We start from the raw sequence: 144179 nt of genomic DNA on the forward strand, positions 1-144179 counted from the left end.
TCCCTCTCACCTCCTTGTTTCACTCCTACTTGCTCACTTTTAGATGTTTCAATGTTTGGATCTCTAAGGTGTGTTTAGTGTTGAGCAAGGAATCCTTTGTTGAATTACCACTGTTCAAACTGTTAAAACTTCAAAGGGGCATTTCTCACACTGCCATTACTCTAACGTCACCACTTAATTTGTGAACCATATATGTATACCTAAAAAATGTAACATAGATTTTGTTATGATTCTTTCTACATTTCAGTTTAACAGGTCAGTTTACATTTATAACATTTAAATAATAAAAACTATAGAAATGTGAACAGTTATACCTCTCAACAATTTTAATGTTCAGTCTTCGAAATGTGTGTCTTCTTTATAACAACCAAGAAGCTATTTATTTCCTAATAATGTACAGAATAGTTTTTAAAGTGAGTTGAAAAAATAGCTTACTAACTTTTTACTATACAACTTCTAAATAGGAAGGTAGGTAAATGTCGTGGTAACCCCCTTCCATAACCGCATAAAGATTACAACTAAATAATAAAACAACTGCCACTGAGAATTGTGGATGAAAAAAAAGGGGGTCAGTTATAGAAAACAACCTCAGAGCATGTTCTTATCATAAATTCCTAACTGAGCAGATGATGGTAGGTAGTGATTCCCCAAACCTATAACATTTTTAGTGAACGGTTTTAAGCCAGCTCTGTCCATTGTTATTGAGCATCTAGGTTAACACACCTTTGAAATATTAGAAGTAATACATTCAAAAGAGTATCAATCATTAAGAGAGCACAAACTTGTTAACTGTCTGGTAGTTCAATCTCTGCCTTGCTTTTTCCAATCTTTCTTACATCCTTTTCTACATGTTTAATACATTTTAAAAAGCTTCAACACTTATTACCTGGAGCACCTGTTGGGCACCAGAGGACAAATAATACATAAGGCCATTTAGCAAAGACTAGGAGACATAGAAGATCTACCTAATACATAGGGAGGCAGCCAAAATGAGTAAACAAAGAAACATGTCCCAAATAAAAGAACAGGACAAAATTCAAAAACAGAACTAAACAAAATTGAGGCAAACAATCTACCAGATACAGAGTTCAAAACACTGGTTATAAGGTTGTCCAATGAACCTAAGGAAAGAACAGATGAACATTTTTATGCTTGCAGGGGGGATGGTAAACAAAAAGAACCAGCCAGACATGGAGACTACAATAAATGAAATGAAGCATATATTAGATCAGTGGTTCCCAACCTTTTTGGCACCAGGGATTGGTTTCATGGAAGACAAATTTTCCATGGACTGGGGAGGAGATGATTTCAGGATGATTCAAGCTCATTAAATTTACTGTGCACTTTATTTCTATTATTCTTATATTGTATATATAATGAAATAATTATACCATTCACCATAATGTAGAATCAGTGGGAGCCCTGAGCTTGTTTTCCTGAAACTAGACAGTCCCACCTTGGGGTGATGGGAGACAGTGACACTCAAAGTTTCTTGCTTATGTCCAGTCTACTCTGTGATTTCATGTCAGTGGCTTTCACTGCAGAAAACCATGCTTCACAAAGATAGGATATTGGAAGTTGAAGCAGACCTTTTAGTGCATCTATAGCAATCTCACAATATTCTGCTTGATTTTAACCCAGAATGTATGAAGATCTGAAGTTGTCTCAAGCATACTTTCAAGGCCACCATCATTTACAGTCTCAAGAAGCTGATCCTCTTCTAGCACAGCCAAAGTCAATTTACCTGGCTTATTCACAAATGGGTCACAGATCCATTCCTTCCAAGTTCAGGGGTCTTTTGTGTCGAGAAGCAATGCTCAAACTCTTTTGAAAGCTGAGTTAGGTGATCCTTCACCGGCTTGGAGAAAGATGGCTCTGGCTCAGTTTCTTTCAAAATCTCTGCTAATGTTTGAAACATGCCAAACACCCCAATGTTCATTCACTCACTGACTCCATAATTTCAGTTTGGCTTTCAATGCAGCCACTTAATCTGCTGACTTGAACACAGTTTCATTATCCACTGAAGTGACAGATTGAGTTCATTGAGAAGTTTAAATGTGCCACACAAGTAAGCAAGTTTTGGGACCCATTCTGTGTCACTGAAATGTGCTGCCCGTAGTGACTCTTTTTCTAAAAGAACTCTCTGGCGCATCCCTTGTAACTCAGAAACTCTGAACAGTGATCTACCTTTAGAAAGCCATCTTACTTCTGTGTATGAGAGAAGACATGTGTGCTCTGAGTCCATCTCTTCAGAGTTAAGGACATGTACTTTAAAGTGGCTGATAATTTTAATTACATCCTGCAAAATGTTCTTAAGTTCAGGTAACATTTTTCAGCTAGCCAGCATTTCACTATGGATGACACAGTGTGTAGACTCACATTCAGAAGCGACCTCTTGGACCTGAAACCAGAAAGCTGCCCAGTCACAACATCTACTCTGTGCATATACTGACACAATATGACCATTTCAGTTTTCCTGATATGTAATCATTCAAAGACTTGCATAGTTCTACAGCTGTGGTGTTGGTTGGTCACCAAACTGCACATAACACAACCTCATGCACATCCTTCTGAAAAATATATCACACAAAATCAAATATTGTTGCCTTGTTGTCAACATCGGTAGACTCCTCAACCTGGACTGCGTACCACTCTATCTCATTAATCCTCTTTAACAATTGTGTCTTAATATCCTCTGCTATTTTATCAGTTCATCTAGTTATGGTGCTAGCTGAAAAAGGAACATGTGCCATCTTTCAAACTGCAGCCTTTCCTAAAAGTTCATGACAAATGTCATTAGCAGCAGGCAGAATTGACTCTTCACCAATAATAAAGGACTCCTTAACTTTAGCAATGTGGTCAGCCACTAAGAATGATGCTGTTGGTGCAGACACATTTGATGAAGTGGTGGCCTTCAGTAATTGCTTCTGTTCTTCATGTTCATGTTTTTTTTATCTTTGAAAAATTCCAAAGGTTTATCTTTTTAGTGCAGGATGCTTGGTCTCCAGGGGGTGAGGCTGTTTTGAAGGTTTCATGGCTTCATTGGCTAGCTGGTTACCACATATTATATAAAGCTGGCTTGGAGAGTGTGAATCACCTGTTGCAATGAACCCATCATTTAAGTAAGACTCTTGGCATTTTTTTTTAAATGAAGCTTTCTTCTTGTTGGCAGTCTTAGCATATTTTGCTGTCTTATCATTGGGCCTTTTTCCCTTTTCAAAGAAGCTTTCCAGCGATGTTTAATTTTCACTCATTTTGGCTACAGTTAGCTTGTGGACTTCACCAAAACCGTGATTGAAATAAGTGTGCATTGCAGGAAAGACTCATAGACAGAAGTGGTAAATTAAATATTGGGAAGACCATGCGTGGACTAAAATAAGTGTCAGATTTTGACCTAAAACCTTCCACCAGATGCAGCTGTACAATTGGAGTACATTAACCCACTTGCCACTGTAAAGCTTGTCATTAGATACAGTTTAATTGTCACTTGCCACTCACTGATAGGGTCTTGGTATGAGTCTGCAAGCAATTGATTTATTATGTCCACCGTGCAGTCAAACCTCTCTGCTAATGATGATCTATATTTGCAGCCTCTCCCTAGCACTAGCATCACTGCCTCTGCTCCACCTGAGATCATCAAGCATTAGATTCTCATAAGGAGCATGCAGCCCAGATCCCTCACATGTGCAGTTCACAGTAGGGTTGGCACTCCTATGAGAATCTAATGCCTCCACTGATCTGGCAGGAGGCAGAGCTCAGGTGGTAATTTGAGCAATGGGGAGTAGCTGTAAATACAGATGAAGCTTTGCTTGCTCATCCCCTGCTTATTTCCTGTTGTGTGGCTTGATTCCTAACAGGCCATGGGCCAGGGGATGAAGGCCCCTGCATAAGATGAAATCAAAAGCAGATTATATGATGCATTGAATTAATTAGTGATTTGGAAAACAAGGTAGTAGAAAACACCCAATCAGAACAGCAAAAAAAAAATTAAGTGATGATAGTTTAAACTTCAAACATACTAGCACTCGCAGCATAGAAGTACCAAAAATGGAGGAGAGAGATCAAGGGATTGAAAACTTATTTGAAGAAATAATGACTGAAAACTTCTCTAACATGGTGAAGAATAGAGGCATACTAGTCCAGGAAGCACAAAGAGCTTGAAGCCAAAGATGAAGCCAAACAAGATGAAGCCAAGGAGGATCACACCAAGACACATACATCATAATAAATATGTCAAAAGTTAAACAAAAAGAATCCTAAAAGCAGCAAGAGAAAAGCTGTTAGTTACATATAAGGGAGCTTCCAGATAACTTGCAGCTGATTTGTCAACAGCAACTTTGCAGGCCAGAATGGGTTGGCATGAAACATTCAAAGTCATGAAAAATGAGGATTTACAACCAAGATTACCGTGAAAAGTTATCATTTAGAATGAAAGTACAGGTAAAGAGCTACCCAGACAAGAAAAAGATAAAGGCATTCATCACCACCAAACCAATATTACAAAAAATGTTTAAAAAGACTTATTTAAGAAGAATAAGAAGAAAAAAGATAAAAACCATGAATAATAAAATGGCAAAAACTGCATAACTATCAATAATGACCTTGAATATAAATGGATTAAGTGCTCCAATTAAAAGACACAGGTGGCTGAATGGATAAGAAAACAATACCCATACATATGCTTTCCACAAGAAACCCATTTAAAATGAAAAGATACAGACACAAAATGATGAAAAACAATTCCATGCAAATGTAAAAAAAATCTAGCGTAGCAATACATATACTAGACAAAATAGACAGGCCTTTGCCTGTCTATTATGCTAAGTGAAATAAGCCAGGTGGTGAAAGACAAATACCATATGATCTCACCCAGAAGTGGAACCCAACCAATAAGACAAACAAGCAAGCAAAATACAGCCGGAGACATTGAAATAACAAATAAGCTGATAGTAGCTTGAGAGGAGGGGGGAGGGGGATAATGGGGGGAAAAGGGCAGGAGTCATCAAGGAACATGTATAAAGGACCCATGGACAAAGCCAAAGGGGGGAAGGATTGAGGGTGGGTTGGGGGGAAGTGGTTGTGGGAAAATGGAGATAACTGTACTTGAAAGACAATAAAAAATAAAAAATTAAATTAAAATTTAAAAAGACTTTAATAAGATATATAGAAGGCCATTTCATGTACAATAGCCAAGATATGAAAACAACTTATGTGTCCATCAAGGGACAATTAGTAAAAGAAAACATGATACATATTTACAATAAAATATTACTTAGCCATAAAACCGAATGAAATTTTATAATTTGCAATACCATGGATGGACCAAGAGGGTATTATGCTAGAAAGACAAATACTATATGGTTTCACTTATATGTGGTATCTTAAAAAAATGAGCAGTCAAAATAGAAACAAACTCAGATACACAGAACAAAGTGATGATTGTCAGATGGGAAGGGTATTACGAGGCTGGGGGATAAAACTGAAGAGCTAAAGAAGTACAAATTGGCAGTTACAAAACAGTCATGGAGAAGTAAAGTGCAGCATAGAAAATATAATCAGTAATATTGTAATAACTATGGCACCAGACCTGTACAAGAATTACAGGGGAGACCACTTTGTAAGTTATATAAATATCTAACCTCTGCTAAAAACCTGAAACAAATATGTTAAATGTCAACCATAATTGAATAAATATTATTTTGTTTTCTAATTAGAAACTTATTTATGATAATGACATTTTCTTCTTTTTACTGCCATGAGTGATATTTTAATATGTACTAAATCTTCAGGGCATGGAAACCAATCAAACAGAAAGGGTACCAGTGATTGAAATTGTTCTTTATAATAATTGTGATACCTGCTCTGATATGTCCCTGATAATTGCTCTTTGTTATAATTTACATGGTGGGGGGTTTTGTCAAGAGAAGAATCATAGAAAGAAACACATGCTTGACAGTTTTTGTCTTTCTATCTACTCTCTATAGGACAAAATGCTTGGTTATAAATTTGGGCCTCAATGTAACTAAAAAGCTTTTGAAAGGATGTAAATTTTAAAGTAATTCAACTAAGAACTGTTTGCTGAATAAGTGAATTTGTTCAAATTCTCCCAGAGTATGAGACATTATTTATAAGTTACTGTGCTGGCCAGGACACCATGACATACAAGAATAAGCTTAGAAAGTAAAAAATTGCACCAAGAATGTACACTGTCCATGAGAAATTAAATTGCGGATGCCAGACATTACAGCTCAGGATCCCCTACCTCAATAAGTAGCTCATTATTTTTTCCCCGAGGAGAAAATAACCATGTTGATCATCAACAGTTTGCCAGACACTGGGAGCACTTCATATACCTTACCTTAGAGCTGCATCTTCTGTGGGTTTAGGGTCTAAAGTTACCTTACAGAGCTAGATTCATTAATATCAAAATTATTCCTGGAATTCTTTTACAATGACATCACTGTGGAAACAAAAATTCGATCTCTTAGTAAATTCAGAACCAGTTTTTTCATCAGCTTTGGGATGGATCATTTTATCTTGTTTTGATTCACACATTACATAGTTAATTTGTACTTTAAAAGAAATTATCTTAAACACTGTAAAAATAACTCAAGATGGCAAGATGCTTACACCCCAAGAGATGCGAAAGATCTGAGATACACAGAAAGAAGCATAGATTCACACCTTCCAGGCAATGCTTACGCACACTGGACATGTTCTTTAAATATTGAAGTAGGTAGACTTTCTTGTCTTTTAAAAGTGTTATTTCTCTTTTTTTTGCCACCCTTCTCCTGAGAACCAAGTGCGTAAAGCTGAATTTGCTTTACCAAGAATTGAATGTGCATATGATGTCATTAAACCATATCTACAGTGTTTGCAACCACCCTATGAAGTATGGTAATTATTCTCATTTCAAAGATTAAAAAATACTGGGGCTATGAGAGGCCAAATGACGTGCTGCATATCACGCAGCTGGCAGAGCTCAGTCTGAAGGAGCTCTGCCTCCAAGGACATTCCCATTGGAGCTGAGAAGCCCTCCAACTAGCACTCTTACTACAGCCCTCTAGCTGGGACTCTGCTGCTTACAGAAGAAGCTCCTTGGGGCCCATCCCAGTCCTGGAAGCCTTATCTTCAGATATCCAGTCCTTAGATGTCTGTTTATGGACTGGAAATACTGCTGAGGCATCTCTCTGACCTGTACAGTAATAGGTTTTCCATCTCCTTTCTAGATAGGGGTCTATTAAAAATGCTGATTATTAGATATTTCAGGCTTAGGGCAATTATATATTTGAAATAAAACTTTAATATCAAAATCCTAGCTATTCAAATTCTATCTGTTACTAGTTGTCAGGTTATCAGCCTTTAGGTTAAACCATATGAAACTGCTATTTTTATAGGTGAAAAATGTTAATTACAAATAATTTGTTGTAGTCCAGCATAAATTTAGCACCATGGTTTTTATAGTAGAAAAGCCTTGAAACAATGTAAAATATCCTGTGGTCTCCTTGAGAAATAGAAATACCTAGTGATTCTTTATTCTTATCAAACTGAGGTTTTTTTGTTTGTTTTTCCTTCTCTATTCATAATAATTTTCAGAATTTGCAGTTGCCTAGTCTTTTCTTTTCCTTTCTTGTGTTCCTTCTTTCTCCCAACCAAGTAGAATTTATTCTTATCACCTGGAAAAGTATCTGGAACATAAACATTTGATGAATAAAATAAACTTGATAGCTTAAAAATATCTGTCTAAGATATTGAATTATTAGATATATTTTCTATTTGGAGTGCTGCTATAAAACATACATTTTCAATTCCCCAATGTCCCTTTGAGAAAGATAAATTAATTCATTTCATTAGTGATATTGTTTTGCCTGTGGCATGACTTGTCAGTGTGGCTACAATAGACTAACGATTGGATAACGAGTTTATTTATCACAGAACTAATGTTTCCCACTGAACTGAAGTATAAATAATGGTATATTAGTATTTACATTATAAATATGTTTTAGGGTTTCTTCGCTGGTCATGAAAATTCTCTGTAGGCTGAAACAGCTAGTGGGTAAACATTACTTATAGCACATATATCAAAATAAGAGTGCAGTGGTCCTTTTTTAAGCAAAGAGCAAACAGTGCATACAATATTTTTTTACAGAATGAGAAGGAAGCTATGTAAGAACTCTATCTTCTTGATGACACTCAAAATCTTGGGAAACAACAGGATAAAACAATGTTGAAGAGATTTTGTGTAACCATAAAAAAAATGAAATTCTACTAGAATTTTAAATCAGAACAGAAAATTAGGTTTTTTAGATAATATTAAGGGGCAAGACTGATTTAATAACTGTGGCAAAAAATGGAGGTAGCAAAAAAAAGATGCAAAGAAATACAGTTCTGGCTGTTTGGTATTCCATCATAGCAGCACTGGTGACACTGAAGTGCAAAATGACCTCTCACAGGTACAATGATTGATTTTTTATGGACCTGCCATATTATAAGTCATTCCTTTTGGGAGAAAATACAATTTGGCTACAGAAATCTCTCCCAAATCCAAACAACATATTTTGTAAAATACAGTATTTTTTTTAATTGAGAATACTCAAAAATCCTTCCTCTTCTCCATCTTCAGTTCATGGATAAGCCAATAGAGTGACTAATGCTGTTATAGATGTCACCATTATAAAACAATGTGGCAAGTAGCCTAGGGCTGTAAGACTGTCCTGGAACTTCTGGTTTTCTGGCGGATAAGGGAAGGCAGATTTTGTAAATAGCCACCTACAGGAAATAATTGTGAACTGTTTTGGATCCAATAACATTAATAGTTAACTGTTGTAATGACTCACCTAAAATATTTTAAATTACCTCTGAAGTGACAGGCCTTCTGCTGGTTCAGGTGTTTTGGATATGTCGTTTTATATCTGCCAAGTATGGTCTTTTGCCTAATGATTACTTAACCTCCCATGATTTTGCTTATAAGCTGTGGGGGAAAGTAGGTTTACAGTTGTTTGTTGGAAAAAGACATGAAGGTTATGATTATTACAGTACCTTTATTAACTCTGTGTTTAGCATACTCACGAGAGTGAACCTACTTTGCCCACCTCATATATCATTTTTTTCCAAAAAAAACTTCCTTACCATTCCCCTCCCTAGTCCTCATCCTGAAGCCACAGCTACACATACACACACGTCTTCCTATATCACACAATCACGTGACCGTTTCTATGTTTCCTCCATGACACCTCACTATGTGTGTAATCATTAGCTCTGTAAAGGCAGGCATACCTTATCAGTTTTTTTCTGCATCCCTAGAATCTAGCAGAGTTCCTGGCACATAGTGAATGCTTACTGAATGCTTGACTCTTTTAAGTTGTTTTTATTCTCTTCCTCTGTGTTTTCTTTGAATCAGAGTCTACAATAAATATAGTGATGTCTTGTTTTGTTTCTTGCCCTAACTCTGCATGCCTGCCAAACCAAATGTTTGTCATCTCTCGTTGGTCACTCCGTGACTGCCAACTGGGGCTTCTGCTTTGGGATTGGCTCTCCTGTAAGTTTCATGGCTGGACAAGTTTCTCAGCATCCAAGTTTTAGTTCTATTCCATAAGCATTGATTGAGTATCTGCAATTTTTCAGACACTAGATATAAAAATAAAGATCGGTTTATCTTTGAAGATCTTTTTAAAAATGAGTATTTATTGATTTCAGAGAGAGAGGAAGGAAGAACGAGCCACACCAATTTGTTGTTCTATTTATTTATACATTTATTGATTGATTCTTGTATGTGCCCTAACTGAGGATCAAACCTGCAACCTTGGTTTATCAGGACAATACTTTAACCAACTGAGCTGCCCTTCCAGGTCTTTCTTTGAGATCTTTGAGTCAAAGGATGTGGAAAGAAACACATCGTTAGATCAGTGCAGTGAAATATGCTAAGTGTCACAGTCAGGATGCTGTATGATTTAGCATATACTGACGGAAGGGGATTTCCTCATTGTTTGTGATGTGATGATATTCCGGTGTCCCTGGAACTTGTCTATTCAGTGATTCTCTCTCATGGAAAGCAAGTGTTGTACAGTTTCATTGGAATATTAGGTGCTGATACAAGTTCTTAAATACATTCAAACTTTTTCTCAAGAAGGGAACTTTATAAATCTCATTTAGTCTGAGTTTTTTTCAAATGCAGAGTTCTAGGCTCCAATCTCAAACTGGAGCTATTGCTTCAGTAGCTTTCTTTCTAACAATGATTGGGTACTTCTAAGGCTGTGGGGTCACAGACCTAGCCCTTTCTGCACAAACATCAACAGTAACCAGTTTGGTTTATAGAAATTCCATTCCACCTAGCTACAACCTTATTCACCCTTTCCTCACTATTTTACAAAAAATTTAATTCATTGTTATAGAAGTAATTATCATTTTGAAAATATTTTCACTTTAAACAACAGGAAGAAATAATTATATTTGGTGGAAAGTACAACTTCTAAGCAAAGATCTCCTTCTTTCTATTGTTTTAGGCAAAGAAGGGAAAAACAAACCCAGCTCCAGGGGCCAGTGCATGACATGCTACTGCATCACTCTTCATGACCAGTCTCTGAAATGTTCACCAGTAGATTGGCGTTGTTAGTGGAAGTCCTAGGAAACAGCCACCATTGGTTTTTAGGCATTTATACCCATATAAATTGTCCCTTTGTATAAATCTGTTCCATTTTCTTTAGGGACATTTTAGCTCTAATTGAGAAGCCTTCTGCTACTACCCCAGTTGGATTTGATCCTTTATTCCTCAGGGTTTTGCTTATTTATTTATTTTGGCACTTCTTCGTGTTTATTATATTTAATTCTTTCTTGAGGTATATTCTGTTGAAGATAGATTCTGAGCACTGAAGGGGACCTCATCTCTGAAAATATGAAGTGAGGTCAAGTTAGTAACACAAGCTAGAAACGATGAAGTCTTCCTGCCTTCCTCCTGCCCAATTATAACTAATGTTTTTATTATGTCACACATTCAAAATTCATTTTTTAAAAATTCTCATCTTACCTGTGAGTTAGTTATTACAACTCTATTTCACAGATAAATAATCAGGGTTCAGCAGATGTCAAATGACTGGCTGAAGATAGCACAGCAAGTAGAGGAAATGCCCATGTGAAAGAGGCCCCACCTTCAAATGTCATGATCTTCATATATCTTCTAAATAAATGTGCAGTGTCACTGCTTGTAGGCTGTGTCGTTCTCCTCTAGGCCAAAGACTGTATTTATCTTTACACCCACACTGCCAGCGGGCCTCCTCTACCTGGCATAAATGGAGTGTAATGCATGCATTTCTAGGTTAGATTGAATACGTTTTTAGGGAAAACTTTTGTTTAATAGTCATTTTATTTTCCTTAAGAAAAGGTAGGTATTTTACATTACAAAGTTATTTTCAAAGTCTAGAAGGAAACAGACAACAAAGAAAAAAAACAAGCAAATGACAAAAACAAACAGCATTCCTTCTAAAATGAATGCAGTGACATTTAAGCTTCAATTACACTTCTCACTGCCCCATGAGCAGCCACGCCAGGGCCCGAGGCCTCTTGCTGATTGAGAGCACATTTAGAGTTCCCCCCATTGTTCCTGGCAACCGTGCTCCTGTGTAGCAAGCAGGATATTCAAGTTGACAAGGCTCTTTCTTTCTGGATCAGAGAGGGAGCAAGGTTCTTGTCAGTTTGAATCATGAGCCCACACTTGGCAGAGGCGAGTGGACAGGCACAGTGGGGAAGGTGCCATGTGCTCGCCATCCGTGTGCTGGTCATGCGGGCCTCTGTCTCCAGCTCCCAAATAACTCAACTGGCTTCATGCTCTCCTGCTCCGACAAGGCCTCTGTACTCTCTGGCCAGCTGATTCGCTTCTGACACTAAATCTCCTCGTTATCCAGTTTCTAAAGTTTTACTTTAAGGCTTCATCTCTCAACCTATATTTTTTCAGAGTTGCAGCTGAGAATATCCAATTTTACAGTTCTTAAGGTATGCTGTTTTAAAGCATTTTTCTGAGGACAAAGATCCCTATTTTGGAGTTCACATCAAAATTCTTTTAGAAGTCCTCAAAGAAAATGAAAACCTAGTATACACAGCTCTAAAAATAGCTTGTCTTTATTATTATTTTTTTTAAAAAAACAAGTTTTAAAAGAATGACAAATAGAATTAATGAAAGATGAAATCTGGGAATTTTGGTATGTGCTAAAACAAAGTGTCTTATTATTTCATTCCTTTACCATTAAAGGTCCACACTTTACTTGGGTTTGTTTTAGGAGGAAAAAAAGAACAAACCTTATTGGTTAAGGATCCTAACACACTGAAAAGTAAGTAACCTGACTCCATTTTTGTTTTCATTGGCATTGAAACCAATATTTTTGGTAGTTATGTAAATGTAAAATTTTATCTTTTGTTGTTTTTGTTTTTTTAATGATAAAATAGCAGTAAGGTTTTACTTCAAATCACATAAATCTTTCTTTAGAATATATTCATAATATTGAAACACATCACTAGCTATTTGTGGTTTAATTGTAGAATTTTGTGAAACTGACTCTCCACTCAAAGTGCTAAATATATTTTTTTGAATAGGTAATTAAAGGAAGGAGAGAAAACAACTAACAATGTTAAATTCAATCAAAAGACTTATTCTCTGCTTTCAGTAGTCTTCTTCAGTAATGTTTGAAGCTGAATATAAAACTCAAATAATAAATGTAACAGTATTCATAACACACTCAATTCTTTGTGTAGTTACCTACTATTAAATGAGACTACTCCAGCCCTGGCTGGCGTAGCTCAGTGGATTGAGTGTGGGCTGCAAACCAAAGTGTTGCAGGTTCAATTCCCAGTCAGGGCACATGCCTGGGTTGCAGGCCACGGCCCCCAGCAACTGCACATTGATGTTTCTCTCTCTCTCTCTCTTTCTCCCTCCCTTCCCTCTCTGAAAATAAATGAATACAATCTTTTTTAAAAATGAGACTACTCCAGACCTTTCCATGTATTTCTAAATCCTAGCTTGCAGTAAGACTTCATAACAGGTAATAATTTAAGTATTTTGCTCTTTGGGGCTGTTGGCCATATCCTTTTGCACTTTTTAAAATCTTTGTTCTACTTATACTCTGCTTGCCCTGCTCACTAGAAATTTATGGTGGAAATGTATTATTATTACTCTATTACTGACTTAGCTACACTTGGTATGTAGCTTGTTTTCTTCCTGGGTTTACTTTATGGATTGCTCTAATGCATTAAATCTTCATTTTCATCACTCACTGATGATTATTCTTGCTGAATTTATTAACCTGGATGGTAGCTAACAGAGCCCTAAGATGCTATGTTTGTTTTTCAGCTGTAGGTATAATTCTAGCCTTAACAGATTTTACAGTCTAAAACCACTAATACAGATCAGCATCGATGATTAATGATTATTCATAAAATTTGGAAAATAGTTCACTATATCTGCATATGCGACTTATCAACTAAAATTAAAGCTACAGAGCATTTAGGAATAAGGTGAGGTGGGAGCTGAGCCAATAGATAAGACCCAGAACAGTCATGCAGAGATTAGAGTGCAAAGCAGAAAAATTTAGCAGGATTTTATTTTCCCCTGGGGCCTTTCAGGGTAGTGAAGATCTCTCCTGCTGTAAACAGATGTGCAGGGAAGTCATTATTAAATTATTCAGAGTTGAGGGGGTGTTTATACCCAGGAGATGGATGCAGCTTTCATATTAATCATGACAGAAAAGTATTGCTTAAAACCATGTTGTTCACTAACCCTGGAGTATGTAGTCTGAGGATTTGATTATGCTTTCTGAGGCAGTTTCACCTTTCAGCTTTTGAGAGGAGACTGAGCAAGGACACCTATGGCAGACTCTCTTATGCTATCATTTAATAGCAGTGGAAATACGTTGGGTGGCAGGAGCTTACCAAGATTCTAAAAAGGACCCACATCACTTAATAGTAACAGTGTAGCCTGGGGGAGGTAATGACAAGGAAATGTGGGGAAGGAAGTCACAGTTAGAAAAATCTCATCCCCTAATTTAGTTAGTAGATTTTTCAAGTGCAAGTTGATGCAACACAGTGGCTAACTAAAAGTTTGATTTCTTCTTTTTAGTTCATTTGTTTAGTTGTAATATGTAGCTATATGTCTCATAAGGATGTGAAAAATGTTAAAATAGTTGGCAGTTGAGGCAATAAAGAACATTTTTACAAATGGAATATAAAATCACCTGTAAAAGGCTAGGCTTTGAACTAACTGGGCATATTGACATGTGTTAAGAGTTAGCAGTCTTGTGATTTTCAAATTATGCTACTGTGTGAGATGGACCTCACTCAGTGGCCTGGCATTAAACCAGATCTGTCATCCAGAGGAGAGGAAGGCAATTCCAATTTCATTTAAATAAGCTCATATTAAAATAAGGAAAAACAAATGTGACACAGCTGCAGTGGCCTGGCCAAGTTAAAATGCTTACAAATATTTTATGTCTGTAATATAAAACTGCTTACTAATGGGAGAATATTAAGTGTAAAAGAGTTCCAGATTGCCTTTGATATAAGTTGGTAATAAAAATGCTATAGGTTAGTATTCATGATCCCTGTAGGTTATAAAAACATGCTTCCTGTGTTATTACTTTAACAGACACTATGATAAAAGTCTATACAATGTTGTCACTTTTCTTAAATAGCATGTAAAACACACACACAATCAGCTAGGACATTGAATCAACAATTTTTTTGAATTTATTACATATCTTGAAAGTAATAATTTATATAAATGTGCTTTTTCTTTCCTAAAGAGAACATCACATGTGCTCTGGATCATGCTATATTCCATAACCATGTAAATATGAAAATATGTAAAATTAATAAATGTCATGTTGTAGTCAATATTACACAATGCTTTTTATTACAGAGGTGAAAACAATATAACTAAGATAAAGTAATATAATACATGATGAATTTCTGGGATTTATGAATAATGACACCTCATTTATTATACAAAGTGAAGGAATATCCCCTGGGGAAAAGAAAATGTAACATAACTCCACTGCTGTATTTGAAGCAAACAAAAAAGTTGGTCCTTAAAGGAAATAGTGCAATTCTCATTATTTCAATCTGCATTGGTAATTAAGAAATATGGGGATAACATGAAGGGAAATAATGCCAACACTATAGTATATGATGTGGCAAAGGTAAGATGATAGTGATATGTTAGTTTTGAAGTCAACATAAAATTTTGTGTGATTCTTTAATGAATATCACTGCAGGGAACACACATGTATGGGTACTTGTAATGTCAGTCCAGAAGTGCTGAGGTTTTCCTGTAAAAGAGTATCATCAACACCAACTTTTCTTTTCTACCTCTCAGATTCCCACCTAAATATATAGCAATAATAATGCTATGTACTTACTCAGTTGGTTCATTTTGATAAATAATTCTTTTTTTTAATTTTATTTTAATCTTTGTTCAAGTGCAGTTTTCTGTCCTTTACTCCCATCCCAGCCCACCCACTCATCCCTTCCCACCTCCCTCCTATTTCCACCCCCCTAATTTTTGTCCATGTGTCCTTTATACTTGTTCCTGTATACCCTTCCCCTTTTCCCCTGAAATTCCCTCCCCTCCCCCCTCTGGTCACTGTCAGCCTATTCTCTACTTCAGTGTTTTAGGTTATATTTTGCTTGTTTGTTTTTTTATTATTTTCCTGTTAAAGGTGAGATCATATGTTATTTGTCTTTCACTGCTTGGCTTATTTTGCTTAGCATAATGCTTTCCAGTTCCTTCCATGCTGTTGCAAAGGGTAGGAGCTCCTTCTTTCTTTCTGCTGCATAGAATTCCATTGTATAAATATACCATAGTTTTTTGATCCACTCATTTACTGATGGGCACCTAGGTTGCTTCCAGCACTTGTCTATTGTAAATTGTGCTGCTATGAACATTGGGGTGCATAGGTTCTTTTGGATTGGTGTTTCAGGGTTCTTAGGATATAATCCCAACAGTGGAATTGCTGGGTCAAAAGGCAGATCCATTTTTAGTTTTCTGAGAAAATTCCATACTGTTTTCCATAGTGGTTGTACCAGTCTGCAATCCCACCAACAGTGCACTAGGGTTCCCTTTTCTCCACATCCTCTCTACCACTTGTTTGTTGCTTTGTTTATGATGGTCATTCTGACTGGTGTGAAGTGGTATCTCATTGTGGTTTTAATTTGCATCTCTGATAGCTAGTGATATTGAGCATCTTTTCATGTGTCTCTGGATCCTCTGTGTGTCCTCCTTGGAGAAGTGTCTGTTCATGTCCTTTACCCATTTTTTAATTGGGTTGCTTGTCTCAACACTGATTTTGAATCACCACTCTCTGGCCCATCCTAGCCAACTCAGTGACCTGCTGTTAACTGGGTATATTTCTGGAGACAAACCATAGAGAAAGATACTCTGTTGAAGCTGGCATCAGGTTTCATTGTAAGCCATTCTGGGAAGACATCCCTTCAACTACAATATGTGCTGACTATTCTACCTCCATGCCAGGCTGGCCCATCTACAAGACTTTCTCTTGAGAAAATGTCCTGTAAGTGTTTCTGATAGAAAGAAATGGGATTTTCATTTGGCCCATATTTAGGGTTAATACTCAGTAGTTACACAAAAAGTTTTATAGTTCGGGTCAGATATGCCAAAACTGAGATTGTGTGGTAGGAAGAATTCCAAAATGATCTCTAGGAACTTTGCCCTTTTATACATCTGCTCTGCCTAATCCTCTCCCCATTAGTGTGGGTGGTGTCTATGAATATCTTAGGATATTACTCCCATGATTCTTTTCCATTATACAGCAAAAATAAAGTCATATCACAGATGCATTAAGGTCCTTGAATAGTTAATACTGATTTAATCAAAAGGGATATTTTTTCTTGATGGGACTGAACTAATCAGGTGAGCCTTTTCACAAAAGGTCTACCAGTAAGAGAGAAGTAGCAGCAAGACTCTCTCCTGTTCGCCTTGAAGAAGCCGACCACTGGGGTGCAGAGAGGGCTGCGTGGCAGCAAATGGACCTCAGTTCTCACAGCTGCAAACAACTGAAATCTGTTAACCACCAGTGAACTTGGAAGCATACTCCAAGATAACATGATTGCATCTTCAGCCAACACTTTGATGTAAGTCTTGTGAGATCCTGAGCAAAGGAGCCAGCTAAACCAGGCTCAGACTCCAGATCCACAGAAACAGTGCAATAATAAATAACATGTGTTGCTTGAAACTACTAAGTGTGGGGTACAAACTTATTTGTTACACAACCAATACAGATAGACTACCATTCTCTGCTAGGGTTTATTGCTCTTACTCCCAGGAAAATGTCTTACCAGATCAAAGTTCATGTCCTCAATTCTGTGTTCTAAGGAAATAACTAATTGTTGGAAAATTCCCTCCTTGTAATAACTTATTAACTTTTCCCTAGCCCTCTAGTCCAGACAGCAATAAATCTGGATTATTTTAACTTTTATATGTAGATTTTAACTTCTACATTTGTCTAATGTTCCTGTAATATATACTTTTAGTTCTTATAAAGTTTTTTCCTGAACACACTTCCATTTTCCCACATATCTTTGTTGACTTAAATGAATTCAAGTTTCCATGAGGAAATTGTCACTGAAAATAGGATAAAAACATTAGTTCTAGTCTTATGCCTCATTTACATTTTTATATACTGTACATAGGAGAATATCTCATTTGTTTAGTTTTATTTACTTGGTGCTATTTATTATACCACCTAGAAATTATTGATTCAAGTTCATTTTGGGCGTCCATTCTGACTATAAGGTCTTTCCAGAAGGTATCAAGCTCTGTAATGTGAAAAATAGAGACATTTGTTGAAGAAGATACAAGAAGCAAGAAACCTTGTACATAGGACAAGGACGCCTCAGTCCCCTTCAAAGTGGGCACCTCGGAACCTCACACAGTTCTCCCAATTTCCATCAGCTGCTCCATTGTATCTCATCAAAGTTCTAAAATCTCTTTCCTTTTAAAGATGATTTAGTTTTGGGAAAAGCCAAAAGTTACAGGGAACCGAATCTGAGCAGGGGGTGCAGGCAAGTCATCTCTGTGATTTGATGTTTCACCAAAACACTGCATAAGATGTGATGCATGTGTGGACATGTTGTTGTAATGAAGCTACCAGTCACCAGCTGCCCAAAGCTGCAATCTTCTGGATCATCCCAATAGTTTCCATGGAGGAGTTTTCAAGCTTAATGCAAAATCTGATGTAGATCTGTTGCTCTACTCACTCAGTCATTTTGAATGTGATGACCACACAGGACAAATGCTCACTCAACAGTATCTACTGCCCCCACTGACTAGTACAGTGAAATCATCATCATTCACACATGTGCATTCCAGTCCACTCTCCTTGGCTGCCAGGTTGCATCAATTTCGTGCAAACCATTTTTGTTCTTATTATATTAACAATGGCTGGACTTTTCCCAGACAGATCTCATATGTGTCTTCTCTTTGTCATGGAAGCCATAGCAAACATTTCCTCATTTTAACTCTGTAGTTTGTTTTGGAACCAATAGAACCATGTAGGTACTGGAAGCTTGTTGTTGCTTTTTATTTTCTTTCATTTTGTTTTAATTGTGGTAAGAAACATGATTTAAAGTTTATCATCTTAACAATTTCTAAGTGTGTAATTCAGTAGTGTGAAATATTCACATTGTCGTGCCATCAATCTCTAAAAATTTTTTATTTCTCAAAACTGAAACTCTATACCCATTAAACAATTCCCCACTTTTCTCTCCACTTACATTATGTTTATATAAATTTGAATACTCTAAATACCTCATTTAAGTAAAATCATACAGCATTTGTCTTTTTGTGACTGGCTTACTTTGCTTAGCATGATGTGCTCAAGGTTTATCCATGTATTAGTTGGACTTCTACCTTAGAAGTCTCCAGAGAAACAGAGCTTATAGAAGATACACCTGCATATGTATATTCATATCTATATCTATATCCACATCTACAAAATTTGAGATCTTGTAGTAGGCTGAGTTCCATCCATGATGGTCTCCAAGAGCCCTGCTCTGTCATATGCGTGGCCTGTGTGGATAGAAACTTTTGATTTGTTTGTTTAAAAATACTTTATATGGTAAAAATAGAACAGAAATAGATTTTGTTTAAACCAGAAAAATGTACTGCTCTGGTCACAACTCTTAGGATGATTTAAGTAGTCTGGCTCGCCTCTGTGCTCTCAGTGGTACACAGCCATGACTTCTGGCTTCCGTCATTTATCAAAGCTAAAATCAGACAATAAAGATAGCTGAGAAAACAGAGCAAGTTGAAACCAAGCTCGCTTATGGCTTCTTTCAAGTGTGACTTCAGCTGCCCTAGATTATGTATCTCCGTTGAATGAAACATTCCCGTATTACCACTTGGCACCATAATGAATGCATGTATATTTCAAGTGGCAACAGGCAACTAGGGAGGGTGGTGAACTGGTGTGATGAAACTAGCATTAATCCAGTGAAAATATTATGGCACATCAATTCTGAATTACCCACTTGTTTAACTTCAAGCAAAATGATCTTGCAGGAATACAATCACATTCCAAATCAGACAATATAATTATGATGTATGTAAAGGAAGATGAACATTCAGCAGTCCAGGAAAGAGAAGACTAACACTGTTTCCATGCACCCCACCTCTCCCCTCCCCTTTTCTCTCCTCTCCACCCCTCCCCCTCTCCTTCTCTCTTTCTCATTGTTTTGTTGTTATTTTTTTATTGTGAAGATTACTTCTGTGAAGTTTGATCTTCTTTCCAAATTCTTTTATTTGTTTCTGTGTAAATTGTTCAATCTTTTTCTTCTTCTTTTTTTCTGAAGGGGGTGATTAGGAGAGGAATATCATTTTGCAGACTGGTATAGTAAGAGAAAATGATTGGCTGTGGAATGGCAATGCCAGTGCCTTCCCTCATATGGCTTTCTAAAGTAGACACCTGAGATTCCCATACTGAGTCCTGAGGCCAGGGAAAAGTAGATTCATTATAATGTAGAGCTTCTATGAGGGATTAAGTCCATTAGCACTTGGTGGACAAACAGTCTATGTCCCTTCACAGAGAGTCTGCCCTGCTATAGCTGCTTGTCTCCCCTCTGTGCCGCCACAACTTCTGTGGTCAGGGTTCCATTGGTACATGATCTGTTTACTGCTAGGTGCATAGGTACTCTCATTTGAACTGAGATAAAGTTAGAGTTCATTCCTGTTGATACACAAGTCATCTGCACCTACGAGTGAAAGAGAATTTTAAAAAGCACCAAGACATTAATCCTGGTGTGGCTCAGTGGCTTGAGCACCAGATTGCTAACCAAAGGTTCACCGGTTCAATTCCCAGCCAGGGCAAATGCCTGGGTTCCGGGCCCTGTCCCCATTAAGGGGTGCTCGAGAATGCAACCACACATTAATGTTTCTCTCCCTCTCTGTCTCCCTCCCTCCCCCTCTGTCTAAAGATAAATAAATAAAATCTTTTTAAAAAAGCACCAAGACATTAAATGGGAAAAAACTAATCTGAACAAAAGTTAATTCTGGAAACAGAAGAAAATATTAAAATGGTTATAACTAGCATCCCCATGGATATTTTAAATAATCATATTACATCAACTAAAATGTACATGTGAAATAGAAAGCACTGAAAAATTTCCTGGAAGTTAAACCTAATTCTCCATGTGTCACTTTTTATCTTTCATTTTATTAAACTGATTATATAAACCAGTGTTTTCAGTTTCAAAGTGTGGTCCCTGGATCAACTATCAATGAAGAAATTGTTAAAAATGCAATTCTGAAGCACACACACACACACACACACACACACACACACTCACACACACTATAATAAATTAGAAACTGGGTTTGGATTATAAGAATCTCTTTTATTGAGCCCCACAGATTGTTCTGATGTATGCTGGTTTGAGAGCCCCTGCTTGACTGAGTACTGGAATCACCTATGATACTTTAAGAACTATTGGTTACTGGCTCCTATCCAAGCAATACTGATTTAATAGTTTAGGGTGCAACTTGGGTTCCCACAGTTTTAAAAGCTCCCTAGGTGATCCTAATCTGCAGTTAAAGACAAGAACCAATGACTTCTATTTATTAGGCTCAAAGCAATTAGATCCTTTTGCAAATGGGGTTAAAGAAGAGCTTTTCAAACAAGTGTGCTCATTGGACTGACTTGAAGCACTTCACAAATAACTGGTGTGGTGTAGCATCACCAGAGATTGTGATTTCATCGGTCTGAGGTGCAGCCAGGATTTAAAAAACAGAAATTAGGTGACTCTAAAATGCCGAGCTATTGAGCAATAGTGGCTTAAAGGCTAAATTTTTATTTCTAAAAATAAATTCCCAGTTCCAGAGAATGAATTCTTAGTTCTAAAGATAAATTCCTAGTTCTAAAGACTGAACTTTTAATTCCAGAGGCTATATTCTAGTTCCAAAGAATGAATTCCCAGATCTAAAGATAAATTTCTATATCTAAAATTAAATCATAAGTCCTAAGATAAATTCCTAGTTCCAAAGACTGAATTCTTAGATTTAAGGATAAATCCTTCAATATAAAGATAAATTTTAGATGTAAAATTAATACTTATTTCTTTTTTCTATTTTAAATAATTTTTATTTGTCAATTACAGTGGACATACAATATTTTATTTGTTTCAGGTGTACAAATGATTAGTTCTAAAGATAAATTCCTAATTCTATAGATACATTCACAGTGCCAAAGAATGAATTCTTACATCTTAAAGTAAATTTCTATTGTACATATAAAGATAAATTCTTAGATCTAAAGATGAATTTCTAGTACTAAAGATACATTCTGAGTTCTACAGATAAATTCCTAGTCCACAAAACTGAATTGCTATGTCTAAGGATAAATTCCTTGTTTTAAGGATAAATTGTTGGATATGAAGTTAAATTGTAACTTTTTTAACTTTATTTTTTCTTTTTTAATTATAGTTAACATGCAATATTATATTGTTTCAGGTGTAAAAAAAAATCTTAATTCTATGATGAATTTGTAGTTCTATATATAATACATTCTTTGTCCTTAAAACTGAATTTCTAGATCTAAAAATAAATTCTCCTTCTAAAGGTAAATTTCTAACTCTAAAGATACATTCCTAGCTCTAAAGATAAAATCGTAGTCCCAAACTAAATACCTTGATCTAAACATAAATTCCGGGTTCCAAAACTAAACTTCTAAATCTAAATATAAATTCCTAATTTAAAAAATAAATTCTTAGATCTAAAAATTAAAAAATAGATCCAAATATAAATTCCTGGTTATAAGGATAAGCTCCTAGTCCCAAAGACTGAATACTTAGATGTACAATAAAATTTTAGATCTAAAGATACATTCCTAGTTACAATAACTGTGTTCCTAGTTTTAAAGATAAATTCCTAGTTCTAAAGATAAATTTCTAGTTTCAAAGACTGAATTCCTAGATCTAAAAATAAAGTCCTAATTCTAAATATAGATTTCTAGTTCCAAAGAATAAATTTCTAGTTTTAAAGATAAATTTCTATTTCTAAAAATAAATTTATATGTTGAAAAAATAAATTCCTATGTCTAAAGCTATACATTTCTAGCTCCAAAGGCTTTAGATGTCAAAATAAAAACCTACTTCCAGAAACTAAGTTCTGAGATCTAAAGATAAATTCCTAGCTTTGAAAATAAATTTCTATTTCCCAAGGCTGAAATCTTAGATCTACCAATCAGTTCCTAGATCTAATAGTAAATTCTTAGTTTTAAATATGAATTCCTGGTTCTAAAGTTAAATTTTTAGTTCCAGAACTGAAGTTCTAGAACCAAAGATAAATTTTTAGCTCTAAATATAAATTCTTAGTTCTAAAAATATATCCCTAGTCTAGAAATAAAGTCTTATTTCCACAGACTGAATTTCTGCTTCCAAAGAATGAATTCCTAGACCTAAATATAATTTCCTATTTCTAAAGATAAATTCCTAATTCTAAAGACAAACACATAGTTCCAAAAAACTGAATTTCTATCTCTAAAGATAAATACTTAGCCCCAATGGCTAAATTTCTAGATTTCAGGATAAATTCCAAGTTCCAAAAACTGAATTACTAGATCTAAAGATAAAATTCTAGTTCTATAGATAAATTTTTAGTTCTAAATATAATTTTCTAGTTCCAAAGACTAAATTCATAGATCTAAAAGTAAATTCCTTTCTAAAGATAAATTTCTATTTTGTAAGAGCAAATTCCTAGATTTATAGATAAATTTCTAGATCCAAAGACTGAATTTCTAGATCTTACAATAAATTTCTAGTTCTAAATATAAATTCCAAGTTCCAAATAATGAATTCCTATTCCTAAAGATAAATTTCTAATTTATCGATAAATGCAGAGACTGCATTTCTAAATCTTGAGGTAAAATCTTAGTTCTAAAATTAAATTTTTAGTTCTTTTTTGACACTGAAGAATTTATTTCATTTTTTTAATTACAGTTTTTATACAATATTACATTTTTTTCAGGTGTACAGATTCTTAGTTCTAAAGATAAATTCCTAGTTCTCTCAATAAGTTTTTATTTCCAAATACTGACTTCTTAGATCTCAAGTGAAATTCCTTGTTCTAAAGATGAATTGCTTGTTCCAAAAACTGAACTTCTAGATAAGGATAATTTTTAGTTTAAAGATAAATCCCTAGTCCAAAGACTGAATTCCTGGAGCTAAAGATAAATTTCAAATTTTAAAATAAATCTCTAGTTTTAAACATAAATTTCTCTTTCTAGAGATAAATTCTTAGTTATAAAGACTGAAAACTTACACCTAAAAAGACACTAAATTTATGAGCTTTATAAAGACTAATTATGCATATATAACTGAATTAAGATTTAACTACCTCTCAACATCTCTAAACAAAATAGAGATTTAGAAAAAGTGATTTGTAACCCAAGGTAAGGGAAAGAGTAGTGCTTTTCAATCTTGGTGGCACATTAGATTCTCAGGGAGTTTTTGAAAACTTCTAATACCTAGGTTTCACCCAAGACCAGATATATCCAATTAAATTATAACCTCTAAATGTTAGCGAGAGGTTTAAAATTAAATTAGGACATTGAGCAGTAATCAAAATTCAGTGTTATTAGGATCTCCTTAGAAGGTTCCGAAGGGCACCTTAGGTTGAGAATCATGGGAGGAAGGGTAGCATCACTCCAGGCAAGAAGGAACTATAGTCATTCCACTTTTCTTATAGGCCATGTAGAATCTGGGTAGCCTTGTGTGCCCAGGGAAGAAAGAACAATGTCACCAACAGGGGTACTGCTACTGGCACTACTATAGGACCTTTATGAACATGTGGCTATCTGGCATTCTTGACTTTTAGCATGAGTGGTTTGGCATTTGGTGTCTGGATGCCTCCCTACAAGTCACCCAATAATCTTTTAATTTAATACTATATTATTACGAAAAGAAAGACGGTGGATCCCTATTCAAACTGGTGCAGAATAACTAAGTTGAAATAGCTTACGTTAGTGCGTGGTTTTCATCCAGCAGTGATGTCCTCCCAAGGTCATGTAATGATGTCTGGAGATATTTTGATGTCTCAGCTGTGGGAGGACAGTGAGTTTTCCACTGGCATTTAGTGAATAAAGACCAAGGAAACTTCAAAATACCTTACAATGCAGAGCACAGCTTCCTACCCCAACAAAAAATTTTCCAGTCCAGATGCCAACAGTGGTGAGGTTGAGAAACCCTACTTTTGTGGAAAGTCTAGAGGCTTCAACTATTTCAGAAGAAAATGTAGACCAAATATAGAAAGTCCATTGCAGAGAATAATTTGCTTGGAAGAAAGTTGAAATCTCCAGAGCTTCCCAATAGAACCAAACACTCTAAAGAATATACCTTATTCTTAAGAAAGGAAACTCAGCCACATAGAGGTTTGAAAATGACAACTATTATCACAGCATCTATTTAAAATTGGCTCCTGTGTTTCTCAAAGTAAATTCAAACTTGCAACATGAAACACAGTTTAACCACACAAACCCATCTCTTTGTACATGTAGTTAGGTCAACTGACAAACTACCTACAGGATTTTTTACTTGCACCTTTTGTTTCCTTGGTCCAGCATGTTCTTCCCTCTCTTCTATCCAGGCTGGCACAGGTACATTTTTAAAGTGAGAGTTGAGTAGCCAAATTCTCCAGAAAGTCTTAGTAGTCCTAGGAGCTCCATTCTAGAATAGGTGTCCCTTCTTCAAGTTCTCAGAATACGCTGCACATTTCTATCATAGTACTCATATAAACATTTTAAAATATGCAGGTGACTCCTTAGTAAACTGTACTTAAAGGTAGAGCATTTGCTCTGTAGCTCAGGACCTAGCAAAACCCCTATTTTGTAGGTACTCACATTTTCTTAAATGAACAAATGAATGATGATACATTTGCATCATTATGCAATAAAGGAAAAACACTATTTTGTATTAACTCTTCTGCAGGCAACTTAGATATCTCATATCAAGAACATTTTGAAGTTGACTCAACCCCAAAAAACTCACTTTTATACTTAAGCTTACTTATCTGTGTTTCTTCCTTCCTCTCCTAATCTCTTTCAACCCTCGTTTTTAGAGTTCAAGCATTGAGCACAAATAACACATTGTTTCTCTTCTCTGTATAAAATACTGTAAAAACCTAACCAAAATGGTATGGCAAGAAGCTGTGGCATTTGTTTAACATGTTTTTTTCAGGCTAATTATTAAAAAATATCTTTATGAAATACATTTTGATTGTTTTAAAATATTTTTACAAAGAAAGAAAAGAGCTTGAACCTTTCACTTTCTGAAAATGTTTTTCACGTTCTTGTAGTCATATTTGCAAAGTTCCAATTCTAGGCACTTGTAAGACATATTTGTGCCTATTCAATTTGATTAAGGGAATTTGAGGGTGGGGGAAAGGAGCCATTACAGAAAGGGCTAAAGAAAGTATGTCATTAATGTTTTCTCCTGCCAAATTTAGTCATCAACTTAATTGCTGAGATTAATTGTTCTCATGAGGTTTTTACAGTGACTGCTTCATTGACCATCTTGTTTTATAAGGAAATACACTTACAGACTCTGAAATTCTGTATTATTTGGGGGGAAAGATCAGCATTTAGTTGATAGACCAAGCAAATATATTTAGTTCAAACTATGCATTTCTGAGAGTTCTGGAACACCATCATTGCAAATCTAAGAATATTTCCTGACAGTGAAAGATCTCAATGCACCATTTAAGGCATATCAGAGTCAGCAGCTAGTCCACAAACCTCTAATAAAACCCTTCCCTTAACTTATGTTTAACAAAAATAGTAAGGCCATTGAAATGCAGGCTAAAGAAAAAACGACTATAAAGTTGAAGTCTGACTCACTAAGGTCTGTTTATGTCTTCCCTGGTGCTATATGTACTTTTGCTGTATTTCTGTGGGTTCTCTTCCTGTTCCCCCAAGATAATTTTGTGTTGAGGAGGAGGAAGGAATGGAGTTTTGTGTTTGGAGCTGGGAGACTAGATTCTTAAATATGTACTTTAACATTGCTACTGACTTGTAGTGTACAATTAACATTACATAGCATTCTATTCTCTGTATTCCCTAAAAATCATCACCGGATACAGGCTGATTCTAAGTAAAAGACCCTGAAGTCTTATTTCAGCTGATTTTACCACGATGACTATATTTGTGTGTGTATAAATATACAGATTTATGTGTATTATTCCAGAAGCAAATTGTGTAATGTGATGGATGTAATAGAAAGAAAAATATAAGATTCAGTTTTCACAGTAATATATATGTGTGCATACATATATATATACATATGTGTGTGTGTGTATATATACACACACACACACACACACACACACACACACATGCACATGGTGGGTATCTTCCTGCATATAGAAAAGTTGGAAGTGGCATTTTTCCATGTGTTTGAGGAATGGCAATGCCCCACACAGGCATGAGTAAATACATAAATATACATTTTTCTCCCCACAGTGTAGGTGAGTCAATTAGATGTAAATTAGGGTGTTAAAATAGATTATGTAATTTCTCATTCCTATGAAATTTTAGTATTCTATGAATGTTTTTAAAGCAATTCATATACCAACCAAATATTGTTATCTGATGGTGAAAGTGTGAAGGCTGGAATCTATGTTTGTGGTCCTACCAAGTATGCTAAGATTTTTTTTTTAAAGAAACTGGTACTCTGGTCTTTTTAATTTTTTTGACTACTTGAAAGTTAGCTCTCTCTTTAAATTCTCTATGAGTCATCCATTGAACCATTAGAAGTTGTGCTCAGAGGTTTAGAAAGGGAAGCTAATTGCAAAGAATTTTTTACAAAATAAGAATATGAAAAGCCAGGTGATAAACGTTCCTCAATCTCTTTCAAGGGGAAGCACCAACAGACAACATATTCTTCCAATTTTCTAATTTGCAACAAATAAGCTTACTTTAAAACATTTTATTACTTAAAATCATTTCAGGGGTATATATGTTACATGAGGAGAATAAGTTGTCTGATTATATTAACACTTATTCTTAATGCTTAATGATGTCTTTAATACACAGTGTCAGTCAAGCAGTATTGTTTGCCCATGGAAAGGTATTATCCCATGGAAGGAGAAATCTCCGATCATTTTATTCTGGAAAATAAAATAAGGGCTACTAGATGTATTACTTTTAAATTTTAATTCTCTATTCCAACATATAAACTTGGTTGCAGGTAACAGAATCTAGTTCAGTTAAAGTAGTAGGTAATTATTAAGGAATATGAGATACACAAATTGAAACTGTTTATTCATAAAGATATACTTACCCATATGTTTATTACAACATTGTTCAACATTGTTCATTGTTAATTTTGGAGGTTTTGAAGGAACAAATTTTAGGTTGAACGTAGCATAATAATCCCAATCATCACACTGAAGAACTACTGGTGCCCACATCAGAACCACAGAACTTTACTGAAACCAAAATTTTTCTGTTGTCAAGTCAAAAATTACACTTGACTCCATGACAAGGAAACTGCTGTGTCTTCTGGCAATCTCAGATACTCTCCCTCTGTCACTTCACATCTGTGTCCTGGCTCTTTTCTGACAAAGCTTGCTTACAAATGAAATCCCACACAAGTACATCTGATTAGTGGAAAAAACACCTAGCACAAAGGAGAAATGTGTAGATTTTTAAAATTCTGCCTTGTAATTTCACCATGTGAGGGACTATGAACATGTGAGAATGAGGTTCAGAAGCTTAGAGACAGCCATAAATGACAGATACGTACTCTATGAACTCTTAAACAAAGACTCACTACTGTGCTCTTACCTTTGTGAAGGTTTTACTATTATTCTGATTCCAATTTGGGATCTGAGAGGCGGGATAAGAAAAAACAGGAAGTTAAGTGGCTGGCCCATATTGAAATAATGCAAAAAAGAAGTCAGGATTTCTGTGCTGAAGTCAGGTTACTCTGCTGAATTGTCTCATTTAGCAAATATTTTTAGCTTTCTTTAAATAGCATTATATTCCACTTCAATAGGGAAAGCCTAACTTATCAGTTCAGGGCTATTTTAACAAAATTTTAATCTTTCAGTTGCCATAAAGTCTGGAGCAAGCCAATGGAAATTCAAAGGTCTCAATTCACAAAGCTTTGGGACTGCTGAAATTTCTAATTCACTTTTAGAAAGTTCAGTATAGAGAGCCTATATTGGCATAATTGCATCAGAATTAACTCCCCATTAACACAGTCTTAATTTTCTCTAGGTAATGGCTATCTAGATATTCTCTCCAATTTAGGCAGCTTCTTCCAAATGAATATGGAAGAATTCAGAGTCATATAAGCAGAATATAAGTAATAATACAAATAAAATAATGCAAATATGTATAAATACTATACAATGATAAATATATACAAATAAGCATAGTGTAAATAATAATATTAGAATACAAAGAGTTTGAGTCTAAAGTAAAGTTATTGTCACATTTGACAAATGAAAATTATTATCCACATTTCTGCTCTCCAGATTATGGATACATTTTAATGGAATATTTGAGGACTTAACTCAATTTTACCAGCATTTTTTTCTCCTTTAGACCAAGTATGTGAGGTTAAAAAATAATTCATGCAACTAACAGCATGTGCTCAAGGTTCAGGCAAGCATGTAATTGCTTAATGAAGATATTTAGTAGCATTAGAAAACATTTATCTTGATGTTTTCTTTTTTCATGGCTGTGAATGGGTTTATATGAGAATACTCATGAGTTTATGATTACTCCAATATTCCTTTTATTATTTATGTCCCTCAAAAATATTTTCTAGGTCTTACCTCATCTTTTCACAAATAAAATCTTCTCTATATTGGGCCCATTTCCCTCACCTTTATATCAATCTCTCTGGGACCTTCTTATGTTCCTCAAGGTTATAGGCAATTTTTTTTTTTGTTACTTCAGCCCAGGCCCTCCCTCCCTGTGCCACTTCCTCTCCCTAGCTTTTGCTCTACTTGTTTATGTTCCTTTAAAAAAACTTTTGCAAGAATTGTCTTGTGTGTGCTTCTTTCCCATTTAAACTCAATGGCTCTCACCCAATGGGCTGAGAGCAGGGCCAGTCCTTTAAGTGGCTATTGTAGCAGGAAGAGTAGTATACAGGAAAGGCTAGGATTACAGCCTCTACACGGCTCAAATAGATGTGGCTTTATTTCTTCATGGATTGGGAAATACGACTTAATGGTTGTAAAGAGAGTAGGTTTTAAATTCTAAATTTTAAATTATCATTTAATGATAAATGAAAATGGAATAAAACTATTAATGTTCAAGAAGGTTTTCAGAGCAAAGAAATGACAGAGACCTTTACCAAATAAAATATGTGCAATCTTCTACTCAGACGCTTCTGAGGAAAAGGATAGGGCTGAAGGATGAGAGTGTGGCTAATTCAGCATTTAAGAGATGGCGAAATGCAATACACACTGTGAAGATTGTTTCTTAGCCAGGAAAAGTATCTTCATACTCTCAAAGGATAGTGACATTTTTGGCCACTTATATTTTTTATTTAAGAGAATAGGTGTTTAGTGAACAAAATAGTTTCTACTGATTAGTTAATTTTTGATAGGAGAGTTTCTGACTGTTTAGCTCATCTAGCAAAGAATGTGATATTACCTTAGCTCCAGAGAGTTTTTCCCAAAAGCACCCAAAACAAGAGGGATCAAGTAAGAAAAAGACACAGAAACAAAGAGACACAAAAAGAAAATTCAACTTAGGTGTTTAGGTTTGCAAAGGCAAACATGGCAGAGCTGTTTTCTGGGCTTTTGTTGAAGCAGGGATTCAGTCATATAGGACTGAGTGATTTATTCTGTCTCAAGGATCAAGAACCTCTTCAGAGAAGAGTTGTTACCTGAACAACAATGGTTTCTAAAGTAGTGTTTCTCAATATCTAGTTCAGTGATTCTCAGTTCTTGCTGAATATAAGAAAATAATTACTGAGGAGGTACTTAAATCACACCAGTGTGCAAATATCTTGGGAGTGTTTCTGAACTCTCCTCCAAGATCCAAGGTTATGTACTGTGAACTCTGGCTTGAAAATCGCAGGTGCAATTCCTATTATTTGTATCAGAAATGCCTAGGTTGGCCAGGTCTCAGGGCCGGGTCTCAGGGTGGGGGTGCACTTTGAAGGAGTTCTTCAAATGATGCACATACCCCTGGAAGTTCAATAATTTTAAATAGTAAACAAAATTTTACTAGGTGGATTTAAGATGGTGGAAGAGGGCATCCTAGGAAGTGGCAAATATCTGTGTAAACCCAGAGATGTGCGCAGCTGAGTGGTGGATGATGAGGCTGAGGAATTAAACAAGAGGCCCCATGATGAAGAATGCACTATGCCAGGCTAAGGTGTGCCTGTACTCTTGCCAGGCAGAAGGGAAGAGCTACTGAGGCTTTTAAAGGTCCAAGTGACATGTTCAGACATGAATTTAGAAAGATCAGTCTGGTGGGATTATATGGAAATGACTAGAGAAAGCAAAACCAATATGGAGGCTACTGAAAATGTTCAGGTGCTGAAAAGAGCAATGATAAGAAATCCACAGTCTCACATTTATTTAAAAATAAAGATTCATAGACCTTGAAGATCTACTGAGAAAAGGAAGTGTAAGGAGGACTTCCATGTTGTTTGTTTGCCTCCACTTGAGTGGCAGCAGTAACACCTGAGTTTTCTACTTTACATATAATTAAAGAGAATAACACATATCCAATCCATGTCTTCTGTTAAGGTTAAATAAAAATATTTTAATTAAGAAAAACACACCACATCAGTAGAAAAATGAAAAAGCTATCAAATGATAATGGAACTTCTTTTAAGGACTAATAAGAAATTAGTTCACTTGGAGAAGGTTAGGGTTAACAATTGCAGGCTATATAGAAACTAAATTGATATCCAGATTTGGGAATACACTTATAGTTTGGTAAAACTAAAAGGTAAAATCAGTCATTTTCTCATTATTCTATGTTTTATTAAAGTGACTCAGAACTGTTGGGAAGAGTTCTGGTACAAAAATGGACCTCCCATGGCTTCAACTATTATATCAGATTCTCCAAAGTTAGAATAAAAGATAACTATATTTTTGAGTGTTTCCTTTTTGTTGGGTTATATTTCATAATTGAATAACAATGTGTCAAAAATAACTAATAAAATAGTTTAAGGAATGCTATGAATATAAAATATGAACAAACACATAATAATGTGCTTAATGAACTATAAAAATAAAAGGATGAATTAATACCCTATGAAACTTAAGCAAGTTAATTACAATACAATGAGAAACAAACACATATATACTTTACTTAGCTCAGTGGAGGAAGGGAATTTCTCATATCTTTGGTTCACAGGTGATCACTGGGTGTGCTGAAATACAGAATGAAAAAGAGGCATGATATTCATTAAGGACAGAGTGAGGAAATTAAAAATGAGCCAGTTATGGCCAATTCATGTATTATTTTCTAATTTCAACCATTCATTTCAGTATTTTAATGACTCCCAAGTGACCTATATGGCTTGAAATAAAATTATCTAAACATGAGTAAAGTAATTTTTTTGAAAGTTTCAAGTACACGAAAGAATAGTCACTGGAAATTGAAAACTTTCATAGACACAAGCAAAATAAGTGATGTATGTATTTCGATACATAAAAGGATTCATTCAAGCACAAATGATTTAGTTACATGAAACTATTTTAATGAAAACAAGCATCACCTTTTTTTATTTACTTTTTAAAAAGTTTTTTATTTGTTTATTTTTAGATAGAAAGGTTGGTAGGGAGAAGGAGGGAGAGAAACATCATCTCCCTCTCATGGTTGCCTCTCATGCACTCCCCACCAGGAACCTGACTTGCAACCCAGGCATGTGCCCTGACTGGGAATTGAAGCAGTGACTCTGTGGTTCACAGGCCAGCACTCAATCAACTAAGCCTCTAGCCAAGGCTTACCTTTTCTAATTATAAGAGAAAAAATCTTGCTCCATGAAACTTTTCAGAAAATTATGAAGAAAATGAAAATAATCCTTTTCCCTTCTACCTAGAGACAGCTACTAATAGTTTGGTTATGCATCCATCAAAAATAGATGATCTGCCTTAAGTTATTTGCATAACCTGCTCTTTTGCTCTTAATTATTAGGTTTGTACACATTTTACTGTCAACCATTTTAAAAGATTTTTCCTCTTGTTATTTTTAAAACATTGAATAGTACATTAGTTGATTACAACTATATACTTTTAAAACAAATAAACACTCATTGGGTTTGCACATGCAGAGTTTTATCCTACAGTGTTACTGGATAAGTAGTGAGAGATGCTGGACAATCACTGTTTTTTTCTGAACAAAAATAAAATTATCTTCCATTCTGAAATTATGCTACTTTCTGAGGTCAATCATCTCAAACTATAATTAATTTTTACAGTTAGAACGTTTTTCATTTAATCATGTTGATTACATTGAATTTTATATGGCCTGTATGAATAAAAAATGTCCCATTTCAAACTAGTGTTTTAACATTGAATATTTTTTGATACTGATATTGTGTACCTTCTTTTATTTTTCATATTTTCCTGTTGTATATTTTACCTATCCATTTTTAGGTACTTTTATTTAAGCTCCTCATTATGCTTAATAAAAATCATTAAAGATAATCCCAGTATAAATTTATATACTGTTGCAACTATTTTAAATATTGTTTCAGAGGAATAATTTGACAATAGAAGATATAAACTAGAAAAAGATAATGTACCAGTATTTATACACATTTATATGTAGACTGTGGACCTGGTTGTTCAAAACAGGATCTGAAGAGTATACCTGTAGATGCATCCCAATTTAATTCAGAAAATATTATAGGTTGTTTAATCAGAAGGAGAAGTGTAATATATTCTGAGAAAGAAGATATTGAGTTAATGGAATTTTCCTATTTATTGATGAAAATTACTCTGAAATTGATTTTTGTTTCAATATTTATTGATTAGAAAGATTTCTAAAATACAAATTCAGTGCTTCTTCAACCTTAGTAAATAGCACACAAATATTTTCTGGACATTGAAGATTATGCAATACACTTGGGTCATTCTGTACACTGAGCAATTTAGCACTGTGCAGACATATAAATAGATTAAAACTTCATGGAGAGGGACTAGAGCATAAACTCCAATTGTTATTGTTTTGGATAAACTCCTGTCTGATGCCGGCCACTTGATTTTTTTTTTTGTAAGAGTCTGGTGTAGACCATCTAACCCTGCATTTGTCTTGTAAGGGGTTCTGCTGTGGAATTTATGCTCTTTTACATAAGAAAACCCCTCCAACAGCTCCTTTCTCTCCTTTAGGCAATCAATTCTTCTCTCTCTTCTGGGTCATTCCCCGTAATGTAAAACAGGCTGTTATTTCTCTCATTTTAAAATGTTTTTAAACTCAATTCCCTTCCACTTGCCACTTCATTTTTCTGAAACTGTCCTAGGAAACTCCTTTAAATAATGGTACATATGTGTTTCCTTCAGTACCTTCCCTTTTATTCCTTGTTATCCTTCCCCTTGTGCCCACCACATCACCCAAACCTAACTTTTCAGAGTCAAGCTCTCAGTCCTCTTCTTACTAGATCCCTCACTGGACTTTACAGAACTGACTCATCCCCACTTCTTGGTATATTTTCTTTCCTTGACTTTCAGAAGAATACCACACTACATTGGTTTTCATCCTACCTCAATTCTCACTCCTTCTTAATCTTCTTAACCTGCTCAAGTATTCTCCTCTCTGAACTTGTTAATATTGGAATGTTTTTCATATCCCAACTTAATCTCTTGATAACCTCATCCAGACTTAGGACTATAAACACTGTAAGTCAAGAGCTCCCACATTTCTGTCTCCAGCCTGACTACTCTTCTGAACCCCAGGGATGTGAATACAACCACCTGTTCAGCATCTCCACTTGGAGGTCTAACAGATAACTCAAACTTAACATGTTCAAAACTGGACTTCTTGTCTTCCTACAAAAATCTCCTCCACTGACAGCTGCAGGGGGAAGCAATGCTTTTCTTTCTGCTACTGGGGTGGCTGAATATCCCAGTTTGCCAGGAACTGAGGGAGTTCTCCAGATGGAAAGACTTTCATTGTTAGAAGTGGGAAAGTCATTAGCAAACCAGAATAAGTTGGTCACCCTGCCAGATTCTCAAACCAAAAACATCAAGGTCATCCTTGAGTCTTTCTCTCACATTGCATATCTAATATGTTAGAAAATCATGTTAGTTCTATCTATAAACTAACAAGTTTGCACCACTTCCATTTCTACCACCTGGTCAAGCCCCCATCACCTATCACCTGGGTTACTGAAGCAGCCCCCTAATTGGTCCTCCTACTTCTACCTGCTACTTCTCCTAGCATGCACACTCTACAAAATTGTCAGAATGGTCTTTTTAAAATGTAAGTGAGACCACACATTCCTTATTCTTCCAATACTGTACTCTCTTCCCATTTCAGAATACAAGCCAGAATCTCCACAGTGATATACAAAACACACCTGATTTAACTCCAACTCCAGCACTAAAAGCACACACTCCAAGTCTATCCTTTGCTTCAACTCTTACAATTCTTTCCCTTGTCCATTGTGCTCTCATCACATTAATTTTCTTGCTGTTTCTCTTTGGTGCACACAGGCTGCTGCTGTCTTAGAGCTTTGGCACTAGCTGTTCTTTCTGCTTGTAATACTCCCCAAGTAACTCCATGATTAACTCTTTCACTTCCTTCAAGTTTTGCCTCAAATGTCACTATCTTTATGATGATCATACTGTTAGAAGTTATATTCTCGCCTATTCCCAATATCTTTTCTTGTGCTCTCTTTTCCCCACAATGCTTTTAATCATTTAATATTCTATGTAATTTACATGTTTCTTATATTCATTTTTCATTATCTGTCTACCCATGCTAGATTTTAAGCTCCGGTAAAGCAAAGAATTAAAAAAGTCTTTCTCACCTGATAAGTACCAAGTACCTTGAACAGTGCCTAACATAGGAAGCACTCAATAAATATTTATTAAATGAACAAATGCATTTATTTAACTTTACTTAAGTACCTTTTGAATTCCCCCTATACCCCTAACTTCATTTCATATGCTTATAGAAAATTCCAAAGATGAATGATGCGTTGTCCTAGAATTTGAGAAACTTATCATCTATTTGAAGAGTAGAGATATGGTATATTGTTGTGGAGGTGATTAAACATTACAATATGTGGTATTACAATAGTTACAAGCATGGTAAGCATAAGAAAACCTGAGGGTTTTTATCTGAAAAATTAATTATTTACTCCATGGATTACCTAGAAACCCTTTCAACTCTAAAGTTATTTTATTTTATAAATTTACAAACTGTTACTGTAAATGAGGTATAGAATACAGGTAGGTAGAGTAAAATCACTAGGAAGACCAGTGACCATCAACAGCTGTAGGGGAAGCTGAGAGAGAAAATGTATTATAGCACCCTCTACAAACAGAGGGAAAAAGAACATAAGTAACACACATTATATTTCTAAGGGCAGAGGCAGCTTACTCTGAGCTGAAACCTGAGTAGATAGACATGAGAACAACATTGTATGGTGGGCAAAGTTCTCATTGCCTTTAAGGAGAGTGAAGGGGAGTAGAAAAAAATGTGTGTGAACCTGGGAAAAGAGTGCTGGCAAGCTTAGGCCTTGAGAATTGGAAAAGTATTCAGTAGTTCCCTCCTCAACGTCCTCTGATTTTCACAAAGACAGAGGCTCACTCCGAGAAAACTGTACAAATCAAATATACCTAATGACAGAAATAAAATTGAGGGCAGAAATAACTGGGAGAAATAGAGGTCAAAGTATCAAAGAGTGAAAAGGAGTAGAAATGAGGAAATAGTTCCAAACTATATTTTAACAGCAGAAAATCTAATGTCTAAACCCGAAAGCACCATTCTCATAGGTGAGGCCTGTAGAACTTGTAGGCCAAAACCTTCCTTGACAGACTTAAATCTATACACACAGACTGTTTTTATGCCCTTTTGGTAATGACAAAACAGCAAAACTTTAAGCCATATGTCTTAGTCCAGTTGGGCTACCATGACAAGATACCTCAGACTGGAGAGCTTAGAAGCAATACAAATTGATTTCTCACAGTTCTGGAGGCTGGAAGTCCAGGAGCAGGATACCAGCATGGTTGGGTGAGGGCCCTCTCTCTGTTTCTAGCCAGCATCTTATCACTGTGTCCTTACACGGTGGAAGGGGCTAGAAGTCCCTCTAAAGCCTCTTTTATAAGAGCACTAATCCCGTTCATGATTTCACCTTCCAAAATCATCATTTTTGGAAGTTTGGATTTCAATATCTACAATGTGGATGGAGCACAAATGTTTAGACCATAGCACAATAATATTGGAAAGGCTACACTGTTGCCTACACTCCCCTCCTATGGAGCCTCTTTTCAATAGCTTGAGAAAATCCATCTGATTTACAAATGAGGGAAAAAATACAATTTGAATGAAATAAAGAGTTGTTGCAAAAAAAGTAATGCATTGCAATAGACGAGAGCACATAAGAAAAAAAAAAATCTGGCCTCTAAACAGTTGGGAACTCCAATGTAACATTTAAAATGAGATGTTTTGAAAGAACAGCAAAATTAAGAAATTCAAAATGTAAGAAATTATATGGCTATATGACAGTAATATGTGTAAGAAGGATTGACAAAAACCAAAATTAACTGGAAAAAGAAAAGTTTTCAGAAGGAAAACCACAGTTCAGCATGACTTTTTAGTTAAACAAAAATTGATTCTATAAACAGTCCATACTCTCTGTGTACATGGAACCAGAACAGTCAACACTAGGATACAGTCTAGAAAAATGATTAAATATTAGCAGTAAAAATGCCTTTGGAAATCCAAACAGCTCCTGCCACTACTACCAACCTACAAATATTAATCAATTAATAAATACAGGAAAAAAAAGTGAAAGTAGTATCAAATTTCTCAGCAGCAACATCTTAAGCTATAGAACAATGAAATAATGTTTTTAAAGTATTCAAGAAGAGAAAATTTGAGCCGAGGATATTATACCCAGCCAGATATCCTTTTGGTACAAAATTTACAAAGAGTTATGAACATGTAGTACTTGAAAAAATATTATTCTAATAAACTTTTCCTGAGGAATGTACTAAAGAAAGAACTTCAAAAAAACATAATACCTCGAGAAGCTTCTTTATGAGGTCTTGAAGAAATGGCAGAAAGCATTTATAGATTGAAATATGTCAATGAAAATTACACAATGCAGTATGAATATACTATAGAGTCTTATGTGGGATAAATAATACAACCAATTTAAAAATGGGAGAAAAAGAGATAGAGTAAGTGGAAAATAGAATAAACTTCCTGATTGACACATTGGTATTAGTAGTGAAAAGACACATTTTAAACCTGATCAATGAAGAACTTGAAGTTTAACTATATTTTGCTCAACAAACATCAACACTAAGATTATGCTGAGGAAGAGAGAAAAAGAAGCAATTACTTGATGGCATTGATATAGATAATATAAAAGAACCCTAATAATTCCACAATAAAGTCATGGTGAAAAGTATTATAGAACGGTATTAGTACAAAGTTAACCATTAGAAAAAGTTCAAATATTCCCAAACAGCAAAGGAAAAAATAAGAAAAAAAAGCAAAGAAAACAGCTAACATGATGGAATATATGAAACATATGTGAATATGTGAATGTGAATATATGTATTCATGTTTCATATACTAGTATATTCATATATAATTTTAAAACATAATACTCTATTATAGACACCAAACATATTAGTTAAATCAATATGTTAATATAAGCTTACATAATATAAAAAAGTTGTTGAGATTGAACTAAAAAAGTAAAATTCAACTTTATACTGTATGTAAAAGATACCTAAAATAAAATGAATTGAAAAGGCTAAAGATAAAAGCATGCACAAAAATATAACAAGTAAAGGCAGGCAAGAAGAAAGTGGGGGCCATGATCTTGATCTAAAACAGGTAGAATTCAGGCCAAGAAGAATTAAACAATACAAAGTAGGACATCATGCTAAAAGCTACCATTCATGGTGAAGATATTAATATCTATTCACCAAATATCAGTACAGCTTTTATAGAACAGAAATGATAGGAGATAAAAGGTGAAACAGACACATAATAAAAATAGGAAACTTTAGCACACCATGTTCAGATCTAAACAGATCAAGGGGACAAAATGTTAGAACACAGGAGACCTGAAAAACATGAGACTAAGTCTATAGCTATGTAATAAGTACTTTATCTTTATAGCATAGAATATACTTAGTTTTTAAGTATACATAAACATCTGCTAAAATTAGCTACATACTAGCTTACAAATAATAAAATAAAAATATGAACAACATCATTATTAGGCCATGATGAAATGAATCCTCAATTAGTAGTAACAAAGAAAAAAAATCCCTCCATCAGGAAACTTAAAATAAGTTAATTTTTTTTATATTTATTAATTTTTTTCAAAACTACTGTGTCATTGTTCAATTATAGTTGTCTGTATTTACCCCTCACCACTCCCCCCACCCCAACAAAATCTACCTCCCTCCCTTGCTTCCATCCCCCATTGGTTTTGTCCATGTGTCCTTTATAGTTAGTTGTTCCTGAAACCCTTCCCCCGATTATCCCCTCCCACCTCCCCTTCTAAATCAAAGAAAAAATACAACCCCAAATTTCTGGATTTCTAGAAGCAAATAATGAAGAAATCACAATGTATTAAAATCAAATGAAAATAAGAATGTCATAAAAGAACTGATAAAACATTTTATGTTTGTGAAAGTCTGTGTATAAATGAATAGAGAACCATACTTGAAAATCCCTAAAGCGATAGTTGGAGAATGAATAGAGGAGGAATAGAAGCTCAGAAAACAGGCAGCTTAGATTAGAATGTTAGCTAAACTCAATGGAGTTGGAGAAAAGTGGGACAGATTTTAGATCTTTTTTTTTTTGAGGCATAATCTAGAGAACTTGGAAAAAGATTGAATGGAAATGGAAATGGAGAGTAGGCCACAAGGAACAGTCACAGATTCATTCACACAATCAGGGGGGTTGGAAGGGCCAATTAGTGAGAAAAGAAGATTGACAGAAATTGTAGGTGTGGTAGTGGTAGAAAATAATTTATAAAATAGATAATTAATAACAAAATAAATTCAAAGGACTAATAAAATATGATTGAGTTCAACTTTACTCTTAAAGAAATATATACTAAAGATATAATTTTTAACTTACCAAATTAACAAATTCTTGATGACAACAGTGAAATGAACACTTGTATATCCTGCTAATGTTTTATAAATGTTTATACCTTTCTGATTAACATTATGGAATTATATGATCTATGATCTATAATTCAGTTTCCAGGAATGTGTTCTGGAGGACTAATTAGTTATTCTTATACATAGACCAAATCTATGTGTAATAATGCTAATTATAGACTCATACATTATAGCAAAAATTGGAGTCAATCACTGGTTTTCATAATATAAGTTTTAAAAAGCAAATATTAAAAATTATTCTACCATGCAATAAATGTCTACATGATTATTATTACTCATGATTTTGAAAACATACTTCAAAAGGTATTTTTAGTTTAAAGCAATGGAAAGCTTTTTAAAGTTAGCAAGCTATCTATACCATACCTCATTCTAAAAATACAGCTACAGTAAATTCAAATACAAATAAGCAAAAGAATTGTATCAAGGTAAAAGACTGTACAAAGTCACAGTAAGAAAAATGAGAAAGTAGCATCGCATTTCTAAAGACAATGAAAGTGTGTTACAATGACACACTGAAAAAAATTAAAACTATTGCATACTGTTTCAAAATAAGTTAAAAGTCATTAAGAAAATTATTTAAGACACAAAACAACAGTGATAAATATGAAATAGAAAATGCAGAAATAAAGTAACATCAAGTGAGAAGACATGAGCTGCATAATAGTGATTAGAATTGTGGGTTCTCTTGTAAATACAACAGCCATGACTATGAATACTGTAACATATATATATATATATATATATATATATATATATATATACACACACACACATATACACACACGACACAAGACAAAATATTCCAATATGGCCTCAGAAGTTATATCTAAACAGTAGAATTACAGATGATTTAAATCTCCTTACATTTCTTATGTTTTTTATAATTTTACATGATTAATATACATTCTTTCCATAAATATTTTGTTATGAGTAGGATCTCAAGGGCAGAATATAAAATAATAATACATATCAGTTCATGACATATCCTTTTTTATTCATATGAGGCAATATTTTATTGTTTTATTTGTGCTTATTCTCCTTATTTTCTTCCCCACTTCTAACCCCCTTTATTTCATAAGCAACTATTCTCCTGTATTTAATGCATGCCACATTATTTTATGGATTCTAATAAATATTTTTATTTTGTGAGTATGTATTTCAGTTTATACCAATGGTCAACTCTTTGAAGTTAGCAAGCTGTCTGTACCAAGCCTCATTCTAAAATTAAAGATAAAAAAAAAAACCCTCTATGTGTTACAAGTAAAGCAATGTAAATGGCCTCCTATTATAATGATATTTTTGAAAAAAGAAGCCTTCTGTCCACCGTACTCACCAACATATTCTTTCATATATAGAAATGTACCATAGGAAGAAAAGCAAGTGTGCCAAACTACTTGACTTGTAATCAGTAAGTTTCTTATGCCTAGGATGAAGACATGTATAAAACTATTTACCTTTTGTCCCCAAACTACTTTTCATTGTCTGAAAGCTATAGTGTAATATTTGAACTCTATTAAGTTCAATTTGTACCATGCAAGATAGGGAATGCATAACAGCACTGGACACAATTCCTAAATACAAACTCTTCTCCTTTTGTCTTGAATAATTTTGGCTTTACTGATGATAAAAGGTGTTGTTCTGAGAGATATTTCATAAATTCTTAAATGGAAGAGGATAAAATAAAAAATAAAAATAAAGATAAAGTAAATTCACATAAAATATGCAACAGAAATATATCGAGAGAAAGTACCATAGACTGATCAGAGAGACTTCTGGTCAAGATGGAAGCACAGGTAAACATGGCTCACCTACTAGCACAACTAGCTAAACTGCAGAACAAATATCACACAAACCTTCAGAAAGTCAAGATGTATGGAAGTCCGACAACTAAGGAATTAAAGAAACTACATTCATCCAGACAAGTAAGAGGGCTGAAGAGGTAGAGACGCAAAAATGCAGAATGGGCTGGTCTCAAACCCACATGTGATGTTATAAAATGGAAGGATATCTCCCATATACTCCTGGACTGGGGACAGCATATACATCCAGACTGGGAATTGAGCCCAAAAATAGTTGTATGCTTTGAACGGGAATCATACTCACAACTTTTTGGTTACAGGACAGCACTCCAATCAACTGAACCATATTAACCGGGGCCTAAAGGTATCTTATTTTTTAAAAGCTCTCTGTATAATATAAATATTCTTCCTCCCATCCTGAAAAATCCTAGAAGCATTGCCCAGGGACTCATTCTGTTGCAAGGGGATCCCTTGGCCCTAGATATTTGTCTTAAAAGAGTGAAACATTTCTCCTGTGTATCTGTTCTTGTTCCCAAGTCTTGGAATAATAAAAACAAGTTCCTTCATCTTCTTCTACCCTCCCTTTCTCCTCTTCCTTTTATCCTTTTCTTCTCTTTCCTCCTCTTTCTCCCCCTCCCTTCCCCATCCCTTTTTTCCTCCTTCTCCCCTCTCTCTTTCTTTCCTCTCTCTCCCTCCTACCATGGAAAAAGCTCAACAAATTTTAAATAGCTTAGATTCTCAAGAGATAAATTACTTTTTCTTTCTCTTTAATATATAACTGTTTTGAAAAGATATTTGTCTTAAAAATAATAAATAATACAGGTGATCTATTATAAAATTGTGTACCTGAAAAAATAATAATAAATTTTGAAAAATTCAAAAATTGACAATTTTTTGTTTAGCCTAAAATGTTGAACACCAAAATTAAAGTGTTAGAAATAATATGAATAATATTCAGTTACTTAAAGACACAAAACAAGCATTTTAAGTAAATTATTTGATAAAGAAATGCTTATGAACAATTGAAGCAGTGTTGACAAAATAAAATAAGAAGCAATGCCTTGCAATGTTTTTTTACTATACAAAATTCTTCAAAACACATTTTTAGCTTTATCAAATTCTAATTTTGGCAGTCAGAAAAAGTATGTAATTTTATTCTAAAGGCTTTCTTTATGAATAAAAATCATTTTCTATCTTCTCAAGTGATTTCATAACATATGTTACTTCAGTCTTTACTTAACACAATTTCTAATTTTCATCACAGATTCTCTGTTATCAACTGATTTCACTTTCAGGCATTATGAGCCCACTAATTATTTTCCACTGCATTTGAAACCCACCATGGAATTGTTAGCATCACTCTACTTGTCCTTAGCTTGTATACATGCTATTTTCATTTGCAGCTAGTCTAAAAATTGTGTAATTTTCCTAATTCCATATCATTATGCGTAGCTCAAAAAATCAAAACACTTCTTGAAAAAATACATAGAAGAGGAGTTTAGATGTCTATTCTACAAATAAGACTTTAGCAGAAATTATTTTTCCTCAAAAAATAAATATAAATATTTAAAACTTATACTTTAATAACATTTGGTTGGCTAAAAAGTTCATTTGTTTTCTCTGAGATGACTCGATCAGCACTTAGTTGTCTTTAACTTTATTTTAAACAATTTAGTTAGATTGTGTTGTGACAGCTGTCACATTAGCATAAATTTAAAAACTATTGAAATTGCTGAATTTTTGTGCGGCCATTTTAATATTGAAGATGGAACAAAATATGCAACATTTTGGCATATTATACTTTATTATGTCAAGAAAGCTAAAAATGCAACTGAAAGGCAAGAAAAAGATTTGTGCAGTGTGTGGAGAAGGTGCTCTGACTGATCAGACATGTCAAAAGTGGTTTGCGAAGTTTCATGCTGGAGATTTCTCTCTCGATAATGCTTTACAGTTGAGTAGACCAGTTGGAGTTGATAGCAATCAAATTGAGGCATTAATTGAGAGCAATCAATGTTATACCACAGGAGATAACCAGCATACTCAAAATATCCAAATCAATAAAGTTTTTGGTGAAACTGAAAAACATGTCTTTCATTTTACAGAAAAAACAAAATGGACTTTTTGGCCAACCCAATAACAATAATGATAACATGTCAAAGTTTTTCTATGCTTTTATATTAATAACCCCACATCTCCACTCTTTCATCTTTAGGATTATCATTTTCTATCATTAATCCGCTGGAAAACAAGTCATCCCATGTTTCAAAGTCCAAGATTGTAGTGGGATTTCCTCAACAATTATTTCTGAGAAAACCAGAGGAATGCTTGAATGTTTCACAAATCCATCTCCAGTGCCCCTGGTTAAATCAGCTCTCAGCTCACTTCGGATCACTCTTGTAATTACCGTACAAAATCATTCATTTCTATACAACTGCTTCTCCACATTCTAAGTGTAAACAGGTGTATTTCTCACTTTCCTAAAATATAGCTAATACCAGAACATAAACATGTCCCTGTACTTCACTGAAGTCTTGGTGATAAGAAAAGGAACTTAAAATGTTCAGAAGATCATGTCTGTCTCCTTTATCTATGTCATGGTCACCAGTAAGTCTCCTTTCCCTATCCAAATCCCTCTCTGAATAACTTCCCTCCAGTCTTCTCCAGTCTTCTCCATCCCAGTGAAAATTTATCAGTTATGAAATGAATTCTTCTCTAAGAGTAAACCCCAAAATAACACTGTAAAAGAATTCAGAAGGTAGGTTGCACAAGTCTGCAGTGGGTGACCATGATCATATTTTTCCTCTCTGTCATAATGTGTGCCCCTGCCAGTTTCCAAGTTGGAGATTTGAACTTCAGTGTTCACTTTTTCACTCTACTCAGACTGAAGGAGGAAAGAGGGCCTGCTTATTCTTGTGGATGAAGATTTCTTTTGATAGGGCTACACAACATGTCTAGTTACAATTCATTGGCCAAACCTTATTCAAATAGACCATGTAGCTACAGGGTCATGTGCCTCCTTGAATAAATATAAAGTTATTTTAATGAAAAGGAAAAAGACAAGTGTTCAGAGTCAACAATTCTCTGTGAAAGAGAGGATAGATTTGAAGTGTTTTGTCTTCAGCTCAAGCCTCTGGACCCCCTCTCTATTATATATGCAGAGGTGCAATCAGGGATCCCAGGAAAAAATAGTTTCTATACTATTAACTAGAAAATCATAGATTCTTTTAATCTCAAACTTCCCATGCCACAGTCAGATCTTTATCTTTCAATAATTAAGGGTTTATTGAGTTTTACCAAATGAAAGATTTGTACATCCCCAAAGGCAAAGTCTTCTGTCCTCTCTCAAATTTAACAAAACAAAATTTTGCAGCTATCAAAATAGTGTTTGTATAAACACATACAAAAATATGTGTATGCATCTATATAAGGCAATGAAGATATGCAAATATTATAACTTATTCTCTTTGGTGATATCATTCAGATTTAAAGATTTTTGAATTTGTCAAATTTTCTACAAAAAACATTTTTCAATTGTAAGAAAATATTTACAAATCTACATATTGATCCTCAATAAATAAATGTCAGTGGATTCTTGGCTGTTGTGGCTCAGTTGGTTGTAGGATCATCCCAAAAGGTGGTGGGTTTGATTCCTGGTAAGGGCGCATGCCCTCGTTGCAGGTTTGATTCTCTGTCAGCATGCTTATGAGAGGCAACAGATTGATGTTTCTCTCTCATATAGCTGTTTCTCACTCTCGCATGCTCTCTCTCTCTCTCATTCACTCTCACTTTCCTTCTCTCTCTTAAAACAGTGAAAAAATGTCCTCAGGTGGGGATAAAAAAATAAATATAAAAATAAAATAAATGTCAGTGGGACATTTCTGCTTCAGAAGAAAGAAATTGACATAATTAAAATGTACTGTCATCTAATACATAAATGGAAACTATAAATTGTAGGTTCCTGGTATATAAATGATCATAACTGTAAGTAACAGCAGGGAAGGATTACTAAATTGTATTTAAAAGTAAAGGATCTAGCCTCTACAGTTTGCTCATATAACAACCCAGCAGTTTAAAGCCTTCTTAATTAAGTTTGTCTTGGGAGTACTGGGCTCTCTATGCTGACAAAATATGGAATTCCCCTTTTCTATACTACATTTTATTAATGCTAATACATGTGCATTAAAGTGTTTTTGCAAATTTATTTTCAATTTCTATATATTTTTATTTGTGCTTATTTTTGTCATCTGTGAAAGCAACAATTTTCTTTAGAAGGTGTGGTAGAATATATGCATAGGTATGTATTTATATATGTATATTTTGTGCCTTTTAATGTATGTATATAAATATATAAATTTTAAATATATACATGCATATGAATATATTATTTTTTCATTTCCTAATGTTTTCTTTTTATGTTTTTTCTAAGTCCTCATTGAACCCTAGGTAAATGTTAGGCATGCAGCAATAGGCACTGACATAATCGTGACTAAGTACTGTTTAATTAATGGCTGAGAAGATAGCCTTATGGAAGTCATGGCCCCTATGGTTACTTCCCTCCAAGTGTGACACTAGAAATATTAAACAGGGTACCATGACCACCAACCAATCAGAACAGATACCTATTCAATAGGAACAAATTACCAACAGTTGGACATCTCAAACCTTTTAAAGTATTTCAAACCTTTTAAAGTATTTTCTTTACAGAATAAGCCTGATAGGAGGCATTCATCGAAGAAGTTGGGAGTAATGTGTAACAGTGAAATATACATATCTTGAAGTGTTTTTTCTTATTGCATTATTGAATGAGCCAACAGAGAATGGATTCCCAGAATTTCTCTTCATATATGTTTTTAATATACATATATATATATATATATATATATATATATATATATCTTTTTCTTGTGTCAACATGCCACATTATTTTAAAACTAAGGTAATTTCATTATTTTGCAATATATTGCTGAAGAAAAAGATTAGTCACTTCTTTTTAACTGAAATGGTTAAGCTAACTAAATATTGGTATCATAAACAACTTTTATTGTTTACTTTTCTCTTAGAAATGTTTAAATATTAGCTTTGAACATGAAATTTATAAATTTAGTGTAGGTAATATAGTATGCACTTCAAATCACATAACATAATTTTTTATACCCTGGTAAGGTAACTGCACTTGAACATCATTCTGGAAGGTTTCGCTACCATTGCTTATGTTCTGTACATCTACACTCACATGCAGCTTGGTGGGAACCACTTCTGCAATGAATGATGACAGAAACATAGCTCCTCAGAATTTATTGTTACTTCAATAGCTCTGTTAACTCTGCTATGAAATTTACTTGTTCCCAAGAGATTCATTAATTAATATATGACTCTAAATTACTAGAAATATAATTATCTGGAATGTATTTTTCCATCAATAGAATATATGGACTTTTATTTACTTGAGAGTAAGGTTGACTAAAAAGAAAATTTAGAATTGTTCCAACTCCCTCATTTTACAGGTGAAGAAACTGAGCCTCAGGGGAATGAGAAAATTTCAATCACTTGAGATATGACTTGAGGTGAGTAATACTTAAAGAGATAGTATTTTGATCTCCATTATTTCCACATGTAAATGGATTTTGTTTCTTTTGATGACTAACTTTAACAAACTTTGATGTCTTGATATATCAAAAAAGTACTATTGTTGTACTTTCCAATCTCTCTGACATATTAGTCACATTCCATTTTCCTGATGGTAAAAGCCAAGATGTACTGTACAAGATGTATATCTCTGTGTTATTATTCTCCATTTTTCTTAAATGTTTGTGATACTTTCTTCTTTTTAAAAATACCCGTGCAAATTTCAAAAAGAAATATATCCAATGTATCAATTGCATAGATTTTTTGTATAGATTGAAAAATATACAATATATCAATTGTATAGATTTTTATGTAGATTTTATAGTCAAAAGAATATTTTGATAGCTATGACTGGCTTTAACTTGATTTATTTTATAGTTGAGACATTGACAGGCTCTGAAATAAGAAAGCTGTATTTAAAGTAAATATGAGCCTTCAACACATTAGTAATGGTAAGCTAGAATGTAAGATCCAAAGAAAACATGTGTTTGCATACTCAACAAATGTAAAATATATATGCATACAACACCCATGAAAGTACACACACACATTTTTAGTGTAATGGTCCTATAAAGCTAAGCTAAGGAAGATAGACTTACTTCATACTAATCCATGCTTTCTAGCTTCATGGGGGCTTAGATTACTTTCTATTGTCCTTTTTTTGTCCACTGCATTAAAAGAAAAACCAGAGACTAATTTGCTAAGCCACAAAGCCTAACTCTACTCAACTCATTTTAATCCATGGAGGTGCTGAAAATGAAAGAAAGACATAAATAAAACTATGAGCACTCTCTTTGGATCATAAAATTACTAATAGATTATAGATTCTTTTCTTGAAAGTAATACTCTATTTATGTAGGTGTGTAAACATTACATGAATAAAATATCTACATAATAGACATCCATAAACTAGAACTTAATGTGTGCATTTTAAAATGCATCCTTGATATGGTCTGATAGTAATTCTTTTTATTATAAACTGTATTATATTTGAAATAATTATGTCCCTTAAGCACCTGGTTAATCTTTCACTTAAATTCTGTATCAGCCAGGTGTCCTCTTACGAGTCTCATAAAGATTGGATCTCGTTTAAGTGTAAAATAATCCTGTTGCTTCTATTTGAGAGTGAATGAGCCCAGGATTAGGTCAGATAAAACACACTCAAGCTAAAGTGCACAAGGTGGATTATGCAAGAAAAGAGGATTTAGTGAAGAACGGATCCACAACTTTTTGTTAACACAGAGAATGGTGGCTTTTGTAAGTAACATTTGTGGAAATTCAACTAGAGCTTTAAAAGCTATGTCTTTTGTTGTACATTTCTCTGCATACATTTGCTTTGTAGTTGGGAGTGCTAACTTTGGAAGCCATGCTGGGCCAGAACTCATGCTCATTTTGCCTAATGAAAGGCTAAGGATGTACTTTCACTCATACATTCTTGTTTTGTCTTCTTTGAAGTTTATTAAGCTCTCCTGAAAGATGTGACGTTCATTAGGTTGTTATTATTATGAGCACAAATTAAGTATCTATTCCCTGGGGAGTAATAATCTTCAAGTATAAACTGTATTTACTATAATATTTACCTATTACTAATATGCAGCTACTTGTTCTTAATAGGAAAAAAGACAACACAGCTATGAAGGTGTATTAGGGGATGCCCTTAATTTAATGTTATACTTGTTTAATTATTAATGTTCTAATGCATCTTCTCAAAGTTATAAGCTATTTATACAGCTGGCAGGTATATAGATAAGACATGTTTTCAGAAGCTTTAAGGGATGTGTTACTAGTATAGGATTGTGTACTGGGACTTCTGAATATCTTAATTCTGTGCGACTCTCTGGATAAGAGTTTTGCCTGTATCCATACATGCTCTTTCAGCTCCAAAGTTTCGACATTTCTGTTTTAACACATGAGTCTTTTAAATGGGGAGGGAAATAAACATTTTATTGCATCCATTGGTTTTAGATTCTGATAGAACAAGTCAGCGACACCTCTAACTTAGGTGTTAAATGATTATTGAGTCCATTCTACTCAATTATTTCTACTCTATTATAATTTGTTAAGTACCTGTATGCTCTCACATCAACCAAATGATTAACTCCTGGATGGCAGTGAGTACTTCTCATACCGGCTTTCCCCTGGAGCACTATATGTTATGCTTTCTGGGTGTTTTGTTAATATTGTGCTTAAATGTGATGATGAAGAAGAAATGGCCAAAAACCAGGTAATTCTTGAGTTCTGAATATAAATTTATTACTTGAACTAAATAATTTTTGATTGAGAGATTATTTAATACAGCTGAATTTTCAAGAATGAGACTAACAATTATAAGTATGTTTTTTATCATTGTTTTGCTATAATCATCGTTCTCAGAAATGGTCAATTGATTAAGGATCCACAGAGAGTGTGGTGTTTTGGGGAAAAAATTATTGTGCAAATTTTTTCACTTACATTTTAAGAATTTGAAAAATAAAGTTGATTAAGATTATCATCAAAATCTTAGCATGTGCTTACTCATCTTTATTAAAAGTTGGCAAGGTGCTGGAAAATATGTGTTTATCAGTTTACCTCAGCTGCCTTTATCAAGAGAGTTCATCTTAGTTAACTCTTACATATTATTGTAAATCTCACATGTATTAAAAACTGTGTTTTAAAATTTTAATAGATTGTGTTAAGTCCCCATTTTTTCAACATTATAAATGGCTCAAAAGTTTCTCATTGAAGTTCAAAGTCTTGAAAATCAAATAACAACACTCAGAACAATGCCATAATTTTAGATATTGAACAATGGTTCAGTGAAATTAAAAAGAGTAAATCTGTGCATGTAGGAATAAGAGAATATATCGTGATGTCTTCAAAGAATGTTATAAAGACCCCTGACCACTATGGCTCAGTTGGTTTGGTGTCATTCCACAAAGCAAAAAGTCTCCATTTCAATTCCTGGTCAGGGCATATGCCTGACTGGTGTGTTTGGTACCTGGTTGGCTGATATACGAGAGGCAACTGATCAATGTTTCTTTCTCACATTGATGTTTCTCTTTCTCTCTTTCTACCTACCTTCCCTATCTCTACAAATAAAGAAAGAAAATCTTTTTTAAAAAAAGGAATAAAATGATAAAGAAAATTGGAAATCAAACATGTGACATGTAATAACTGAAAATTGAGTTTTATTCAACCAACTAGGGACCATTTTAATCTTCAGGATATTGTCTTGTAAAATACAGTCAAATAACAACCTAAAGCCATGAAGATGTGTATGCCATTTTAAAAGTAAAATGACCTCATAAAACAATCAAATTTCTCCAGAACAATCACAAAATTGTGCTTTTTTAGCACTGAATTGTTGGTTTTTCTGCTAAAATCAAAAATGATCAAAATTTATTCTTTCTTTTATAGTAAAACCATTTGCAAGTCACACATTGCCAAGAAACACATAAAACCATCTGCAAAGTGACAAATATTACGCTCAGAAAAAAACAAGGCAAGCTGTTGGCAAAATTTCTCTATCAAATGACACCATTTGGCTTTGTATATCAATAGCACGCAATCAGAAAGAGAAATACTATAGTGGGTAGTGGTGAAGAGATTTTGAGTCATAGTTGGATAATACTCCAGAGTGGGAATCCATTCTTAATATATGTGCAGGGAAAGATATATACTCAATAACTTAATATTATATTCACTTCTGAACACCTAAACTACAAAAGAAAGATAGTCTTTTTTATGAACCATGATGTAAATTGGAGAAGGTGCTTCAGGCTCATTTCAAAGGAGCACAGCAACGTGTGCATGGAGAGAGGCATAGCTTAATGAATAAAGCAGCGCTGCCAATCTCCACACTGCTTCGCCCACATACTGCTTTATTCGCAGACACCAGTTGTTGGTTAACAAAATGCCTCCTGATTTTGATTTAATGCTGAAGGAAATAGTGAAAATTGTGGTCCAATAATACTAAACATTTGAGAACCCCTGTTAAATGTCAGGCTCTTATAGTGCCCCATTAGAATTATTACCAAAACCTTTCTAATTAGTTTCTGAAATCATTCTTGACTCACACTAACCGATGGGCCTACAAACTTTTTCTGTAAGGTCTTTAATTGTAAATACTTTCAGCTTTATAGGACATATGGTCTACTCAAGTTGTAACTACTCGAGTCTATAATTGTAGCATAATATGTAAACAAATATGTGTGGTTGTACTCTGATGACACCTTATTGATGACACAAAAGCATGGTGGGCTGGATTGGCCCTTGGCCTATGATTTGCTGACACCTGCTAACCCGTTTGATTTCCCTTTTTCAGGGAGATTGGTGTAATGCAAATTTGACCATAGCACATTTCTACTTAACAGCTTTTAAGAGTTCTTTCTTTATCCATAATTAAGACCTAGATTCTTTAGAATGATAGTCAAGATCCTTCTTTTTTTTTTAGGTCATTATTTTAAAGTTTTTATTTTTTTTAATGTATTTTATTGATAAAAATCCTTCTTTATTTGACTTTTCATTTTGAACCTCATCTTGTGCTTTTCTTCAACATAACCCTTGTATGAAGGCTTAATCAAACCATTTATAATGCACTCATTTTCCCACAGTACTTAGGCCTTTGTTCTGTTAGAGAAAATATATTATTTTCAACATGTGCTGGCTATGGAAATTAACAGTTGTGTTGCTATTATTTGTTTACATGTCTGGCTACAAGATTTCAATGTGAGCTCCTCAAGAGAGTAAAGTATATATATTCTGTTTATGTTTGTATAGACAGAGCCTAGAATGTTGCCTGGAAAATTCTAGACACTCAATAAGTAGTTGTTGCAAAATAGACATATGACTAAAGCTCATCCAATAATAAATTGTTTAACCTCCAAAGTAGTGAATTATGCTTGGAGAGTTGAAGTTGAAATCTGGAGACTATCCACATGGAAAAGAAATTTTAGAGTAAATTTTAGACTTAAGAGCCCAGTTATAATGGAATTAATACTCTCAATTTATACCAAGTTCATTATTTGATGTACTTGCATTATCTAAACTTTTTTCAATTTTTAGCAAATATTAAAATTTTAGATTCCATTTACATGGTAGATTTATCAAGGCATTCTAATTGCATGCACCCTTTCTCCTCTATAACCATTCGAGAGATAATTTTAGTAAGCTTCAAAAAGAGAAAAGAAGTAAGGGGACTTATTTCTGTTTCTAGCCAAATTGGGGTAACAGAGACTGGATTTATAATCTCAACTAAAATAACAATAAAAAATTGGACAAATATATGAAACAACAGCTCTCAAAACATTGGATGTGAGAGCAAAGGACAGTGGTCCCTTTCTAAGTAATGGGAAAAAAATGAGATAAGCATTATAATTCCCCAGCTTATTATCTGAAATTTTTTCCAGGTTGCAGGATAGAGAGAGGAATGCAGGAGACTGAAGTTGTCAGACTCCTTGGGTTCACAAGAGGTTGCTGGAATCTAGGAAGTTCACAGCCACCTTAAGGGAGAAAAGACTACAGGGAAAGTGAAAGCTTCCCAGAGAACTCCGGGGATCTGCAGAGGGTCCCCTTTTACTATCTGACTGAGTCCTGATTAGCACATGTGTGTAAAGAAATGACTTGAGATGACAGAATAGCTACCAAAAGGATTAGAGGAAACAATTTATAGAGGTCCCGAAGGGCTGGAAATAGTCTGTCCCTCATAATTCATTGGATATTAGTTAGATAACTCAGAAGTGTTTGATTTCAATGGTGGGGCAAGATTATCATTAAACTGAATCATGTTCTAATCCTACTTAATAAATTTAAAAGCAGAACCTATAAGAAATAAACCTATTAACTTCTCAGAATAAACTTTAAAAGCAGAATAATATTCACAATGTCTGGTATTCAATGAAATTTATCAGGCATGCATCCTGGCTCAACTGGTTTGATCGTTGTCATGCATATCATAGGACTGTGGGTTGGATCCCAGTCAGAGCACATACCTAAGATGCAGGTTTGATCCCCAATGGGAGCATGAATGGGAGGTAACCAATTGATGTTTCTCTCTCACATGGGTGTTTCCCTCCCTGTCTCTGTCTCTCTCTCTTTTCCCCTACCTTGCTCTCTAAAATTAATAAACATTTCTTTGGGTGAGGACTAAAAGAAATTATCAAGCATGGAAGAAGCAGGCAAATATAACCCATTACAAAGATAAAAAGCAATAAATTGAGATAGACACATAAATTACACAGATGACAGAATTAGCAAACAAGGACATTAAATTGATTTTGAAAAGTGAATTTCTTATATTAAGAATCTTGACAAAAGATTTAATTTGTTAGGTGAAGACATAGAAGATATAAAGAAGAATCGATTGAATTTCTAAGGATAAAAACTAAAATAAATGAGATTAAATATATTCCAGATAGAATTAAGAGTAGATTAGACATTGCAGAAAAAAATATTATTGAACTTGAAGACATAGCAATAGAAACTACTCAAAATGAAGGAGAAAAAAATGGCAAAACTAAAACAGTGTGTCAGTGAGAAATAAAAAGACATTAAGAGTTCTAAAATATATATAATTAGAGTGCTTAAAGAAAAGGAGAGAAAGAAGAATAAAAAATAAATATTTGAAAAATAATGGAAGAAAATGTTCTAAATTAGTAGAAAACTATAAATGGCATATTCAAAAAGCCAAATATACCTAAGCACAAGTAATAAGAAAAATAATCACACCAAAGCACATCACAAAATTACTTAAACTAGAAATAAGGAAATAAGCTTAAAAGCAGTGAGAATAAAAATACATTGTATTTATAGAAACAAAAATAAATGACAGCAGATTTTAACTTGGAAATAATGCAAATCAGAAGATAGTGATACAGCATCTTTAATGTAATAAGAGAAACAATATGAAAAGGAAAACCTAGACTCCTTCCCTAAAGTAGGTTTTGAAAACAAAGGTAAGTTTGGAGGTTCTCCAAACAATTAAATGAAATTACCAAAAACCTAGAAATTCTATTCCTAGGTTTATATACTGAATAACAGAAAACTTAAACTTAATTAGATACTTACACCAATGTTCACAGTGATATTATTCTCAATAGCAAAAATCTGTAAACAATCCAACAGTCCATCAATAGATCAGTGGGTAAAGAAAATGTGCTGTATACATATATAAAATGTATACAAAATATGTGATGGAATATTATTCTGTCATAAAAGTGAATGAAATTCTGAGATATCTTATGATATGAATGAATCTTCAAAACATTTTGCTAAATAAAATGTCAGTCACAAGAAAGACAAATATTATATGGTTTCACTCATATAAAATATCTAAAATAAGCGAATTCATAGAGACAGAAGTAGACTTGAAGTTACCAGAGCCTGAAAGGATGGGGAATAAGAAATATTGCTTAATGGGAAAAAAGTTTCTGTCTGAGGTGATGAAAAATTTTGGGAATAGACAGTGGTGGAAGTTATGCAACACTGTTGATTTAATCAATTCAATGTTAGCTTTAAAATGATTTAAATGGCAAATTTTATGTTGTGTATATTACCAAAATAAAATGTGTTTTTATCCCTAGCAGGTTAGCTCAGTTGGTTAGAGAGTGAGTCAAATACACCAAGATTGCAGGTTCAGTCCCTAGTCAGGTTACATACAAGAATCAATTAATAAATGCAGCAATAAGTGGAGCAATGAATTGATGCTTCCCTCTCACTCTCTCTTCCTGCTCTCTCTCTAAAACCAAAACATTTAAAAAATTAATTCTTTTACACAATAAATTTAAAGAAAACCTAAAAGGTGCTTAAAACAATCCCTAGTAAATAAGTACCATAACACACACAAAAAATAAATAACATAAAATAAAGTAAAATAAAATAATAAAATAAAATAAAATCTCCAAATGTAAGATAAAAACAAACAAAAGCTGAAAAGATATAGCACCAGAAATGTGAATTACAAGAAATATTAAAGAAAATTCTTTGGACAGAAGAAAATCGGAGTCTAAACAAAGAGCACCAAAAATAGTAACTACAATATAAATACTTTTTACTATTATTTAAATGTTTAAAAATATAACTCCTTTAAGTAAAACATAAAGTATTATTGGGTTTATAGTATACATAGAAGCAACATGTATGACAATAGCACAAATACAGGAGGGGAGAAATGGAGAAACGCTGTTATGAGGTTTTACATGATGTGGTATATCACTTGGAAGCACGTTCTAATAATTTAAAGATGTCCACTATAAATCCTAAAGCTACCACTGTTGAGCACTCAATGGACTAATGTTTTCCAAATGCAAATAAAACATTTTCCAATATAAATCATGTAATGGGTCAAAAAAAACAATTCTCAATAGATGTTCTCTGATTGCAATGAAACTAAAATATAAGTCAATAATAAGGAGACGGCTGGGAAATCCCCAAATATTTGGAACCAAAATTACATACTTCTAAATAACTCATAGGTTCAAAAAGGACACTGTAAAACATTTCAACTGATTGAAAATGAAACATATCAACATTTTTGAGATGAAGCTGAAAACAAACACCTGTATTAAAAAATAAGAAAGGTCTTAAATAAGTAACCACAGTGTCTACCTTACAAAATAGGCAAAAGAAAAAAATGAGCTGGCCAGGTAGCTCAGTTGGTTAGAGTGTCACCCCAATATGTCAAGGTTGCTGGTTCAACCCTTGATCAGGGCACATATAAGAATCAAACAATGAACTCTGGCTGGTGTAGCTCAGTGAATTGAGCATTGGACTGCAAAGCAAAGGGTTGCCAGTTCAATTCCCAGTCAGAGTACATGCCTGGGTTGGGGGCCAGGTCCCCAGTAGGGAGTGTGCAAGAGGCAACTATGCACTGATATTTCTCTCCCTCTCTTTCTCTCCTTCTTTCCCCTCTCTCTAAAAATAAATAAATAAAATCTTTAAAAAAGAAGAATCAAACAATGAATGCATAAATAAGGGGAACAAGAAATGACTCTCTCTTCCCCTCTCCCTTCCTCTCACTCTAAAATCATTATTTACAACTTTAAAAAAATGAAACCCAAAAAAGTCACAAGAAAGAAAATGATATAGTTCGAAGAGGAAATCAATGAAATATGTAAATAAAAGAAAATTAACACAGAAAAAAATAAAACCAATAGCTGCTTCTATGAGGTCATTACAATTTATAAGTTTCTGGTAACACTGATCAAAAAAATGAGAAGACAAATTAGCAATCTCAGGAATAAAGTGAAGATATTAAAGACTATAAAGATTAAAATGATAACAGGAAAATATCATGAACAACTTTTGCTGATAAATTTGACAAAGAAGATTAAATAAATACATTCCTTCAAACAGATAAACTACCAGAGATAACATATAAAGTAAAAAACCTGATAGCTCTATCATTATTAAAGAAATTAAAAATATTGTATCTAAGGTAAATACCACACACACACACACACACACACAATTCCAGGGCCAGACAGCTTCCCTGAAAAATTCTATAAAACATTTAAGAAAGAAACAACATCAATTTTACACAAACTCTTATTGAAAATTGAAGATAAGGGAATATTTCCCAACTAATTTTATGAGACCAATATTTCTTTCACACTAAAACTAGAAAAAGAAATTGTAATGGAGAAAAAATTACATACTAATACTTTCCATGAATACAGATTTTTCAAAATGTCACACAATTTTAGCAACAATTAATAAAACATTTACTATGTCATGACCAATGGCAGTTTATCTAAGGAACAATATTTAACATTCAGAATTCACTTAGTATGGATTACCACATTAATAGACAAAATAAGAAAAAATATATATGATCATCTCAATAGATAAAGAGAAATTATTTGACATAACATAGCATTCATTCTTTTTTCTTTAGTTTGTATTGTTTATGCTATTACAGTTGTCCTCACTTTTCCCCTCTTTTCCTACCCACGCCCAACTCCCATTCCCTCCCACTCCAGCCATCACCACACTGTTATTGGTTTCAGTGGGTCCTGCATAGATGTTCTTTGGTGAATCCCTTCACCTTTTTTCTTCCAGCTCCCCTTCCCCCTCCACTCTTGATTTCAAAATGACTCTCAGCAAACTAAGACTGAAAGAAACTTCCTCAACCTGTTAAATGACATATACAAAAAGCCTACAGTTAATATCATGCTTAATGGTGAAATACTAAACACTTTCCCCCTAAAAATCAGGAACAGAACTGTTACAGAACACAACAAGGGGGGCCTGGGACAATATACTATTATTGAAAGAAGGCCCCGGGTCCGTTAGGTCCGCCGCCAGAGGAAAGACGTCTCTGAATGCCAGAGATTCGTGAAAAGGAAAGGAAATGTTTATTTAATGCTATTCAAACTTAAAGTAGTGACCTAATGTCTTTATCAAAAATCCTAAAGTCCCTTAAAACACCCACAAACAGACACAGTCCTTCCTTCCCCCTTTGCCCAGTCAAGAGTACCGTATCTCAGGAAAGGAAAACGAAGTCCATGGCTCAGACAATCCTCTGGTTCTTAGTTAGCCCTCCATCTCGACTGGGAGACCTCCCTGGGTTCCTGGCACCCTCGGCTGAGTCGCCGGGATCTCTGCTAAAACCAGGTGGTGGTTCCCCCTTCTAAAGCTGCGGGGGTGCCCACTCTGTCCAGGCCTCGTGGTTCTCCCTCTCAGGGCTGTGGGAAGGGGAGAGTCCCCACTCTGCCTAAGCCGCGTGGTTCTCTCTCCTAAAGCAGCACGGTTCTCTCTGGGATGCAGGAGTCTCCACTCCATCAAAGCCACGTGGTTCTCTCTCTAATGGCCGCCAAGTCTGGGTTTTAAATCCCCACGGCCAATCTTCCTCTGCAGCCTCATTTCCGACTCCTCCCACACTCGGCTTCACTTGCCAGAATTCATATCCTTCCAGCTTTACTGGGCTGCCATCATGAGTCTGGGCAGGTGTGGCCCCGTGTCCTGGAGCCAATCTTCTCCGAGCTCCCACGCAGGCGCTCCAGCTTGGGGGATCTGCCCCCGGTCACGTCTTGGTGGGGAAGTTACTTCCATTCCCCTGGCTCAGAAATGATCACAGCTATTTAACATATCTAAGCAACCAGCTAAAGGCTATAGATATGTTAAATGACCACACCAGAGGGTAGCTGCAAGGCTGTTGCTATGCAAAACAGCTCTCAATGGCCTTGCTCCATTTGTCCCTTCCCCCAACCCACACCCTGGGTCGGGGGGAATGGAGACATCTTAAAATCTCCTGGACACCTTAAGTCCTGGACCCCATTTCAAATGCCCATTTGGGGTCCCCCCTCTTGGCTGCACCCTGTAACAGAACCACAGAAATGGAGATCACATGGAAGTTAGCAACAAGGGAGTGAGAGGAGGAGAGAGGAGGAAAAGGTACAGAGAATAAGTAGCATAAACGGTAGGGAAAAATAGACAGGGGGAGGGTTAAAATAGTATGGGAAATGTAGAAGCTAGAGAACTTATGACACATGGACATGAACTAAAGGGGGGAATGTGGGTGGAATGGGGCATACAGGGTGGAAGGGAGTGAAGGGGGAAATGGGACAACTATAATAGCATAATCAATAAAATATATTAAAAAAAGAATTAGTCATGAATGTCCACTTTTCCCCTTCTACTTACCATTGTATTGAATGTCAAATGCAATGCAATGAAATAAAAAGCATTCAAATTTGAAAGAAAAAAAAAGTTTTTATTCACATAGTACATGATCATCTAAGTAGAAAATATGATGGAATCTATAATAAAAAGCTGCTGGAAGTAATGAGTAAGTATAACAAGGTGGAAAAATACAAGATCAATATAACGTTACATTGTGTTTTTACAGACTAAAAACAAAAATCAAAATAATATTTTAAAAATAATGTCATCTAAAACAGCAACAAAAATATACAGGAATAAATCTGATAAAAGGTGTATAAGACCTAGGTATATGAAAACTACACCATGTTACTGAGAGTAATTAAAGATCTGAATAGGTGAAAAGATGCAATGTGCTCATGGATCAGAAAACTCAGTGGTTATTAAGATGTCAATCTTCTCAAATTAACTTTTAGATTTAATGAAATCTCAAAAATCTCATCATGGCTATTTGGTAAAACTTAAACTAATATTTTACTTTTATTTTTTTAATCCTCACCTAAGGATTTATGTCCATTGATATTTAGAGAGAGCAGAAGGTGTTGCGTGGGTCACCGGCCAGCAGTGACCACGGAACGCTGTGGATGGCTCGATGATAAACACGTGAGAAAAAACACATGCACAGAGACAGACTAGTTTCTGTGGAGAAGTAGGGATGAAATGGCCACCCCCCCTAGTGGGGAGTGCACCGATTTACAGTCCTTACCTGCTTTTATTGGGCTCATTCTGCATAATAATTCAGGTAAAGTACAGTACTCATTAGGGGGAAGTAAGGAACCATAGAAAACAAAGAACTCTGCCGGTCTATTGAGTTGGGGTCAAAGAGCTGTAAGACTGAGGAACAAAATAACTTCCTCCTAAGACCCCTCTCATTCAACTGAGAGCACTCTAAACAAAGAAGGTTTCACAGTAATTTACATATTCTTTCTTAGGCCTGATCACCCCGGGGAATCCGCACTTCTCAGTACAGAGCTGCACCACCCTGTCATTGTTTCAGGCTTAGGTGGAGCAAGGGAACTAAGGCAACTGGGAGACAAGGAGGTTTTTTCCCAGAGGCTGAGAACTCAGGCTATGTCAGAGCCGAGGAGCGAGGGTCCATCACCCCCTTTTGCTGCAGCCCCCCAAGTCCTTCTTTTGGGGGGCCTCCCAAAGTGATTGTGCCTGTCTTAGGTCGTTCCCCCCGTGGGGAATCTTACCCGTCTTTGGCTAACTGACCAAGCTTTTTGGGGTTCAGTTATGAATAAAGCAGCAAAAGCAGCATTCCTGCCAGGAAGATAAGCTTTTGTCTCCTAGCTGGCTTACAGTTCCAAGGGCGTTCCCTTAGCCTTAGCCTAGGCGGGGGTTTCAGCTTCTGATACCAGGCAGGGCAGTTCCCAACAAGAAGGGAGAGCAAGAGAGAGAAGGAGAATGAGAGAAAAAAACACCCTTTGGTTGCCTCCCATACTCCTCGATAGGGGACTGCACCCACAACATAGGTATGTGCCCTGATCAGAAACTGAAACCCCTTGGTGCACGGGGTGACAATCCAATCAACTGAGCCTCACCAGCCAAGAACAAACTAATTTTAGACTTCACTGAGAAATGCAGAGAATTCAGAAAAGACAAAATAACTTTATAAAATAACAAAGTAGTAGTACTAACACTACCTGATGTCAAGAGTTGTTTTAAAGCTACAGAAATCAAGTTTCTGTATTTACATAAAAATAGGCAAATGAATTAATGGAGTAAGAGAGTCCAGAGGTAGTGTCACACATTTGTAGCCAATTGAATTTTGACTCAGTGCAAAGTAATTCAGTGAAAAAAGAATACTCTTTTTAACAAACTAAGCTGCAATAACTGGACTTTTGTAACAACAACAAAAAATTTTGATTTCAAAACTTATATAAGATGCTTAATTTAAAATGAGTAACAGACCATAATGTATAATGAAAAATTATACAAATTCTAGAAGAGTACATAAGATAAAATATTTTTCAGCTAAAATACCAAAATCAATGTCCATAAAATATCAAAAAATTTGAATTATCAAAATAAGAACATGTGCTCTGCAAAATACATGACTGAAAGGGTAAAGACAAACCATACACTGGGAGAAAGTGTTTATAAATCATATGTTTGATAATGGGCTTATATGTAGATGTATAAAGAAATCTCAAAACTTAACAAGAAGAAAACAACCCAATTACAAAAATGGTCAAAATATTTTAACAAACACTAAACTAAACAAGATATACAAATGGTACATAACCATATAAAAATATGCTTGGCATTATTATTCATTAGGAAAATGTGTATTAATGAAATAACACTGTATGCCCACCAGAATGTCTATAATTGAAAAAAATTGCATCAAGTACTTGTGTGAATGTGAAACAGCTAAAGCTTTTATTTACTGCTAGTAGTAGCATAAAATGGTAAATACACATTGGAAAACACCTTGACAATTTCTTAGAAGTTAAACACACACCCACCATAGACTCAATCATTGCACTCCTGGATGTATCCCCCAAAATGAAAGCATATATCCCTTCCAAGACTTGTATACCTTGCATATCAGATTTATCTGAAATACTACAAAATGGAGATATCAATCAACAAGTGAATGGATAAATAAATTGCAATTTATCCATGTAGTAGAATATGAGTTGGCAATAAAAAGTAATTAATTATTGCTGCCTACAACATGGGTGAATCTTAGAATAATTAAAGAGATGACATACTGTATGATTCCATTTAAATGAAATTTTATGGAGTGCAAACTAATCTGGAGTGACAGGAAGCCAATCAGTGGTTGCTTGTGTGTGGTGGGGCCTAGACAGACAGAAAGGAGAAATTACAAAGGGGCAATAGGAATTTTGGGGGATGATGGATAAATTGATTATCTTGATTGTGACGCCAGTTTCATGGATATATACATAAAATATATCAAAGAATGCTTTTTAAGCACACAGAGTTTAGTTTTTGTCTACCATACTTCAACAAGCAGTTAAAAGAAAAACAGGGAAAGACGGTCTTTACTCTCAAGAAGCTTTCAATCTTACATCTTTTGGAAAGACATTATGTGGCTCTGCAATGGTTTTTGGGCAAAGGCATTTAAATTTAGATATTATTGAGTTTATTAAGGCAAAATTTTTAAAAATGTCAGTTTGACAGATACAAACCCCTTTTCTTTTACTTATGTACACAGTCTCCAAAGCCTCTTATTTGTTTGGTGTACCTAATGAAAACATGGTTGGCCTTCTAAGAAAATAAACATGCACCCACATGCTGTCTATGAAGTAATGCCCTGAGGCAGATTCTGACCTTTGTCCAGTCCATGCAGGTTTTTAAGGCTCATCTCCCATTAATTTCACATCATGTATAAGAATTAGCCAGTTAGGAATTTACTACAGAATCAAATATGACATCGCAGTGGGTTTAAATCAAGGAAATAGCTTGTTTTTCAGTTTTATAAGTCTTTCTAGTGGAAACCAATTTTTATCAGAGTACTGTGACTTTTATATGCTGTTTAGAAAATTTAAAGTTAACCCCCTGGAGGATTACTAGTTACTTATTCACTAAACTTATTTTTTCTATTTACACTGCCATTCTTTTATTTCCTCAGCAAACTCTTGCAATTCTGACTAGACTTTATTGGTTTTACTCTTCCTACATCTCTTTCTCCTGCCCACCATTTGCCCTTCACTATTGCCTCACTCTTCTTAACTTTTCTTTCCCTACTCACTCCACTCCCACTCTTCTCCACCACTTACAACAACCCTACCTGGGGATATTTGGGGAAAACCTGCTCTCAGAAAGGCATAAAGAGTTGTGATGGAACATATGTTGGACAAACACAGTTGGTGACTAATCAATATGCAACTTTACCTTTGTATCTCATCATCAGCTTAAAATTTGTTCATTGAGACAAATGTTTCTCTCCCTAGATGGAAACTTAGGGAGATCTAATGGATACTATCATCATTCTTAGATACAGTCTTGGTTTTGTAATTAGACAGTATCTAGTAAATGATTATTAAAACTTCAATTTTCTTCCCAAGTTAACCTTTTCTTTTCCTTTCCACAAGCTAGTTAGTGGTTGACTGCATTATCACAGAACGATTAGAGTTCAGTTGCCTTCCCGTTTTCCCACTTACCTTCTTCTTCACTTAATAGCTGCTGTGTTAGCTACTGTGTTAGGCCATTTCAGGTTTAAAAAGAAGTAAAGGAGGAAAGGTGAGGAACAGGGCTTTTCTGATTAAACTGAGTGACTTTTCTCTTTCTGGGTCTGGCAGGAGGTAAAAATGAACCCTCGGTGGGGATGTAAAGGTTCTTTGGAGATTCCTGTCAGTGGGATCATGCTTGTGGAGGTCTTCTGACACCACGCAAACTTTATACTGAGTCATTCACTGCAATTCATTCTGCAGGGGCTGGGATTCATTTTGCCTTCACCTTCATGCTGTAGTTCTTAGGTCCTCATTTTGAACATCACCCAAGACAACAGCTTTATCTGTAGTACTTGATTTGGAGTAAGAAAATTTTTCATGCATCCCCAGCATTTACAAAGCAAGTGTTCCTTTGTAAAATCTTCATATAGGCATTCTTCTCATGCCTACTTTAAAATCTAATATGGCATTTTGACTTTTAAGTTGAAACTTCAACTTTGAACCCTGTGATACTAATTAAGCTTACTATTTCTTATCACTTGTACCTTAAAAGCAATCACTCCTTCAAACATTCAAAGTAATCTCTGCCATAGAATTTTAGGTCTTCTTAAGGTGAGAGTGAGCATTTTATACATGCACACATGCAAGGTATTCAGAAAAATAAAAATTCTTCCCAGAAACATGGAAATAATCCCACAAAGGCAGTGGCAGTACACTTTAGCTATAATGTTTTTCCCAAGATTTTCTTTCTTTAATTATATTTTATTGATTATGCTATTACAGTAGTCCCAATATTTTCCCCTTTGCCACCCCCACCTAGCAACTCCCACTCCCTTAGGCCATCCCCACACCGTTGTTCAAGTCCACAGGTCAGGCTCATCGGTTCTTTTGGCTACTCCATCTCCTATACTGTACTTTACAGCCCCATTCTGTAACTGTCTATTTGTCCTTCTTAATCCCCTCACCTCACCAAGTTTTTCAAACTAGAAAAAAGGGATGTCTTCATTGCCTTAGAGGACTGGAAACTCTGTCCCCTTCCTTCTCCTTCCCCAGTGGACATTTGGCTGGTAGGAAGCATGTTTTCTTTAACATCCACCAAAATGGTGACAAGCTTCTTCAGGGAAGAGTTTCTGCAGAGCAGAGGTGTCCCCCACAGAAGCATAACTCTAATGCACAAGCAAAGGATGTACTCTCTGCCCAGTGGGATTATAACTTGACTATGATTTGAATTCCCCAAGTAGCCTGGAACAAAGCAGAAGCTGTTTTCAGAACCATCTGGTGGGTATTGATCAAGACCCTGGTCGGGATCCAGGTGGCTGGTCAGAAGTCAGAAAATCCATGGAGGACTTAATCAAGATGGGGCATCACAGCCTACTCACTTTCCTTTTCCACATATAAATATGCAATGCTGCATCTGGGAATGAATCTTTAGAGAGTGTCAGCTCTAGGGGAAGGCAAAGTACAGAGAAAAAGAGTCCTGGTGAAATGTGAAGGGAAATAGAGGATTATAAAGTTACTCTGTGTTTAAATTTTCTTCTTCTTTGAAGGTTTTTTTTATTGTTGTTCAGTTATATTTGTCCTGCCTTTTTACCCATCATTGTTCCATGGCCTGCCCCCCTTACTTCCACAGTCAATCCCATCCACTTTGTCCATGCCCATAAATTCTCTATTCACATTCCTTGTCTTGCCCCTTCCCCTTCTTTCTCCCATTATCCCCCTCTTCTTCCTTCTGGTCACTGTCAGTTTGTTGTTTATTTCCATGTTTCTGGTTCTATTTTGCTCATTTGTTTTGTTGATTAGGTTCCACTTATAGGTGATCATATGGTATTTTTCTTTCATCATGTGGCTTATTGCACTTAGCATAATACTCTCAAGTTCCATCCATGCTGCCTCGAAAGGTAGGAAATCTTTCTTTCTGCTGCATAGAATTCTGTTGTGTAAATGTAACATAGTTTTTGGTCCACTCATTTACTGATAGGCACTTAGGCTATTTCCAGCACGTGGCTATTGTAAATTGTGCTGCTATGAACATTGGGTGTATAGGTCCTTTCGAGTTGGTGATTCAGGATTCTTAGGGTATGATCCCAGCAGTGGAATTGCTGGATCAAAAGGCAGTTATATCTTTAGGTTTTGGGGAAATTCTATACTCTTGTCCACAGTGGCTGCACCAGTCTGCATTTTTACCAACAGTTTTCCATTAAAACCATAGACTACTGAGAAAGTAGAAAAATTAAAAGCAAACTTTTAATGCTGGTTTTGTCCACATTTTTATTAATAGAGAAGAGAGAAAGTGCTCAATATTTGCATTCTTAATTTGGACCAGGAAACAAGTTTCACAACTTCTTTACAAAAAAAATTTTAAAAGACAATTTTATTATATTCTTTATAGGAATTTTTTTAAATTTCTTTCCAACTCTACTGGTTCAAATTCACTTTTTAATTGACATCTTTGGGAAAATGAAAATGGAGAAGAATAAACAAGAAAAAAAGGTTTCTATCTTGTAATACTGTAGATTCCACTTATTTAAAAAGTGCTAATCAAATGTCTTTGCCAAAGGTTTATTTTGTTTATTTTCCTGTATTCTGGCTAAAATCTGGCTACCTCTACACCTGGATAGAATATCTTGCATTCTTGTCTGTTTTCTTGTTATGCTTAAACCCAAGGGTAGATATATGTGAAAATTCTATTGAAACAGTTTGCTAAGTGTTTTTGGGAAGCCTCCAGACAAAAGATGTTGTGTTACAAATATATTACTAACATATCACCGTGATATGAGCTTGGGGTTTGTGGTCTCCTCTTTTCTCTTTCCCCCACCTCTACCACTCACTCTCTCCACAGGATTTGAAACAAACAAAAGAAAACAAACAGGAAAACCCAGCCAATCAGTTTATGGGAGTCATGGAAAGATTTTGATCCAAAGCTGGTTTCTAGGACCTCTGTTCATGATATTCTTTTTCTCCAAAATGTGCAACTTGAATTCTTTGGCATAATTTATACATATTTGATGTGATAAAAGAAAATATAAAGCCTGGGATGATATATGTATAACAATACAGTGTAAAAATGTTTTCAAGTGGTTTCAAGCTACTGCTTTGTGTGTTCTGTACAGCATTAGATCTTAATTGGCCATCCTATTATATATGCATCATATTTCTAAATCTGTGGTGAATATGAATCTATGTGTCTTTCCCCAGGGTTAAAATCTTTTGAAAAGCTTTTTTCATAAAACCAATTTTCAGTCAGATATGACACTATACGTTGATTGTAAATATTTTCAAAAATGAATATAATATTTAAAATTCAATATTTAAAGGTTAAAATCAAGCCACTGGATATTGAATAACATTGCTGAAATGATATTAAAGACCTATATACTTAGGCACCACATTTTAATTTAAACTCCTGTTATTACAGTAACTCATCACAAAATGGCTCCCTATTTATGCAATATGTTAGCTGTAATGTTACTTAAATTGAACAGACGAGTGCCTTCTAATAATGTATGTTTACTTCACGAACTTGTGGGCAATTACATTGTAATTATGTCTTTGTAGGTGCTTTTTACTGACATATAGAGCACCAATGCATTTTAAATGTAATTGCAGTCCTCTGTACCATTTAGCAAAGCTGAAAATTGTTAAAGGTTTGTAAATTACCTACATTTAGACCATAGGCAACTAGGCAAATTAAGTGACACTGTCAGTAATGTTACAACAGAAAGGGGTTACAAGTATCAATTCTAGGTAGACTTTCTTTTCTAAATTAGAATTAGTTTACAGAGTACCTTCTAAAAAAGGATAGATAAAAAAGAAAGAAAGAGAAAGTGGGTGGTGATTCTTAACAAGATAGACGACCTTTTAACCCACATGAAATCAATGACTGATCTGCAGTTAGTTTAAATTGTAAAGCTGACTACAATTAGGAATTTGGGTTAGTGTTTAGTACTCAGAGAAAATGGTGCATGATGGCTCTGGAGAAGACACTCCTACACAGAGTTTTCATGAAACTCTGCAACCTGACATTCAGAGTTTAAAAGAATTCTGTCATTTTTTTTTCTTAAATTTCAATAGTCCTGTTCAAGTTCCTTAATCTTGAGCCCCAATATCTTAGTCTAAAATTAAAAATGAAGCAGGAGCTTCTAAGGGCTACTGTGAAGATTAAGATGAAATAATGTATACAGGCCCTCAAAAAAAACTTGTGTTTTCTTAGTCTTTTCTTCTCCCGATAGGTGATTTGGTCTGCAGTTCTAATTTTTTTTTCTTTGGATGTGGTGAAGAACAGGCTCCTCTGAGGCTGTGCTGAATCAGTTGCCCAGCTGCAAAACTGACACAGACTTACTTGTGGGATTAAAGAACACTAGCAACAGTGTATACTGAAAAATATTCACTATTCCTTCTGAAACAACATCCCATAGAGGAGACCAGTCTCTGAAGACCAACACTCTGGTTACGGAAATTAATTGTGAAAGTATTACTCTGTCACTTCAAGCCTTCAGGCCAGCCGCTTATTGATGGCGAGGGTTTAGGTTCGGATAAAACCATTTCACCCATGCAAGCCCTTTCCATTAAATGGGAAACGAGCATCTGGGCTTGACAGCACGGAGGGCTGTGCTGTGCAGAAAACAGTTCTTAGAGGGTCATTTCATTTAAGTGTAAGATTAGAAAGAGAGTCGGTGCAAAGCCGTGTTTTCAAAGTACAAATAATGAATTAATTATAAGATAAAATTACATGCATCAAAAAATCCCATATTCATGTGACACACAGATGATAAAAAGTAATATTACCCAGCTACTGGGTAATCCTGTAGCTGTACAGGGAGGTACTGAACAAGGAGCCGACAGCTGATGGCTACCAGGGGCTTACTTCTCACCAGGTGAACTCCGGCATGCCACTTGCCACTCAGAGTTACAATTTCCTTTTTGAGAAAATAATAATTAAGAGCTGCCTTTTCTCTTCACAGTTTTAAGTTTATAAATGAAATGATATATGAGAAAACACTTTATCAAGTATCAATACAGCATAGTACTTTCTGATACACTGACTTTTCATTGACATTTGGCCTGGAAACTTAAAACTTTGACATTTTTGTTCTCTTTCCCATATTATTATCGTTACATTTTTTTCTTCATGTCTGAGGTACAATTGGATGTTGGATTTTGCAGCAGAGAGGAAAAAACAGCACCACCACATTGATACAAACAAAAAAGTGGGGCACAAGCCCTGTAATGTGTTGCAAAGTATTCCCCACAGTAGAAACCAATAGGAGTCTATCCACACATAGAAGTCAGGCAGCCTCAGTTGTTCACTCACAAAGGAGGATGGGACTAGTGTCCTGTAGAGACAGGAACATTTGACTTCAGTTTGGAGGTGAAGGAAATGTCTCAGGAAGTAGAGGAGTTGTTCAGAGTGGGTTTGAGATTTCACAGGCCTCAGATAAAAGAGGCTACCAGGTCTGGGAGCACACAGCAGAATGGGGTTGAGAAAATGCCAGCAGTAAGTCTACTGGAGAATTAGTGGGCCAAGCATGACAGGGATTAGAAACTCCATGAAACAAACTGGCCTCCAGACAACTGGCCGGTGAGAACCCCTTGGGCATTTTCAGAGACCCAGCGAGGCCAAAAGTCTGTTTCTCATCTGCAGTCTTTTGACCTAGCTCAAAATGAAATACTGACACAAGGTATTTCAGAATCACTAGAAACTTTCATCCATACAATCGAGGGAGGGATTTAAATTCTCTGAAAATGAAATGGGAAGTTTCCTTTGTGGATCTGGTTCTAACCAAAGGCCAGTAATGGTAGAGAAGCACCGCATGGGGAAGGACAGAGGCAGGCTTCCCAGAAGTGGCGTCAGAGTGCAGACAGCTGTGCATGAGAGAAGATTCAGACAGGAAAGTCTTTCTAGCCCATGTATCACCTGTCTCTCACTTCCCCAAATTATTTTTATTAGAAAAACTCCTAAAGTGAAAGCGGTTTGATTGTAAGTTAACTGGGCTAGTAGTGAGGGGTGGACAATGGAGAATGTGTTGATGATGAAAATAAAGTCTATTTAAACAGTAATTTAGATTTTTGGCACTTTTAATTATATACGTTCTTTGAACTTCTTGAATTTAAGTGGGATAGATTCAGCATATACTCAGACCCACATTTTACAAAAGACAAGTCAAGACTGAAAAGAAATAAGTGACTTGAAAACGGATTGAGAAGGAGTGTTGGGAGACGTCCTCCTCTTGCTGTCTCAGTGTCTCAGTGCTGAAAACCCGAACCTTTGCCTGGTGGTGGATGAGCTGCTCTGAGGCCAGCAGGTGGTGAACCGAAGCTGAGATGCAGAGAGGACTCTGAGGGCCCAATGTCCAGAAACATAGAGAAGTTGAATTTATGGAGGGGAGCTGTTTTAAAGACTTGGAGGAAGAGTGTTTCTTTTCCTTTTCTTTTTCTTATTATAAACGATAATTTCTTCCAGATAGATAGCATGTCATATTAGCATTATTTATTAAATAATGTGTTATATCCCCCAACTGAAGCAAATGAAAATCAGCTAACTTCAAAATACTTACTCAAGGGAAAATAATATTCTTATTTTATATGTGAGAAAACCGAGGCATGCAGAAGTTAAGCAATTCATTCAAGGTCATGGAGATAGGATTTGGAAAAGACAGAATTCAAATGCAAGTGGTCCACTTCTGGAACCCACTCTTGACAGCAATGTAGTAAAAAACAAGAATAATAAAGCTAGCAATACATTTAACAAGGAAATTATAATTATATATCAACAAAGCTATAAATTTTTTTGGTGACCTAAAGAAAATTTAAGCAATTAGAAATCTGCACACCATTTTTCTTAGGTATGCTTCCTAGGAAAGGCTTACTCTGTCCTCAAGACTCAGGAGAGAGCTAGCCACGGCAGCCTTTTACCCACGGAAGTGCCAAGTTTGTGCGAGGATGTTGCTCACAATTGTTTCCTGTCTTGGCTTTCTTTTTGTTTCTTTTTCAAGCACGTGAGTAAAACTTACTCATCAATTAATAATGAAAATATCTCTTGAGTCTGTACCATCCCACCCTGCCTCTCTGGCACACTGTGACTCGGATTCTTAACCACTTTGCTGATAGTTTACTATTATAACCTCTTGGAGGATCTCTTCATGTCCAGGCTTCTCTTGGGTTAATTCCAGGCTGCACCCAAGCTCTTCAAAGTGACTTGTGATTGCATACATTTTCAGCGACTCCCTACTTTCTTGCACATTAAACTGACCTTGCCCTGTGTGACTTGCCAGCTTCCTACCATTTCTCTGTTAATATATTAACTACATAGTTATATTTCTGACTCTCATTTATCAGTCAGACTCAGCTCTACAACGCAAAGTATTGTCATTCTCCGATTGATGGTTTTGACCTCTCTAAATCTCCTGTCATCTTTTTCTGTGCAAACTACCCACTTATTTTGGTTTAGTTCATGTCTTCCTTTCATGGTAAAGCTTCCTGAGGACCAAGTCCTCAGTAGTTTCTTCTTTTTGTAGTGTGAAAATAAATGTGTGCTTAATTGTTTATTTTACATATTTATTATTTCAGGGTAGAAGTTGTACATTGTATCTTCTGGATTTGGTAATAGTCCCCTGAGGGCAAAGATGTTCTCTTTACTCTCTTCTAGTGGCATAGGTTCATCACAGGTCCTGGCTGGCTATTGTCAAACCACTTATTATGAGCAGAAACTGCATTTAGCTACATGTATCAGACAGAGATCAAACTATGGTTACTTTGACACATAAAGGTGATTTTTTTTTGTTGTAATGTAATGAGAAATCTAGAAGGAGTTGAGAGCTGGCATTGGTTCAGTGACTTAAGAGTGTCCTAGCTAAAGTCCCTGAAATCCTTCCTGGTCTTTTCCTTGTGGTGTAAGATGGGTTCTGAAGCTCTATCATCAGGTCTGATCTCCAAGTATAAGGAAGAAGGGGAGAAGAAAGTCAGGTTTGAAAGAATTTTCCTTAAGTCTAACTTGACTTATATTTATATTTCATCGATCACTTCTCTTTCCATGGAAAACCTCTATTTATAAAGGTATTAGACATTGAGGAGGCAACTACCTATTTCTTCCACATCTTACTTAAGACTTTCTGATGCCTCCAAAGCACAACATGGCCAGTCTTACTGTCTTCATGCATGACTTTTCCTTTCAAAGTCTGATAGAACCTCCTGTGTATATTTGGCCTGACTTTTAATCCTTTTCATAACTTGGCCCAACTATACTTGCCCAAACTGTACCTGCAAATATCTTGTTTACATGCAGGATTTTCTTTCACTGTGCCACTCCTTCCTACTTCCGCATCTGCCCTCATGTACTTTTCTTTCTACCTGATATATTCTAATACTTGATCATCCCATCTTTCCAGTGATTTCCTTTGGGAATCTAGCGCTTATTCTCCCAGAGGCTGTGAGTGTGGCTAGCAGAAAGCTCTTAGATCTTTGCCATCATCAGGGTTTGCCACAGCTGAAATGAAAAAACTTACCCAAAGCCATTTCCCTTCCCAGGCAACCCACAGCCAATAATGAAAGTGAGGCTATAAATAATGTAATTAGCTTCCTAGCCTCAGCTTGGGACAATTGGGACGGGTGGTTTCACCTTTAGGGCACCTCACTGGGAGGGCTAAAGCTTCCTGTGAGACAGCGTTAGCTCTCAGCCTCCCTTCTCTGTTTGCCCACTCTTGCTTTTCCCTTTTCGCTTCCAAAGTCATCCATGGAAAATGCCTGGCACACAGATCTCCTCAGTTTCTGCTTCCTAGGGAACCCAGTTAGCAATGCTTCTCATTTCTGCCCCTCTTAAAAACTGCCACTTTCACCGTTCCCACATATGCTGCCTAAACACCTCCCTACAAGCACAGGTACAGTGCCTTCCCTCCCACAAAGCTCATTCTGCCATTTCAGTGTACAGCATTTTCTCCCATCCTGAAGTTTCAGTGCCTCTCTTATGATGTTGATGATGACATTGATGACCACAACGGTAATTAAAATAATCATCACTGGGCAACTCAGTGGCTTTTTGATCCATAATTATTATCATTTACTGTCTGTCTTTAAATATATATGTGAGACGATTAATATGGTTACATAGTAGGTGCTCAAAACATAGAAAAGCAGAGAATATTGTATGTGATATACTTTTTTCACTTTTTCCAAAGTAAATAATAGTATGATATCCACAAAGTAGCAAAGGAACTTGCTGATTAACAGTTAAAACTCAAAACTCTTCAATGACTAAGTTTCAGACCTGAAACACTCTACACTTCAGTCTTCGTCACAAGAGGAGCAGTGGTCTGCAAAATGTTATGAAGAAGAGAAACTCTCATACGTGGTGAGCTACTCAATCCTGTCTCTGTCCTTCTTTCTCCTTGATCCATCTGTCTCCCTCTTTCATCCATTGCTCCCTCAGCTCTCCCAAATGTTATGTTAGCTTCATTCTCTGTGCTAAACTCTTCATTTGAGGAATTCCTGGAGTGGCTTACGTTTCTTGACTGTACCCTGGCCAACCCAGGTAGTAAGCAACCAGTGTCCACTGCAATCACCTTAGCGATCGTCCTTACCAAATTCACCACACAGAAAGTTTGCCACCCCATGTCCATTTCCTGTGAGACTTAATATATTGCAATACTGACAAATGTGTCTTATCAACAACAAAAAAGAATGATATCAGGAATCCATAGTTCAGGACATATTTTTTATAAAATGTCATTTAAAAAAATGTATTTGTAACTGCTATCAGCAGAAAATTAAGGGTAACAAATATAAATGTTGAGATCTACTCCTTCGTGTAGAGAGAAAACAAAGAATATGCTACATGATGCTTACTCATAAAATATTTGCTGTGCAGCAACATGGGTTTCCAGCAAATCTGATAACCTGTTTCTGTCTCCCCCTTTCTCCATTAAATTGAACTCTCTGAATTATTCATGAGGGCTAGTTTAATGGGATAATTTTTTCTTGCAAACGCTGACACTAATACTAAGGAACATCTCTTGGTATTCATCTTGGATAAATAAGGCTCCTGGTAACTAGTTTTCTTGATGCTTCACCTTATTCAAATGAACATATATGGAAGTAACTAATGTGGGCCTTTTTTTTATATTTAATGTTTTCAATATGTTTATCTCCATATATATATATATATATCCAAATATATGTTTGCTCAAGAATTAGCCAGGATGTTGAATTAAATGAAAGTAAAGCCAAAAGTTAAGCAATTCTCAGGTGAACTCAGGCAGGACATTAAGAGGAAATTTAAAGTCCACATTTTCCAGCTGTGATGACAGCTCAGAATGACTTGGGGGATTGCCCATCCCTCCATAGTGCTTCAGCCATATTCAGAGCCAATCATTCACTTGAATGTGTACATTAGGTGTTCTTACCTCTGGGTAGTAGGATTTTAGGGGTTGGTGAATTCCCTGAAACTGTATACCAAATTTTCTGTGTATGATTATTTTTCTGAAAAGAAAGTTTGTAACATTCATTAAATTCTCAAAAATGTTCCTGACTACTCCATTACCACCACCTCTACTGGTAAGAATTCACATTTTACACAGAAGTAAAACTTCAAAAGTCAGGATTGTCTGTATTTCCTGTTCTGGGTGATGGTAGGGTAATGGGCTGTTATTTATCTTTCATTAAAAGACAAACATAGTGTTGCATTTAGTATTATGAAGATTCAGATGCAATATTTACAGAACTTAGAGAAAATTATACTTTGTAGGTTAATTATACTTTGTTACTTAGTGATGCTAAATTTGTACCAACCTCTGAGAATTTTTTGAATTGAACTTATTGGGGTGACTTGGTTAACAAAATTATATAGATTTCAGGATTATTTTTCAAGTATGTCTAAGTCTGCCCTTGCTTTTCCCTAAATATTACCTAAATATTTCCGTAAATATTTTGTGATTCTTTTTGTACTGACATGTGTTAATTAAATGTTGGGGTGATCATCTTTAACCTATTCTGTTAGGTAGATGATGCTAAAGTGCATGTAGTCAGAATGACTGAAGATGTGAGAGTATATAAAAATGATGCTGTTATGTAACAAAGTTAAAGGGACTGAAGCTTCTAGAGTTTAAAAGTATTTTTATTTTAATCACAATGTAAAATAAGGAATAATTTACCTTCGAAGAAAAAGAAGTCTAACAAAATACTCATTCCCCTACACAATGCAGCTCTCTAGCATTTCTAACGATTCCCCGATAAATCCAACAAGATTTTTAAGACACTAAGGTGACTGTCACTGCTGGAATGTGTCCTGGGGGCTTCTTCTGTCAAAAGAGATGACAGTGAGTCTTCCGATGCAGATTAAGCTGGTGTTTACAGATTTGCCCTGGGTGTGCATTTTCATCCAGCTGTGATCAAGTAACACAGCCTGGCGAGTGCCAGACAGATCTCTAGATTAGAAAGGCTGAGTGTGCCCTCCCTTTGCGTGGGGCCAGCCTGAGTTGGTGCCCTGGGCAAGGACCATTTTCCATTCTTCTTTGCAGTGATACCGTTTCAGACTCTTTACTTTTACTTGTTTCCTTCCTCTTTGAAAGAAGGATTGGGAATGAATGTGAAGAAGATTCCATAGTGAATTCAGTGCTGAAACTGAAGTTATTAAATATAAAATGTAAGAAAAAATTACATTTGGATTCAATTTTTGGAGATGTGATAAAAAAAAAGTCTGTGAGATAATATAGGAGGCTTCTAAAGAACATTTGAATCACTCACAGTAATTGTTTTAAAAAGTTATTAATTTTCACACTGCAGAGTTCCACAGACAAAACCAGCGAAATAAGAGATCTCATTCTGGGCAAAAGCTAATAAAGCTCTAGATGCCTTGGATGTTCAACTAAAGAGAGTGGATCCCCACCTGCCTGTAAGGAACATCACTGAGCACCTTCCCACCCCCACCCCTATGAATACACACACCATCCCACTTCCAGCCATGTCATTCTAAAGCAATAATATCCATGAAAAAAAAACTGGCTGTTGTCATCAAATAATGAAGCTCAAATTTCTGCATTTTGATTTGTTGCTGTATTTCTGTAAGAACAGTCTACAAAGAAAAGTGTTAGGTTTGAAAGGGATTACATTTTTTCCCTAAAAATACTTCATTATGCTGAGTTAAAAACTTACCAAGTAACATGCTAAAGAGGAAACTATTATATTGAATGCTCAAGTTCCATGTTCTGCTATTGTTCAGCTTTGAGACTGTAGAAAAGTCACCTACTCTTACAGTTTGACTTACCCATAAAATAGAATCAGCAAGGTCTTTCTGTCTCTCCTGCCCCAACTGAGGCACTCTGTAGAGCAACCTACGAAGTGCAACGTTAAAAAAAATTATGCAGTGCTCTATAGCATTTAGCATGTGTCTTATTCCTAAAATGCAATCAATCAATCATTGTTGATTTACTTATTAATTTTAAAAAGCATGTAATTTTAGTATGGATAGCTCCTTATTCAGACTTTGTAATAGAGGTAAGGTTTCTCATTACAGCAAGATACTACTAGCTAAAACTTTTTTTCCTCAGCAAATATTGCCAAAATTATATATACTTTATCACCTACTCTTTCAATTTGTTTTTGGCCTATATTTTAAAAATTATTAATTTTGAGAATAATGAATGCCATATACATGGAAGATATAAGAAAAGTACATAGATTCTTTAGAGGATACTTCATATTTTTTAGTTATTTCATAAAAATAATTAAAACAACCACTAAGAATATTTTCAGTTTCTGATAAATTTTGAAAATTGATGATTATTGCATCCCATCACTGTAGCTGACCCTACTCTCAATGCTTTTCTTTCTTTATATAATCTCTATCTAATAGGTGAGGAGGCTCCAGGCCACACAGCTGGTGAAGAAGAGAAAGTTGGCTTGATTTAAAAGCCTGCATATTAATATATATTAGTATACATATTAATACATGTTTTAAATATCTATTTTAATAATTCCTTTAAATAAATACTAAGTAAATGTCAGTATGTGATTTATAACTATTTTATTAGACTCTTCTCTAAGCAAATATAAAGGTATCAAGTAAGTCAATTCAGTATGCTTTACAACTTTCCAAGGATATACTATTTTTCTGTGTGTGACTCTGCAGTTTTGTGATATACTGAAGTATCTGGCCATATAATAATATATAAACATTTAGACATAACCTTTGACTATAATTTTAATGTTTGTTCAGAAAACCCACAGATACAAGTTTTTTTTTAAATAAGAAATGTGGTATTTGCAACAAAAAGAGGCCTGTATTAAGCATTAGAGGTAAAGGGTTTGGGTTGGAGGAGACTCCTGGAGATTGAAGGGAAGGAGTGTCGGATAGCTGGTGTGTGAGAAAGAGAACCCCTTAAACATGACTGAATGACCATGTAACTTGGGCAAATACTGCTTCAATTCTGCTTCCTTACATTTAAAAAAGAGATAATTACATTTCTTATTCTACTGAATTTTGTGGTACAGATAACATTAAAAAAACTTTATTATTATTTGTTATTATTACACTATTTACATAGCAACCTTTTACTTGTAAATTTTCATATTTTTATGATCCATTGACCCAAGTCAAAATATTACATTACAATGTATTTATTAAATGTGTTGATCTTAAAATCTTATTTCTCAAAAAGAATATTAAAGTTTTTAGTAGAGTGCTCCTAGAGAATTTTGAATTATCACATTTTTCTCTGAGAGGATATGTGCCTACTATTCAAAAAAGCTCAACATCAGTTTCTGTTTTCGGGTAGACACATTATGGTTTGTACCATCAATTTCATTTAACTAAAATGTAAGCCACAGAACTTCAAAAAGCAAGCTGCATGTGAATGAAAGAGAACTCAAGTACCCAGTCCCTAAATAGCAACATAACACATTTTTTAGTTTAATTTTTTATCCATTTTTCAGATTATAGCAGTATACCAAAAAAATACTTGCCATAGCAATTTATTGCTCATGTAAGAGATTTTAGGCTTACATGAACAGGTGGAATAAAGAGAAGTCTTGGTGAAATTTTCAGAATTAAAAGAAAATTAGACCAAGAGGAGAAGTTAATTGGCTTGAATATTTGGAAGTCTTGCTGATTATTTTTATGAAACACATAGAAAATAAGGGAGTTGTTTTAAAGAACACACATGTGCATGTGCTCTGATTATAATAGGAATCCCTTCAAATTGTAAACTATTCGTAAAATGCAGAAAGTAAGTTGCAAACAGTGGATGATCTGGCCCTTGCCTCCCCCTCTTGAGAGGATTCTACTCTTCTCCCTACTCTGGCCACTCAGGATCATTTAGGACTCACTTTTTCTTTTTTCTTTTTTTTTTTTTTTATGACTTTGGTCCCCACTCCTCCCGGTTCCTGATGTAACAAAGAGTCACATGTCACAAGTGGTAGTAAGTCTGTTGGAATACTTTATACCTAATAAAAAATCTAAAGATATCTTAAACAACATGGACATTAGCTAAAGTTACAGATACCAAGTAGTTCCAAGGTTGATTAATTGAGTAGCCTCATGTCACAACACATGTGACTTCTTACATTCTCCCACCATTCATTCATTTATAGTCTGAGCTCCTGCAAACATATTTTATACCTGCATACATTCTGTTCCCTTTCCTGGGAACAATAATAATTTTAGCTTACTATTTATGAACATTTACTTTGCCATTCACTACATCAATCACTTTCCCTTCATTATTGAATTTATCACAGAATCTGATAAGGTAGATATTATTAATCTGGTTTTACTGATGAGTTAAAAAAACATAGGTGAAGTCATACAGCTAGAATGTAGAAGCTTGGAAGTGAACTTGGTTCATCCTGAGTCTAACACCTTCATTTCATAAACTCAGTGCCTGACACACTCCTTCAAACAACAGCTTAAACAACATTTCACCAATAGCTTCCTACTCATATTTCCACCCCTATAGTCTCCCCAATTATAATTCAAAAATTTAATTTATACTAAATGCTGTTGGCACTTAGTTCACTATAATTTAATCACTTTCGCATAGATAAGCTCCAAGATATTCAAGATATATGTAAGGCAAGGACCACAATTTGTGTGTGTGTTTAATTCCCACAATCCATTAAGGTGCCTGGTTGGTTTAGGATGCATGTTCAATAAAGTTTTGTTAAATGAATGAGGAAATTATTATTTTGATTAAGCCTCATTCAAAACATGTTAAAAGGATCCCAATAAGATAGATTTTTGAATGTGATAATGAAACTTAAACAAAAAGTGCTGTCTCTGTGATGAACAACCAGCATCTGATCAAATAAACCATCATTATATTCCATTTGAAAATATTTTTTTCCATTAAAAAAGGTCACAGCATGTAACATTTCTGTTAAATAAAAGTTAAATAAAATAGTTAGTTCAGCTGGTTAGAAAATGTGCTTCAAAGTTTAAAATCACATATTATTGTTTACACAGATGATTATTTCGGACAGACTTCAATAGAATCATACTTTGCTAGCAAAGAAGACAACTTTGGCAACAGCACACAGTGATCAGCGAGAGTGACTCATATTTTCTAACTGAGATCAATGGACCCTAATGATTAACATTGACTTAAATATCACCTGATAGGATGAGATAACAGTGGAAGTGTGAATAAGAAAGTTACAGTGTATTAATATTTGAGACTTTTTTCATTATAATCTCTTTTTGTACTCAATAGGAATGCAGTATAAACTTAGATTTTCAAGTAGTTTACCCTAGTTATTAAATTTAAAAATGTTTTTGACCAATATAAATTATTTCTGTTGACCTACTTCAAGCTGATTTTTACACAATTTGATTCATAAAAGTCCACAGCATCTTAGCAATAAGCCGTTTTAAAATGTCAATAAAAAGTCTCATTTCAGGGTTGATTTTAATCAATCTAGTAAATCAAATGGTTGCTAGATATTTCATTTTTAAAGGGTAAGCCAGTGAACTAACCACAAAAAAATCCACAATCAAGTATATTAAAACAAAAATAAATAATTTGGTTACCTAAAAATATTTAGAGATGTCTTTTAGTTTAAAAATAAGGTTTACATTTGTTCTTCCTCAGTTTATCACAGTATTTTGAGCATGTACTTGCTATTAGAATTACTTTTATTTACATAATTAAATTTATTGTATAGTACTTAATGAATTATATATTATATTGCATTGATGTAGATTGAGAAAATAATCTAGAAGTTACTTGTTGATGCATATTATGCAGTCTTTGGTTCCCTTTTCTTCTTTTCTCTTTCCTTCCTTCTGTATCTTTTTCATAAATTTTCATACTAACTATTTGTATATTATTTTTTCTGTTTCTTACTATAAGATTTGTAAGCCTCTTGAGGGTAGAGGTCATATTTTATTTTTCTTTATATTTTAGGTTTTAGTGAGACTGTATATCAGGTCACACATAACTGAATAACTTGAATAACTGAATGATGACAATGAAGGAATGACAGTGTCATGGATCATTTCATACTGAAACTAACTGAAACAACTGGATAAATCCTGTGTACAGCATTATTAGTTCAAATGACACAGTACATGGGTTGCAATATCATACTTTTAACTAGTAATAGTTTTTACATCTGATATTCTTCTTCAAGACAACACAATGATATGAAGTCAATTATACACCTTTGCTGAGGACATTAAAGTGGACCCAAATAAATGCAGTGGAATGCTCTTTCTGGATAGAAGGATTCAGTGTTGTGGAAAATGTCTATTTGCCACACATTAATCTATAAATTTCATGCATTTCTCAAGGTTTATAAAAATGTTTCATCTTTGGAACTTGAAGGGCAATGTATTTATTTAGTATTTATTTATTTATTTATTTGTCCTCACCCTAGGGCATTTTTCATTGCTTCTAGAGAGAAAGGAAATGAGAGAGGAGGAGGGAGAGAAACACTGAGGTGAGACAGAAGCACTGATTAGCTGCCTCCTGTTCACACCTCAACCGAGGATTGCATGCACCCAGACTGGGGATCATTTGCTGAGTAATCATCAGTGATATCAATGCTCCACCATTCTCTCCAACTAATTCTTTTTCTACTTCTTCATTGGTCCCTTAACCTTTTTTACTAGGCCCAAGAAAGGTGAAAAACTTTAATAAAACAAACACAGAATTCATTTCTCTGGTGAGTTTGTGAACTCTGGAAGAAATACAATTTCTGAATCAAAGTATAGAAAATCAAACATCGTATATTTAAGATATAACAAATATACCCATAGAATCTGTCAAAGTTTAATAGATACTAGGTTCCTTCTATGTTCCAAGGCTCAGAAAAGGGTAAAAAGTAAAGAAGTGCTGGACTAGTGATATGGACACCAGCCTGCAGTGTCCACAGCATTGTGGATGAGATAGGAGACAAATTCACAGGGACTACTGAGTCCTGTGGAGGAAAAGGGACAGCACGGCCACTCTCTCAAGGGGAGAGTGCCCGACCCTTGCCTGGACAACTTTTATTGGCTTTCTAATAGCATACTTCAAAGAAGGTTTTCATTCATGATGCTCAGGTTTGCTTTAGGTAATTACTGTTTATAGATAGCAAAGGATGAAATGTTATTGATTACTTCTTACAGATTAACAAGGAAAAATATTGCAAGTGCGAGTGAACGATAAGAGTAATTGGTCTGGTTACACTTTAGTCCTTGGGAGAATTAGCACAAGCTTCAGGAAGTTACTTTAAAGATATGCAGTAAGCATTTGCTGCCTCTACTCAGGGTGAGGGAATTTTAGCAAGAGCAAGTCACGAAGCAGCCTAGTTATAATGCAGGCCTGGTTTCCCATGGGAGAACCAATTCTTCCACAAACCAATTTGTGGGTTTGGCTCCTGCATGCCACAATGCACCTATTGGGCTTTTCAATAGGGCTGAGCTACAATTTCCATTGCCAGGCACATTGGTTCCCTATAGGCTAGGGGTCAAAATATTGTGATCTATTTAATGTAAAAAATACTGTTTGTGCATCTCTCCCCAAGCATTTTAGTATATGTCTTGGATTCATTCTGTTTATATTTCTTTGGAATTTTGCTAACATCAAAAGTCTAAATGTGATCTGAGGCATTCTGGGGCCTGATATGCTCTACACACACACACACACACACACACACACAAGATAGTCTCTGACTATAATGGGACATTTTTAGAGTAGAAGCAATCCTTTTTTTAGAGCAAATCAATTTTATACCAATTTTTTAATTGATTAAATGTGACATGTAATATTGTACAAGTTTAAAATATACAACATGTTACTTTAATACATTTATATCTTGTATGATGATTGCCAATGTAGTGGCATTTATTATATCACATAATTATAGCACAATATTATTGTCTATATATTATACTATGCATTAGATATCAATGGCTTATTTTATATTAATTACAATTTTGTATCCTTAAACAACATGACACTTATCTCTTCCACTCATTTTACTGTTTGTTTTTTATAGCTTTAATTCTTTTGGATTCCACATATAAATGATATCATACTGTAATTGTTTTTTTCTATCTGACTTATCTCACTTAGCATAATATGCTCAAGGTACATCCATGCTTTTACAAATGGAAGGACGTCTTCCTTTCTTATGGCTGAATAATATTTCACAATTTGTATGTACCACATCTTATTTTATTTATTCGTCCATTGATGGACATTGGGTTCTTTCCATATGTTGGCTATTTTATTGTAAATAATATTGTGATAAACATGGAAGTGCATATTCTAGTCAAAATCCTGTTTTCATTTCCTTTGGGTATAACCATAAGTAGAATTGCTGGATCAAATGGTAGTTCTATTTTTAATTTTTTGAAGACTTCCATATTATTTTGCATACTGTTGGACCAACATGTATCCCCATCAATAATGTGTAAGAGTTCCCTTCCCACCACACTTTCACCAGCACTTATTGTCTCTTTCTTCATGATAGCCATTTAGACATGTGTGAGGTGACATTTCATTGTGGTTTTGATTTGCATTTCCTTGATGATTAGTGATGTTGAGGATATTTTCATGTGTGTTGGGCATTTTGATGTCCTATTTAGAAAAATGTCTATTTAGTTCTTAATTTTTATAAAAATTTTTGTTGTTTTTAAGTTGATTGAGGTCTATATATTTTGGATATTAACCCCTAATCCAATCGATGTTTTGAAAAATGTTCTTCCATTATGTTGGGTGCCTTGTCATTTAATTGCTTTTTTTTTTTTTGCTGTGCAGAAGCTTTTCAGCTTGATGCAGTCTTATTTGTTGAGTTTTACATGTAGTATTTGTGCTTTTGGCATCATATTAAAAAATCATTGCTGGGACCAGTTTTGATGAGCTTCTTCCCCATGTTTTTTTCTATGAGTTTTATGATATCAGGTATTATGCTTAAACCTTTGACACATTTTTTAGTTAATTTTTGTGAGTGGTGTGATGTAGAGGCCTGTTTTCATTGTTCTGCATGTGTTTCTCTGTGGTCTCAGCACCATTTGCTAAAGAGACCATCCTTTCTTCATTGAGTATTGCTTCCCTTGTCAAATATTAGTTGACTCTCTACACTAGGTTTTAACTTGGATTCTCTCTTCTGTTTTATTGGTTTATGTGTCTATCTGCTGGTATCACATTGCTTTTAGTATCATGATTTTGTAGTATCATTTGAAATCCAGCAACATGATTATCTCTTGCTTTATTATTTTTTCTCAGGATTGCTTTGGCCATTAGCAGTCTTTTGTGGTTCCACACAAATTTTAGAATTGTTCCCTCAATTACTGTGAAGAATGACCATGGTGTCTTGATGGGGATTATATTGAGTTTCTAAATAGCTTTGAGTAGTATTGACATTTTAATTTTGATTCTTTTGATCCATGAATATGAGGTATATTTCCATTTGTTTGTAGATTCTTTAATTTATTTTAGTCAAATCTTATTTTAGTTTTCATTGTACATATCTTTCACATGCTTACCTAAATTTATCCTTAAGTATTTTATTGTTTTTGATGCATGATTATAAATGGAATAATTTTCTTTTTCAGGTGCTTCATTAGTGTAAAGTAATGCAATGGATTTCTGTTGGGGTTTTTTGAGAAACTTTTCATCTCTATTCATCAAGGATATTAGTCTATAGCTTTCTTTTCTTGTGATGTCCTTAACTGCTTTTAGTGTCAAAGCAAAGCTGACTTCATAGAATGAGTTTGGAAGTGCTCCCTACACTTTAATATTGTGGAAGAGTTTGAGGAGGATTGGTGTAATTCTTCTTTAAATATTTGGTAGAATTCTGCTGTGAAGCATCTGACCCTGGAGTGCTTTTGGAAATTTTTTGATTCCTGAGTCTAGTGTTCTACGTATTTACTCTACAAATATTCACTTCAGTTCAGAGTTTCTCATTCTGTGTTTTTGAGTAATGCACAGCTTTCTTTGTAACTACAAGGTACAAATTTCACAACCTTTCAGTTCTTGTAAAACACTTAAAAAACTAATCTACAAACCAAATATGATCCAAACTACAAAATCAATAAACAATGAAGTTTTCAACATGACTTGTTTGTGATGGATTTTGTTGCTCTGATGAAATTGAGTTACCAATTATATCAACTAGGAATTTCATGCATATAACAGCAAACAAGATTTACAAAGATATAGAGAAATAGAGGTTGATTTTTTTCACATAGGGGAAGGTTTGTAGATAGGTAATTACTGGCATTGGTTTAGGGGTTCAATAATGCCAAGGATGCTGTATCTGGAAATCTTGTTTTATTTTCTTCATGATTATAAGTTAACTACTATAGTTACTTTTACTCTTAATAACATATTTCAAACATTGGTGAATTAATGAGTTTCTCAATATAATAGTGCATACCTATATACAAAAATATTTTAATTGTTTTAACAAGAAGTTATTTTCTGTGCATTTATAACTACTTTGGTTTAAGCTGATGCATAGCAGACAGACCCCAATGACATTTTCATTATTTCAAATCAATTCCTAAATTCATCATTACATCAAACTTAACAGCCTAAGGGATGAATGATACTGTGGAGAGTAAAAGATAAGGGTCACTGCAGACACACTCTTCTTTGTTCGCAGTATGCTGTTGGGAATATCCCAGCTTAGAATTCATTACTTTAAAATGTATTGTCAGGGTCTGTATATACCTGATGCCTTATTCATATGTTACTAAAAAATCAAATAAGTAGTGTTGCAGGTTCGATTCCCAGCCAGGGCACGTGCCTGGGTTGCAGGCCCTAACCCTCAGCAACCGCACATTGATGTTTCTCTCTCTCTCTCTATCTCCCTCCCTTCCCTCTCTAAAAATACATAAATAAAATCTTAAAAAAATAAATAAATATCAGGTAGTATACTTTAAGGTCATTAATATGATATTTAAAAAAATCAAATAAGTAGTCAGGAACCAGGGTATGATTGTATGTAGATCTGTTGGGCAGCTATTGGAAAAGAGGGAACATGGAAGACAATGTGCAGGTACCCTAAGCAATACCTTTATAGGTAAGGAACATGAAGGGGATGGACACAGAGACAGCCAGGGACTGGACTGTGTGAAACCCATGAACAATTCAGGAAATTCTGCATCATATTCTCAGTGGACTAAGAAACCTTTGAAAAGTTTTAAACAGGACAGTGCCATAATGTGAAATATGTTTAGAGAAGTTAACTATATTCTTCAAGATCACACTGTTTTAATATTGGTGACATTGTGATTCAAACTCAGATCTGTTTTACTACAAAAACAGAGCTTTTAACAACATATACTACAGATGATAGTCTTATTTTGATGTCATTATCCAAATCAAATTTTAAATTGAAAGGTTGAGTTTGTCCTTGATCAGAGAAAACCATCACAGAAACTGTGGGGGTTGGACAGTTACTATATTGTTTCAAAAGCATTGGTGTTTGCAGTTTGCAGCAAATGAAAAATGAACATAAAAAAAATGATTGAGCTGCAAGCTTTCCCCAGAGTGACAGTCAGCATCACGAGAGGTGACGAGAAGTAATTTGTCAAATTTAAAGAACTGGATAAGTTGCATGCTCATTTAATAATTCCTAACCTGGAATCTACAGTTAGTAAACTGTTTTCACATTAAAGTACTTCTCAATCAACAAGAAAAAAATTAATATGTTTTATTTACTCAAAAACATGTTAGTTCACTGGATTAAAAAACAAAACAACAACTAAAATAACAACAACAGAAAGCCACAAAGTAAAAACTGCCTTTTGGTAATTGATAGAGAAGTTCTGGATCTCAGAAAATCATGTAAGATCTTAAGTCTATATTATAAGAAAATGGACACCATTGAAGGATTTCAAGCAGGGGAGCAAAAACATTTCCTACTGAATGTTGTGTGAGAGAAGATTGAGCCAGCAAGAATAGGAACATGGAGACAAGTTGGGGGTTATGGTAGCAGTTCAGGTGAGAGAGAATTAATTCAGTCAATAGTGGGAATGGAGATGAAGAGAGGGAGAGAGAGTTGCAATATATATATATATATATATATATATATATATACACACACACACATATCTTATAAGACATATATATAAAATAAATAAAGGTAGAATCCTACCTTGTTTATGTATAAAATGTAATGATGTGAGAAAAAAAGAATGAATTACTCATATAGGAAGGATCAAAAGACTAAGATTGGGGACAAAAGGCAAGAACTGACACTTCTGTTTGGATACGTTAGGTTTAAAATTTTATTGGACATCCATGTAGTAGATATCATTTGCATAACTATAAGAATATAGAGTTCAGGGAAACATCAAGGTCTGGGGGTAGGGTGGTCATCAGCAGGTGGGTATTTTTTAAAACTGTTGAACAAAATGAAATCACCTAGAATGGGGACATAGATGAGAAATAGACAAAGGACTAACATAGAAACTTGAACATGAGGACACTTAGAGATTAAAAATAATACAGGCAAGCAAAGGAGATTGAGAAAGAGTAGCCAGTTATGCAAAAGAAAAATAAAAATATTTTAATATTAACCAGCTCTGCACCTGTCTTTTCAAAATAGATCCAAACTCACCACTTCTCAGTGTATCTATTGCTTTCACTTTTGGCCAAGGCTCCTCCATCTCTTCCCTGAATTGCCAGAGTAACTTCCTGTTTCCACCCTTTTTCCTCAAGAAGCCTGATGATCCTGAAAATTGGTCTGACTCCAGAGGTCACTCCTCTGCCAAAACCCTGTGTTGTGTCATCATCTCCACTGAAGTTAGCCAACTCATTTTTTATGCAAGCCTTTGGTAGTCTGCACCATTATCTTTTGGATCCCATCTCTTCCTCTTACCCTGTGCCACACTGGCTTAACCACTATTTCCCAAGCACAGCTGGCCCTCTCCCACTCAAGTGCTTTGCATTGGCTGTTCCCTCTGCCTTGAATGCTTTTCCCCCATTTATCATGTTTACTTACCTCTTTTAGGTGTTTTATTCAAATATCATCCTTATAGTGAGCTTGTCTTTAAACATCCTGTTTAAAAAGACAAAAGACAAACACCCCTCCCAACTTTCCCTATTTTTTTTCCCTGTCCACTTTTCCATAGTATGTAGCAGTATCTGATGCAATATAAATTGTGTCCATTTATTTATAATAATGTTGCCTGCATTCCCTATGAAGGCAGGACTTTTGTGGTGTTTTTCCCCCTAGAACACAAGCAGTCAATAAACATTAGTTAAATAGAACCCAGGTTATGGAAGTATTACAGAAAGGAAGGATTCAGCTCTGCTGAATACTGTTGAGAGATTTTTTTAAGATTCTGCCATCTGGCAAGATAGAGGACATTGATGACCTTGACCAAAGCCATTTTGTGGAGTGGTGCTGATGGAAACCCATGTGGAACCTGTTGAGAGAAACTGGAAGTGAAGAAGAGGATAGTTTGAGCTCACACATTTTTTTGTGTGGTTTTGCTTTAAAAGACAGCAAAGAATGAAATGGTAGCTGGAGAGGTATCAGACAATGTGTATGCTTTCTGCTGGGAAGGTCCAGGAGCAGTTAATGATGCAGGAGAGTATAATGGCAGAAGCAAAATCCTTGATTAGGACACACAGATGAGATCCAAAGGACAGTCTCAGGAGATCATATGTCACAGGAGAGAGGGCATCTGTGCAGTAATAGTTAAGCTCTTCCTTATGAAAATCACTATAATTGTGTGTGTATGTGTAATGTGAACTGTATATATTCATTTTACCAAATATTTTGAAGGAGGGAGTTTACATATAGTAACAGTATAAATAAGTATTGGAGTCAGACATGCCAATTCTTGTCAATATCACTCACTCTAGTTATGTTACCTCAGAAGAGTTATTTAACTTCTCCAAGCCTGAGTTTCCTGATTGTAACATGGAGATGGCATTTATCTCATGGGATTATAGTGAAATGGATGTGTCTCTAATTTATCACAGTGCTTGGTGTATAATAGATTCTCAATAAATGGTAGTTGTCATTGTTGTTATGTTTTCATTATTTTAAATGCTGCCTAAATTTCTCTTCTGTATAATGGAGATGATACCTAGGTTATGAGTTTTTAATGAATATTATATTATTGCCTTATAAATGGGGATGTTAATATAAATGTAAAATATCAACACCAAATCCTAGTTAGATTTGTTTTATTAAAACAAAAACAACATAGCCCTGGCTGGCGTAGCTCAGTGGATTGAGCTCAGGCTGCAAACCAAAGTGTCACAGGTTTGATTCCCAGTCAGGGTATATGCCTGGGTTGCAGGCCATGACCCCAGCAACCGCACATTGATGTTTCTCTCTCTCTCTCTCTTTCTTCCTCCCTTCCCTCTCTGAAAAATAAATAAATAAAATCTTAAAACAAAACAACAACAAAACACTGTGCCATCTGCAAGGAACAACTTTTAATCTCACTCTTATAGACTCAGAGACATAATTGTTTCATTCCAGATTAGAATGTTAAAAAATGTATATTATACAACTATAGATAATACCTACAAGATGCATAGTTCAATTATAAGGACTGAAATACAAGGTCTGTCTAGAAGGTGTCCAGCTGTTTAATATGAAAAATACAGACATTTATTGAAGAAGATACAAGATACAAGAAACAGTGTACACAGAACAATGGTGCCTCAATCCCCTTCAAAGTAGGCACCTTGGGACCTCACACAGTTCTCCGAATTGCCATCAGCTGCTCCATTGTATTTTCCTGAATCTTATCCAAGGTCTGAAATCTCTTTCCTTTCAAAGATGATTTTAGTTTATGGAAAAAGAGAAGTCACAATGTACCACAACTGGGCTGTAGCAGGGCTGAGTCACCCTGGTGATTTAATGTTTTGCCAAAGCACTTTGTACAATACGTGACACATGAACAAGTTCATTCTTGTGATCACCAGTTGCCCATAGCTGTGGTCTTCTGAATCATCTGTACAGTTTTGGGGGAGGAATATACAAACTTAATGCAAATTTGATGCAGATTAATTGCTCTACTTGCTCAGTCATTTTTAATGCAATGGCCCCACTGCACACATGCTTACTCAGTGGCATCTACCACCACCACTGACTAGTACAGTGAAGTCATCATTGTTCATGCATGTGCATTCCAGTCCACTCTCCTTGACTGTAGGTTACATTGATGCCATGCAAACTGTTCTCGTTATATTAACAATGGCTGGAATTTTTCCAGACACATCTTGTATTGGAAAGACAGTTTCATTAAGTTAACCAAAATTAACATTTCATGTTTCCCCAAAATTATAATGGTGCATCTTTTGGTTCTTAATAGTTAGGAAATTACTTAATCCTCTCTCTTTTTCACAACTTTGTTTTTATTTGTATTTTCAGAAAAATACTGTTCTAAACATAATTCTTAATCGACTATCACTGGATAATTAAAACAAAATGTAGAAAGTGCTTTCATGTTTATAATTTTAAATACCTCATTCTATGTATTCTCAACACTTGGAGTCAATACAAAAGCCTTTGCTCAAAAATAGGTAAAATTCTGAAGAAGCTGATGTATATCATTGTGGTGCTATTCTCTCATTCACCTATTTCTTTCTCAAATAGGTGCCTTTTAGGGTTTAACTTTCTATATCAGTTAAACAATTCTGTTTACTAAATGTTAATTTTAATATCTAAATTTGGAGACATTGGAAAGAAAATCATTGATGTAATCTTTATTGTTATGGTGCTTAAATTTTTATTGGGGAAACATCAAATCTTACATGTAAGATTTGATATATACAAAATGTTAGTGGTGCCATAAATTGCAAGTTACAACTAGTAATTTACAATATACACTGCCTCTGTGTGCCAGAACAAAATACCCCCCGGTAGTGATGAGAGTGACATGAGGATAATCCGGTACCTACTCACCTTCTGTATGCCGATAATACTCAAATTCACATCTATAGGGTGACCATCTCATGCCAGTTTTTCCAGGATTTTTCTGACGTTAGTTCCAAAAGTCAACAAGGAACCCCAGAGTTCAGGGAAACAGGAAAATTGGTGACCCCAGAAGCCTTTTGTATCTCCTGGGATTCAAGTGGCTATCACACTTCATGGTCCACAGGTGTCTCATTCTCAAGAGAACCACAAACAAATTTATCTTTACTACTTATAAAACTTCTCTTTCACTTGTGTAACTATTCAGTAATTTCTACCACTATATATCCTGAAGATGCTGTCGGACACCAGGTCTTCATTCTTAACTTCTTTCTTCCTTCTCCTTCCAAATTCCTCCTTGGTCTACTCTTAGGTCTCTACATTAACATCAAAGTCCTAATTGGATTCTCTACCTCACTCTTGTTCAATTTAGTCTATTTCTGTGCTGATGTCAGAGTAGTTATTTTCTAAATCCATTAATTTCTTCATTTTACTTTAATGATGAATAAACCCTGTTTCCCCTCTTTGCTAATCAAATGAAGTCCACACTTTTTGTCATGTGGCATATTTCCTTGCTGGCTTGCTTACAAAGCTATTTTGGCACTGGGACATTTTAAACTAGTCAAAAATCAAACAATCCCAGTGCATTTCTAACTGATTATGATGAAACTAAATAACTCTTAGGTTAATTTTTCTGGAGTAGCTTCTCTCTAAAATGATCTCCTAGAAATGGTAATGATACTACAATAAAAAACTTAGATAGAATTTTTTAATTTAGGAAATAAAATTCTTATTATACTTTGTGAATCTTGATTTTTGTTTTCCATATTATTAGTGTTGTAGGATATTTGGGAGAAATGTTCACTTATCAGAAGCTTCATCATTTACCACCCATGGTATATTAAATGGAACTTCAGTTTTGCTTCAAGAATGGTATAGAAGCATTGCTTATCAATAGGAACTATTGTTTGTTCAGAGAACAAAATTTGAATTTTATTATGTTAAATACATTTACATATATTTTTCTTGTTCTTTCTGTGAATTAGCTAAAATGTGGGAGAATGTTTTAGAAAAGAGCTTAAAGACTAATTTGGGGGATTGAAAGCATATCTGGCAAATTTACTTTTAATATTAAGAATAAAAGGTCTAAAGCCCTGGCTGGTGTAGCTCAGTGGATTGAGCATAGGCTGGGAACCAAAGTGTCCCAGGTTCGATTCCAAGCCAGGGTACATTCCTGGGTTGCAGGCCATAACCCCCAGCAACTGCACATTGATGTTTCTCTCTCTCTCTCTCTCTCTATCTCCCTCTCTAAAAATAAATAAATAAAATCTTTAAAAAAAAGAATAAAAGGTCTAAAAAAAAGAATAAAAGGTCTTTCAAGTCAGGGGCTGGGATGAGTCTCATTCACAGTAAATGTCTCTCTGGTATAAGTTTGAGAGCTATATTTTCTTATGCCACACCCAGGAATGCAAAAACTGACAGTTTTTAACTTATAGTTGTGTAAGAAGTGGCAACTTTACTCCTAGCTGACATGTCCACATTTCAGAACATCCTGAACCTGTCCTTCATCCTAAATATACCTTCCTCCACAGAAAAAAAAATTATACAGAAGTTAGGTAGGCAGCATGAGCCAGCCAATCGTATTCCTCTTTTTCTGCTTTCTTTCTGTTTCCCATTTGTTCTCTAAGTGGAAAGGGACAAGAAGAAACAGATAATAAATATATTGGCTTAGATATACTTTAGATATTCCTAAGTGCCTTTGGGTTAAAGCAGTTCACTGAGAATTAAAATTTAGGAAGTTTGATCAAGGTTTTGAAATTCACACCAAATATATGTATCAAATAGGTATATTTTTGGTGAGATTTGATTACTGCTCAAGAAAACCAAGTCCAAGTGAATCAAGCTAAGACTAAATGGAATATTTTACTAATACTCTTGGTTAAAATATTTAAATACGTATTACATAAAAGTTCTACTGTAGTAGAACACATATCTCCATGGGTTTCACAAAGGATATTGGATGTCTTTCAATAGCTTGAAACATTGTGTCAATTGACAAAAACCATAAAACCAGAGAAATTATAGTTTACTTTTGTAGGTCTCATGACAGGTTTTTGATTTACAAGAATAATCTACTTATATTATGAATTAGGGTAGGTCTATATTATACATAATAATATTGAGTAATTTTTGTAAATCAGCCTAAAAGTATGAAAATAAACTTCTTTTCAACTGAAAGATACAGTTTTTCCAATTATTTGTATGTTTGCAACAGACATTCTAAGGTAAAAAGTTCTAAAAAGCAACCCTGAAAAATTAATGGTATAATCATTAATTTTTGCTATGTCTTTCCCTATCTTCATCACTTCAAAGATGAGCCAAAGTACCAACTCTTTTTTTTAAAGTAACTTTGTTTTTTAAATTTTTTTTAGATTTTATTCATTTATTTTAAGAGAGGGAAGGGAGGGAGAAAGAGAGAGAGAGAGAGAGAAGCATCAATGTGCAGTTGCTGGGGGCCATGGCCTGCGACCCGGGCATGTGCCCTGACTGGGAATCGAACCTGCGGCACTTTGGTTTACAGCCCACACTCAATCCACTAAGCCCCACCATCCAGGGCTCCAACTCTTTTCTATATATTTTCTACAGAATTGTCTGATACTTTTTTTGACCCATATCACATAAAGTTTCCAATAATTGCATTCTTCAATTGCTCGCTAATTGTTGTGTACATGAAATTTCCTCAATGCAAATGCATATATTGTTAAGAAAGCTAGAAACTGCAAATTATACTTTTGTAGTCACTTTAATGCTCAGAATAGTACTAGGCCCCCAAAATATTTGCCAATTAATAAAAAAATGTTGATTGTTTTTTCCATTACAGTTTTGCTTCATGAAAACTTAGATTCCTAAAGTTGATTAACCAACCTTTCAATACTTTCTTCATGCAAAAACACAGTTCTTCACAAAAAAGAGCTGTGAAAACATGTCTTACCTCCTCACACAACTACAGAAAAAGTTACAACTGGACTACAAAACAAATATGACCCAGAGGTATCAGAAGATCAAGATGCATGGAAGTCCAACAACCAAGGATTTAAAGAAGTCACATTCATCCAGACAGGCAGGAGGGGTGGAGATGCAGGGATGTGCAGATAGGCACGGAGAGGTGCAGAAAAGTGGGAGGGTGTGAAAAGGCATGGAGACATGGAATCAGTGGTGGATAAAAATCAGGAGGGATGCCTCAGGAGCTAAAGACTGCAGCCCCAGACCAGACCACCAGCCTAGTGTTCCAGCACCAGGAAGATAAGCCCCCATAACCTCTGGCTATAAAAACCAGTGGGGGTTGGGACAGTGGACGAACCTGTGAGAATCTCAGGAGCCTCTTCTTAAAGGGACCCCAATGGACTTAGGACTTAATGCAGACTTACCCTCTCTGGAAATCAGTACCAGGGCTACAGATGGAATGATACCAGTGGCATACAGGGAGAAATTGAAATGACTGGCAACAGTGAGAGTGCCAGGAGACAGCTGCCTTCTAGGCAAAGCTCTAAAGGCCAAGCAGCAGCATCTTTCCCTCTCTAAGCTCTCCCCTCACAGAACCACAGAGCAATGACATGGGTTGCCCTGCCTTTGCAATTACATAAGCTCCACCCCAAACAACTTACAGGTGCACTTTTCTAAAATAGGCTGCATAACTATGACAGGGAGTCAAAGCAGCTCTAACTAATACATATAAACAACAAGGAGGCTACGAAAATGAGGAGACAAGGAACTATGGCCCAAATGAAAGACCAGAACAAAACTCCAGTAAAGGAACTAAATAAAATGGAGATAAGCAACCTATCAGATGCATAGTTCAAAACATTGGTTATCAGGATGCTCCAGGAACTCATTGGGTACTTTAACAGCATAAATAAGACCCAGGCAGAAAGTAAGGTTACATTAAGTAGACTAAATAAAACTCAACAGGGAGCAAACAGTGAAGGGGTTGAAGCAGAGAACCAAATCAACTATTTGTACTGGAAGAAAAAGGCATTCGATCAGAACAGCAAGAAGAAAAAAGAATTCAAAAAATGAGAATAGGATAAAAGGCCTCTGGGACATCTTCATACATACTGACATCTGAATCATAGGGGTGCTGGAAGGAGAAGAAGAGGAACAAGAAATTGAAAACTTATTTGAAAAAATAATGAAAGAAAACTTTCTTAATTTGGTGATGGAAATATACACGCAAGTCCAGGAAGCTCAGAGAGTCCCAAATAATATGAACCCAAGGACAAACACACCAAGAAACATCATACTTAAAATGCCAATGATTAAAGATAGGAAAGAATCTTAAAGGCAGCAAGAAAAAAACAGATATTACATACAAAGAGTTCCCATAAGACTGTCAGCTTATTTCTCAACAGAAACTTTGCAGGCTAGAAGGGACTGGCAAGTATTCAAAGTGATGAAAAGCAAGGACCTACAACTTAGATTACTCCATCCAGCAAAGCCATCATTTAGAATGGAAGGGCAGATAAATTTCTTCCCAGATAATGTCAAGTTAAAGGAGTTCATTGTCACCAGTCCCTTATTATATGAAATGTTAAAGGAAATTATATAAGAAAAAGATCAAAACTATGAACATTAAAATGGCAATAAATTTACAACTATCAATAATTAAATCTAAAAATCAAACTAAGCAAACCAGCAGAACAGGAATAGCATCATAGATTTGGAGATAATTTGAGGAGTTATCAATAGGGAGGGGGAACAGGAGTATGGAGGAAAGGTGCAAGGATTAAAAAATACAAATTGGTAGGTACAAAATAGACAGGGGGATGTTAAGAATACTATAGGAAATGTAAGTAGCCAAAGAACTTACATGTATGACTCACGGACATGGACTAAGGGGGTGATTTTTGGAGAGAATGGAGTTACCAGGTAGAGGGGGGCAAAGAGAGGAAAATTGGGACAACTGTAATAGCAGAATCTTCTTTTTAAAAAAGAAAGAAAAGGTGCTGTAATCAACAAGGTGGATATTTATTGTGCATTTCACATTCCTAAACACAGGACAGTCACCTCTCGCGCCCTCATTTGGATGATGATCTCTCCTACTACCTGATTCCTAGAAGAACACAGATTCAAAACATGCACAATAATCACTTGGCCTCAATTATTGATACAACAATGGGCATATGCCCTAAACCAGTCCGAGAATGTTCAATTACAATATTTTCATCAAAATGAGGATAGGAAGGTTATTCTCTTATTTTGGAATTGAAGCTGGTGGGATATAGGCCTAAAATTGTTTCTTCCATGGAAGAATTGCTGCCTTCAAAATGTAAGGACTTTTTTTATGTTTTTAAATATTTTTACATTACTATTCTTAGCAGACAAGAATATATCCAATGTACAGTCAAGGTAGGAAAAGAAAAAAAAAGAGTTCTGACGATACCAATTGAATTCCAGGATCTAGTCATTCTGAAGTCAAAATATTTTAATAAAGCAATGAATTTTCTTTTGACAACTAATCCCTATTTGACATTAAATACCCCTTTTGGCTTAAGCCACTTACAGTTGGATTTCTGTCACTTATAACTGACCATGACATGTAGATTGATGCCTTCCCTCCTTCATTGAGTATCTCATTGGAAAGGATAATGCAGCATTGGCTGACTGAATGAAAGCCCATTGTTCTCAGAGTCAAAAACTTAACTCTAGTTTTGGCTTTGCCACTTCCTAGATATGTGGACTTAGACCATGTGTTGGATTGTATGTTGTCATTTTGGAACTACCACTCTCATTTAAAGATGGGAATTACATATTCCAGAGGTCTTTTCCCTGTACAGTTCTGAGTTAGAGTTGACCAAGAAAAGAATTTGCATAAGGTTTGGAAGGTTGAATTGAAAAAGAAGCTCTTACTATTGGAAGGCCATGTCAGTCAGGTACTATAGGGGACACATACAAGGTCCCCAGTGGGCCCCAGCTTGTCATTGTGCTCCTCCTTCTCCAAGTCCAGCTATTCTTTCTCACTATTGAGCCCTGCTAACCTACCATGGTCCTAAGCCCATCATGACCTGCTAACTGTGACATTAAAAACGCACATATTCCCCAGAGGGGAATGTTTCCACAGATACTTCCACAAGCTCTCAATTATAGTATACCTTTATCTACCAAATGAACACAACTTCTCAGATTTTCCTGCAGGTTCTCACTTGTACTCCTGGGCTGACATTTGGACTTGGTTATTAACTGTCTCCCTGATATTAACTATTCCCTCCCAGACCTGCACTTAAAAAGTTCCCTCCAGGTTCATAAGAGATCTTATTTCTATAGTAAATTCCTTCTTTCCAAAGTACTTGTAGTGGCTGTTTTCTTTATGACCCTATTTAAGAAGGCCAATTACTTACTCTCTTAAGCCATGGTTGCTTTGCCTTTAAGTTGTCCTGCCTGTCACACAGCTGTAGTGAGAATCTGGTGCTAAAAGGCCTGGGTCAAAATTCAAAGCATGACACTACTGCGGCCTGTTGTTGGTCCTAGGAAACAAGTGCCTTGGCTCCAGCACACACACAATTTTTCTACCCTTCTTCCTTGTATAAATGAACCCTCAAGAGATTTAAAAAAAATAAAAGAAAGAAATCAGTTTCTAATTTCAAGACAAGTGCATGCCTTACAAGTAAAAAAAAAAAAAAAAGCAGTAGCAAATAGCAGTTAAAGTTTTCTTTCCAGAGTATGTTTATTTCTTGATCCTTTAATTTTTCCTCCTTTTTACTCCTAGGAAAATATTGAAGTTTTCTTATTAGTCACTAACATTAAAATATATCTTCCCCCTATTATCTCCAACTAGATTCCTGAACTCTACCTCCTTTCATTTCAAACCTTTTTAATTCTATGCCAAGAGAATAAATTGTCAAAAACTTCAATCAGATAAATAGCTATTTTAAATTTTTAGAGATGTGCTTATAGGCTTAATCTTGTTCTTTTTATCTATACAAAGCCCCTTTATATAGTAAATTGAAGATTACACATTATATATATGTACATATATATATTTAAAGCCACTGTCATCTTATTTCATATGAATAAAACAAAATAGATTTTACTGTATAATAAAATGTTTTGTTTCTTATGTATTTTAATATATAATAAAATATATTTTACTTCATATATATTTCAATACATAAAAGCAACTACCCTCTTTTATTTCTTAACAAGAACTTTTTCATTAGTAGAGAAATCTTAAACTGAACACTAGGGTTATGGTGAAAGATATATTTTAACTAGAGCTTGTGCTGAGGATTGAGAATTGTGGTTCTGATGCAAGCACCTCTTTTTCTTGTAATAAAGTATAAAATAGGCATTCTACATTGAATGCTCCCTTCCTACACAGTGATTTCCATCAATGTATAATTAAAAGTGGATTTCCTTTTCCTTTTTTGGTTGGTGGGAGGGAGGGGCTGGTAAACCTGGTTAAAGAAGGGAGAACAAAGAGAACTTTCATGAGTTCCCCTGCAAACAGTCTATCAGTTACAATTCCTAGTGTTCGAATAGCTGCACCATTCTAAAGAAGTTCTGGAATAAAAAAAGTCAAGCAGGGGGTCCCAACTAAGGGAAAGAAAGAAAAAGGCAAGGGGAAAAACCCTATCTTTTGTTGTAAAAAGAACTAATGAAGCTGCTGTTAGAACTGTCCACAGTGACACAACAAGGCTGTACACCCACAGGCATTGTTAAAGTGCCAGTCACCCCCCGGTAATGGGAAAAGGAAAAGCTGCGATTTAAAGGAGGTGGGGGCACATGCTGCTTTTGGAGTTTAACTTGGGAAATCTCAGTGAGGGCACACTTTGGCTGGTGTTAGCTCCCAGAAGTTAGTGTAAAAATGCATAAGGTTGTCTACTTTGGTCTTAAAGAAGAGATGGACTGGTGGGGGGTAAAATCCCATTGTCATTATAAATTGCTAATTAAATAATTATCAATTAGTTGGCAGACAGAACTCATTCCAGTGTATTCCTTAGAGAGCCGGCAATAAAGAAAAACAGTAATTTTGGTTTTTTCCCTATACAATATTCTTGCCTAGAGGTGCTAAATAGAGATAACACATGATATACTCTATGTTAGATGTTTCACATGGGCTATTATGCATTATCAGTCTAAGATAAACACCAATCATAGCAAGCAAACATGAATTTCCATTATTCTAGCAAAATTGTGAATTTCACCATGTTAACTAATTGACTGGGTCTTCTTTTAATGAACAATACATTGTACTATACATTTTCCAGTAAAGAAAAAAATCGTAACACTAAATTTTCTTAGATGTACAGAAAATTTTTGGAAAACAAAATGTCAACCGATATTATTTTTGAGAGAACAGATGGTATCTCTGCATTTTTAAATGCAAAACTGTTCTATTTTAAATGTCTAGGTATAGTCACTCAGTAATATTACATAGAAAATTAAAAAACAGCAAGTCATTTTTAAATATAATTAGAAAGTAGAAATATTCATAACTAAAGAAACATATTACATATATACATATATGGGTATGTGTATATATATAACACAATGTAAATATGTATTTATATGACATATAAGTTAAAATATTCTATCTATCTACTACATCTATATCCTTTATTGTGAGTATAGAAGTTAAGGATAGGTACTGTAAGATCCTCATATTTTTCAACTGAGAAATCATTTCTTGGTTCTCAGGGAATGAGGTTTTGGGTTTTTTTGTTTGTTTGTTTTTTAGTTTAAATCAAGACCTTGAGCAGAAACAAAACCCAAAGAACAGGCTATTAGAAAGGTAGTAATTGAGTTTGTAAGGGATTCAGTTACATTTAAATATGAATGGGTTTGTACCAGTTACATACCTAGATCATTTCTGCCTTTGTAGAGAGATATGAAGCTCTAAACAACTCCATTGTCTTCTCTATTAACTAGGAATTAGAAAAGGGTTGTAAATTTACTAAAAACTTTAGAAAATTCAGCAGCATGTTATGGCAAACAAATAAGTAAAATTAATTTGTTTTCATAGCCACTGGAAAATTTTTTTTCTATTAGGATATGTTTTTTACTCTACATCTCCATAGAGTTTAATTTTCTTATGAAAATATTAACATTTTAAGGTTTGACTTTAAAACCACTTATTTACTCATGCCAGCCATTTTAATTACACTGACCCTGACCTCCTTATCATATTTAATTATTTTACCACAGATGAAAAGTTGTGTCCTGTAACAGCCTGATGCTCCTTCTGGAAAAAAATTTTCTTTTGGGGACATGGAATCTATTGACATCTCAAAGTCTTCGAATAGCTTCATTATGGCAAGGTCCTTAATTTGATTTATTTTAAGGAATACTTAATGTTTAAAGGTCCTAACTGTGTTGTCTTATTGAATTCTTGTTCATGGTTCAGGATTGATCCACTTGAGCTTTTCAGCAGGGAGCAGTTTTCCAGGGAGGCATAGCAGGACTCCAAATCAATAAGGTTAATAGATGTGGGCCGGAGCAGTCAGAGGTGATGGGGCTGGCACTGCTGATGTCCATGAAGACAAGTTCTGATGTCACTTTTGTGCAGGCAACAATATCACTCTGATTACATGGCACATACAGTTGTTATGTGTTAATAGGACTGTGAATGGCCCATTAACCTGAATTGTCTTAAGGGAACAAGTTCAAATTTCTTTTTTTTTACTCTTCTTTAAATTACTTGTCTCCATAATTTCTAAAATACCAATAGCTTCCTTGATGTCGAAAACAGTAGTGTTCAGCTCTTGTTTTTAGTAACCCCCAGTTATAAAGAATTGTAATTCCATAAAATGTTAACTCCCCCCAAATAGAGGGAATTTTGTCAAAAAATGTTTCTGTTATGAAAGGCTCCTCTTTTACAGAAGGGTTGTTGAAATAACAAAATCAAAGGGAGCAATTTAATCTAGAAAACCTACATTTATCTAGTGGCCTACATGAAGCAACGTGAAATATAAAGTAGTTAAGCAAAGAACGGATAGTCAAAGTTTATATCTACTGTATATTAATATCTTCTCTTTTAAGAAGCCAGTAGAAAGTCAGCAATCTCTCCCAAAATGTATCAAAATGTGCCATTTATGGACATCCCATTGGAATTAAAATAGCTGACTCCAGAGCAAATAGAGTCATCTCATTCAAATCTTCACATAAATATGTTGATAAATAAATAACAGAAGTATTACTAAGTAGAATTTGGAATATTTACTTATCCTTCCCTGAGGAAAAAGCTTGATGGTATACATTATTTCAAATAACTGATTTTACTATACAAATTTTAGTAGGCAGTTAGACATGAGCAGAGTGAGGATGGTAGGCCAGGTATGGAAGGTCACAAGCCCTGGATGCCTAGCAACAGGCAATTGTCAGCTGGGACTTTGCCCCTAGGGTGACCTCCCTTAGCATATTGCTAGTCACATGGTTTAGATGCCCTGACCTTTCATATCATTGGTCATGCGGCTGGAACCCTCCCCTAACATGTCTTAGTCATGTGGTGTTAGACTCCCTTCGAGGATAAACAAGGGGGTTGGAGAAAAGCCTCATATAACTCCTGTACAAGCTCTGGCATAATCACTCCCTTAAGCATTAAGCCCTTAAGACAAGGAGGTTCTGACCACCATCCAATAATCTTAAGAACAAAGCTTTGGGTCTACTAACAATAGAGTCAGAGTTCTGGTCAAACTAGAGATGACATTTGGGCCTCAGTTGTGTTTCAACTCCAGGCCCAGAAAAGCAGCAAAACCAGATAAGCAACTCCATGGCTGACAGCAGGACCAGCTCCAGTGACTAATGATCCCATACTCTGGCACCACTGAATCAGTAGAGACCATGACCCTCAAAGGACACACCTGGAAAGCTAATAAATTTCTTATTGCAATCTTTCCCTGAGACCTCCAGATAAAAATCCTCAGGACAGAGGACCCAGCATGCTTACATGACTTTTCCCTCTCTCTGGAGAAGGCCTTCCTCCCCATCTCTTTCCCACTGACTAGTTCTCTTTGCCTTTCTTTTTCCTAAGCTCCAGGGGTCTTTCTTTTGTCTTTGTCACTTGTTTCCTGAGACCATGCAGGTTAGCTGGCTTACCTTTTTGTACCTCTGTGAATTTCTAAATAAATGCTCCTTGTATTTGAATCTTGACTCTGAATTCTTTCTTAAACAGACTCAAGTACTGAGGATGCTGAACTGAGGTCCAACCACTGGTAATGTTCTAGTGCCATTTCACTGCTAATAAAATTAAGGTGTCATCCTTACCATTATTTCATTCACAGGAAAGAATCTGTTTGCCTATTTCCCTCTTTATAAGTTTTTATTTATTCATCTTTTATAGAACCCAATGAACAATCTAAAATCTTTAATGTGCCAAGAATTGCCTTAACAAACTCTGGTGTCCATATATCCATCTTGGATGTATTTGACTTTATGTTCCATCATTGATTGACTTGTTATATTCTGTGCAGACAGATTTTACCAGTGAAGGCAGAATGTACATTAACAGAGTCAAGCCTCAGATTGAATTACAGTATTCTTGTTATTGTCTTCAATACTCTTTAAAACTGTTAAACATAATAGGTGAACTTGAAAATACTTCAGATCTGAAGGAAAGCGGGTTCTTTTAAAATTGCACTGGGAGATTTCCTGTTAATTGAGTTGTAATCAGTTAGTATTGATCATTAGCCCTTTATTATATGATGAGGATGTTAGTGATAATGGTGGTGGTGATGATGATGTAATGTGCACACAAAATGATGGAAATGTGTTGTTTCAGTCTGAAGAGGACTTATTTTTATGCCAAATGTATATAGGTTTGCATGATGGTCTTGCAACAACCAAGAAAAGGAAAGAGCAAACCTTCTGGGCTTTCAACTGATCTAAAAGGAGGAATTTACTTAATCCTAAATTACCTGTTCTATTTTCATGTTTTAAATGTTAGCCAAGCCTGTCCTGAATTGAAATTGTTTCCTGAGAATTAATACCATTTTTATTGTCTATTATAATTATCTTCTGGGAGGAAAATAATTTTGGCCAGTTGTACAGTTTTAAAAAATTGATGTCTGATTTGAATAAATTAGGTTGTCAAAAATTAATTCTGAAAAAGGAATGATAACTGGAAAAGCAAATTTAATTGAGTATTTTATAAGAAGAGGGAAAAAATCTTTGTTGTTCACAGGGCACCTCAGTTGATTTGATGTGTTTTGATGTAAATTTGGGGGTCGTTTTAATTTCAAAACATATTTTTTCACTTAATAAGGGAGACAAAGGAAACTTTCAGCCAGCATCTCCACTTTGTTATCTCAGAATGTTTTGGCTTCTCAAATGTGAGAACATGATTGTTTTTATTTCCAGGAGGAGATAATAACACTGAGGCAATAAAAAAGAGTCCAGGCAGCTTGCACAGCACAGGAAGTTCACAGCTAGAGACTTAATTTCTCACACAATGTGCTGTGCAATGGGCCCATTAACATCGATGAATAGGCTCTTTAAAGGTTCTTTTCCCCCTCTTCTTCTTCCAGATATGCAGCTGCTGCTGAATGGTGATATGTTAATAAGGTAATCGCTTGCCTATTCTTCAGGTACTCTGGCATTCTCTACCTAGGTAATCTCCATATAGGAAAAGCTATTAGGGGGTTGTATCTGCTACCACACCTTCAATTATATTAACACCTGCACTGATAATCCATGTAAGGTAAACTAGTAGGGTGCCTATGGCCTTAGTCCACCCTTTTTCTCCCTACAAAGTTACATGGTACGGGGCGGGGTGGGGGAGGTAGGAAAAAGTAGAAGAAAAAAAAAAGGAAAGTCACTTTTATTACACATCAGTGGGAACCTTCTGAAAAAGCTTTCATGCCTAGGAAATTGTTATTTCTTCAAACAGCTGACAGCCTGCAGAGGAAACTCTTAATGGAAACCCAGCTTCTGCATTGTTATGCATAGCCCTCATGTAGATTCAGGGGGGTGGATTAAGTTGGCTTCCAAAGGGCCTATTGTGTGTAGCATTAATTTGCAGGGCTCTTGATATGTGAGTTTGAAGGTTTACAACCTCAGTGTTTACTTAGATGAACTACATCCTAGGTTTGTTTATTTCCGTCTGCAGTCTCTTATTTCCTAGTAAATGTTACATTTATATTTGTTAACAGCAAGAATGTTATTATAAATCTGAAAGAAATGCATTCATTCATTTTAAAGCTTTGATCCTGGGTCACCCTTCACTTTTATGCCTATAGAAGATTATACAGATAAATTCACTTCTCAAGAATATTTATGCCACCTAGTTAAACAGCAGTGTGAAGACAATATAGTTTGGAATGAATGTTTAATTAAAGCCTGTTCCAAAGTAGTAACTTTCTATGAAATTAACACAATGACCCCTTGTTTCTTTCATATAGCAATATTATAAATACATACCCCTACCAATCTGTGCCTTTTACTTACAGATAAATTTACTACAGAATCGATCATCATTGTCTTCTGTTACTGTTTAAATGATTATTTGTAAAGGATTGGTTGCAATTTCTAAATTTTGAATTTTAAGAAATATTTCCAACTTGCTATTTTCAAACAACTCTGTATGTTTTAGATATAAGGAAATCTTCCATGATTAAATTGCAAATTCACATTCAGAAATTTGCTCAGCACCACCCTCTAACCTCACTCCCTCTTTTTTTTCCCCTTCCTTGATTGTATAGGCATTTGCTAACATGAATTTAAAATTCAATATGAATGTCTGGGGAGTGGAGGGAAGCATGCCCATTGGAATTTCCTCTGGTCTTAATCTGGATTTAGGGGCTCAATTGAATAGAAGTACATTATGCTTGAACAACCGAAGTTTCTATTATTTTAAAACCTTTTTTTAATGGAAAATAACACCAATGGCATGTTGAATATTTACTTTCACATTTTCTGCTCTTACAAATATTTTTGATGTTTTACAGATAATTTTAAATGTCACTATTCATGGAATTATACATGTTAGCACTTATATTTAATAGGTCTTTTGATACAGTGGTGAGATTGTTTATTTTCTTAGACATCAGAGAACAGAGCCCTAGTTCTGGATCCAACTGACCTTGGGTTAGTCTCTGAATCTCTTTTGGGTCTTCTAATATCTGTAAATATTAGAGTGATAGTCTAATTTCTAAGGTCTCTAAGCAAAACAAAATTCTATTATTCTTACCAAATATACTACTTCTTTCTTATAAAAGCAACTCTCAGTAAAGCTGATATATCTGCACCTCTCCTAGTTTCAATAATTAGATTTCCAGATCTTTATATAATTCCCAGAGTTGTATATTTAATAGTGTTGCTTATGATTATCATTATTTTTTCACCTACTATTCATTCTTTCTTTTTATTTCAGGGGAAAGCTGTTCTTAGGAAAACTGACAGACCCAGTTGAAAATATACTGGCTCCTAGTAGTGAAACTTTGAAGCAAGCTTTTGAGTTCTGATTATACTCAGTGTAGCAAGTAGTCATGAAAGATGGATCTTATCACCATCAGATTGTTTGGTGTTTTTGTTTTGATCATGCAGTTTTCCAGGCTGTTCCCATGTATCCTGAAAAGCAATCCATCAAAAATATAATTTAACTGATTGATTTAGCAAATATTTCTTGAGGACCTACTATACACCAGTCACTGTGCAAAATGTGAAAGATACAGACATATACAGTTATATGCAAAGGCCCTGACCTTGGGTAGATTATTTAGGAGACAGTGCCTATCATATGTAGACATATAACAAGTGCCTACTGAATGATTGAATGCACATATATTAATATGAATGAATAAAACACACCCTAAATGCACTTATGATTTACATTAGGCAGATATGACATATAGGTTCACTTCAGCTTATTTTAACAGTAATTTATTGAATATCTTCCATGTGCCAGACATTGGGCCTCATCTTGGAGATTTTTATTAGGGAAATAAACTGCCAATAAAAGTTGATATAGCAAGGCAAGAACCATTATATGGATTACACTCTTAAATACTTGCCAGTAGACTTAAATCTCAAGTACTGTAATATATACAAAAGAGCTGCTCATGTCTTATTTAGTACAGATTTAATGTTGATCTTAAAATTGTTATAAGAGTTATATAGAAAGTTATTACAGTGTGGGGACAACATCAAGAAGAAAATACTGAGACCTTAAATGCCACTTACAAGCTGGATAAAGGACTCTCCAGCTCAGTACATAGTGCCAAAATGAGCAAAGAATATCAACTTTTAGTTATGCATAGTGGTAATAAAAGTAATAATGATGATAACTATGACAGCTGTCCTTTCCACTGGACTTACTGAATACCCAGTGTTGTTCTGAATGCTCCATATCATTGCTTGATTCAATTCTCCCATAGTCCTTGGAGGTGAACGTTGCTATTCCCACTTTGCAGATAGAGCAATGGAGGTTTAGAGAATGAGATGAATTGCTTAAGTCACAAAGGTGGAAACTGGTAGAGCTGAAATTTAAAGTCAAGTTCCCCTTATTTCCCCATTTCTTTTCTTAATCATTGCAGCACTGTTATTCTATCCTGGTGGTCAAAACTATCCAGCTATTTTAGGTCCGCTAGTTGCTAACTTTATTCTTTCTGCAATTTCTTAGGAGATTATTGGGCACAGACATTAATTATATCTTAATATAATAACAGCTTTCAGGACTAAAATTCATCAAATAAAATTTTGTTAAGTTCTTTCCCAAGTTGAGAAATAGAGCTTTTTCATGGCAATAGCTGCTGCAATTTTAGAGACTTCTAATGGAATATAAAATATGTGTCCATTTCTTAACATTAACATATATATACTTATTTTTAATAGTATATGTATTATAATTACAAGAATAATATGAAAGGGGTGGAAATGATTAAATGGTGGGGTTATGGAACTTGCAAACTGACCTTTTTAGAGAATGACACCTGTGTGTTATCATGCTAGCAGGAAGTATGAGACTTTCTAAGTCTAAATGAGGAACATGAAGAAATACATAATGCTTTAATTCTCCCAAAGGCAAATATAATACAGGGAAGGAAGGATGGGGAAAAGCAGGTGCAAGGAGGTTAGTATGGCATGTTTTCTCCTTGACTTTGACAACTGTGAAAACATATCTGATCACTGATGTCATTCCTGGAAAGGCCGATATGATGTTATGTGTATTCAGAGACAACACAATCTCTTAATGCTTCTAGAATTGTCATTTCTTGTTTATTTTACTAGTAGGAACTTACTGCTATGGAATGTTTACATTTACAACTATATGTTAGTAAATTTTTATCTATACAAAGAAAAACTTGGACATAGCTCTTGTTAAAATTTTTTTGAAGATAGCAATTTGAGTTTAAAGCTTTTTTTCTTGGATCAGGAATAAAACTAAAGTTGGTAAATGTTATCAAAAGAAAAACATAAAGTAATTTCTATTTTATTGTTTCAGTTATGAGGGCATAAATAATAAGCTGAATATGAATCTGTGAAGTTTAACAAGTAAGCATATCTTCCTCTATACCTAACCATTTTAAAACATACTTTTGATTTTTGCCTCAATGCAATTTTGTTGAAAGAGAAGGTAAATTGGTGTGTGATAGTCTGGTATCAAATATGTGCTATCACAGTAATTGTGTGGCTTTAAAACAGTACCTTAATCATTGGGCCACTGGCTTCCCTGGTATCAAACAGAGATGAGAATGCCTCTATTCCAGGGTTGTAGCTTAGAGTTGAAGGGAATATGTATGAAGCATTAAATATAGAGCTTCTACTAAGTGTTGAATAAATGGTGGTCAATTTTAGTAATGACTAGATGCCTGGGAAATCAGGATATCAAGAGAAGAATGAAGAAGGGCTATTAGTAATAGAAAAGACTATGCAATTGATGAAAAGATGATTTAAAATGGTAAGTACTGGGAGAGGGCATAAACATGTCAAAAAACAAAACATTAAAAGATAAGGACACTCAGTAGAAAACTTGTCCATATAATACTATTCTGACTTTTGGAATTGTGTTTTCACAAATAATCACAATGCCCCAGAAAAAAAAAAGGAGAAACAAAGTGGGGGAAAGCAACAATATAAAACTATGGAAAAATTAAACAAAACCAAGAAAATTATATTAAATATGGAAATTTTGTCAAAAAGCATTTGAACAATGGAAAGAAAACAGTATGATAAAACAAAACCCCTGGGAAGTCTTGAAAAGAAAACAAAAGAAACACAAAGAACCATGGGGAAGACAGAAATAAAAACAAAAAGAAAATAAAGGGCTCAGGCGTATGAGTACACAGGTTTAAGCCAACAGAGCACATATAATTCTGCTTTTAATTTGACAGCAAAAAAGATATCTGAATTGACCAGATTTATTATATGAAAATGGCACACATAAGGTTAAGAAGCAATATTTTAAAAAATTCTCAAGTTAAAGGAGAATGATATATTTAAGCATGAGATATGTTTCTGTGTTTTAAAATGTATATGGGATTTGGGGGTTTTGACATTGAGAAATCACTTCATTTCATTGCACTTTCACCCAACTACATGATATAGAAAGGAGAGACTTGATTGTTTACTTCTTCATGTAATCTGAGAAGACAAAATTTCAAATTACAGCTATAACAACAGATAGAGATCCCATCTAGTTAAAAAATATCCATAAGCGTCATTTTGCTGAATGTATAAAACAACAAGAGCAACAGAAATATTTTCAGTCATACTTCAAGCCACCTAAAAATTCTTTGGGGATCAATTCCTTCCCTTCTATAGCAAAGTAACATGTGTATATGTACTACAAATCTAAAGGCAAATAGACTTGTTCCTATTCGCTTGTCCTTGCAATGAAGCATCTGCTCACTATTTTGTTTTTTTGCTGCTGTTATTTCTTTTCTGAATGCTCCAATTCAAAAACATCAGCCTACCACCTTTTTTAGTTGTTAAATCTCCCTGTCCTGTGGCTACATCTCTGTGCACCAGAGAAAAGATCTCTTTAACAAAGTAGATCTGTGTGTCCTTAACACTGAGGCCCCTGGCTTGCAGCTGGAGGCAGCTCTCTGCTCAACTGCCGTGGAGAGTGACACAGGCAGGCGACATCGTCACTGAACACCAACTTCTGTTAACATCCAGGCAGACTGTGGTATCCATTTCAGAACCTCGGCAAGACATAAGAGAAGCAAAGGTAATCTTTCTGTTTCTATATCCAGTTTTTGCAAGAATCAAATATTTCCTTCTGGCAGGACAATTGGGCAAAAGTGGGGGAGGGGGACATTCAGTGACAAAACTGATAAGCCAGCAAATAAATTCATCAATTCTTGAGGAAATAAAATGCAAACATAGAAAAAGAACAGCCTCTGACATTTTTTGAATGGAATTCTCATGCTATATCAATAATGTTTTAGAGTCAATATAACAAGGGGTGTACTAGTGGAGATTTTTTTATGTAGGAATTAAACTGCAGGCTGATATCTGGCAATGAGAGGAGGAGGTTTTGTCTTACTGGAGTGTCTAAGTTGGGAAGGACTTTAGGGATCATGTAGTCTGTAATAAATGATCACATCTAATACTTTTCTTTTTTTAAAGGGGTAGCCGCAAAGTTTTGGATAAGACCTCTACATGCAACTGGCAGCACAGTGTACCCAGGTGGTGGGTCTCGTCTGTGACAATGTATTTTTCTGTCTGTGCAATTGAATATGTCTGTAAAGGGAATAAAACCCCATGTAATCTCCAGCAGTGACAATTTAATCAGTTGTATAAGGGGAAGAAACAGAGTCCTCTCATTTTCATATTTGCATATTTGATTTTTGCATCGGGGAATAGAGGTTATGTTTTTCTATTACTTCCCATTCAATTTTAGTATTTCACTCTTTTATGAGGAAATTTTTACAGTGGTAGGAAATATTGAGTCAAAGCAGTCCAAGAGAAAGGTTCCATTTTTGAAATAAAATGAGAACTTGATGCACCAGGCTTTGTGTAAAATTTGTTCCTACAAAGAATCTATATGCCAAACATAGTGTGCTTGCTCCCAGCTTCTGCACGTGATGCATCTGCTATTAACATTCACAGATCCACCCTGAAATGAAGGCAACTGTGGGAGAACAATGCAAAATGATGAGGACTATACCATAATATGTTCCTCATGTTTTGTTAATTTCTTAAAAGGTAAATTTTAATAACTGCATCTATTTAGGAGCAAGTAGTATTTCTAAAATGCCTTATATACACTGGGGTTAGTTTTATGAGGTTATACAAGAGCAATAAATAGTTAAATTAATAAAAATCAATTGTTTTAACAATTGACAGAATGATATGATTGCCCATTATATGGTAACAGATTACAGGATAGGTTTAACATAAATAAGATGCAAGTAATTTGTAGTCATCATCAATTACTCTTGTGTGATTCTCATGAGTATTTAAAAGAATCAGTTCAAAATGGTGTTGTATCTGAATTACCAGAACGTGGATAGCTACTTTTTTAATCCATCAATGCATGTTAGCTTCTACTTGTGAAAGGATCAAAAAGTATGTTGGGTAATTTAAGAAAAAAACAAAAAGGATAATATTCTACTTATTTAATGATTTAGAATTCCTTTGTAAAAAGTGAACTCTGAAGCCAACATTTCACTGGAGAGGAAAGGAGGAATGATTTTGATTCTGTAGAATTTTACAAAATTAGAAAACATTACATAAAATATTGAAATATCATGTGTATCAAAGTTAATCTACATACACATTCATACATTCATATGTACATGTGTGAATGTCATTGTGTATATGTGTATAAATAATGTGGCTAACTTTTGCTAATCAAATTCGATGATAAATAACTAAACTTGGGATTCTGAAGAAATAAGCCATAGCATTTTATTAGAGTACAGTAGATTGTCTTTTTCATTTACGTCCTGAAAACTGCACCAGTAGCATTACACAGGCATGTAGTCATTAGATGAGAGGTATAAGATGCTTTGGGGGTGAGTACAAATTCCCATTAAATTCAAACACAGAATATGTCAAATGTTGTGTATGTTCTTGTTTATTTAAATCCACATTCTGTTGATCACCTTTTCAAAAAGGTTGCAAATAATGAATATGTGATCCAATGATTACATATTCAAATTAACCCAGTTTCTTTGAATATGGTCTAATTACTGAATGACCCCCCCGCCCTGCCCCAAACACTGCAACTCCTCAAAGAAATATGCTGATTCCTCAGCACAATTTCTCAAGGCCTGGAAAGCACTAGATCTGCCAAGCAGTGCCTTGAAGCATGAGAACTCTGCTCTACCTAAATACCAAATGAAGGCTTTAATCACAATGGCTAGGTTCGCACTAAAGCAATTAACCATATAATTGCTTTTGCAGGAGCACAACCTCACAACTATCTTTCCTTTAGGCTGACTGACAAGGCTAGTTGTAGTCAATGACTTCAGTGCATTTGATTGCCTGAGAGGCACAACTCTCTGAATACAATCCCAAATGAAGAGTAGGAATACTCATCCTCAATCTATTTTTCAGAAGTTGTCTATTACAATCAACATTTTACATTTAAATGATTAAGTTAAAATAATTGTTCCATTAAACAATTAAGGGTTGACAAGTGTCATAAGAAAGAGACAAAGTGATAAAGATCATTTTTACAGTTAGTTAGGATTTTTTGTGGGGGAAGGTGGTATGTGTTTGTTTTATTCTTTTTGGCAGGGGTGGGGTGAACCTCAAAACCTAAAATAATTACACTCACTTTAAAGTTTGAAAGAGATAAAAATGCTGCCCTGACAGGTGTGGCTCAGTGGATAGAGTGTTGTTCTGCAAAGTAAAAAGTTCCCAGTCAGAGCACATGCCTGCATTGTAGACCAGGTTTCTAGTTGGGGATATGCAAGAGGAAATTGATCAATGTTTCTCTCACACATCGATGTTTTTCTCCGTCTCTTTCCCTTTCTCTAAAAATAAATAAATAAAATATTTATGCCCTGGCTGGTGTGACTCAGTGGACTGAGTGCCAGCCTGTGAACCAAAGGGTCACCAGTTCAATGCCCAATTAGGGCACATGCCTGGGTTGTGGGCCAAGCTCCTAGTGGGAGGCATGTAAGAGACAACCACACATTGATGTTTCTCTCCATCTCTCCCTCCTTTCTCCCCTCTCTAAAAATAAGTAAATAAAATCTTTAAATATATATATATATATACATAAATATTTAAAAGATATAAAAATTCCTAAGGAATGTAATTTGTAGTTGAAAAGACAATTTTACATAAGGTTAGAAAGGTAGGGGTTTATGTGTGCATGTGTGTACACATACAGATACATATATGTGCACTTTTCTAGCCTTATTTAAACTTGTGACTTCACTAGCCATTGCTGAACTTGGTGATATAGCAAATGTAAACTTGAAGCTTTGTAGCATCCTCTTCTTTGTATCTTAATGTGAAGTCTGCTGGCATGATAACATTTTTTGGTTATTATCCATTAAAATGATTTTTCCAAAAATGACCCAATAAAGGATTTTCAATACTTTCCTAGCTTAAAATCTGAGTATGGATATAAGACCTGTGCAACAAGAGTTTTTCAATGGTTTTGTCATTTCTCAAAAGTACTTTTCCAGATTATCCTAAATATTCCTAGGTGCAATTGAACTGCATTAGACAATGAGGGACATACCTTGCCCAAATACTACAGAAATCATGCTTCCAATATTCATTGGCTAGATATCTGGATGGTTATATGGTCTGATAAACCTCACTGGAGCTGTGTCTCATTCTGGAATGCCAGTGTACTTATTGCTATGAAAAACTTGTTAAAATTATGAGGTTGACTCCCAAAAAGATTTCCACAATTTTGAATTCAACTGTAAATTTTATCACTTTCAATAAAAGAAAGTACCCTGATGAAATTGTAGTCTTGATCATGGTGGGAACCCTTAAGTAAAAGCACTTACAAAAGTAAATGGGAAGTCTTTTTTAACTGTGTCAGGATGATTTTTCTTGAATCAGAGAAGGCTATCAGAGTTGGTAAAAACTTTTTGCTGAATCTTACTTTTAAACACCAAAATCCAATGCTTTTTTATGTTCAAATACTTAGATGAATAATGAAACAGTTTATCTGGTGACTTGGCAAACTGTATCCCAACCAAAGTCCACTCTTGTCCTGGCTCCTCACATTTAAGGCGGAGTCATCTGAAAATCTGGACGATCTGTGGAGTGTCTGGAGCACAGGAAGCAAAGTGCCCAGAGACTTGAGGAAAAAACAATGTCTGGGGACCACAGTGTCTTACCATCACTGAAGAGAACAGACCTGATGGAGTTCAAAACATAGTTTTCCTTGTATTTCATAGAGCCTACCCATCTATTTCTTTTCTTTCTTCTGTTCTTAAATAAAAATAGATGTATATAAACAAGTCTAAAGAAAATAGTTATGAAAAACTTTTCACAACATGGAGTGTGATTACAGAGAGTTTGAGAGTTAATGAAAAGATGAACATGCCTCTACCCTCCTCCCATTTGCTGCTGGTTGCTGTAGAAGAGGCTCTCTTCCCATAGCCCAGTGCTCAGGCTCACTCTCCTTCTTCAGTCTATACTTGGCTATGGATTCCCCTGTGCTCTTTGTGCACTTTAAGTTTAATTTTGCATTTAAAAACTCAATTGGCTCATCTGTTAAGCATTAAGCAGCTCCCTTTTGAGCCACAGGGGGAGCCCTGGGAAAACCCACAGCTGCTGGAACATGGAAAACGGGTTTAAAAAACAAAACCATTTTGAAACTTTAAAGCATTTTAGCAGCCGTGGATTTCCCAGTCCTTACCCCCCAAATGGTTCATCTGTTTAACTTTTATCTAGTATTGGAAAACACAAACCAGAGCATTAAATAGCCCTCAAATGACTTTTTGTTTAATACAAAATGAAAGTAAAACCTAAGCAAGCCATGTGAGAGGATCTTTCAGAGAGCTACAGCCTGGGATACCTACAAGCATGTTCTCCTTCCAGTTATAAAAACAACCCTGAAATCCAGTCATGCCTGCTAGAACCATAACCTTTCCTCTACTTTTCCTCACCAAGAAAGGGACAGGAAGACAATTCAAAACAAGTCCAAATCCCAGCTTATAAAATAACAATCACATTGATGGAAAAGTTAATAGGCCGGGAATATTAATGAAATGCTCAATCAAGATTTTAAGTTTCATAATGATTTGTCATTGACTAAAAATTCAGGTTTGATTGTAATTGGATGGATAAACTTAAATTATTCTTGTTCTTTTCACATTTTCCAAATATTCCCGAACTAACCTGAAGTCTCCTTATGGTAGGGCCCCAAGTCCCAGAGTTAGATACTAATTCCTTTAAGTGATGGGAAGACAGTCCTATCTAAATGAAAATATTCTTTGGAAGGGTGATGACTACAAGCCTGTTTTTTATTATTATTACCTAATACAGGCAAAAATTCCACATGAAAAAAATAAAATAATGCAACACTGAGTTAATAGAAGAGGTGAAAAAGAGATGTTTAAATCATGGAATACTGCCAAAGGAAATATCTTACCTTCAACGGGTAGAACCTACAATGAGCAGCTCAGTGTAAGCCAAGAATGGAGGGCATAGGCAAGGCAGCACGGAAGTGAAGAAAAGACCTGCCATGTATTGTGCCCCTACTGAAGGCTAACCTGAATGAAGAGAGGATAGGAAAATCCATCTGGTGGAAGAGGAGTACTCACAAGGAAATTCAAAAGACACACACAAAAAAAATGCTTCACTTAACATCTTAGAATGGTGTAGGGTAAACGGAGGCAGTCTGGCTTCTTCACCTAGGTGTCTGGGCCACTAAGAGAAGCAGTTTCCCATAACCTTGAGAGTGAGCCTCATAAGTAGTATTCTCATAGCCTTGAGACTGGGTCCAATAATGTACCCTACCTCCTTGAGTGTGCTCACATGCATAGTATGAAACCCTTTTGCATCAGATTTGTTGGGATCCTGCCATATTTGTTTGTCTCTAATATTTAAGGGGGTAGGGACTCCCAACAGGGTGCCATGCTGGGTACCATAACATATGCCATGCAGGGTGACATGCAGAGGGACATGCAGCTTGCGGCATGCATGGATTGCCCACCTTTGAATAAAGGCATGTTAGACACCCCAACAGCTCCGTGAATATTCTTCCATCTGCTCGAATCTCATGAATCTGTCAGGCCTTGAATGGTCGCAAGACACATGGCTTTTGCTTTGATGAGAATCATTGAATTCATATGTATTTTTTAAATTATAGGGACAATGGCTGCCCAAATCAGATGAATAAACAAAGTCCAGTATATGATTCATCCAAAGTCTTTTATTCTACTAGCAAATGTCAGATTCACAAGTTAAATCATATAATTACTGATTCCGAGTCCACTTTTTATCTTGGGCTGTCTTGGAGATATCAGTGTTGCTTGGGGCAAGGATAGAGTGGTTAGTTTGTGAGGAACAAGTTCATGGAACATTTCTACTATGCACTTTCAAATAAACATTGTATTTTCAAGTAACTCAATTTTGAATTTATTTTAAATTATTATTCTCTCTTCCTGTCCCTGTATCTAGGATATCGATAACAATTTTAAAATATATGTCACTATAGTAGGAAGTTTAATATATTCTATAGATCACTCGAAGTTCATGAGGCCTTGCAATAGGATTCAAAATAATTGTTAAAAGGCAGCTGTAAGGAAACAGTAAAATATTTGTAGTGGAAAAGCAGTAACACGATACTCAAGCCAGATACACATACTGACAAATTATGAAATTATGAAGAATTTAATAACTTCTTCAATTTTCAAAGAACAGAAAAAAAGTCCCTTTTTCCTATTTTCAAACTTAAATATTAAAGTATCAAAATGAGATAGAGACTAATGATGGTAGCATATTTGTATACATATACTATCTTTCTCATTTTTTACATGAGGAAACAAATCTTTATTGAACATATACTATTCTCGAAGCATAGCACTAATTGGTTAATTTGATTTGGTGTTCAAGGATAATGCCCATGACTGATTGCAATGTGGTTTAATTACAAAGTAGTTCAACTCCTTAGCCTATGCTTCTTGAGTTTCAGTTGCTGTTCCAAGTTTGGAGAAGTTTTTCAAGGCTCACACACTGATGGAAGAATTTAACTACTATGTCAATTAGGGGCTAAAAACTATACTTTGCAATCAGCGTGTGCTCTGAGATTTAGAAGTAAACAATATTATTCTATATGAGGAAATGAAATCTATTTTAATCCAGCTGAACCCCAAAAGAATGAACTATGGCTCATCTAAATGGGAAGGTAGAACTTTTACAAAGTTACCTAGGCTCTTCTTTCTCTTCATCTCTTTTAGCTCTTCTCCAGATTATGGTCACATTCTTTTTTCAGTTCAGAAAGCTTCCTCCATATAGTAGAGTTGGAGAGTGGAGGTGAAGCTGTGGCATGTTTAGAAGTTCCAGCGAGAAGGGCTTTAGCCCTTCCATGTTTTAGTAGTTCCAGCGGGAAGTTCCAGCAGTTCTTCTGGCTTTAACATCAATAATCCTAGTAAAGGTTCTGATTGCCACGTCTCCGGTAACATATCTTACTCCTGGACCAAGCACAAGGCTGTAGCACTATTATGGTCAGGCCAAAGTCATATGCAAAAAATCTGTGTAGTGATTGACTGCGATTGACCCTTGCAAGAATCAAATGTTTGGAATAAAGAGGCAATGAAAGTACAGAGAAGTTGTCATTTGCTCACATTGACAAAGCTAACAACTAGTAGGTTTAGAATTGAAATCCAAGAAAGTTTATTACAGAATCAGAGTCAATGTACTTAATATTAACATTGCTATATAACATTTCTTTTGAATACCATGTTCCTGATATCTTTTTCCATTTTCAAAATTTTCTGTATGACTTGGTAGATTGTCATTGTGATCACACAACATGTTTAGAACCAACTATACCAACCACCTTGAGCTTTAAATGGAATGCACTGCTAAATGCTGAGTTAGGGAGATCGCTAGTATACTAATGATATTTTCATATCATTGGGTTAGCCATCCTTGAAACTGCTACTCTCTTAATTCTTTTTATATGAAATAATATATCCTTCATTGTTTAGCCACTTTGGCCAGATATCCTGTTATCTGTAGCTATAAACATTCTAACTGGCACTGGATTACATATTGTATTATTTTTCTTTTAATAATTCATTTTGGATAAGTCCAAAGCTTATGCAGCAACTCAATATACAGGAGCAGCATCCAGGGTTATAAGTGACACTTGAAGAAAATGTGTTTTGGGAAGAGAAGTGAGAAGATGTGCAAGAGAGATCATGAGTTCCATTTTTGACTTAGTAATGTTATTTATGTATCAATCGAGTAGGAAGTACATATCTGAGTCTATCATTCAAGATAGTATCTAGGTTGACAATGTATATTTAGAAGTAACTTGCATAGAGCCAATCTATGTTGATGTGGGAATGGATGAGTTTATCTGAAGAGAGAGTTGAGTTCACAAGAATATTTTCAGGATATCTATATCCCTTGCTTGCAAGTGTATCAACAATGTTGAAGGTATCCAAATATCTGGTGAATTATTAAATATTAACTTAAATTTCTAAGCTTGCTTCATCTCCATCAGATTCTACTTACTCCAATGTTTTTCTTAAAACAATATTTTTTCTATCCCACTCAGAAAAGAAAAGCTTGAAATGAAGAATAAAACTTTTGTTCACAAAGACTATATTTGACCTTTTATCTTCTCATTCTTATCTGCTTATCCAGTACTTCATCATATAAATACCTCTTCTCTCCACTGTAATATTTTCTCTATTTTTTCACTTTTTCTATCATTTTTCTCCTCTTTCTACATATTATACTTCTCAAAATCCCAAAGGATAATATAGTAGAAGAAGCTGGATTTCTCAGATTAGGTAGAGGACAATGAGAGAGGAGAAGAAGGACCTGGGAGCAAGTAGGGGAGAGACCTGTAGGAAGTGTATAAAATTAATAATTTTTGTCTCCTCATGTAGGAATTTGATGCCCAAAATGGGAATATTTCAAGAAGGAAAGTGGGTTCTTTTCAGGTTCTTGATAAGAGGAGCATTAAAAAGTAACCTTTAGATGTGGTGACTTTAGTAAACTTATTTTGGTAGTGTACTGCTAATAGAAGCAAACTGCAGTAGGTTAAGGAGGAAAAGGAAGGTGAAGCAATGAAGTGAGTAGAATGTCACCCACTGGAAAAGATTGGCTGTGTAGGAGAGAGGAGAGTTAGGCAGAAGTTCTAGGTGCTGTGGAAATGGGACAACACTGGTGATGTTTTAAAATGGAATGAGACTGATGCATGTTCAAAAGCTAGAAAGGATTAAATTTGACTATATAGAAGAGAAAAGAGGAAAATACTCAGTATATGTGTCCTAAATGAAGTCTCAGGGGATAGAATCCACAACGTGGGTGGGGGGATTGACCTTATACTGTTTAAAGCCACATTCTGGATCAAAACAGGAGAGAAGGAAAAGGGCATGGACTTCGATGGTATATTTGGTATTTCCTAGATTTTAGAAACAGTACAAATGTTATAGTTCATTTTGATTATTTTGTGCTATTGTTATATTTATTTCCCTTATACCTGTTCTTAGATATTTGGGATTCCTTTGAAAATCTTGATCTATGATTAAAAAGAAAGAGCTGTCATTCCAATGTCTTTATATGACATGGAAAATAATAGTTCAACTAACTATTTGTTGTAATAATAAAGACCAGAAGCAAAACCGAAGGCCAGGATCCTAGAGCCTTTCATGTTGACCTCTGTTTTATGATGAACTTTAAAATCTGTTTTACATCAGACGCTGCAGGAAATAGAATAGGAGAACATGGGAAAGGAATATATCCTGCTAAGGTCGCCCAGGGCCAGGGGGATTGGCGATGTTACTGAAGAGAAACAAACAGCAGTTGATGAGGGTTTTCAATATGAGTAAAAATGCTTTGATGTCAGGTTATTTTTTAAAAAGAGAAAGAAATGCAGATTTTAAAAATAAAATATCAAAACAAAACCCAAACTGACTAAAGTTATATTCAAGAAGGAAGTCTGCAAGGGTAAATGTGGGTAAAGCTACAGAGCATAAAAGTATTCATAAGCTTTTATTAGAATTCTTGGTAATCATGAAAATAAATTTCTTTGGCCAAATGATAATTTTAATTAGGTATCCTTTATAAAAAATAATGTGTGGTAAATTTAGAGGAATAACCTTTAATGTAATAAATTATTCAGAGCCTACTTTGGGGTGGATAGCCTGTATTTCATTAAAATTTCAGATAAATATTCTCTTTTTGCTTTGTGAAAATTCTTAGTATTTTATTTTGTTTTTTTAAGGTTCTATCCCCCTTTCTGTTCCTGCATTGCTTTCAAAACTGTTATTAGTGTGATGTCATTTACGCTTTCCTGACAAGGTTAAAAGCATTGTTAACTGACCACCAATTTCAATGGATGTGCTATGGTAACAATTACAGTAATGAGTAAATAATTGTCCTACTACAAATACAATGCCAACAGAATCTATTGGCATGAACCAGCATTTAAAACATGCTAGTGAAACTCTTTCCTCATGTGATGCTACTACACTCAACATAAGGGTCATGTCTGGGAGATTGGAAGACATGCCCAAAGTAACTTACTCCACATAATACATAGTTGTTTAGTTTCCATAATTCTAATCTTCCCTAAAAAGGAAGGTAAAGAACTTGAGGGGGTAGAGCTAGTGAGAAAGGGCAGATGTGCATATAGTCTCAGTGCCCACCTGGTAAACACCATCACATCACTCAAGATTCATTTCCAGCATTATGCATTGCATAGCGGTCTTTCTGAATCTCCTTTTCCTTATTAGAAGTCATTTCTCCTTCCCTTGAACTTCCAATCTGGGACCAGGAAAAGAGAGAATAAATCCAAACTCCATTTATTATTAATTAATAGATTATTTATTACTTCACATATACTTCTAAAATATATTTATATTTTGATTGATTGGCAGGATAAAACTCATTTCTCTACATTGCATTATTGTAATAATCAATGTTAGATCTAGAATAAATTCATAAAAGCAGTAATCAAAAACTGAAGAGCCTAACTGCATATTTTAAACTCATCAATAAGGCACAATTAAAATAGCATAAAATAGACCTAAACATCTTTTAAAAACTCAAAAATTGGCTTTATATTAACCTCAAAAGAATATATATTGGTTTTGTTTCCCTGAATTCGTTTGAAATTTTCTAAAAGTAAAATAGAAGACAAAATATTTTGAGAAATTGTTTTACTTCTTTAAATGGATTCAAACCTAAAAAAAGGTAAAGCTGAGCTGATTTTGAAAAATAATCATTTTTCATGTTAGAAAAGTTTAAATTGCCAGTTTAAGCCTGTTAAAAATATTTTTATTGCATTCTTAGTAATTTCCCATGGAAGCATTTCTAAAGCCTCAGCAAAACATTTACAATTTTATAAAACCTTTTAAATTAATTTATAACTTAGCTATGAGCTTCTTTTTGGGAGACCCAGAACAGTGGGTGACCTTATATCCATAATGTGTATGCTTAAATGTTTTATTACAACAGAGTGAATTAGGATGGGATTACTTTAGATACCAACATTTTATTTAACTGCAATACATTTGGCCCTTTACTGAAACCTATTCCATTTTATATAAGTACAAGCTCACTTTTGTATGTTCCAGCTATTTTGTTTTATTTTTCACAATAGAATGGCTTCAAGTAGGAAATATGAGAAAATGTTGGACAAATATAATAGTTCTTTTGGCATTTTATCATATCAGATATTTAAGATTAGAGTTTCTTCATAATCTTTATTACTGAGAAACAATGTCTCAATTCCTTTTGTATCCAATCTCACATCCTCTTAGTCAACCTTTTTTTCCCTCAGCTGTTACTATGACAACTGACAGTGCAGGTGTAACCTGACAGCACATTGCTACAGCCATACCTGTCTCTTACTTTCTTTCCCAGAGCACCTTCACACTTATTTTTAGCCATATTTTTTCTTATAAATTATTTAAGGGCTGTGTATCATCCTCTGTGTGGTATTTCATTCACATTCACATAAGGAGCTTGGTAGTGTTCTCATTGCTCATTCATTTCTAATTAGAATTTAATTTTAACTTGGTTCTCTCAAGTTAATCCAAGGGTTACCCAGAAGTCTTCTTAATATCTAAGTAGATATTTGTCTTTTACTCACACTTTTATTGCAAAATATAGCCTGAGTGATTTCAGATTTTGGCCCCTGCTTGAGCTATTCCTTGTGTAAAAGATTACATGGTCTTTTCAAATAAAATTTTCATGAATACTGAAAAATTTCTATGTAACATAATGTTATACTGGTACTCTTTCTACCTCAGGTTTGGCTGAGGTCACAAAAACTCAGTGTCACGTACTTACATTCTTCTGCATGTGGCTCCATCATGTTATGTAAGTTGGGAAGGAAGGGCTTAAATCAGCTTTGCCATCCTTGCCCATCAACCACCTGCAGCTCATGTAAACTGCAGACTCAGATTTCAACCAGAGATAGATTAATAAAGGGAGAGTGAGAGCTTTTTCTGGACTGAATTGTTTGTACATGCTGAGTATCACCCACTTCTTGGTGGAAGGATAAGGAATGTTTCAAATTTACCTAAAGTCTCAAGTGGAAGTAACTTGACTGAGACCACCCAGACAGCTTGATATGAGTCCCCTAGAATATCAGACACACTCCTGAGAAATTTAAAGAATGAATATTGTGTGAAGCTCAAACTTTGTGTTAAAGAACTATAGTGAATTGTAAAAGCATTTCCACTAACAGAGAGCTAATGATATGCGTCTGTCAATGCCAAAGCTAGATTGGGAGGGAGTGGTCTTAAGGCTGACATTGAACCATGACATTCCTGTATTATACAAACATGTATGACAATCAATGGAGTGAATGTCATGTACGTCCAAACTATATATGCTTCCTATGGGATGATAAACTTAAAAATACATAATATAATACTACACAATTGATCCAAATTAAATATTTTGATTAATGCACATAATATAAGAATGCTATTGTGGGGTGGTGGTAGAAGTGTAGGCCATCACTGTAAATGCCATCCAATAAATGACTCTTGTCAGTCAAAATGAGATTCAAGTTTATCTGGCCACGTTATTCAAGTGTTGGGCGGGCAGAGGACCAGCTGAGCCCTGCAGTGGCAGAAAGTGCCTTTGAACTGCAATATGAGTTTTCTCATCTGTTGCAAGGAACTCCTTTCCTAGATTTGGTTCCCTCAGGAGTGTGGTTTTTGTTCAGACCCTTGCTATGACTGAGTACATGTAAATTAACTAACCCTAATGTGTTAATCCTAGATATTATTAACACATAGGCTTATTCTGCTACTCATGACCATATTACCAAATTTTTATAAGTAAATTAAGAAATTTTCATTCATTGATGCAGACAAGATACAGTGGCTATGATTGAAATTTGGTATTACAATTAATAAACTCACACTCTTTAAACCCAATGACCACATCTGGATCATAGGAAAAAATTTGGGGTTTAGGCAAGGTGGCCTCTGTAGAAAAATGCCAGAGGCATAACAGATCCTAAGGTTGAATCAGAAATCACCAAGAGAATAGGCTTTTAATTGAACCAAGGGAACCAGTAACTGGGTGTTTCCAAAAGACTCCACACAATATTCATGAAAAAAAAAAGAATATGATTTAACATCTTCCATGGCCAGAGTTATATAACAGTTAAGAAAGCATTTTCCTGTCCCTTACTTTCCCTCAGGTCTCTGCTTCAACATTGGAGGAGCCCAGTGAGTAGGAGAGGGAAGGAGTAAAATCTCAAGCTAGAACAACACTAAAAGTCAACCATGCTCCCTGCTTTTCCAGGGCAGGCTTCCCATTAAGATGGGAGACAAAAGAAGGTGAGGCAGAGCTCTAAGTCAAGCGCCAGGTTTCAGCTATTGTGGGGCTGTATATTTAGTTACTGAATTAAGTGTGCATTATGACTCAGAGTGACTGAAGGACTTTTCAGTTTCTGAGGCTGATAAGAAAAAAGATTTCACCCCAGGAAAGGGAAAGATTAGCCACACATAGCGGTGGTTTGAGGTAGAAATAGTTGCTTCCTTAGTTGTATCCCATGGGACTCATTTCTTCAGTGGGTGCTTGCATATTTATAGATCAGTTTTCTTGCTGTGTTATTCACATTATCTCCATTAAAGTTTGGCAAACTATAGTCACAGGCCCAATTTTGCCTGTCACCTGTAGTTGTGAAGATTAGGAGAACATGCCACCCCAAAATATGACTGCAGGGTTTCAAGGCATGCCACTTGAAAATATGTACTTGGATATAATGATTATTTTGAACTGTAGGCACTTAAAAAACAGTAAATGTGGGGAGAAACTTTCTCTGAACTTCCTTTATTTGCCTAAGGATAAATCCTCCAAAAGAAATGTCATTGTCATAGATCTACTCCCCAGGAGTTTCATCAACTAAGGAAGATTGCTTTTATCTCAGGAGAGGAGACTAGAAATCAATATCACACCCAGACAGATTTGTTACAAACTGCCTACCTCCCATCTGTTCATCAAAAGGTCCATTCATCTTTCTTAAAAATCATTTACTCTCCCCTAAGTTGCTCATATCCCTCTCTCTTTGTCTTGTTAAAATGGTATTTAATCTGTACACTAAGTCACATCTGAGAATTACTTTTTCTGCATCTCTCATGTAAACATGAAATACACATGTTAATAAACTTTCATTTGTTTTTCTCTAATTAATCTGACTTTTATTACGGGGCTATAAGCCAATAACTTAGAAGGGTAGAGGCAAAATTATTTTCTTTTTCCTATAGTTATAAATAAAGTTTTATTAAAACACAGGGATTGTTTTTGGATGCTTTCACAATATAGCAAAGTTGAGTTGTGTGAGACAGCCTGTCCTTCAGTCTAAAATATTTCCTATCCGGCCCTTAACAGAAAAATGTTTGCTACCCTTGATTTATCACATCTTTCTCAATTTTTAGTCACTGAATTGCTTGATTTCTTCCACTATAACTGTAAAATTGCCCATTTGCCATGGTTTTTACTTGATATATTTTCAAATCTGTGCAGCAAAGTTTTATGATTGTTCTATAATTTGTGGGCCTATAACTTTATTGGCATCTTGGCATCTCATCCTTTTTAATGAACTTTACCACAAATTCTCCTTTGTCCAATCTCAATATTGGTATAACTGTTTTCCTTGAGTTAATATTTTCCTAGTACTTAAATACCATCACTTAATTTTTAGTCTACTACATTATTTTATTTATTTATTTATTTTTATAGAGAGTGGGAGGGTGGAAGAAAGAGAAGGAGAAAAACATTGATGCAAGAGAGAAACATCAATTGGTTGTCTCTCAACTGAACCCTGACTGGGGACCAAACCTACAACCTAGGCGTGTGTCCTACTGAGACCTTTCATTTTGGGGGACGATGCCCAGCCCACTGAGTCACACTGGTCAGGGCTACTATATCTTTTTTTAAATTTTTGTCATAAAAAGCTGTAATTATCTTTTTTTAAACCCTTAGGGAATTCAATCCATTTATTTCTCTGTGAATTCTAATTCCTAAATGTTTCCATGCCTTATTATTTCATTTTATATCTCTTCTGCTCTGTTGTGTTTTTCTTACCTTCTTTTCATTTGATCTGTCAAGATAACTTGTTCTTTTTTCTTCATTTGTGGGTTGAAGTTGTAAATCTTATTTCACTCTGTCTAATGTCTATTCTTAAAATCTTGACATACATGTTTCAACTCATTTTTTCTGCTGTTATTCAGATTTGACCTCGTCAATTATTTTCTACCATAAGATAGGAATCTTGCCTTGTCCTCTGTGGCTCAGTTTGTTGGAGTGTTGTCCCATAAACTGAAAAGTCGCAGGTTCAATGCCTAGTCAGGGCACATGCATAGGTTCCTAGTCTAAAGCACATGTCTAGGTTGCAGGTTTGGTCCCCAGTTGGGGTGTGTATGAGGCAACGAATCAATGTTTCTCTCTCAGATGGATGTTTCTCTTCCTTTTTCTCTCTCCCCTGCCCCCCTCCCAAAATCAGTAAGCATGTCCTTGGGTGAGGATAAAATAAATAAATTAATTAAATAATTTTTTAAAAGGTGGAAACATGCTTATTGTTTCCCACTCAAAAAAAGCAGCAAAACCAGACAAGGGACACCAGAGCTGACATCAGGACCAGCTGCATTGACTAATGACTCCCCTGTCCTCACACTGACTAATCAGTAAAGATGATGATCCTGAAAGGACACACCTGGAAAGTTAATGAATACTCTATTGAGATCTTGTTTTGGGACCTTCAGATAAATACCCTCAAGATGTGGGACCCAGTGTGGCTTTCTTCATAAAGCATGCCCATGCCCTTACCCAATCCCCTTCCTCCAGGCATGTTTTCTTTCTCTCTGTCTCTTTCTCCTAAGTTCTACAAGCCTCTGTAACTTGTTTCCTGAGTTTATTTCTCCTATAGCTCATTTCTTCTGTCTCTGTGATTTCCTAAATAAACTTTTTCTTACAGTTTATCTTCATTCTCAATTCTTTGTTAGACGGACATCAACTACCTATGTTAATGAACCAAGGTTCAGTTTTACTCCACCAGTCTCACCTACCTGGTTCGGTGTTCTGAGCATTGACAAAACCCCTCTTGCATGGTGTATCAGTTAGGATTCGTTTGGTTGGAAATAAGAGAAAATTAAATTCAAACTGGCTACAATAATGCAGGAAACTGCTTCTCAAAATGTGGTTAGTGAGCAGGAAGCATTAATGTCCCCTGGGATCTTCTTTAAAAATACAAGTGTTTGTGTGGTTTAACCCAGAAGTACTGAATCAGGATCTTGGGAGGTGGGGTCCAGAAATCTGCATTTTAATAAGCCTTTCAAGTGACTTCTATTCATGATGAAGTTTAAGAAGCATAAGTGGAGGAGATTTATTGGTTTACAAACTTGAAGTTTAGAGTTGGATACTGTGGCTCAATGTAATTTTTTCTTTTTTACTTTTCTGTTCTGCCTTCAACTTGGCAGTTTCCTTCTCATTTTTCTTCCTTTGAGGATTTCTATGCCCCTCCAACAATGGTGGGGCTGTAGACTTCTTCACTTACATGAGTAAGAAAGAAAGAATAGGTTGAATGAAGGCTACTATATAGAGGTTGGAACTTTCAAAGCCCACAAGTTTTTCTCCTCCTTATACCTTACTACCCAGTTTGAATTGCAGGACAGTCTATAAACATGGGCCAGGAGATGGAATAATGCTGATTATTGTGTGCCACATGGCCCTACCCTAGAGACAAAAGGGGATTCGACATCTTTCCAAGCTGATGGGATGCGTGAGCAGTATGAATGCTTGAATTCAATTTAGAGGTCACACCATGAGAAGTAAATGATGGGAAACCAACCACAAAGTCAGCTCAGTATCGCTGAAATGTGTACCTTCCAAATAATTATATAATATTAATTTTAACAGGTTGTCAGAATACCTATTTAAAGAAGTTAATACTGTTTAAAATTTCAATAGGAATTGTCCAACACTTAAAAAAATAGATAACTAATGAGGGAAGACCCACCCAACAAATATTAAAATATGCAGCAAAATTTTAATAATCAAAATTATATATCTAGGAAACCTATTGATATAAGAATAAACAAATAGGTTTATGTGATTGAATAAAGTTCCAAGATACATAAATAGAAACAGTGTATAAAAAATACACTTGACATAATTAGATACCTATCTGTATAAATGTAGTTAGATCACTTACTATGCCACTTATAAAACTAAACTCTAGGTGGATTAAAGATATAAATGTAAAAGACACAATATTTACAGAAAAATTAGAAGAATATTTGTATAACCATGTGGTGGGGGAGACCTTCAGGAGCAATAAAGGAAACATTCAGGAAAAGATTAAGAGATTTAATTACAAAGAAATTTAAACATTCTACATGGAAAAATATACCATAACTAAAGTCAAGGAACAGATAACACTGAGAGAAAATATTTGTAATATATACAGCAATAGCAAACTGATAATAAGTACATTAAAAAACCAATAAAGTTTGGCAGTGATGTAAACTGGCAAGCCACAGATAAAGAGATGCCAACGGAAAACATACTAATATATGAAAGGTGTTTAATTCACTAGTAGTCAGGAAAATTAAAATAGAAACAACAGTGACAGATTATATTTTTAAACCCATTAGGTTGGAAAAATGTATGTTTGTGTGTATTTAATTTATAAGTCTCAGTGCTCCTTAGAATGTGGGGAAATGGAGATTCTTGTACATCCTAGCAGAAGTATCATATGAAATACTATTGTATAACCACTTTAGGACAGATTTGGTTGGATCTATTAAAATTTTTAAAAATGTATATACACACATATCTTTTAACCATATTATTTCAGCTTGGAGAATCTATCACATATAAATAAAACTCATATATATATATATATTGATATGTTCAAGAATGTTTATTGTAGTAATATATAAGTGGCAATAAGAAGTCAGCAAACTCTATGACAGTTAATAGGAGACTGGTTGAATAAGTTCAGGTATACTTATGCTGTGAAATGTTGTGCAACCATAAAAAAAGAAATGAATTTATTTATTATTCATTCAAGAAATATTTAATGTATACCTACAATGTTTGTGTTTTAAGTGTTGATATTAACGCAACCTCTGAAGGAAAGTGTGTGTTTCATGACTCATATACTAGTGAGGATAGAACATAAATAAGTAGACAAATAAATAATATAATTTCAGGGAATAATTATATACTAAAAATAAAATAAGACAAGGTGATATGATAGAAAAGGATAGATAGTGAGAAGAAACTTAGACCTGAAGAAACAGAAACAAAAGAATGAAAATAATAGAAAATAATGCAGAATGGGGCAAAAGTAGTTCTACAGTTGTATGGAAAATAATACAATAATTAATAAATAATAGTACAATAATAAACTCTCTTTTATTAGAACTACACTATTTTGTGTACCCACAGCTACTTTTGCCTACTTCATATTTTAGGCAGAATGAATATCTTCCTTAATGTTCTATCAATGAATCCACAGAGATGTTCAGATTATGTTAAAGAAGAAAAATTACAGAAAAATATGGTATACTGTCACCCCATTTTTGTTAAAAATATTAGTAAAACAATCTTCAGATGTGTAGGTATAGATTTTTTTAAGTGAGCCTAGGGAAGACATAGAATACAACATGTTAACACTAGTTAAAACAGGTGGTAGTGGTAAGACTAGGTAGATGCAGATACAGTTCAGTTTTTCCTTATACAGGTGTGTTTTTGGTTCTTAACAGCAAGTAGATTTTGATTTTATAGTTTGGAGAAAATAGTGTAATCAAGATTTTGAAATTATTAAAAGATTTTAATATGGGTTATTTCAATTTTGACATTTTTTTGGCAAAGAAAAATACTTATTTCTTTGATTATTTTCTACTCCTTGTTCTCTCTAACAGTTCTTTATGGAACATATATCAGTTGATCAAGCAGCCTGGCTGCTCTGAATTCCAATTAATTATTTCTAATTAATTACCTGAGACTTCACTAGTTCTGATTCCAGCTCACTGTTGTGTTGAATATAATTTTTTAAAGCTTGAGCCCCTCACATTTCCACAGCTGTCTTGTATCAGTACTTTTGGCTACTGTTTTTTCTGCTTTTTATCTCAAAGTTTTTAATTACTTTCCCCCCTCAGTATCTTGCATCTGTTTAAAAACTTTAAGTGTCTTTGTGAGTTCAGGCTGCTATAACAGAATGCTAGACTGGTGACTTACAAATAACAAATGTTTATGTCTCACAGTTCTGGAGGCTAGGAAGCCCAAGATCAAGGTGCTGGCAGATTTGGTGTCTGGTGAGAAAATACTTTCTGGTTCATAGATAGATGGCTGTCTTCATGACACATCCTCATGTGATGGAAGGTCCAGTGGACTTTTGGGGTCCCTTTTATTAGGGCACTAATTCCATTCATTAGGCTCCACTCTCATGACCTAATTACTTTTCAAGGGCCCCATCTCTCCTAATACCAACACATTGGGGTTCAGATTTCAATCTATGCATTTCTGGGGGACATAAGCATTCAGTCCATAATGCTAAATAAATTTTGTGTTGGGGAATGGTATAAGTTCAGTTTAACATCTGTATCTAACCTCTTCTATTCTTCTTGCCACCTTAGAATTTACATGTCAGTCTTTCAAGATAATTCCGATTAAATGCAAAACTATATGTTTTTAGAATACAACTCCTTGCATTTAATGAATTCAGAATGCTATTTATGCCTGTTCTCTGAGTTTCAGCTTATTTTATTCATTTTCCTCTCAAAACCATTGATTTTGAATGTAGGCAACCAAGAATGCTGAAGGCACAGATTCTATAGCTAGACTGTTGATTCTTTCATTACCATTTCAACCAGAGCCACTTAGTTATATCCATTTTATATTGTACACATCTGTTTAAGGCCCTGGTGAAAAAAAGGAGATAATTAATTTTTAAAAATTTTTAAAAAATTAAAAAAAAAGGAGATAATTAATTTTTAAAAAGAGTTAATTTTTTAAAATTAAATTCTTTAACAAGAATTTAATCTTAAGAAGAAAAACAAAGGGGGTTGGAATTCATGAGCTTAGCTTTGGCTATCTCCCTGTGTTTTCCTTGATCTTTTCTTAGTTTCAATTCTTCTTATGACCTGCTTTCCAGATTTCTACAAGCACATAGGTCCCAGATTCTAAAACCTATTTAGACTCAGCCTTCCAACAGTTATGTCTCTAGTAATCCAAAATTACTTTTCCATGCCCCACCCAATAAAAATGCAAGTCCAGCTATTGCATCAGATCTTCAAGATGTTACATAATTACCTAATTAAACATTTGAATGTACGCATTCAAAATGGACAGAAAATCCCCAGAAAACATGTTGCATTTTAAAGTTAGATATTATCCTAACTTATCTCTTGCTTGTAGAAGATATGCATGTGTGTATGTGCCCTTGTGATCTGTTCCTTTCCCTTCCCTTATTTGCTCAGTGATGTGACATATTCTCCCTTGAAAGAATGGGATACATAACACCACATGCTTTTCATGGTTCAAACTTAGTAATTCTCAAATCAGTGAAGTTCTTGATGGATTTTCCACTAGTCTGTGACAAAATGAGAAATATAAGACCACTATAGTGCATTTTTCATAAAGTGAAATTGATTCAGTTTACAGAACTATAATTTATTCTGTGAATTTTACCCTGTTTAATGAAATAATTACTGGAGTAAAAAGTAGTCTTATTCTGAATGTCCTGATTTTGGCAAAGCAGGACTTTCTGTTGTAAATCTTCTAATTAAAAAAAAATTATTCCCACCCTGGCTGGTGAGGATCAGTGGACAGAGCACCAGACTGTGAAGCAAAGGTCACTGGTTCCCTTCCCAGTCAGGGCACATGCTTGGGTTGCAGGCCAGGCCCCCAGTAGGGGGCATGCAAGAGGCAACCACACATTGATGTTTCTCTCCCTTTCTTTCTCCCTCCCTTCCCCTCTCTCTAAAAATAAATAAATAAAATCTTTATAAAAAATTCCCTAAAATGTCAAAGCCTTGCAACATAACACATTCTGAGATCTCTGGGAAAAGCACTTTGCTGTATTCTGCACTTTACCAGTACTGAATGGCAAAGTGTCTACCATGCTGTGGTGCCCACTATTTGGAGATTTGGGTTATGAGGTATATAGATTAAGTCAGCTTTTTTAAAGGTGTTCTTGGGGAGTTTATGCTGTGGTTGATTCATATTAACAGAAATGCTATTAAAATTACATGTGATAAATACTACTTCATAGAAATATCTGGTGTTTAGGTCTAACATTACTCTATTTTTTTTCTAGTTGATATTTCATAGGAAGTTATTTATTCACTTGGTCCCAGAGAATCAACAAGATGGTCTAAGTTTTCTATGTCCACACTTACCTCTATCTTGATTTCTGGAAAACAATTCCTTAAGCCATGTTTAAAACATTCCATCATCTTTCTACAACATGTTTCCAGCCATCAAAACTGTGTATCCTCTTACTCTAGCTGATTAATATAATTTTTTAGCAGAAGACATTTATTTATTTATTTGTTTATTTATATTGATGTTAAAGTAAAGTTGTCTCAATTTTCGCCCCACCATGTCCCCCCATCCCACCCGTCTCCTCCTCCCACCCGCGAACCTACCCCATTTGGCTTTGCCCATATTAATTTCTTATGTAAACAGTTTTCTATATGTAAACTGTGCTAAATTTAAGACAAGGAGGTCTAATTTTAAAATCCTATGACTCATTAGTCACATCCAACAGTATTGAAAGTAAGAATTTTTTTTCAGTACTGGAAAAGTTGAAAATATACGCATCTTGTTAGCAATGATTCTTTCTCCCAGGGACACTTAGCAAATGACCCGAAGAAATAGGAATAATATATAGGGTGGAACAAGGCTAGTTTTGCAGTTTTTAGTATGCTAAAAGCAGAGTTTATTCTTGTATTACTATTTATTAATTATTGTATTACTCTCCATGTGAACAATGGTAAACCTACTTTCTCCCTACCCTGTATATCTTACTCTGTATTTTACTAGACTTTAGTGTTTTCTCAAATTTAATAACTAAATTCATATAATTCAACTTTTCCCAACTGAGATTTCTTGGTCATCTCTTCTAAAAGAAAACTTTATTCCTTCAGTTAGAATTCTGACCCCATAACATACACATTTCCCCCTCTTGGAGATCATTTAAGTACTTGTTTTTTCTCCATTTCAGCTAGTTTTATCCTGAAACAATGAAACAAAAGCTTCTCACATATGGATCCCCTTGATTTTATTTTATTTTTCTTTCTCTGTACAGTCCATCATCTCCTCTTGGAGGAGACAAGACTTAATTCTGCCCAGCTCCCTACATTGTGCCCCATGGAAGTACATGACAGTGATTATGTTTAGCCATTATAAAAAAAGTGAACAGAAAAAATGTGGATATCATAATAGTGGCACATGTATCTCCTCTGTTTATACTAACAATTTTCAATCAGTATGCCACAAGAATTTTTAAAACATGACTATACCTGACTATTGAGTCAGGAGCCCTGACCTCTTTTCTTATACATTGTCAAATAAAAAAATACAATTGAGTTTTGTATATGATCTTGTATCTTACAAATTTTCTAAACTTATCAGTTCTAGGTAATTTTTAAATGTGTATGGATTCCTTAGGATTTGCTATATAGAGGACCAAGTGATGGTCCTATCTATGAATAAAGATGGCTTTACTTTTTTTCTTTAAAAAAATTACAACAGCCAACACAATCATCAGGTGTGAATTAACCAAACTTAAAACACTTTTTTCATTAGATCAGGAAAATATATATTGGTAATATATATTTTTTGTCATGCCACAGAATTTTAATAATTAGTTTATATACACCATGAGATGAAAAAGGTTGAAAATTGTTAATTTATATCAATGCATTCATAAATGGCAAAGATATTTATCATAAGTAAATACTGGTAAATAAACATTTGGAGGTTCAAACATGTCTTTTTAGTCATTTACAGTTAAATAAAAATTCATATATGCAATTTCTGTTATCAGTATAATAATGACAAAAAAGGCAAGACTATATCATGGATGCCATGGGAAAGCATGCACAGGAATATGTAGGTATATACCACATTAAATGCTAATGATGCAAATAAAATCATTCTTTTACAGTGGAAAATAAGAAAATTTATTCTACATTGTGATGGTGATGGTGTTGATGGAGGTGTAGGGGCAAAAATCAAGAGAGGCTTCACAAAAGAAGTTTTTTTGTCTGATGTTTCACAGGGTATGAGAAATAAGCATGATTCCAAACAAAGGAAATTTAAAAGTACAAAGATGAGACCAGATGTGGGGGTGTGGTGGGAATACAGGAGGCCTCAGTCTGGGGCTTCATAGGCACCACACTGGCTGGCTCAGCATGTGCTTACCCTATGCTGGCAAATGTACGTAACCTGTTGAACCCTACCTGTGATGGGGATTATGGATTGTAATTATTCCCCTTGAAAAAGGAATTCCCACTAAGTGCAGTTCATAAGCTTGCATTGATTAAAATCCTGCTTTTGCACACACTGCCCTTCACTATTACTAATTCAATGATTTACATATTACTATGGTAATTAATATCTTCTACTCATTTGAGAGCTTTATGAGAGGAGGAAATAAGAACCACGTCTGAACCTGCCACTGCATCGCTACCACCTAACAAATTTCCTAGAGGATATGAACCTATTCAGTAAACATTTGTTGAGTGTTGAGTGAAATAAGCTCTCAGCCTTTACCTTCACCAGGAACTGTGGCTCTGAATTTGAAAAAAACTAAGCAAATACCCTAACTCCTGAGACAACTGTTCCAGGTCACAACTCCAATCCTCTTCCATATTAGCTTTCTTGGACTGGATGGTTTAGCAAGCAAAAGGTAAGCAGTAAGCAGTAAGCAAGCAGTAAGGCTGGAATGTGGAGATGAAGGAATATAGATTTAACAAATGACAAATGGCTGAGCAAGTGAGACCACATTGCACAGGGTGTTATAAGCCATCAGAATGATCTAGGTCTGTATTCTAAACTTAACAGATCATCATTGAAAGTATTTAATCAGAGGGTGAATTATGAAGTTTATAATTTAAAAGCATCCATCTGATAGTTCTGAGGTTACTGGATTGTAGGATGGAAAGAGTAGGTAGGTAAAGAAATATGCTTAGCAGGTCATTATAGTACTTAGCTGTAAGATGATGTTGACTGTGATTAAAGTGATAGAGTTTATATGAAAAGCATGGATGAATTGGAGAGATTTTAAGAGATATAATTGGCAGTATTTGCTGATGAATTAGACTTGAGTGTGAGCAAAAGGAAGGTGTTACAGTTGACTAGTGGAATGCTCATGTAAGGAACTGAATGGATGGTGGTGCCACTGGTTAGGTCTGATGGGGAAGATCACAGCACAATTTGAAGTCTTTGAGATACCAAGTGGAGGTGTCCAAAAGGTATGTCTGATCCAGAGACATAAATTTGTGAGCCTTTTCTCTATACATGCAAATTGAAACCATGGGATTCAATGAGACTTTTTGAGACAATAGAATTAGAAGAAAAGAGGCAGTCTTTCTGATTTTATTTGATTCCTCTCTCTTTTTTTCTTGATGAGTCTCATTAAAGTTTTGTCAATTTTGCTTATCTTTTCAAAGGATCACTTCTCAGATTCATTTTTTGTATTTCTTTAGACTCTATTTTGTTTATCTGTGCTCTGATCTTTATTACTTCTTTCCCACTACTCACTTTGAGTTTTGTTTGTTGTTTTCCCCCAAGTTTCTTTAAGTATAAAATTATATGATTTATTTGAGACTTTTCTTACTTCCTAAGGTAAGCCTGTAATGCTATGAACTTCTCTCTCAAGATTGGCTTCACTGTGTCCTACAGATTTTGTGTTGTGTTCTTATTTTCATTTGTTTCAAGGTACCTATTGATTTCTTCCTTGTTATCATTGTTAACCAATTCTAAATAACAAGAACATGTTACTTAGCCTCCGTGTCTTTGTGTGTATTTTCCTTATGATTGATTTCTAGTTTCATACCATTATGATCAGAGATGATACTTGATATGACTTCAATCTTCTTAAATTTATTGAGAATTGTTTTGTGGCCCAACATGTGGTTTATCATAGAATATTTTCCATGTGCACTTGAAAAGAATGTATATTTTACTGTTTTGGGGTGGAATGCTATGAAGATATCAATTAAATCCATTTGATCTAGTGTGTCATTTAAGGCCACCATTTTTTTGTTAATTTTCTGTCTGGAAGATCCATCCATTGATATCAAAAGTATGTTATAATCCCTTACTATAACTGTATTTATGACAGTCTTTCCATTTATGTCCCACAAGAATTGCTTTATGTATTTAGGTGCTCCTATGTTGAGTGCATAAATGTTTACACAGGTTATATCTTATTGTTGAATTGTTCCTTGTACCATTGTGTAGTATCCTTCTTTGTTTCTAACTATAGCCTTTGTTCTAAAGTCTATTTTGTTAGATATGACTCTTGCTACTCCAGTTTTTATTTACATTTATATAAAATATCATTTTCTATCCCTTTACTTTTTGTCTGTGTATATCTTTCCTTCTGGTATGGGTATCTTGTAGATAGCATATGTATGGGTCTTGTTGTCTTATCCATTCAGCTAACTTTTGTCTTTTTATTAGGACATTTAAACTATTAACATTTAAAGTGATTATTGATAGATACACATTTATTGCTCTTTTATTCATTTAACTATGTTCCCTTGTTTTTTTAAAATTTGTCTACTTCTTAAAGCAGTACCTTTAACATAACAACAGGCACCAACAAAATACAAAAAATTGTAAGAAAATATTATGGATGACTATATGCCAACAAATTGGACAATCTGGACAAAACAGATACATTTCTAGGAACATACAATCATCCAAAAGTGAATCTGGAATGGTCAGAGAATCTAAATAGACAGAGTACAATTAGTGAAACTGAAGCTGCAATCTAGAAACTCTCACCAAGCAGAAGTTCTAGACTGGATGGCTTCACAGGTGAATTTTACCAAACATTCAAAGAAGTAGTAACACCGATCTTTCTCAAACTATTCCAAAAATTCAAGAGGGGAAATGACACTCAAGCTCATTTTACAAAGCCAGAATTATCTAAATTCTAAACCAGGTAAAGACAAGGGAAGAAAATTATAAGCCAATATCCCTGATGAACATAGATGCTTAAATTCTCAACAAAATGTTAGCAAACTGGATCCAGCAATACATAAAAAAGTCATGCACCACAATCAAGTGTGATTTAACCCAGTGATGCAAGGTTGTTATAATGTCCACAAATCAAAAAGATAACACACTACATAAACAAAATGAAGAATAAAAACCATGTTATCATATCAATAGATGCAGAAAAGCATCTAAAGTCTCATACTCATTTATGATAAACACTCTCAGCAAAATGAGAATAGAGGTACTATACTACAACATAACAAAGACTATATATGACAAATCCACAGCCAATTTCATACTCAATGGGAAAAAACTGTAAGTGTTCCCCTTACCATTAGAAAGAAGACACAGATATTAGATAAGAAAAAGATTAAAAGGCACCCAAATTGGAAAGGAAGAAGTAAAATGTTCATCATTCACACATAACATGACACTGTATATAAAGAACCTGAAAGATTCCATCAGCAAACTACTAGAACTGATAAATGAATTCAGTAAAGTAGTAGGTTATAAAATAAATATCCAGAAATCAGTTGCATTTTATACACCAATAATAAACTATGAGAAAGAAAAACTAAGAAAATAATCCCATTTACTATTACATCAAACAATAAAATAAAATAAAAGGAAAGGAAGGGGGAAAATAATAAAATAAAATAAAATAAATAAAAAATATTGGGTTCACAAAAATGTATGTTTTTTTCCATAAAATAAAAGTTACACTTTTCATTTTCACCAATTGATTTGGATATTTTGTGTATGTCAGCTATCGCCCATGTGGTATATCATTGATTGTTCTCAACTAATGTCTCAATTTGATCACTATCAACTTCAATTGGTCTGCCTAACCATGGGGCATTATACAGCAGGAAATCTCTGGCATGAAACTACCAAACCACTTTTGACACTTTCAATCAGTCCCAACACCTTCTCTATACACTGCACAAATATTTTTTTTCCATTTCAGTTGTGTTTTCATCTTTCTTGAAGTAATGAAACATAATATGCTGAAAATATTGCTTATTTCCTTCCACCTTCAGTATTAAAATGGCTACACAAAAATTCACCAATTTTGATTTTTTTTTAATGCACTCTGATAAGACAGCTGTCACAATGCAATCTAACAAAATAGTTTCCAATGAAGTTAAAGACAACTAGGTGCTACTAGAGCTATCTAATGGGGAAAACTGAATGAACTTTTTGGACAACCCATAAAAACAGATTCATAGATACAGAGAAAAGACTGAGAGTTGTCAGAGGGGAAGTGGGTTGAGGGCTAGGCGAAAAGGATGAAGGTGTTAAACAAAGAAGAAAAACACAGGCAACAACATGGTGATCACAAGAGTGAAAAGGTGGTAGAGGGAGGTAGAAGAGAGTGAAAAGGGTAAATGGTAACAGAAGGAGACTTAACTTGGAGTGGTGAACACAATAAAATATGCAGATGACGTATTATAGAATTGCATGCCTGAAACCTATTGATATATAATATTATTAACCAATGACACCCCAATAAATTCAATATGAAAAAACTGAGTTTTGAAGAATTCTCACATATAATAATCAAGCAGAGGAAGATAACCTGGAAAAAAAGAATGAAAATAAATATGCAGAGGAAAAAAGAGAGAGATAAGCAAGGTATGACACTACAAAGACAAGAGAGAGGTATTCTATGTAAAGAGAACATGTTAACACACTGGAATTATGGTAATAAATTTGGTGAACACAAGGATCAATTTGGACAATAAGGCTGTGGTCAGCCTTAGGTAGTTTTTAGCAAGAGAAATTTTGTTGATAAAGGCCAGTTTTCTGGGTGTTTTAGAGTCAGAGAGGGTCAGAAACAGTGTTAGACAAAAGTTCAATTGAGAGTGCTAGGATACTACTAGGAAGGAGATATGGGTCATAGGTAAATTATTAAAAATTAAGCTAACAAAGACTTTAGCACATTTAAACATGAGTAGATAAAATGTGCTTGAGAGGAAGAGTTAGAATAAAAGGAGAATTTAACAGAATGGATAGTTGTTTAGAACGATCTTGGAAAATCATTTGGAATCAGAAGTAGTTCCTTTACTGTGGTATATATCATCTTCGTCAGCTTTTTGAAAAATTCAATCTGCTGTGATTTTTTTTCTCATTATAAATACATGCACATTAATTTATAGTTTTATCTTTAGAATTTTGTATGACTCTTCTTAATGAGGATGTCCCCTAATTATGTGAGTATCAGTGTTACAGAACAGAGCGGGGAGAGGCTGAATGATATAAAAGACCCCCCATTTTTCTCCAGGGGCTCCTCCCCACCTACTGGGTTTGTTTTGCCTGTCGCCTGAGGAAAGATGTCTCTTCATACCAGAGATCAGTGAAAAGGAAAGGAACTTGATATTTATTTGAAATAACACAAACTAAAGTTCCCCACAAATGCACACAGTCCTCCTGGCACCCTCCACATGGCAAAAGGGAAAATTTCCAAAGCCTCATGGTCCTGACTCTCACCTAAGACGCATGGTCTCAACCAAGACACCAAAGCCGCATGGTCTTAACAGACGCGTGGTTCCAAAAAGAGAGACGCCCAATGGCTGCCGTGCCTCCATTTAAATCCTAGCACCAATCTTCCTCTGCAGCTCCATTTCTGGCTCCTTTCACAATCGGCCACAGCTGCTAGCATTCTGGGCAAGTGTGGCCCTGTGGTGTGGAGCCAATTATCTCCAAGCTCTTCTAGACCCTATTACAAATCCCTACTTGGGGTTCCCCTCTTGGCTGCATCCTGTTACATCAGCACACACATAGCCTTCTTGCACTAAAGTTTTTATCAATTCAATTATACTTTTTTTTTTTTACAAAACTTACTAAGATAGCAAAGTTTACAGTTGGAAGGGTTTTCTTCTGCTGTGACTTCTAACTTTTAGTTTCCTCATTCTAAAGGTCTGTTATTTTTCCTTGGGTTACCTTCCCTTTAAGTAGAACTAAGTACAGAATTTTACACGAATCCTCCAGAGAAGTTTTCCTGGAAGTGTCTTTAACATACAAAGACAATTCTGTAAGTTCAACCAGAGCTTTGAAAGTTAAAGTGCTGGGGCCCCTGTTCAGTGGTTTGAAAAGCAAGGCACTCACATCCTCTCATGATTTGCTGATACCTAATCAGCAGGAAAGATAGAAAGAGAGAGATGACTGGATGTGTTCATTGTTAAGGAGGGAGAATACATAAGCCTGATCCAAAATGTTGGCTGATATGTTTCAAAGTAAAAATGACAGCAGAGAGATCTGCTCTATCATGGACTGTCTCTGTCTGATCTGTAAATTCAGATAGTTTTATACTGAGGAATGAGGAATAAAATCAACTGTCTGGAGGGCAATGTCCTTCACACCGGACACAATATATGTCTTGAGCCATGTCAGACAGAGAGCAGAGGGATACTGCTTCAATTTTCAGGTGCCTTTCAGAATTGTGTCAGTTGTTCCATGCAAAGAACAGTGAAGAATGGCTCAGGAAAACTTTCACGTCTGCCCACTCCTTGCAAACTTCCCTTTCTCTATGCTTTGTTCATCAGGGGCCTTTCCTGGTCTTTACCATATCCAGTTAAGGAGAAGGAGTAAATAAAAAAAATTTTCATGGGAACCTCACTTTGGAATGTTACAGCATTTTAAAACTACTTAAGATTCTAAGTAAAGTATATTTGGATTTAAATTATCTCTGAAATGGGAGGGAAAAGCCATTACTGGAATATTTCTCTAGAAAGGCAAACAATAATGCATTTTAAAATATATGTATCAAATGGACAGGTTACATCTATCCTCCCCCACCCCACCCCACACACGCAATCAAGATGCCTGTCAGTGTCAGCTCTAGGATACAACTGCCTTGCCCTTGACCCTTCCTCTTGGTCTCCACCACTCTAGATTATGCACTTTTGCTGTGCTGTTAAAGGTCTCTTATTTATCTTTGTACCTCCAATGTCTACACTATCACATAGTAAGTGTTCAGTACATTTATTAACAAATGATAATTTTTAATTATTTATATTTAGTAAACACCAATACTGTATAAAATGGCTCCATTGCATTCCCCCCAGTTTTATCAAGGTAATATTGACAAAGAAAATTGTATATCCTTAAAGTATAAAATACAACATGATGATTGGATATATGTATACATGGTGAAATAATTACTGCAATCAGGTTAAATAACACATCCATCATCTCACACAGTTATCTTTGCATTTGTATGGTGACAATGTTTAAGATCTACTCTCTTAGCAAATTGCAAATGTGCAATACTCATTAACTACAGTTACCATGGTGCACATTAAATCCCCAGAACTTACTCATTACTAAAGGCTTCTACCCTTTAACAACATCTCCCCATTTCCTCCATATGCAAGCCTCTAATAACCATCATTTTTTTCTCTGTTACTATGGATTCCACTTACTTTTGGATTCTTTATATAAGTGAATTATACAATACTTGCCTTTCCATGTATGGCTTGTTTCACTTAGAGATGTATTATTCAAGTTCATCCATATTGTCACAAATGGCAAGATTTTGTTCTTATAGCTGAATAACTATATATCACATGTTTTTTTTATCCTCTTCTCTGTCAATAGATACTTAGGTTGTTTTTGTGTCTTCCCCATTATGAAATTCTTCAGTGACCATGAGAGTAAAGACTATTCCTTTGACCATGGTGATTTCATTTTTCTGGATATATACTGGAAATTGCTGGATCACATGTTTTATTTGTAGATATTTCAGTGAACTTCATACTGTTTTCCAGAGTGGCTCTACCAATTTATATTCTTAACAAGAGTGTACAGGGTTTCCTTTCCTCCATGTCCTAACTAATGTGTTTTCTCTTGTCTTCTTGATAAAAACCATTCTAACAGGTCTGCATTTCCCTGATGATTAGTGATGTTGAGAACCTATTCTTGTACTTACTGGTAATTTTCATAGCTTTGTTGGAAACATGTCTACTCTGTGGGGCTGGTGTGGCTCAGTTGGTTGAAGCATTGTCCTGTACACTAAAAGGTCATCAGTTAAATTCTTGGTCAGAACACATGCTTAAGTTGAGGGTTCAATGTCTAGTTGGGGTGCATGTGGGAGGCAACCAATGTTTTTTTCACATCAATGTTTCTCTGTCTCTCTCTGAAATCAATAAATATATTTTAAAAATTTAAAAAAGTATGTCTACTCAAGTCCTTTAGCCAAATTTTAATTGGATTATTACTTTCAGTACTATTATTATTATATGCTATTGTGTTGTATCAGCTATTATATGGTTTGCAAATTATTCTCTCCAATTCCATAGGTTGTCTATTATATATTTTTATGAATCATTGAATATATTTTGAATGATCATGTTGTTGTAATCCTAAAAATATTGACTATATCTTTCTTTTTTCTTAAGTGAAATAAACTTTTTATCCCTATAAGACATACATACACACTGAAATCTCAAAACATTGTGCAAATATAAACACATATGCTTTCAATTTTGCAGTATTGAAAAATTTACTTTTTTAGCTTAGTTAACTACCTATTAATTGAGACAATGTCAGATATGTTAGTAAGAAGTCTTTTGCATGTTTAACTCAGATCAACTTGAGAAAAAAAAGGAGATTTATAATTTCATGTAATTAAAATTATAGGAATAAATCAGATACGCTTCAGACACACTTGGATCCAAGGTACCAAATTTTGTCATTTGCAATCACTGCTGACCTCCCTTTTGTCTTTCTACCTTTTTGTTCTCTCACCCTATCCTTTGGTTATGCTGCCTTTTGTATGTTGGATTTGCTCTTCAAAAAGACTGTTTCCTTCAAGGCTATATTACATAGTATTATTTTGGAATTATAATATTATATTTCATATACTTGATTAATAATGGAATACTATAACATATGCTATTATTAATTAATATTATACTAAAGTATATCATATAGAATATTACATAATTAAATCATAGTGATATAATTATATATTATAATATATTTATTATATAAGATTTCTACCTAATTTAATATTGTGTTCTGTGTAAAATTTAATGAAATTACATTAATTTATGCCACTAAATTTTCTGTTAAAATTTTAATTAGATCCATTTTATAAATTATTATCTTATATATGTAATGCTTTAAATAAACTTTTTATTGTTGAAAGAACATTACTTTTTAAATTAAAATACAGTAACTTTTTTTGGCTTATATTTAAAATAGACATTTTTTTTTCTCATGAGTAAATTTGAAAAGCATGTAGAGGTTGAAGAGTAGTAATATGCTGTTCTTCGTATCTGAAAGTGGCAGTCCTGACCTGCCATTAGTCGGGGCACTTATGGCTGGGATAGATTCTTCTGGATATGTCTGCTATTCTGTCCATTCACCCCAGGCTTCTCAGGACGAAAGGTATAATCGGTGGCCTTAGAACAGAGCAACGCTAATGAGCATGACCCTGACCTCCTGAGAATAGAGTTCTAACCCCTTGACCCAAAGGAAATAAAAAAACTTGAGCAATACATTTAAGAGTAACTTTGGGATTAGTTCTATACATATAAAGACAAATGAAGAAATAAATTCTACTCACAAGTAGAGAAACTTGGATAATTGTGTGATATTTGAAACATAAAACTTAAACTAAAAACTGTTATACTCATAAATTGAAGAACATTATCATTCCTTTCAACTAACTTCAAAATTGCTTTTTCTTTAATATTTCCTTAGTTAATAAGACCTAAATCATATTATTATAATTAATGCTATCAAAAGTTCTTTAAGCTTTTTTCTTTTTTAAAGATTTTATTACCTATTTTATTAGGCCATTTGAAACATATACTGAAATTATACTATGTTTGGAGATTTCAACTGAAGTATATTAAATGCTGAGATACATTTAGGTTATAACTGAATAATGTCAAATGATTCTTTTCCATTAGACAGTTTGAAGATATTTTTCAATTTGTAGACACTGACCATGAAGCTTATTTCTATAAATACTGATCATTCTTTTTTTTTAAGATTTCATTTATTTATTTTTAGAGAGGGAAGGGAGGAAGATAAAGAGAGAGAGAGAGAGAGAGAGAGAGAGAGAGAGAGAGAAACATCAATGTGCGGTTGCTGGGGGTTCTGGCCTGCAACCCAGGAATGTACCCTGGCTGGGAATCGAACCTGGGGCACTTTGGCTCCCAGCCCACACTCAATCCACTGAGCTATGCCAGCCAGGGTGATCATTCTTAATTATTATCTTGAAAATGCTTTACTCTAATTCTTGCTTATAAATTTATTAATATTTTATTAATATGATGGTATACAGAAGCTCTGCTAATATCAGAAATTATAATGTACTATTACTTGATACAAATTACCTGAATAAAATTAATATTTACATTTTTTAATTTGATAAGCGATAGGGTTAATTTTTATGATAAATCATAGGTGTTCAGATGTGAACGTTTGTTGGTCATTGAAGTAAGAAAGGCCAGTATGAAGTGGTCTGAGAAAAAACATAATTCTTGTTTTTCTCATTTAAGAAATAAACAATAACTTCTTCCAAGAGAATTGGTTATACTAACCCATTATTTGTTCAAATACTTTCTTTTTTTTCAATGGAAGCTTCTACTCTGGTTTGTCTAACAGTGTGTGGGAAGCAAGACACTTTTTCTTTTTCTTTTTTTTTGTTATTTATTAGATTCTACATCTGAGTGAAATCATTTGGTACTTGTGTTTCTCTGACTGGTTTATTTCACTTAGCATAATGCTCCTCGTTATAGAGGGATAAATGGTAATGGAAGGAGACTTGACTTGGGTTGATGAACACATGATACAGATCATGTATTATAGAATTATACACCTGAAACTTGCATAATATTATTTACCAATGTCACCCAAATAAATTCAATAAACAATAAAAAAAAGAAAGAAAGGCGCTTTTGACTGTACACATCAATTTTCAGATAAGACATAATACCGGGGTCCTGCCTGATATTTCTGGAAGAGAAGAGGCACTAACTTCAGTGTCCTGGCCAAATTTCAATTTGGGGAACTACATTCTGCTTTTTCAAAGGCCTATGATTAGTTCAGTTTGACAAAGAACTCTTCTCTTTCTGCCTGAGGAGTTGCAGAATGTGGCACTGCTCTGGGAAATGGTTGCTGAGTTTGCTCCTTAGGTGAGTGAATGTCAGCACTGCAACTCTCTCTCTCTCATATACACACACACATCCACATCCACACAGTGACACACTCACAAGCACAAACACATGAATAGTAAATTGAAATCTCCATGTGACAGGTGTGCCTTTTGTATACATCTACATTTTCATACAGCTAGGTCCTTCTGTATTACCAATATCATGGAAATAGGGTATCTGTCAGTACACACAAACATATTCCAGTTTTTGAAAGAAGCAGTGATTATTTAAGTTTTAAGATTCAATCATATTATAACTAAAGCTATGATTCATAAATAAGAGTGTAACTTATTAGAGAAGAGATGATAGAGTAGGTGCCCCATCGTGTCTCTAGGGACAGTCCAATTGATGAACACATTACTGTGACTTACATTAAGAAAGCTTCAACACATGTGCAGAGATTTCCAGTAACCTCTAACTACTCCAGGTTACTATTCACAATAAGAAGAGCAGAATTTTAGAAGTCTCCCTAAAGAGGGTAATAGCAAGATTTAGTTCCCAGTGGATTACAGCCTACATTATGAAACGACTGCACATTTGGCACAATTATGCACCACTGGCAGCCTTTTCTCAAAGGAAGCCTCATGTTAAATGAACACTTAGAATCATTTTGGAACTCATGCATCTTGCAGCTAACACTGTGCTAAGTTAAGCATTGAACACTGCCCATCTGGTAGAGAGAGAATATCAGGGCTGTAATATCATCAGTCCTTCCCTTTAAAAGCTTTGATTTCATTAAAGATGACTTGTCAAAGTGCTTCAGAAAATGAGATACTCTGCAAAATGTGCTGAATAGGACAAAAGGGCATTTAGTACATAAATTACTGTCTTATCCATTGTTGTTTTTAAGGTTTCCCAAGATCATGCAGGTGGGCTGTTTTGGTGCTTAGGTGTCCTTTGAAGCCATTCTGGAAGATGTTCAGTGCAAACTGAAGTGTTGAGTAATATACATTTGCAGTGAGAGGTACTGGCCATTACTCTCCAGTGTATGATTTGAATGTCCAATTTTCAGAAGAGAATTTGGAAACCTCAGAGACAAAATGCAGGCTTCAGTTCCCTTACAGAACTAAACATTTAGGGAAATGAATGTCAAAAGATATATATGAATTTATTTCATACTGCCACTACTTTTACTACAAAAGTGTGCTTGAAAAACTCCACTGCAAATATTTTACAAAAATATGTAATCGCCTAACTGCCCACAATGAATTGTAGCTGCCACTTTGTACTGACACCTGTTTGGAACATGCTACAAAATGTAAACTGAGCAAGTAAGACCCCATCAAAAAAAAATTAAGCAAAGTTCAAATTGGCTTTTACTTATCCAAAACCCTATGCTCAGAGATGGTTTATTTAATTAACTTTATTGAAATGATTTATTTTTGCCTAGTTCATGATGCCCTGATATTAGTTATCCACACTGCAAGTCAAAATTAGAAATAGCAAAATACAACCGGGCCTGCCAGCACCCAGGCCGTATATTTTAGTGAAAAGTGATAGCAAATTTCAAAAACTATGGCAGCCTTTCATTTTTATAATTTCTTGTACCTAGAATTTATTCAAGGAAGTAATAAAGCAAAATAATCTTGACCGTCATAGTTTGTTTTTTTTCTTATCCATATTTATTCATTTTCAAAATACAGAGTTCAAATTGCTCTACAGTGTGACATATGCTGCGTTCATAAGTTTTCCTTAGAAATCTTCATTTGGGTTGTTAAGTCTGTTTCTGAGTTTATTTAACCATTCAATAAGGATAAGAATCATCATTTTATATACCTACAGG

The 144179-nt window shown here is 34.9% G+C and overlaps 1 long non-coding RNA gene and 1 pseudogene across 1 annotated transcript; one reads left to right on the top strand and one right to left on the bottom strand.

The window, feature by feature from the left end:
• Positions 1 to 19189: 19189 nt before the first annotated feature.
• Positions 19190 to 19659, bottom strand: LOC123827363 (annotated as a pseudogene).
• A 28747-nt stretch (positions 19660 to 48406) lies between these two features.
• LOC123827478 lies at positions 48407 to 108430 on the top strand. Its single transcript, XR_006787222.1, has 5 exons — positions 48407 to 48528; positions 101933 to 101969; positions 103777 to 103968; positions 107436 to 107574; positions 107976 to 108430. It is a non-coding gene; the product is annotated as an uncharacterized LOC123827478 (long non-coding RNA).
• The last annotated feature ends 35749 nt before the right edge of the window (positions 108431 to 144179 follow it).

Source organism: Phyllostomus hastatus, unplaced genomic scaffold (genome assembly GCF_019186645.2).
Source record: "Phyllostomus hastatus isolate PE091 unplaced genomic scaffold, TTU_PhHast_1.1 phas_contig_86, whole genome shotgun sequence".
In the NCBI taxonomy this organism is placed as follows: Eukaryota; Metazoa; Chordata; class Mammalia; order Chiroptera; family Phyllostomidae; genus Phyllostomus; species Phyllostomus hastatus.